Source organism: Orcinus orca, chromosome 2 (genome assembly GCF_937001465.1).
Source record: "Orcinus orca chromosome 2, mOrcOrc1.1, whole genome shotgun sequence".
Taxonomy (NCBI): Eukaryota; Metazoa; Chordata; class Mammalia; order Artiodactyla; family Delphinidae; genus Orcinus; species Orcinus orca.
The window spans coordinates 127,348,335-127,486,106 of NC_064560.1; the positions used below are offsets into that span (position 1 = coordinate 127,348,335).

Here is a 137,772-nt window from a genome sequence, read left to right on the forward strand (position 1 = left end):
TCTGCTTTGTGACCACATTTTTCTAGTGTGTTACTGTCTGCTTGAACATTATTAGGTTTATTTTCACCTTGTTTCCATAGCATGTATGGGATTAGATCATATTTCTTATTTGTTCCCAATCTTAAATGAGGTAGATTTTCCCGGACTATTAAGAAAACGCACTCTTGCCTCTCGGCCCCGCCCACGCCTCGCGCATGCTCTGGACCCCGCCCACTCCTGGGCCCCGCCCACGCCTCTCACACAGCGTCGCGGGCCACGCCCAGCCTCTTGCCTCTCGACGGTGCCAGGCTTGCTGTATATTTTCCCGCCATTTCCAGCTTTTCTTGAGAACTGATTGATTTCGGTGAGATCCGAGGCCTTTTGGGATCACTGCGGCCAAACAGGTAGGGCATGTAGTTAAAAAAGAGCTACTGCGGACTTCCCTGGTGGCGCAGTGGTTGACAGTCCGCCTGCCGATGCAGGGGACATCCCCGGTCCGGGAAGATCCCACATGCCGCGGAGCGGCTGGGCCCGTGAGCCATGGCCGCTGAGCCTGCGCGTCCGGCGCCTGTGCTCCGCAACGGGAGAGGCCACAACAGTGAGAGGCCCGCGTACCGCAAAAAAAAAAAAAAAGAGTTACTGGTAAATCTGAGACTCTGCTTAATCTCCATCACCCCTAGAAATCAGACGAGGCTTGCCCTCACAAATCCTGTTAACGGCCCTTCTAATAAAGGGTTCATTTGGTCAACGCATTTGATTAAAATCGTTCTTGCTTCCCCTAAACAAACCAGGGCATATATTACTGTGACCTTTTCAGTAGTTCTTTAGACTCACTTTCTGGTAGAAGTTAGTGTATCTGTGAGCAACAAATAGGTATCTGAAGCTCATGCCTCTGTGTAATGTCTTTGCATTGAACCATTTATTTCAGTAAGTTTTTATCGTGAATCTTGCCCTTATGTGACAAAAATATTACAGTGTGGCACAAACCAGCCAATATTCTTTGAGCAAATGTCTCCATAAACTACTTTAAAACTTTTTTAAAGAAAAGACTTAAAAAAAAAAGAAGACTTCAGTGGGGAAAAATTTTACCTTCTGTTTTGATTTTTTTCCCCAATTTAATTTTAAATGAAATTAAACTAATATATATTACATTCTTGTAGTATATTCATGAAATTAAGCGTAAATCTATTAAATGTGTGAACTAATTACAGCTCTATGTATCAGCTCTGTATTTTTTTTTTTTTTTTTGCGGTACGCGGGGCTCTCACTGTTGCGGCCTCTCCCGTTGCAGAGCACAGGCGCCGGACGCGCAGGCTCAGCGGCCATGGCTCACGGGCCCAGCCGCTCCGCGGCATGTGGGATCTTCCCGGACCGGGGCACGAACCCGCGTCCCCTGCATCGGCAGGCGGACTCTCAACCACTGCGCCACCAGGGAAGCCCTCAGCTCTGTATTTTTTATGTCAGTTTCTTCATTTAAAACCTTACATTTCAGAGCCCTCAGCTCTGTATTTTTTATGTCAGTTTCTTCATTTAAAACCTTACATTTCAGGGCCCTCAGCTCTGTATTTTTTATGTCAGTTTCTTCATTTAAAACCTTACATTTTAGGGCTTCCCTGGTGGCGCAGTGGTTGAGAGTCCGCCTGCCGATGCAGGGGACGCGGGTTCGTGCCCCGGTCCGGGAAGATCCCGCATGCCGCGGAGCGGCTGGGCCCGTGAGCCATGGCCGCTGAGCCTGCGCGTCTGGCGCCTGTGCTCTGCAACGGGAGAGGACGCAACAGTGAGAGCCCCGCGTACCGCAAAAAAAAATAAAAAAATAAAAAAAAATTAAATAAAACCTTACATTTCAGTGAATATCAGATACATCTTTTGAAAAATGATGGGATTGGAAAAAATGTTAAATGATTTTCAAGATCGCTTCCAGATCTATGATTCTGAGTTTCTATGGAGTAGAAGGAAATGTGAAAAGCTGAGACATCATGCATAAATAATGTTTCCATTAGATAAAATGTGTCCCAAATGGCTAATATGTGATCTTGTATATTTGGTCCACTACCTTCTCCTTGCTCCATCTTGCTATATCACAGGAAATTATTAGGAAAGAAATAGATTTTTTTTTAGGATTGTTTTTTCTAATTACAAATTAGTGCCTGAATTAATCCAGAAAATTTAGAAAACAAAAAAAGTGTAAAGGCAACACACACACACACATACACATGATCTCACCATTCAAAAAAAAAATCATCATTGTCCTATTACTCTTCTAAATATGTATAATTTTTCTCTTTAGAAAATGGCATAGCATAGTCTGCAGTCTGCTTTTTTTACTTCAGAGGTATATGTACTTCCTCACATCCAATTGAAATACCCAGAATAATATGCCCACATCCCAATAAGTTAGCAGAAACTAAGCAAACATTGTTAAGTAGATTTTGGAACAGCTATAATTATGTTATGCCCCAGGTTATTCTCTTTCTCTGCTGCAGAATGGATTGGTTTCACTGCAACCTGTGTTTCCGAAAAGATGGGGCCCATTTCTTTGTCACCAGCTGTGGCCATATTTTCTGTAAAAAGTGTTTGACTCTGGGTGAGTGATTTAACTGTTTTCAGATTCAGGCAAAAATGTCTTTAACCTAGAAATAATGATTAACCATTTCTCTGTGTAACTTGGAATAAAAATCACTTAGTAGGCCGAAGGTGGTGTGGGTATAATAGGAAACTGTTGATTATGAAAATCGGAGGAATCCATTAAAAGGAATGATTTAGCAAATGGACTATCTATTACTTGAACATCAAAAGGTGCTTGTCAGTGTTCTGAAGCCTGTGGCAGGGAAAGCCACAAGGTTATCAGACTGATTAGAGGAAAGAGAAAAAATAAAAATAATGAATAGAAATTGGGAAAGTGGTTGATAACAAGAGCTATTTCTAATGGGAAGTAGTATAATCTGTGAAATCAATTTAATTAGAAATGTTGACGATGGTGATAGTGGTGGGTGATACCTTTGTGGTTTAAAAAGTATTTTCATGTGTACCAGTTTTATGTATCCTCACCACAATCCCAGGAGGTAATTATTAGTAGACCCATTTTACAAATGAGGAGCTGGTTCAAATAGGTGATTTGACCAAGTTCTTGCAGCTGTTAAGTCTTAGAAGAGACAAATTTAAGGTGTGTCTTTTTTTTCTTAATGCTAAAATACTTAACAAGGTATGTATTATATTCTGTAGGTATGTATTCTGGGTAGTACGTCCAGAAGAGGGACTTAAGATGTTTTGATCAGGGAAAATTTCATAGAAGAGGTGTTTCAAGAGAGTTTTGAGTAATAAACTGGAGTCTGCCAAGTGAATTAGGCAGGGAAGGTCATTCTGGTTTAAGAGAACAGCATGTGTAAAGGAATACAACATCATTAAACTTAGTACAGGGAAGTACATGTGGTTGGGATTGGTAGAGCATAAAAGGATAAAGTAAGAAATGGTGAGAGATGAGGCTAGAGTGGTAGGTAGTGGCCATATGATGGAAGGCTCTATATACCAGGCTAAAGAACCTGAACTTTATCCTGCAGGTGATGGAGAGCTGTGGAAGTTTCTTTGTCTTGTCTTTTTCTTAAATAGAAGAATGATTTGCACTTGCTAGCTCACTCTGATAATAATATGGAAGGAAGATGGGGAAAAACTTCATCCCCAAGGAAAGAAGAGTCAGGTTAGGTAGCCTCTGGAGAAGCTTTTTCTCTATGTGAATCTCATGACCCTTTAAAGTTATCTGCTAATGTAACAAAGCTATTACTATGGTAACAGCAGCTCACTTTGGAGCAGTTTGTCTCGGTGAAGCATATGTCATGTGACGTTTTCTCCGGACATGGCATTTATCTTAATCAATAACCAGCACCACTACTAAAATTTTAACTTCACAGGAAGATTAGGAATTTTAATTTCCACATCTTTCAGATTGGGTTAATTAGAGAATGAGAGTAGGAGAGCTTCAAAACAATATCCAGGAATATTAGCAAGGTGAGAACAAGGCAGGAATAATTGGAGAGTTTCTTATGGTGCCTAATGTGTGCCTACTGTCAGGTAGATAGAATAAAAAATAATAACTTAAAGTTGAGATCTTTGGTACTCTTCCCAGACTCTAGTAAACGTACACTCCTGTACTCCTGCTGGGAGGCTACTGTCCCTCACCTGCAGAAGAAAACTGGGAATTTATAAAAAGGGAGATGGGTAGAGGTACTGTGTGAAAGCCTTACTTCTCATCAACATACAAGTTTGGAAACACTGATTTCGAGAATGGAGCTCAAGTCGATGTCCTTTTATAGCACAATGACATTTTGAATTCAGTAAGAACCCTCTTTTCATTAGCTAGCCTACTTGACTGTTATCATGTACTTTAGGAAAATCTTACCTCATGCCCATGAGAACCAAACATTTTTTTCCCTTTTCCCCGCTAGATAAATGTGCTGTTTGTGGAACTGCCTGCAAGTATCTGGCTCTTTCTGATAATGTAAGTTTTTCCTCCCCGTCACAAACAATCTTATCCCATTCCTGGTGTGTAGGAACTATACAAAGAATACAGTGGCTAAGAACTGAAATTTTGGGGGAATTCCCTGGTGGTCCAGTGCTTAGGACTTGGGGCTTTCACCGTGGGGGCCTAGGTTCAATCCCTGGTCAGGGAACTAAGATCCTGCAAGCCATGTGGCATGGCCAAAAAAAAAAACTGAAATTTTTTTTTAAAAAAAGGAACAAACAAAACGTGTAGATAGCAATTGAAAAAAAAAGGAGGTAAACTAGAGATAAAAAAATTATTTGTGGATTTGTGACTACTGTCACAGAAGCATGAGGTAAGAAGGATTAGGATATGTAGTCTACATCTCCTAGCGCAATAGTGATCGCCCTTTTAGCACAGTGAAATAATACCTGGTTGCTTTAGAAAGGGTGCTATGTCTTTAACCATATTTGCCTGTATTTTATTTCATTCCATTGTGGATGTGTCTTACTCTCTTCATAGCTGAAACCTCAGGAGAAGATGTACTTCAAAAGCCCTGTGGAGACAGCTTTGCAGTATTTTAGTCACATCTCTCAGGTATGAGAAATAAAAGTGAAGAAAATCTGATTTTCCAGGCAAGTTATAAATGCATCTTATTTCTTTTCCAGAGGTTCTCTTTAAACTGCATTCATATATTTGTATACAATGGGGAGAAATTGGCTGCCCTGTTTGCTTTCTTCCCTGATGATACAAATCTCAACAGTTAACTTTTTACTCACCCAGAATCTGTGATAGGCTGTAAAAACTACTATGTAGCTGACATCTTGCCTTGTGGTTCCTAGTTCTATTTAGTAATTTTTGAGGATAAAAAAGGTTCTAGAGAGCTTTGTCTTCTTTCTTCGCACATTTAATGAATCTTCTAAAAATTGCTTTGAATATACAGGCCTGACCCTGCAAACAATGGATTTAGTAGCCAAACTTTCAAGCTTTTGCTTATAGACCTAAGTTCAAAAACGGATTTCTTGTTCTCCACTCTTATTTTTCAATAACCTCTCTTAGCAACACATATATATTTAATTCTTCAGTTAGTATTTATAATAGGTTGCCTGAATTTTGGAAGATATTTTTCTTTTCCTGATGCGTGATATGTTGTCATGCCATTGACTTGGTCAGGAGCAATAGAATTGTGGAAGGAAGTGAAGAGGAGACAGGACAACCATTTGAGAAAGTTCCCAAATTCTAAAAACTTTGGTTTTTCCTTTCCACTCTCCAGTTCTCCACCAAGATCATTTCATAGCCTCATGGGATTGCTATCTGGGCACATTTCTTGAGATTTTATCACTATTTTTCTTCTCTACTCTCCTCGTTCTTATGAGAATATTTTTTTATTAAACATGAAGATGGTCCTTTGTCATGTTTGGCTGAAGACAGTAGGTTTAATTTTTCTTTGTGTCTCCCCCTCAATCCTGACTCTGGAGATAGAGGAAGGGAAATTAAAGCTTTCACTGCATCCTGCTTTTAGCTGCTTGGGTGAACCATCATATTTGAGATACTATTTAACATTATGGGGAGATAAAATCCAGCTGAGACTCAAGGAGAAATGTAAACAAGGTCACATGAACAAGAGAAAGAGCAGAGCTTTGGTTAATAACTAAACCAAGGGTTAGTTAATGATCAGGAGAGAAATTATATGTAGTCTGAATTCTACCCTGCCTAATCATGGGACCAAATACACATGGTCAAGTAATCAAGATAAAATACATGAAAAGGGTCAGTTAATCATCACTGTAGTGAAGTGCCCGTTTGGTGAAGTCAGCAATGTCTGAAAATGTGTTTTCCCAATCTGTGAAGTTGAATAACTGATCCAAGTAATGTCTAGATTGTCTCGTTCAGGCTTCTGCTCATATTTTTCTTCCTCAGTCAGACCTTTACTGACTCTCATATCTCAAATAGCAGCCCCAAGTCTACTTCTTACCCTGCTTTACTTTTCATCATAGGTCTTATCTCTAACATTATATAATTTATTTATTGTCTGAATCCTGCACTGCTTTCCCTTAGCATAATGTGTTCAAGGTTTATCCATGTTGTAGAATGTATTAGAACTTCATTAGTACTTTATTCCTTTTTATGACCAAATAATAATCCATTATATAGCTGGATATACGTTTCACGTATTCATTCATCCATTGAGGGACATTTATTTCCACTTTTTGGCTATTATGAATAATGCTGCTATGAGTATTTGTATACAAGTTTTTGTGTGGACATATATTCATTTCCTTTGGATATATACATAGGAATTAGATCACTGGATCAAATGGTAACTCTATGTTTAACTTTTGGAACTGCCAGACTGTTTTCCCAAGTGCTTGCACATTTTACATTTTTACCAGCAGTGTATGAGGGTTTTGACTTCTCCATATCCTCACCAACACTTGTTTTATCTGTCTTTTTTTAATAATAATCATCCTAGTGGTGTGAAGTGCTATCTCGGTGTGGTTTTGATTTGCATTTCTCTGATGATTAATGTTGTTGAGCATCTTCTCATGTGCTTATTGGCTATTTGTTTGTCATCTTTAGTAATATCTATTCAAATCCTTTGCCCATTTCTAAGTCGGATTGTCTTTTTATTATTAGTTGTAAGAGTTCTTTATATATTCTAGGTACAAGTCCTTCACCACATATGTGATTTGCAAACATTTTCTCCCATTTTGTTGGGCCCATCCACTTTAAAATTAAGAAGTAACATAAATGTCCATTAAGTAAATACAAATAGGAAGAACAGACAACATCAAGCATCAAATAGAGTAGGAAATAAAGAGAGAGAAGAGGTTGAGAGAAAGAGAGGGAAAGATATAGGTTCACAAAGAAAGACAAATTCAGAGCAAAAGGCACAAATGAAAATACAGAGGGACTTCCCTGGTGGGCCAGTGGTTAAGACTCTGCGCTCCCAATACAGGGGGCATGGGTTTGATCCCTGCTTGGGGAACAAAGATCCCACATGCCATACGGCGCAGCCAAAAAAAAAAAAGATAAACAAAAATACAGAGAAAGACTTTTTTTAAAAATGAATTTATTTATTTATTTTGGGCTGCATTGGGTCTTCGTTGCTGCACGCGGGCTTTCTCTAGTTGTGGTGAACAGGAGCTACTCTTGGTTGTGGTGTGCGGGCTTCTCATTGCAGTGGCTTCTCTTGTTGTGGAACACGAGCTCTAGGCATGCGGGCTTCAGTAGTTGTGGCTCTCGGGCTGTAGAGCTCAGGCTCAGTAGCTGTGGCGCACAGACTTAGTTGCTCCGCGGCATGGGGGATCTTCCCCAACCAGGGCTCGATCCTGTGTCCCCTGCATTGGCAGGCTGATTTTTAACCACTGCGTCACCAGGGAAGCCCAAGAAAGACTTTCATAAATTTAGTGTTGGGACTGACAAACTTTTTCTTGAAAGGTTAGTAAATATTTTAGGTTTTGCAGGCTATGCAACCTCTGTTGCAGCTACTCAACTCTGCTGCTGTAGCACAGAACAACAGCCACAGGCAATCTGTAAACAAATGGGTATGACTGTATTCCAGTAAAACTTTATTTACAAATACAGGCAGCTGGCCCTGATCATTAGTTGACTGACTGGGAAATCATATGTTTTGCTAACATACTTAAGTAACTACCATATAAATCGTTTGAGTAAAATCAGGTCAAGACCTGATCTCATAAATAGATCAGATCAGTTTCCCATCCCTCACTTGAATTTAAAGACTGAACAGCTGAGATAATCAATGGTGCCTTTGAAGAAAGGTTTTATTTAGTTGAAGATTATTTTACCTGAAAAGAAAAAGTTTATCTGTCAGTTTTTAAGACTTCTGAAACAGTGTAGCTGAGTTCTTTATCACTACTGAGCAGGTCGAGGAACCTTAAGCCCCAGTGTGAGAGGCTTTGATCACAAACTGTGCAACCCAAAACTTAACTCCCTGGCTGTGCCACGTGGCTTGTAGGATCTTAGTTCCCCGACGAGGGATCGAACCTGTGCCCCCTGCAGTGGAAGCGTGGAGTCTTAACCACTGGACCACCAGGGAAGTCCCCTTGCTTTTGATAAGGAAGCATTTTTAGGATTCTTTTTTGCTCAAATCTCTTTGAGCACCAAAGTAGTTTTGGCACGTAGGTTAGTAGGTCTCTTGGCTATATATTGTATCTATCCGTAGTATCTATTGCTTGCCAACCCTTTGCCATTTTAGATAACTCCCAGGATTGAGTGCCTTTTTTCTGCTTCTGCATTGTTCAAATTTTCTAAAATGAATATGTTTTACTTTTATTGAAAACAAGAATAAATTTTAAAAAATAGATTACAGTGAATTCTTATCTGTGTAGAATTAGTTTAGTTTGCTTTTGAGTAGAAAGGAAAGAGTGTAGAGACTATATAAATTCGGAAGTAGAATTCTTTAGTAAGGTGGCAAAAGCAACTTGCAAATTAAATGAGAACAAAAAGTTTATGACAAAAGTACCAGATCTAGGAAGGACCTAAGAAAAAAGGTTTACGGTGTGAGTAGGGAGGAAACAAACGAGACCTGAATACTGCTGTGTATTCAAAAGTAGAACCTGACAAAGCTAAAATACTTTCCACATATTAACTTTTGATCTGATTCAGTAATCCCATGATAGGCACATCAGTATATCAAATGGTAAATTAAAGCAAAAGATAAAATTATTTACCCATGGCCAGAAATAAAATTCAGGAATAGGTAAATCTCCTTCTGCGCCTCTTTGCCCTTTACTGTAGCAACATAAACAGCCTACAAGTGTCTATGTGTGAGTATCTTAGGGAAAGTAAATTGGTTACCAGTGCTCTGTAGAGCTAGGAATGTGGAAGCTGAGTCCAAGCTAATAGTAAACAAGTAAGGTCAGAACCAGTTCTAAGCTTGGAAACATTTTTTTGGTTGTCACTTCTTGCTCAAGATGAATGGTTATATTTTTAAAGGGTCATTCTATGTCAGAATGTTCTCATTAAGATATTAGGAAGGCACTTTTCTGGAAATGAAAAGCTTTGGCTTTCCCTAGTTTTGGGGAATCATGAATTAGGTCAGGTGCTCCAGAAGAAAATGATCAGTAATAGAGTATGAATTGATGGGTTTCCATTTGTTGCTACAAGTAAGGGGAAAGGAGTTATGGGGGTTGTATGTCAAAGGTCTGTTTTTCCCTAGTAGGTGTGGAGTTTCCAGAAGAAGCAAACAGATCTCCTCATCGCCTTTTATAAGCATAGAATTACCAAGTTAGAAGCAGCCACGCAGGAGGCACAGCAAACACTGACTAACCAGGACAAGTAAGTGACGAATGAAATCACCAGAGAGCCTTTTTCTTCTCATAGAAGCTGTAGCCCTTATTTCCTTATGGTTCCAAAGCCTAAAAATTGCTCCATGTGTGTTTATGTTTGTCTTGGTTAAGTCAGGTACAGAATTTTTGGTCTCTCAATCTCCATTTTATTTTTCTCTTTCTTCCCTCAAGGGACCTTCCCTACTTTATAGCTTTCCCCTTTTGCTTCCATCTGTCGAAAACTACTTCAGAGAAATCGGACATGACTTTTTCACAGTAATAATGATGGAAGATTTAAAATGTTACCTCTAGGAGGGTGTGTTTTGGTTCTTTTTTTTTTTTTTTTGGCTGCGTTGGGTCTTTGTTGCTGCACGCAGGCTTTCTCTAGTTGCAGCAAGCGGGGGCTACTCTTCATTGTGGTGTTGGGGCTTCTCATTGCGGTGGCTTCTTTTGTTGCAGAGCATGGGCTCTAGGCGCGCAGGCTTCAGTAGTTGCAGCACGTGGGCCCTAGAGCACACGGGCTTCAGTAGCTGTGGCGCATGGGCTCAGTAGTTGTGGCACACAGGCTCAGTAGTTGTGGCTCATGGGCTCTAGAGTGCAGGTTCAGTAGTTGTGGCGCACGGGCTTAGTTGCTCCACAGCATGTGGGATCTTCCCAGACCAGGGATTGAACCCATGTCCCCTGCATTGGCAGGCAGGTTCTTAACCACTGCACCACCAGGGAAGTCCATGTTCTTTTGGAAATCTTAAGCTAAAAGATGGAATCCCTGATGGAAATTTTCAGACAGCAGCAGGCCAGGGGAAAATGTGTGGAGAGGAAATGCAGTTCTGTGTAAACTTCTGAAATCGTACCAAGTGACTGTTTATTTTGTCCACCTGATTCTTCTCACCACCAAAACCCTGCCATTGCCCCCCTGAATCACCAGATCTCTGACAGAAATACCTTGTATAGTGGCAAGTATCTCTCCGGAAGCATTAACTAGATGTTGATAATAAAAATCAGGTTTTTTATCCCACTGACCTGCTGGAGCTGATTGTTTCTTTTTCCATCTTTTGCCTAGAGAGCTGTCAGTCTTAAGGAAAGAGAATGGAGAACTGAAGAAATTGCTAGCCATCCTAAAGGTGAAAGAAATAGATTTTCCATACTATTATTTTCTCTCTTACTTGGCCCATCTATCTAGCTGACTGAATAGAATTAGTGTTTCCTAACCTTTTTCACATCATGGCTGGTAATATTGATAACATTTGTACAGCAAGCACACTGTAGTAAATGGACGAGGCCACAGAAGACCTTGGAGGGATGAAAGGACAAAATCTAGCACAGTGGTAACCTATTCTCGAATATCAGTGAGTCCATGGCATAACACGTGGGAAGCTCTCTTATAGAAGAGATATCTGTGGTAACTTAAAATTTGTCTTCAAGAATCCCAAGGCACCTCAGGACCTTTCCTGTCCCTCAAACTCTATTTCCTGGACATTTGTCTCTTCCCAAGATTGTCCTTTGTGTTTATATAATGTTCCTTTTGATCTTACTCTTGTAACTCTTCTAGCACATTGTAATCCTGTCATTTTCCTTGCTCTCCCCATAGACTCTCTATATTTCCCCACATGTATCAGTCTACAGGATTCCCAATGTGTTTTTGTGAAGAGGAACTAAAATTTTCTCCCCCCAAAGCTAATAATTTTCTGAGGAAACACTCACTGTTGCTGTTTTTTCTTCTATTGGGCATCTTAGTAACCACAACTAGAGGACATTGCAGCTTAGCTCTCTGACAAGTAAGATCCATTGATTGGGAGCATTGAGCTACAGCTTCCTTCACTCCCATTTTTTTCACCTACAGGAATCTCCAAGTTGGTACCAAGGAAGCAGGTCAGTTTTATCAGGCCCCATACCATCCCTCTTTGAAAATTTCTACCCTTTCCTTTTTTTTTTTTTTTTAATTGGAGTATAGTTGCTTTACAATGTTGTGTTAGTTTCTGCTGTACAGCAAAGTGAATTCTATCCTTTCTTGGCACTTGGCTGTAGCTCCTGTGTGGGCTCTGCGGTGGAGGGAATGGTTTATGAATTCATTTTTCACTTCTCCAAAAAAGAGCTCCTCACTGAAAAGTGCTGAACTAAAATCTTGGATGAATGCTCACCCTTGACCGTCACCTTATGAAATCCTACTCACCCCTCAAAATTGAACTCATGTGTCATTTCCTCTGTCAGCACTTTATTAGGCAGAGTTAGATGTTCTATTATTCATTTATTCAATAAATATTCATTAAGTACTTACTGTTTGTGAAGCACTGTGTTAGGTGTTGGGTGTACATCACCGATTATTCTAATTGTAAATGTCTGTACCCTACCAGTTATTATATATTTTTAATATCAGCTCTGCATTGGTGGATTAAAAAGACATGGCCCCTGACTCACAGAAGCTAAAGTATAGTGTTCTATCATACTTCCATACTTCTGACATACCCATTATAACACTTATGTTGCTCTTTTTCTTTTTGTCTCTCCCACTAGCCTGTGAGCCTCTCAAAAATAGGAACCATATTCTAGTTATCTTTGTAAGTTCAGGATCTAAGACTTATGAGCACTAAATAAATGTCTGTGGGTAGATGGAAGAGGGGATGGAGGGAGTGAGGGAATGGCAGATGTATGAATGGATGGACAGATGGATAGATATATGTAAAGTTGAGAGTACCTGGTAAGGCACTATGGGAAGGAAGAAAGAAGGACTTCAGAACTTCTATTATGGGCAATAGAGAAGTGGAGAAGATTTCGTTTAGGGAATTGGAGAGCCAAGGAGTCCCATATGGAAAGCTTGCCTCTGTATTTTGGGCTGATACCTGTAATACATGATTAGTAAGCAATTTGTGCTCAGAGAGAAGGCTGTTATTTCTGTAAATAATGACCTGATTGATCCTCTAAGGTGGCACTAAGTTCTGCTTAGAGAAAATAGAGCTGCCTTTCTTTTTTTTTTTTTTTTTTTTCCTTGCAGGTCAACCACACCTCGACCAGTGGGCATTACTTCTCCATCACAGTCAGGTAGAGACCATGTTTTGCCCAAATCTGTGTGAGATGAGTAAATATCCTTATCCCATATGGAAGATGGTTTCCTCTCAGAAAGTATAATGTGATTTTCCGAATCTTATGTATGATATGAAAAGGCCATACTCCTGGACACTCACTTGCAACATGTAGGCTAGGCAAGGCAGGGCGCACCATTGATGGCAACTTTTCATTCTGCATTTTATTCCCTTTCAGTTACTCCACGACCCAGTTCTCAGCATAGCAGCCAAGTGGTCAGGTGAGTAGAAAGCTACACAGCAGCATTAGAACTGTTGGCAAAAGATCAAGATGAAAGAAATGCCTAGATACGGCTGAGACAGGGACTGAGGAGACTTTACGTCTGTGTAAAAGTTTAATACCAGGTTTGTTTTTTCCTTTTTGTTTTGCCTTATACAGTCGGTCCTCCTCAGTGGAATCTATCCTTTATAGAGGGGCTGGCTTTAGTAACTTGGGACAGGTAAGAAATATTCACATTATCTTTTCAGATTGAGACTTCTAATTCTAAATGAAACCCAAGATTAAAGCAAGAATATTAAACTTATATTGATTTTGGCATGAATTATCTGATGCCATGCCTGGACTCTCTTTCAGCAATTCAGACCTGATGTTAGAAGCTGACCTAATTCATGACTCGGAATGAATAGGGGTGAAAATAGTGGACTGCATTAACAGTGTCCATCATGTTCATTTTGGAAGGAATAAAGTGTGGATCCTTCCTGGAGTCACGTACCCACTCTGGGAGAAAAACATACGCTTCAGTGTATAGCCATAGCATGAAATATGGAAGCCAGAGAATCGGGATATATATATATATATATATATATATATATATATATATATATATATTTATTTATTTATTTATTTATTTATTTTATTATTATTATTTTTTTGGCGGTACGCGGGCCTCTCACTGTTGTGGCCTCTCCTGTTGCGGAGCACAGGCTCCGGACACACAGGCTCAGCGGTCATGGTTCACGGGCCTAGTCGCTCCACGGCATGTGGGATCCTCCCGGACCGGGGCAGGAACCCGTGTCCCCTGCATCGGCAGGCGGGCTCTCAACCACTGTGCCACCAGGGAAGCCCCGGGATATATTTATTAATGTTTATTATTTGTCCCTCAGGGAGCCAGAGCGCTGCAGGGAAGGAGCACTCCAAGAGACTCTTTTACTGGTGAGAGGGGCAGTGTAGGGGAAGGAGTCAGAAGCCAACACATTCTGAGCAGATACCAGCAGATTTCTGGTTTTCTGTGCATAATATAATGCCATTTTACTTTTTCTCCAGAAGGTGGTTCCAGGTATCCAGATACAACTTTTCAAGTAATGATATTTCTGTTCTCAAACTGATAAGGGGAAAATTGAAACTTGAGTATTAGAAAGTCATTGAAACCCTCTGGTCAGGAGACTGGAGAGTAACTTTTAAAATAATTGACCTGGATTTTAATTGCCACAAGATGGCAGTAGAAGTTAGATCTAAAAGAAAGATTAACTAGATGCCAATTATGTTAGCCTGAAGGGTATCTGGCTTCTTCACTGTGTATCAAACACAAAAATATTCCAGTGAAGAAATATTTTGGTTCCACCTACGTAATTTCTTGTCTCTTTCCCCTTAGAACTATTACTGTTATTACTGTTTTTCAAGGCATTAGTCAGTCCATACAGTATACTTGGAGAGGATTTCCCTTTCTTTCCCAAGAGGCAGTTTTGAAATTCACAGATCTCTTCCTGGATAACCATTTTTGAAATTCACCAAATAGCCTCCCTCCAGTTCTTTCATCTTCACCCCTTTGAAAAACTAGGTGCTCTAGCCAATTTATTTCTGTCAGGTTAGTAGTAATACTCTCTTTTATTTCTGATTTTAGTTATTTGGGGCTTTCTTCTTTTTTCTTGGACAGCCTGGCTAAAGATTAGTCCATTGTTTTAACAGTTCTAAAAAGGAAGTTTATTTTTTAAAAATTTTTAAATTAAAGTATAGTTGATTTACAATATCATCTAAGTTTCAGGTGTACGGCACAGCAATTGAGATACATACATATATATATATATATATATATATATATATATATATATATGTACCATCTTCCAGAAAAAAAGCGAATGAACTTTTTGGCCAACCCAATACAGACATATACATACATATGTATGTATATTTATATAACTGAATCTATATATACATATATTTTTTCAGATTCTTTTCCCTTATAAGTTATTATATAATATTGAGTATAGTTTCCTGTGCTATACAGTAGGTCCTTGTTGGTTATCTGGTTTTTTTTTTTAATTTATTTATTTTTGGCTGCGCTAGGTCTTCGTTGCTGCGCGCGAGCTTTCTCTGGTTGTAGTGAGCAGGGACTACTCTTCGTTGTGGTGCTCTCATTGCGGTAGCTTTTCTTGTTGTGGAGCACGGGTTCCAGGTGCGCAGGCTTCAGTAGTTGTGGCACGTGGGCTCAGTAGTTGTGGCTTGCGGGCTGTAGAGCGCAGGCTCAGTAGCTGTGGTGTGCGGGCATGTGGGATCTTCCCAGACCAGGGCTCGAACCCATGTCCACTGCACTGGCAGGCGGATTCTTAACCACTGCACCACCAGGGTTATCTATTTTATACATAGTAGTATGTATGTGTTAATCCCAGCCTCCAGATTTATCCTGCCCCTCACCCCACAGGATTAGTCAATTTTGTTTATCATTTCAAAGAACCAACTTTTAGTTTTCTTGATTTTTCTCTATTATTTTTCTATTCTCTATTTCATTTATTTCTGCCCTAATCATTTTCTTTCCATCTGCTTTTGGGTTTAGTTCTCCTCGTTTCTTAAAGTGGACAGTAGCATTATTGACTTGAGATCTGCTTTTTTAATATAGACCTTTACAGTTATAAATTTCACTCTGAGCACTGCTTTCACTGCATCCTTTTAAGTTTTAGTATGTTGTGTTTTTGTTTTCATTCATCTCAAAGTATTTTCTAACTTCTGTGATTTTCTTTTCTTTGACCCATTAGTTACTTAGCAGTGTTGATTATCCACATAATTGTTAATTTCCCAAATTTCCTCCTGTTAATTGATTTTAATTTCATTTCATTGTTGTTGAACAACATACTTTGTATGGTTTAGATCCTTTTAAATTTATAGCCTAAAACATTGTCTATCCTGGGGAAAGTTCCCTGTACACTTGAAAAGAATGTGTATTCTGCTGTTGTTGGGTGGAGTGTTCTATAGATATCTGTTAGATTTAGTTGGTATATAGTGCCATTTAAATCTTCTGTTTTCTTGCTGATCTTCTGTCTTGCTGTTTTATCCGTTATTGAAAGTGGGGTATTGAAAGCTCTATTATTGTTGAATTATCTATTTTTCTCTTCAATTCTGTCAGTTTTTGCTTCATGTATTTTAGGACTTTCTTGTTAAGTGCATATATAAGTGTTATATCTTCTTGATGGGTTGACCCTTTTATCATTTTGACCTTTGTCTCTAGTAACAATGTTGTCTTAAAGTGCATTTGTCTGATATTACCCATTCCAGCTCTCTTTTCTTTACTGTTTGCGTGGAATATCTTTTTCCATCCTTTTACTTTAAACCTATATGTGTCTTTGAATTTACAGTGAGTCTTTCATAGACGATGTATAGTTGGATCTTTTTTCACCATTTGGCCAGTTTCTGCCTTTTAATTGGAGAGTTTAATACATTTACATTTAACGTAATTATTAATAAGGAAAGACTGCTTCTGCCATTTTGTGTCTTTTTTTTTTTTTTTTTTTTTGCCACACCACACAGCATGTGGGATTTTAGTTCCCCGACCAGGGATTGAACCTGTGCCCCCTACAGTGGAAGCGTGGATTCTTAACCACTGGACCACCAGGGAAGTCCCTGTTTTCTATATGTCTTATGTATGTTTTGTTCCTCACTTCCTCCATTTTTGCTGTCTTTTGTGTTAAACAGCTATTTTCTAGTGTACCATTTTACTTTCTCTCTTGTTTCTTTCACTGTATTTTTTGTTATTTTCTTAGGGATTAACATCATAATGAACATCATAATTTATAACAATTTAGTTCAGATTATACCAAACTTAATTTCAACAGTGTACAAAAGCTTTTCTCCTATATAGTTCCATTCCCCTCTCCATTCTATTGTGCTGTTATTATATAGATTATATCTTTAAAAATTGTGTTCTCCTCAACATAAATTTATAATTATGTTTTATGCAGTTGTCTTTTAAATCAGATAGGAGGAAGTTACAAAAATACACTTATACTTTTATGTTTATCAATGTAGTTATCTTTACCAGTGATCTTTATTATTTCTTCATGTAGATTTGAGTTACTGTCCAGTGTCCTATCACTTAAGCTTGAAGGACTCTCTTTAGTATTTCTTGTAAAGCAGGTTTGGTAGTGATGAATTCTCTTAATTTTGACACTCATCTGGGAGTGTCTTAATTTCTCCTTCATTTTTGAAGGATAGTTTTGCTGGATTTAAAATTTTTGATTGACAGTCTTTCAGCATTTTGAATACGTTATCCTCCTATATTCTGGCCTCCATGGTTTCTGAGGAGAAATCAGTGCCAATTTTATTGAGAATCCCTTTCATGTGATGAATGGCTTCTCTCTTGCTGCTTTCAAGTTTCTTTTTTTGCCTTTAGCTTTCAACAGTTTATGATGAGTCTAGGTGCGGATCTCTTTGATTTATCCTCTTTGGGATTTGTTGAGCTTCTTGGATGTATAGATTAATGTTTTCATCTAATCTGGGAAGTTGTCAGCCATTATTTCTTCAGATAATTCTTTCTGCCCTTGGTCCTCTCTGTTCTCCTTCTGGAACTCCCATTTTGCACATGCTGGTGTGCTTGATGGTATTCCACCAAGGTCTTTGAGGCTTTGTTCATTTTTCTTCATTCCTTTTTCTTTCTCTTCTTCTTACTGGATAATCTCAATTGATTTATCTTCAAGTTTGCTGATTCTTTTTTCTGACAGCTCATATCTCTAGTGAAGTTTACATTTTAGTTATTGTACTTTTCAATTCCAGAACTTATATTTGCTTCTTTTTAATATAATATTTCTTTATTAGTGTTCTCTATTTGATGAGACCATTCTCATACTGTTGTTTAGTGCTTTAGACATGGTTTCCTTTAGCTAACTGAACATGTTTAAAATAGCTGATTTAGGGACTTCCTTGGCAGTCCAGTGGTTAAGACTGTGCTTCCACTGCAGGGGATATGGGTTCGATCCCTGTTTGGGGAACTAGGATCCCGCATGCCTGTCAACGTGGCCAAAAAAAAAAAAAAGAACCGCTGGTTTAAAGTCTTTGTCTTTAAAATCCAATGTATCTGAGCTTCCTCAAGGACAGTTTCTATTGCTTGTGCTTTTTTCCTTTACATAGATCATACTTTCTTGTTTCTTTCATGCCTCATAATATTTTGTTGAAAACTGGACAGCTAAATAATATAGCATGGCAACTCTAAGAATCAGATACTTCCTCCCTTCCCAAGGTTTGTTGTTGTTGCTGTTTGTCATTGTTTTAGTGACTTTCTAAAACTGATTCTGTAAAATCTGTATTCTTTCTCGTGTGGCCACCGAAGTCTCTATTTGGTTAGCTTAGTGTTCAGCTAATGATTGGACAGAGCTTTCCTTAAACACCTAGTACCAATAAATCCCTCAGTGTTTGCTGAGGGACTGTGTGTTGGGGTGTACCTTCAACATGCAGCTGACGACTGTGCCTTAGCCTTCACTTTCTGCTTGTATGACCTAAAGGTAGTCCCAAGGTGAGAGCTTAGAGCCTTTTCAATCTTTACTGAGCATGCACACAGCCCTGTGCATGCACATGGCCTAGATTCCCAAGAACTTGTTGTTCCTTTTCAAAATCCCGGTGGACAGGTCATTCCACAGCTTTTCCTTTTATGCTTTTTGGTTAGCCTATTGTTTGCCCCAACTGATATTCACCTCCTCAGGCAGGCTAAACAAGTGCCTCTAATTATTTGCAACAAACACTCCTGGGGAAAAAGCTTTTCACACTTGGTGAACTCTTAAGCTCCAAGTCCTGGTAAGTTTGGCTCCAAGTCAGGTCAAATAAAGGCAGCCTTGCAAGTGAAGTCTTCCAGTGAACAACTAGGCAGGTCAAGTATGACAATTCTCTGGGAATGAGGTTTTGAAAGAGCTCCAACCCCATTCCATCCCCTATGATGACTGCCAAACTGTTGATTTTCAAGGCTACCATGGAGCTGGAGAGGGAGAAATGGGAATAGGGCAAGTTAAAATGTCACAAAGCTCACTGTTCTTACTCACATTCAGCTATTTTTCTGGAATAAACATTCCCCAGATTGCTAAAAGCCCTTTGTTAATTTCCAGAATTCTGAAGAAGTTGATTCTGACAATTTTTGCCAGTTTTCTCATTCCTTTTATGGAGAGAATCTGTGGAGGTCCTTACTCTACATTTTTACTGCTGTCACTCCCAGCCAATTTAAAGACCCTTTGTCTTTAGCCATTCTTTCTGATAATCTTCACCTTAGAGGGGAAACCAAGGCACAGATACATTAGAACGCATCAAGGCAGTGATGGATCCTTGCCCATAAACTCATGAAAGGGCGAGGAAAGCACCTTTATGATCCACTGCTAGGTGACTTGTGGGCTTTTTCACTTGCCATTAGCCCCCAAGTCTAACATATATACCAAAATCTTTGATCCCCTGTTCCTTTGCCCTGGCCCCCAGAATACCTGGATCTCTTCTTGGTTCATGAATTATCTCATAGGCTCATCTTTATGCTTTTCAGAAACCCCTTCACCAGCTTCCACTCACAGCCTATCTTATAGGTAAGTAATACTGCTTCCTTTCACTTGAGATCTGTTCCCACTGACATTCTGCCAGCAGCCCTGTGGTTACTTCTCCACTGGCCTATACCACTGAAGCTTATAATCTACCTTGTAAACAAAAGAGAAGGTTGAACAGTACTGTGTCTAATATACATCTGAATTACTTAATTGTATTCTGAGTTGCAAGCAGGGGATTCATTTCCTCTCTGGTTTAAATGTATAGGCTCTTCCTTTACACATGGTTTTTACTTTAACCTTTCCTTTTCTCTACTGATGCTTTTATTTCCCTTCCTTAGACCTTCATCTGCCTCCTCCGGACAGGGGATTTTTTCTTTCAGACCATCCCTAAGTGGTGGGGATTCAGGTCAAATAGGAGTCCTCACCCCCAATAATTCAGGTAAGTTAAATAACATTCCCAAAGGAGTAGAGCTTCAACCATTGACATATACACTAAAATGAAGATTTTCAAGGTGCAAAGAAGTTGAGATTTTTACACCCCAGCCCCTGAAAAAAGCACTGTCTCAAGTTTGACTCCTTAATATTCTTTAAGAGTTACCCCATTTCCTTCACAGTTAAGGCAGGCTTTGGATTGTGCCTAAATATCACTCATCCTGTCACCAGGAGTAGAGTTCTGCTCTTTAGCCAGAAGGTTGGCCTGTAGAATTAAACTGGCTTTTTGTTTGTTTCTTTTGAGATCCCTATGTTGCAGCACTGCTGGGAGCTTAGTGCTGAATGAGAATGATAAAACCAGCATCCTTTATTCTCCTCATGTTTTCCCAAAAGGTACCTCTGCTACCAGTCCTTGTGATAAGGGGCTGTCATCTTTCATAGCTCACCAAAATCTTTATATTGTCTCTACATCTTTCTACTCATAGTTAAACTCAAATCTCAGACCTCTGTGTCACCACCCCATCCTCACAGTAAAAGAATGGACTTTATATTATAACCCACCTCTTGAATTGCTGAGCTAACAGTCTTTTCCCTTCTGAGTAGTGTATTGCAGATTAAGAACCACTTATTTATCCTGATGCATAAATAACAATACTGAGAAACTGCCCCAGGTAGTTATCTTTCACTATTTAATTCCATCCTCCAGGTCAGAGGGAGAGCAGAACCACACTAGAGGGTCTTCCTGGTTTCCAGCTACCAGCCCTACAGGTGAGCCCTGGCCAGTCTAACTGGTCTGCTCATGAAAAACTCACACAGTTAGGCCTGCACACTTAATGCCTCATTCTGGTCTCTTGTTAAGGTGATAGAATGTAACCAGTGGAGAATGACGTGGTTTCAAGTGTGGTAACCACAGGTACACAGTTTTCCAGAGTGGTGTCACTCTGATAATATGACTGTCAGATTACCTTCCTGGTTTGGGGTTTAAAAATTAGGTCACAGGGCTTCCCTGGTGGCGCAGTGGTTGAGAGTCCGCCTACCGATGCAGGGGACACGGGTTCGTGCCCCGGTCCGGGAGGATCCCACATGCCGCGGAGCAGCTGCGCCCGTGAACCATGGCCGCTGAGCCTGCGCGTCCGGAGCCTGTGCTCCGCAGCGGGAGAGGCCACAACGGTGAGAGGCCCGCGTACAGCAAAAAAAAAAAAAAAAAAAAAAAAATTCGGTCACATAGTAATGAAAGGTTTTAAACTGAGAGGTCTTGGCCAGGGTGAACTAAGGATGTGGACACAAATGACATTCCCAAGAGTTTCACAGAAAGGGGTTTTCAATGGAATATATATTTTGGATAGAGGTACTGCTTGAACTAGGAAAAACCATTTTCATTTCTCCAAAGAGCAACAGCAGAATAATGTTTTGTAAATTTATGAGACTATGATTCTGATCCAGAAAACAAGAGGAAAAGGGCATGGGAACGAGAAGAGAGGTTTGTAAGGAGCTCTATTAAATGAAAAGTCCAGTCTTGCCTTTTAAGTTCACTTTTACACCTTGGGTTTTGAGGATATTTAGGCCAAGCTCCTGGTGACCTACTAAGGTAGGTAAATATTTTGCTCTCATGTTCCAAAATTCCCTTTATTTTCATCAGCAAGGAATTAGGGTCTAAGCCTTAACAGACAACGCTGGGGAAATAACATCCCTCTAAGACCCTCGTAAATCGAGGGATTAATCTACAGGTGAAAAAAAGACTTAAGACACATAAACCATCTGCAAATAAATGGCCTCCAGTTGGATCTTGATTGGAACAAACTGTAAAAACCATTTATGAGACAGTTGAGGAAAACTGAATACTTAGTGGACATTTTATATTAAGGAATTGTTAATAGTGTTTTTTTTGTAGGCATGATGCTATTGTGGTTATGTTTTTAAAAATAGTCTTTATCTTTTAGAGATGCATACTAAAATACTTATGGATAGAAAATTAAATGATTGTCTGAATTTTGCTTTAGCTTAATCTAGTGGAAAGGGGCAGTGTGAGAAAGTAGAAATGAAAGAAAATTGGCCATGAGTTAATTGTTGAAGTTGGGTGATGAGTACATATGAGTACATTATACTACTGTTTTTGTATTTTTTGAAAATTTCCATAATAAAGTTAGAAAAAGAGTTATTGAAGAAAGTACCACTTCCCCAGAGGCCTAAGAACTCTGCCTCCCTGGTAATCATCTCTGGGTATGGTAGTCATGTTCCAGGCTTCCCAAAACTGTTTGATTTTCAAATATTCGGCTTTATCACCATAAACCACGGAAATGCTCCAGTTTCATAAGTAGCAACAAAGCCTTTGTCACATTAGATGTATCAAATCTTAGTTTGGAAAAGTTAGTTTTCATGAAAGGGAGAAAACTATGGGGAAGCAACAGCAGCGGTTTACTGTCACGATAAACTTCATATAATGACTTGAGAGGGCCTTACTTGCCCTTTTTGTTACAAACACTCGCCCTTTTTGTTACAAACACCCTTAACTGCCTTCCTGTCCTGTGCTGCAGAATCTCTACCAACAGAGGCAGATGGGATTAGCCAGGGGGAGAGAAGCATGGAACACTCCCAGATAGACCATTTTCAAGATCTGATCTATACATACTGCTGAAGGACGGACGGTAGCATCTCATACTCATTTAGGTGTGATGGCCTTGGAAAATGTACCCCTACCTTGCTTCCTGGTTTCACTCTGTACCTTCTCTCTCTCAATCTTAACCCTATACACCCTGTATTACTTCCTATGAAAATGATCAGGTCAGAGCTTCAGGAAGATGTTTATATCTCTCCCACAAGATACAGATAGCTCCCTTATTTCCTGCAACTTGAAACAAGGTTATAAAAACAATTCTGGGCATCATTGGGGGTGGGGTGGGTGGGGTGATATACTTATTAACCATGTTTTATTTCTGGATTTCACTTTTTAGCTTTGGATATATTCTCCCACTGCCGATGTTAACAAGCCACAACACTGTTCCTTGCCCTAATTTATTATACTTTTTCTATTTGCCTATTGTTTCCTCTGTGCCTAGTTGCTATTAAATATGTTGATTTTCCTTTCTGTTTGGTAACGGTTGGAGACACAGGCTTACTAAAGTACACAGATAATGAAATAAAGAGGATGTCCTTTTACTGCTACTGCAACTCTATTGGTATTACAAGCTCTCAAATGGTGGAGTGGGCAAAGAACACTACCACTGAGATCAAACATTTATTCTTCTTTGGGTACTAAGGGGTAGAAATGAGGGATTAAATGGGTAGGCCACTGGCAGGCATACCTTAAGCAAAAATATTGGAAAAATGTAAAGATAGCATCTGCCAGAAATAAATTTGGTCTTGGGAATGACCTTGTAGCTGAATAGGATCCCACTACCCTTTCTGAAACTGAATTTATTTTAAAGGCATTTCTAAACTCCCTCTCTTCTGAGCAAGAGCCTGTGCTGTAGCAGGTGCAGAAAAAAGTCTGCCTAGTGATAGATACTGATCTACTAACTTTTCAAGTTTTTGTTCTTTTACTTTACCTCACTATATCCTGCCGCTTCAAAAATAAATAAAAAGTATACTAAATCAGAAAGTTAATGGATTTGGCTCCATTAATCTCTAAACCATAGAAGTGGCAAAGTGGAGGTGAGAGAAACAATTTTATTTTTGGCCTTTTTATTATTATTCTAGCAATTTGGGGCTTTCCACTTTTTTATTTTTAGATGGTTAACCCACTGATACCTTTATATCTGACCCCAACTGATGAAAACCATTCTAAAACATCAATTAATTCAGTTAAGGACCATGGTCCCTCTGTCTCCAAGACAGATCGTATAAAGTGAGGGAAAAGTCTCTTTTCTGGACACATTAAACCAACACCAAAAAGATAAAAAAATCAGTCTATGTCAAGCTAGGCAGGAGGGACTGTCAGGTTTGTAAAACCAAACCTGGAACCTACCTGCACTGTCCTTCCGAACAGTAGAAACCATTCCTTCTCCTCTCTACCCCTCTGTAATTCTAATTCTACTTTTTTTTTAAAGGACATCTCCCCTAATTCCCACCTCCAATAAATATCCAGTCTAAATTATTCTCCACCCAATTATTAAACTTTTTCACAAGCTCCGGGGGGAAGATTTACCCTGAGACAAATAGTGAACAAAATGGGGGTTTGGGAAAGATAAAAAGGTACAAGGCATAGTGGTCCAGTACTAGAAACGAAAACATTCTGCTCCCTGTGTGACTCAATAAAGCAGCAGGAAAACATATAAAGTCAAGCTGGTATAAGGAAGAGGAAGTATTTGTGATTGACTGGGACATACTGAGATTCTTGGCTGCATTGTGTGTGGACTTGTGCTCAGAGAGAAAAGAAGGGGTGCAAGGCAGCCTTATATTCCAAAGAAAATGGTGGGGTGGGACTGGGGGATGTACTGGAATCTTTACACCTCCTTTCTAGTCCTCCATAGATGTAGGCCGTAGTACACTAAGGGGAAAGAACAGCCGATACGAGGAGAGCAAGAGCCTTTTCCCGGCCCCATAGTTTGGACCAGACCCATAGCACTCTTCTCATTGAGGCTGGAGGCCTGGATTTCTGCCCATCCAATCCCCACCTTGCTTTGTCCTCCATGATCATCCTCCCTGGTCCACCCTTACTACATCCCGCTGTCCCCCACCCTCAAAAACACAAAGCTTCTCAGTTCTTTGCCACAAGGTAAGTAAAAAAATGTGGTTTCTTTGTTTAAACAGTTACTAAGTTGGTTCGTCTTTTAGTAACAGACCTCCCCTCCCCCAGTGCACCCTCAGTCCTGGATGATCACATCATCATCGTCGTCGTCGTCGTCCTCTTCCTCCTCCTCCTCTTCATCCTCATAATCTTCTGGCAGTTCCTCCTCCTCCTCTTCCTGCTCTTCATCTAGACAAACCACCACTTCAGCTGGCTCAGGTAATCGAGAGTCAAACCAATCCAGTACCTGCTGGGTGCTAAGCCTTGATGCCTGACTCAGTTGAGGGATATCACTTTCCCGTAGCTGTTGGTGGGTTGCCCAGTACCTTTCCAAGGGTCGTATATCTGGTGGGGGTGGGGGGATCGGCAGAGGTGGTGTCTCAGCCCATTCATTCAAGGAGCGGGTTGAAGGTGGTGGTGTGGGAATTGCTGGATCCTGGAAACTAGGGGCACCAGGTACTGCGTTGTCCCGAAACCATTTTAGTTGCCCATGCTTCAAGGCATAGCGTGTGTCACCAAACCACTGAATAATCTCAGGCCGAGGTAAGCCAGTGATCTGCTCTAATTTATGGTAATCCTCACGCCGTGCCCACTGGCACTGTAAAAAAAACGATTTGAGGATAGCCAGCTGCTCTTTGGTTTTGCGCTTGGTCTTTCGCTGGCGTTGCATATCTGGGGAAAGGTACTCTGCAGGGCCAACCCTACCAGGTGCTGAGTTATGCCTTAGCCCCTGGGGCCAGGCTGGCTCCAGCTGTGGGCGTAGTGCCTGTTCATTGGGTGACAGTGGCTGTGGGATACAGCCCAGTGGCTGGAGGGGTTTAGAGGTGGCAGTAGCTCCATTAGCCAGTACCTGGAAAGAGGAAGAAGAGGTAGAGGAAGGAGGAGTCACATTAGATGCTGACTCCTTCTTACAACTACTGGCAAGTAATGAGACGGGTGGAGGCTTATCCCGAGCACGCGGCTGGTGGACAGCTGTGGAGTGGTTCCAGGAAGCAGTACCTAGGCCGTGTGACTGGTCGGGACCCTTGCCTGCCTGCTCCTTAGAGACGCCACTGCTTTGAAGATCCTGCCAAAATTGTGATTGGTGGGGGAATGCCCCACTGCCAGGTGCCATCAGGGGCTCCTTTGCTTTCTGGTGACTCAGTGGCTCTGAGGGCTCTGAGGGCTCTACCTTCAATCCTTTCATCTGGGTGGGCTCGCCAAGAGTCAGGGGAACTATTCCAAGACCAACTTGTTCTGGAGGTGGCACTGGAGAAGGAGGCACCTCCTCTGGGGGCCGCCCTGCATGATGAGTAAAAGAGAGAAGGGATTTGAAATGGAGTTGGTCCCGATGGTAGACTACTCGGGCTCGAGTCTCTTCAATTTCTTCGGATGACCAGCTAATGCCACAGCGGAGGCGCTGGGCCATGAACCAAGTCTTGACTTTCTCCATCTGCAGCCCATAGCGTAGGCAGAGAAGGGCAATGTCTGCTAAACTGGGATACGGAAAGTAGCTGAAGGTTTGTAGCAAGTGCTCATTGCCATCCAGCTCACTAGTCTGGGCTGCTTGGGTCCACACAAGTTGTAGCTCCTCAGAGATTGGAGGGAGACAGATGAGCCCCGCAGGGGAGCTATTAAGACCGCTGGCCTCTTTATTAGGAGGCATGGTGCTTTCTGATTTGTGCCCTTCAGAGATAGCTGTAATAAGAAGAGAAACAGCTCGATCACTGGGGCTCCTCTTTCAACCCATTGTTCAATTTCTACCAAACAAAACGTTGGACTCCAATACAATCAACTTCTATGTGTACTGTGCTGGATTGCTTTTAAAGTGCATAACAATTTCTCATTTAATTTTCATAACCTTGTGAATCATCAGAGCCTGCTATAATTCCCTTGTAAGTATGAAAAAACCAAAGTCCATAGAGGTTAAATTATCCCAAGTCACAAGACTAGTGAGTGTTGTCACCAAAAACGAAATCTGACTTCCGAGGTTAAAAAGGAAAACATCCTTATAGCCTTTATCTTTCCCATTCAAATTCACTTCACCCTCTAAGTTAATGGAACAAGAATGACAAAACTAAGACTCACCAAGAAAACAAGAAGAGGTGTAATCCCAGAACACTTTAGCTCCTAACAGATTATCTCTAGAGTTATCTCTAGATTATCTCTAGAATATGGAAAGGTTAAGAATACAACGTGTGAAAATCTAGAAGGTAGAATAGCACAGTCCCTCTGCCCAGCCCCCTTTTCTTTCCCTTCTTGGTGGGCGAGTGTTAGGGGGAGGGGATTGATGGGTTTTTTTTCTAACTCTCAGTAGGATAAGATAGGTCAGCTATCTGGGATAAATGGGGCTCACTCCCCCTCGGTTTTGGTCTGGTTAGGGTAGAGGGAGGGGAACGTTTCCTACCCCTGTCATCCTCAGAACAAAGGTTATTCCCCTCCCCCCAGCCTTTGTCTCTTCCAACTGCTGAGTCTCTCTCCAGGGAGCCTAGAGAGCTCCCTCAGACCTTAGCAGCCCCTCCGCACAAGACGGGAGGCCCTCAGCTCTTATCTTTTCAGTCCAGCTTTCTTCTCAGAACCAGGTGGGCTCGCTCATTATAAACTGTAACCGGGTCCTGCAAGCTACCCAGCAGCACCAGGGCTCCCAGGGTCATCGTGGCTGTGGGGACTGCAGGGAAAGCCTCTGACTACGCTTCATTCTTGGAAACCTGCTCAAGCTATTTCCCAGAATAATTCTGTTGACCAATTTTTTTTTTTTTTTGGCCATGCCTGAGGCTTTTGGGATCTTAGTTCCCCAACCAGGGAGGAACCCATGCCTCCTGCAGTGGAAGCACAGAGTCCTAACCACTGGACCGCCAGGGAGTTCCCTGTTGACCAAATTTTAACTCAGCTCCCTGTGTGGGCATTAGAGACTTTAAAACATCTGTCATCCTTTACTCTTAGAGGAATCCCATCTGAGTTTATAAATATTACTTCTGATATGTTATGGATAGGACAGGATTCCGATATAAATGCTACATGATGAATTGAGAAAAATCTCAAGTCCAGAAAGTTACACATAGTGCAGTGTAATATCGGGGATTTTATATGATGAGCAGAAAACTTCGGAAGCATTCTAATGGGTGTCACCGTTCCCTTTTAACAAGCAAATCTTAACAAACTGAAGGCCATGCAGACCCTAGAAGCAGTACAGCTTGAAGAGAACCTTAAGAGGGTAAATGAAGGCAGCATGGCATAGTGGGTTAAAATATGATTAAGGCCAGCCTGCAGTTTGAATCCCAATTCTGCCACCAGCCATGTGATCTTGGGCAAAAGCTACTGAACTTATAGGAGCCTCAGTTTCCTCATGTGTAGAAAATGGAGACAATGTTGAATGTATGTAAAGTTACATATATTTTTACAAAGCACCTACTGTGTGCTAGATGTCATGTGTAGGCGGGGCCTAGAGCTGTTAGAGGTGGAGGTCTGGGGTGAGGCAGATTTGAGGTGAATCGCAGCTTCTCCACTCCCTAGAGTGCTCGCTAAGCTTTATTTTCCCATCAGAATAAAACGAGGTCATAACACCGTCTACCTTGCAAGTTTATGACTAAATCAAAAAATGCAACTGATGGGCTTCCCTGGTGGCGCAGTGGTTGAGAGTCCGCCTGCCGATGCAGGGGACATGGGTTCGTGCCCCGGTCCGGGAGGATCCCACGTGCCGTGGAGCGGCTGGGCCCGTGAGCCATGGCCGCTGAGCCTGCGCGTCCAGAGCCTGTGCTCCGCAACGGGAGAGGCCACAACAGTGAGAGGCCCGCATACAGAAAAAAAAAAAAAAATGCAACTGACGTCATGCCTAGACCAAAGTAAAGGCTCAATAAATTAGAGCTTTTATCATTGCTTCAGCCTCACGGGCTGATTCTGATATAAGGTAATGCTCCTCTTAGACAACAGGGGAAGTGAGGCAAAGACTGAATCCTTTAAAATGACTGTTTCAGTCTGTTATTGCAGTCTTAATCCTAATGAGCAGTGGAGGAAACCAGGGTGTCTTGATTTTGTACTTTTTATATTTGGGGAGTTGGATATAATTCCAGAAAGGATTTTGCAACTTTTAAAAAGTAGCAAAATCACTGCTTTAGAATTGAATCCATAATTTGGATATAAGTTCTTTTTGATTACTAGGTGAATTGCCAGTGTGGTAGCTCTACCTTTACCCTCCAGGTCCATCCCAGACACAGCTGAGGGGCTGTGAGGAAGTGCTTGCACAGCCAGGCACTAAACTACCATTTGGAAATTGTGGCCCACCAGGAACACCACCAAATCTAAGCTGGAGAATACTTGATGTTCCAGCACTTGACATCCACTTAACCTTATCTGTGTCCTGTTTTTTAAGGTCACAGTAACAGTTCAGATACGAGGAAAAGGTAGCGTAAGGAATAAAGCAGTCCAGTGTGAGGATGAAGACTGCCAGACAGGAAATAAGGCAGGCACAGCTATAAGCCCACCAGGAAGCATTTTACTTTCATTCATGTGGTTTGCTATTGTCAGATTCCCATATCAGCTTGATATTTCAGTATAACATACAGTAATGGAAAGGTCATATCTGGTGTACTGTATGTATCTACAGTTTCCCAGTGACACAAAACACAAGTTGTGGAAGACTTCCTGATACAGAATGGTGGCTTAAATCAGGGCACAGATGTAGAGCTGGTACCTCCCTGGAAGAATCTGGCTTTGATATAGGAGAAAACTATCCAGGGAGTGGCTCATGAGAACTATAACAAAGAGGGTAGACCCTACAGTAATCAAAACCACAGTGAAGACACTATAGTGTCTTATGTCCTTGTACTTCATTTGGAGATGGGAGAAAAAGGGAAGGAAAGCTGGAGAAATAAGGACTCCTCTGAGCAGAGGTGGTGGTAGTGGTATTATCAATTCTGAATTATTACTAAACTTGTATCCATGCCAGATATGCCCCACTGCTACTTAAAATCACTAATAAAAAATATAGTCAGGGTAACACCCTTATTTCCCTTTGGGCTTTCCATACCCCTGGACAAAAGGCAGAAAAGAATGGGCTGCCTTAAACTTCCAGTGTAGGTGTTCACACAATCCTAGGAAAAAGAGGTCTTCAGAACTTGAACCTAGGCTGGGAATTCCCTGGTGATCCAGTGGTTAGGATTCCGCACTTCCACTGCAGGACTGCAAGGGGCACGGGTTTGATCCCTGGTGGGGGAACTAATCCCGCATACTGCACGGTGCCAAAAAACCCTCGAGCCTAGGCTTATGGTTAAAAGCAGGAAACAGTTCAAGTGAGAGACCAGATATGAGCCTGCTAAATTCCCTAAATCTTTATTCAGAGAACTGAGGTATGTTTCTGAATGAAATGTGTTTTGGTGATAGTTTTCAAGGGCCTTAAAGGACTTTTAGTGATATTCAATTCATGTGCTTCTCAACTTTTTGGATCATGAACCTCTTTGAAAATCAGAAGTTATAAACTCTCAGAAAGTTATGACTTACTGCGCCCCCCCCGCCCCATAAACATTCACACTTACACATTACATAAAGTATAATCTCCGGGGGTTTGCTGATTGCCCAGAAGTCCTGGTTAATAAACTCTGCCTTATGTCCTCCCAACTTAATAAAAGCAATGGTGGTAATGCTTAAAGAGAAACAGTTTATGAATGAATGGAAAGAATGGTTGGAAGACTCAAGAGAATCTGAATTAGTCTAGAAGCGACTAGGCATTGGTGATATTAGTTGGAGAGAGTGGAAGTGAGGGGTGTTCAACTGGGCCAAAAGCCTGGCTTAACTGACCCCTACTGGATTACATTATCAATACCCATAGTGCACTGGAAACTAGACACTGGTAGGCTACTCTAGTATGGCAAAGTCAGCTGCTTCCTTCAGCTGCCCTATGTGCTTAGGCCAGTTGTGTGTAATTCCAAACCTGCTTAGGCTCATTGTTTTTCTGTATATAATAATTAAACATCACATAAATCTATGAAAAATGAGTGCATTAAGAATTGTTTCTGGGAATTCCCTGGCAGTCCAGTAGTTAGGACACCGTGCTTTCACTGCTGAGGGCCCGGGTTCAATCCCTGGTTGGGGAAGTAAGATCTCACAAGCCGCACAGAGCGGCCAAAAGAAAAAAACTGTTTCTATGAAAACAAAGTCAAATGCTTTGGAAAGACATAATACAAAGGAGTGTATATTAAAAATTTTTTTTGAGTTGGGAGTAGGCAAGAAAACTGTAAAAGACTGGAGGGGCTGGGGATTTAAAAAACTCAGAAGTATTCTGCACTCAGATTGCTTCAAAAGTGTTTAAATTCTCACTCCACTTTAAAGAAACCAAACGTGGAAATCACAGATGATGAGAGGCAGTGGCTCCAGGCTCAGGCTGCACATTAGAATTACCTGGGAAACTTAAACCAGGGCATCAACCTCCTCATTCTGACTTAATTAGCCTGGACTGGGGCTCAGGCATAAGTAGTTTTTAAAAAGTTCTCAGGGTGCAGCCAGATTTGAGATTCACTTATGTCGTTTATCCTAGAAAGACAATTGGGACTGCCAATCAGCATACTTACATAAAGAAAACGCCTGGACACTAACTGAAGAGATTGGTGAAATGAACGTACTTTTAATGACAGTTCTTAAGATATGTATGCATCATTTTAAAAATTCCCAACTTTAACTGGCTTTTTTGTTTTTTCGTTTTTTTTTTTTTTTCAATTACTGCCACCTACTTATCCTAATCATAAAAAGCGCTTCAAATGTATGGTGAGAAGGGGGTTCATATGACAAAATATCACATCTGGGCCCTCATTACCAAATAGGTCTCAGCTTGAGTCTTCTTTCAGTTTAGAAGTCTCAGATTAGGACGCAACACCAGGAACCTCTGAGGACTCAGGTTCTCACTTTCCTAGTTGGTTTTCTGAGTATGTCTGGGTAGGGGTCAGAGGGGGCAATTTCTCTTAAACCTTTCATTCCCAAAGGCAACTGCTCCCCAGGAATAAGGCCAGGTTTCTGTACATGTGTTGAGGTCGCTAGGAGGTAGTCATGGAGGGGAGGAGGGGAGGCCTGGGAAGGAAACGTTTCTCCTATCCTCCATTTCACAGGCAGTCTAGAAGGCTCCAAACTGGGTCAGAGAACAAAAAGTTCCTGCACTTGGGGCGATGAGCCCCAGGAAGCAGGAGAATCTCAAACCCTCCCCTCGCCAAGGGCGTCCCTACCCAGCCTTCCCCTCCTCCCTACACACCCACTCACCCTCCCCCAGTTACAACAGGGAACCGAAAAGTCCAGAGGAGAAAGGAGAGAGAACCAGGCGACTTCGAACCTAGAATTCTCCTCCCCCCAGCGCGGGGATGGGGCTCCGGGGGTCGGAGATCGTACAGGGGCTGGGAGGGGAAGTCGAAGGGGCTGGGGATCACTCACCGCAGTCCGGCCCGGGCGGCGGCTCCCAGCCTCGCACCATGGGCCGGGGGGAAAGGGGGAGAAAGGGCAGGGGGCCTCCGGGGTGAGAGTGGGGTTGCTGCCCGGTGCGGCCTGCTCCGAGCCCACCCGCGCGGAGGGCTGGGACCGGGACTGCCCCCCCCCCCCCGCCCCCGAAAGCGCGCCCGTCTAGCCCAGCCCTGCTTCAGCGAGTTGGAGGCGGGGCGGATGGGTGGGGCGGGCTCCAGGGGCGGTGCCAAGGTGGCCAGAGTCCTGATTGGTGAACGCAGGTGGGCGGGCCCCGGCGGAACAGACTGAGCCGGCCATTGGCTGCGTGGGCCTCGGTTGAAGTCGGCTATTGGCTCCGTGGGCCTCAGCCGGGGTGGCTATTGGCTGCGTGGGGCAGAGAAGATGTCCCCCCGGGCTAGGATGCAGTGAATGGTACCCCCTCCCACCCTCGCCTTGTGGGCGCCGGATCTTAGGGGTCCACTGGGCAATGTTCCTCCTGGAATTCCCCAAGAAATTAACAGCAGTTTGCTGAACTGTCCAGACCGCCTACAACTACTCCCCATTTGTTTCCTTCGGAAGGAAGACTTTTTCAGTATCCCTTTGCCAGTCTCACACAGGAGACGCGCGTTCCCAGACGAGGGCCCAACCGCTGTCAGCAGCGTCACTGTAAACGAAGCGCCTAGAGCAACCGGGAACTTGTTCTCGAGATGGATCAAATGTCTTGGACACCCTTAAAGACGAGGATCCTAGCAGCCCGGCACCTTCGGCCACTTCCCGGGTCCAGCTGTCACCAGACAGGTGTTCTCAAAGACGAAGTGCTAGAGGAGGTCACCTCGTTCGGACTTACCCACCCGCTCCGCCCTAGTAAAGAGGACCTGGAAATGTGCCTCATATTTGGGGACCTTGGTTTTTGTTGTAAAGAAAGGGAGTGCGATAAAATGGTCTTTCCACCGAAACAGTATTCCACACCGAAATTCTGGGCCAAAAGTTTGTATAGTTAGGATTCTCAGTCTTCTGACTAAAACTTGGGAACAATACTTTCTGAAGTGAGTCTTCTGTTCTCATGCTAGTCTCCTCTTGTATTATTTAGGTCACAATAGCTTATATACCGACAATAACTTATAAAACAATTTCAGACTTTGCCCTGTATTCTACAGATCTCGCCACTCCCCCTGTACCCCCTAAAAGTCAACCACCATAATCGCTACTTCTGATTCTTAATTGCTCCAGTCTAAGGTCAAGAGCTCTTTCAAGGTTGCCAAGCATGAGAAATATATCTCTAATTCAGCTTGGAGCCCCATTTTCCGTTGCTGGCCCTGCATTTGCCCCTTCCTCCCCTCTCTCCCTCAATACATTTAGTAACAATCTCAACTCCTAAGAGCCATGCCCTTCAAACTAGTATCCTGCAAAAACATGATAGGAGTAAGCAACAGAAAGAATATTCTCAGCTTTAGAATTAGAAACTTTTGATCCCTGAGGGTTTAAGCCAGGGCTGGTGGTACATACAGAACTTCTCCTAAATCATGACTTATTACAATACGCCAATGGTTTGTATGTAACGAAGGAAGGGAAAAGTGAAACACTGTAGGCAGCAGGCAGCCCTCAGTTGTCGATGGAGAGCTTATTGTTTTATAATCCAAACAATGAAACTGGATTGACCCGGAAGAACTCACGCTTATTTGGCTGGAAAGCCAGGCAGGAACTGTGAAAATTTAGTGGCTGCCCCTGGAGGGTTCAGTCAGTCACTCTGGGCATCACAGATCATGGGCTGGGAATTATGAAAGGTAGACAACTCAGTCACATTTCTTGTCTCAGAAGGATACTCACTCCCAATTCAGGTGTAGGGAGAAGAATCAAAGACAGATTTAAGGGAGGAAGAATCCAAGGAAAGAAGAAACTCCTCTGCCCCAGTTCTGGAGAACAGGCTGAAGCCTCCCTCCTTTATGTGGGTTTCACCCTAACACTTTATTTTTTGTGTTTTATTAATTTTTATTGGAGTATAGTTGCTTTACAATGTTGTGTTAGTTTCTGCTGTACAGCAAAATGAATCAGCTATCACCCTAACAGTTGGGGTGGGGGAGTGGAAGAGAGGAAGAGGTCCAGACTTGACATTATCAGAGAAGGGAGGGTCCCACCTTCAGCAAGACAGTAATCATCCCAGCTCTTCCAGGGACTAGTGCTGAAGAATGTGGATTTACCACATCATCCTTAATCTTTGGTGAAAACTCCCTCTCCCTTTGCATGGCTCAGAAATATAGCAGGACTGACCAGACACACAATGACCTAATAGCTAAGGAAGTTGGAGGAAGGGCCCTCTCTTGCACAGAACTCTTCCAAAGCATGGGAGGAGTCCCAGCAATGTGTTAATATGATCATAGGTTTTTGTAGAATTTGAAAAAAAAATTTAAACTGCAGTTGGTCAAGACTGATGTCTCTTTCCTTTCTGACTCCTCCTCCATCACACTTCTCCTTTTGTCCAGTGGCAATGAAGAGGCCACGGGTATTTGGGGATTGACTAACCAAGTTGAGCTGGGAATACATTTAGTTTGGGTGTAGGAGTTACACATCTGTGATTTGCAGTTACTTCTGTGAATAAATAGTAATTACAGTGTTATGGGCTGAACTGTGTCCTGCTAAAATTCATATGTTAAAGTCCTAACTCCCAGTACCTCAGAATGTAACCATATTTGGAGATAAGGTCTATGCAGAGGTAATTAAATTATAATGAGGTCTTTAGGGTGAGTCCTAATTCAGTATAACTGCTGTCCTTATAATAAGAGGAAATTTGGATGCAGACATGCAGGTAGGACCATGTGAAGATATAGGGAGAAGATGGCTATCCACAAGCCAAGAGAGAGGAACCTCAGAGTGAAATCAACCCTGCCAACACCTGGATCTCAGGTTTCTAGCCTCAAAACCGTGAGAGAATTTCCACTGTTTAAGCCACCCAGTCTAAGTATTTTGTTATGGCAGCTCTAACAAACTTAATACATACAGCTTCCAGGAATACTCCCAATGTCAAAAATTCAGAGTTTATGTTATTCATTATTGCAAATTTGAAAACGCTCCAAAATCTTACACCACATATACTGAAGACATTTGGTAGTGTTTTTCCAAGTTTGACAAAAGTCCCCCCAAATTATGTGACATTATTACTTACAAGGTGTGAAGGTGAAATTTTTTTTAATTATCAAGAATTTTTTTAAAGTGATCATGGAGATGGAATTATCTCTTTACGGAAAAATTATCTATAATCATCATATAAAAAGACTATCAAAGAGCATGCAGCCAAAAACAAAATTGTGGGGAAAAATATTTAGGTTTGCCACATAGGTAATTTTAAAAATGTTATTTTTCTTGATTTTGTGATATTATGATATTTGTCAGCTTTTTTAAAGTTATAATTTTTAAGATATCTTTTCTCATTCTGAAATATTTATTTTACTTGAAAAAGGCCCCAAAAGTTGTATGCTTCAGACAACCGAAAACTTGGATCTATCCCTGGGACTAACGAAACAGATATGGTGAGTTTCTGCCCCAGTTAGGGAAACCCTGCTCCAGTGTTCTGCGCTCTGTCCTAAAAAACAGACGTGAGGGCTGACCAGTCGTCACAACTGCAAGTATTGAGGATTTGGGATAGCAAAAGCTGCAATGGAGTTTGCAGAAGAGAGATTTCAGACAAACCTACCACCAAACTAAGATATGAGAAGTCTGGAAAGACATTAGGGCCACAGAGAGACCCTAGGCGATAAGCCATGGAGGGAACCCATGGAAAGCCCCCACTTACCTCTTCTTGGGGATCTGCTCCTCATGCTGACTCTACCCTTCAGCATATCTGGTTTCAATTACAATGCGTGTACTAAAGAGTGGGTGCTCTGCAGTGACATCACAACTTGGCCATTATGATGTAATGATGAGGCATCTGATTATTCTCGGGCTAGGGCTTCCCTGTAAGGAACAGTCTCATTACTTGGTGGATAATTGGACTCTTTCATCATTCAGGTGATGTGGGAGTCAATACTATGTTAGAACTTGATCTTTTTCAAATAGACAGAGAGGTCCTCACTTTTCCTCTCCATCATATTTCTTGTCCTTTGTTTTAGGATTGCCCTTGATAGACAAAAGGGGCTTTGCTTTTCCTTCCAGTGCCTAAGGAGCAGAATGTAATTTAAATGGCCTCCTTAAGAAAAGCACCCCACCAAGGGGAAACACGGGGCCTTCACCTGAGCTGTTCGCTTTAACTGCAACAGCAGCTGGTGCTGGGTGCAAGGGAGCTATGAGCTGGGCCTGGTAACTTTCCCTACCACTACTCAAAAGGGTGCCGTGATACTATAGGGGTGTCTCATACCAGGGCCGCCCAACTCCTCTACATCTCCTTCCCATCCAACTTTTGCATAGCCAGAGGACTCCAGCAGACAGGGAACAGGACTTGCAAGAGATGAGATGGCCAAGAAATGCAGGGTGCCTCTGGGTCTCTTGCCACCCTCAGCCCCAAACAAACAATACTTCTCAGTAGCTTATACTTTCTTTTCATATTTCAACTTTATTTCAAATACGAGGTCTTTTATCCAGAAGGGAGAGCAGTTGCATGAGGAGGCTGAAGTGAGGCACAATACGAGTGGGTCTGGGGCCCAGTGTACAGAGCTGCACTGTGAAGAGGGTGGGGAGGCTCGGGAAGGGTCTGATGAGAACGGTGGTTTGAGGGGGATTCAAATAGCAAACTTTCATTTCCTCCCCAGGTTAGCTATTCAATGGGTAGATTATTCAGTTGTTGTTTTGTTGTTGTTGTTTGTTTTAGCAACTTCACTGTTCTTCAGCGATATCACTGAAAGAAGTGCCAAGGCTGGGGACATACCAGTCCCTTTTGTTTCTCTTTCTGCCTGGACGGGGAAGGGAATGGAAACTAGAAGCAGAAAATGAAAATTTCTGACGTGTCCCTTGCCATGAAAAATCGTGGGTCTGACCCTGTGGAGAGAGGCCTGTTTCATAGCCTGGGAATGGGAGGTGGTCAGGAGGCCTGGGTTTACGTCCCATCTGGAGTTGCACTAACAAATTCTCTGACCCTGCTGGGGTCCCTTCTCATCTCTGGACCTGTGTCCTCATCTCTAGAGGAGTCTGGACACAGTGATCTCTAAAGACAAGCCTTTTCAGGTCTCTGGATTCTATGATCTGCGCATTGCAAGGATCCAGAGGGGCTCCAGAAAAACACAGGAGTTAGAAGCAAGGGAATGTGGGATTAGATTGGCAAGTTGAGTTAGGGCTTATTGTGAAGAGAAATGATATATTCATAAAAGAAATAATGTATTCATAAAAGAAAACAAAGGAACAGGAAGAATACTTAGGAAGACATCTGAGGTCTGGATGAGAGGAAAGGGCAAGAGTGTTCCTGCTGTGTTGCTTCAAGGACCCGAGCCCCTGACCATGGTAATGGTTTCTCTTATGGCCCTTCCCGGTCCATGGCTAACAGGTTATACCCTAAATTGCCCCCATTCGTACAGTCATCAGGCTTTAGAGGAAAGTCCCCACCACAACGCCTAACACATGACAAATCTCTGAAGTTTCTGCCAAATTCCTAGTGTTTCCCATGTCAGATTAGACTAGCAGCTTACCCCAGGCCCTGGGGCAGCTCTGTATGGGAAGAACCAGAAGACTCATGTCTTGGCTCTGTAAAGCTGAGAATAGGGGCATGGGTGAGCCAGGGTACTTCTTAGAGAAAAAGCTCAGGAACAATGAACTCTTCTTGGTTCCCTGCCCCCAACCATTTGCATTTATCTGCTTAGTAATACTCAGGTTCCCAGAGAGGGCCCAAGCACAGACCATCCAGCAATTGTCCTAGTCAGGGACCCTTCTAGTGGAAACTTTAGGGAATTGGCCTGTTCAAGGCTAGCTGGGGTAGTAGGAAGGGGCACAGCATACCAACAAGTGTGGAGGACTGGCTAGGGCCAGGAGAGAATCCCAATGTATGGCAAGGCTGGAGTTCAAATGGGTTCCCAAGTTCTCCAGCAGGCGCAGGCGCAGGCGCAGTGGTTCCTTGCTGATCCTGCAGAGCCGGGACACGGGCACAGGAGGCAGCAGCAAGCTCCTGGAAATAGCAGATGAAGCTTGGGACCCTTGGTGCTTTGCCTTCTCCAAGCCAGTTGGGGAGGCTGGGAGGATGGGAAGGCAGAGCACAATTAGAAACTGTGGTCTTTTCCTAATAAGAGATGGTATGTGCCAAGGTTTTTTTTTTAATGGCAAGGTTTTAATTTTGTTTTTAAAGGATAATATTATGACATCATGGTTATGCACTGAGGCTCTGGAGATTTCCTGGGTTCACAATCCTAGCTCGGCCATTTACTAGCTGTGTGACCTTGCACAAAATACCGAGCTTTTCTGAATTGTTTTCTCTCTAAAACAGGAATAACATTACTCAACTCATAGGGTTGTTTTGTGGATTATAAAGCATGCAAGACACCAGATTTTAGTGGCTACGTAAGTAAATGTGAGCTCTTGCGACTGCTGATACACATAACAGTAATGCATACACATAACGCAAGAGATGATCACACACTGAGCCTTGACCCACTCTCCCGCTCCATTATCCTCCCTTGGGCTCTTCATTGGTGACTAAAAAGTGTATTGCTGGTGGCTTTCAGTACACTTTCTCTCGTCACTCTGCTGGAACTTTGACCTGAGGGTGATCCACAAGATGCATGAAATTCTTTGTTTTTTCCACCAGGTGAAGATGATGCTTAAATGGGCATTTGTCTGAGGAATGACCCAGGGTTTCTCTCTTTCAGCCATTTTTCTTCAAAGGATTAAAGATTTGGAGAGGAGGGGCATGGTAATAAGCCCCATACTCCATTCTGAACGCATGTATGGGCACGTGTGCGTGTACCCTTGCTCACTAAGAGATAAAAGGGGAATCCAGAAAATTTTGAGAAATCAGTAAGATAGAAACGGGTGTGGGGAGCTGGTTACCTGGGAGCTCCTTGTTCATCTGCAGCATCAGGAACTGCTTTTCCCTCTTCTCCCTTCTAGAAGACTGTCAAGAAGGAGCCTGAGGGAGGAAGGTGGATCAACCATGGTCTTGGAGAAAAGGAAGTAGGTTCTCCACTCCTTCATCTTCAACAAGGATGAAGAGGGAGGCAGATGGAAATAGAGAAAGTGAAGGTAAATACCGTATATGCTAAAAGAAAAATGAAAGTGATGAGAAGGGGACAAGGAAAGAGAAAAGCAAAGAGCTTAGACATAGGGTGAGAAGGGAGGAAAACACACAACCAGCTGAGGTTAACCAGGAGAGACATAAGGCATAAATGTGAATGGGGAGAAGAGTCCAGCTTTCCCATTTCACTTGCTCAAGGTATGGAGCAGACTGCCATCTTCTGGTACCATTTAATTTTCAAGGTGCTCTGATTCTTGGTTTGAAATGTTTTCAGTTTCTTATACCTATAATCCTTTATACTCAAGAAAGTCCCCAACGTTGTTTCATTTTGGGGGCTCCCAAGCATCATTTTCCCCTAGAGAGGCACCTCCCCAAAGCTGTCTCCCAGCACCCAGGCTGGAAGTCTGTTGGGTCAAGAGCAAAAGCAAGGGGCAGAGGATGAGCTGTGGTTTGAAAGAGGCCCTGGAATACCCTGAGGCTGCAGGCTGGTTGCTGCAGACTGGATGCTTTCTGGGCTCTGGAACATGTGTCAAAAACTGGAGAGCCATTCTCAGGCCCAACCACACGCTTGGGGTGCTGTGTGTTCTGAACTGTAAGCACTCCAACCGTAGGCTGGAGAATGTGGCTTCTAATCCACACTCTGCCCCTCACAGATCATAAAATGTCAGAGCAAGAAGGGGCCTAAGAGATCACCTAATCCAAATGCAGTTTCTCAAGGAGGAAACTCTGGCCCAGAGAGGTGAAGTAACTTGCCCAAAGTTATCCAGCTAGTCAGTGACTTCCTTTTCTTTTGTGGCAGAAGGAATCCTGTGATTCACCTGTCTCTTGACAAATACAGTCCATAAAGTGCTTAGAGGTCATTAGAAGGCACCCAGAAAGGTAAGGCTGGCATTTTTCTGGAAGCCCCTGAGTGCACCAACACCTTAGGCACCGCATTATTTGGCCACAAGGACAAGCCTGGAGTTGGTTTTACTTTCATTTTCATCCCCAGGGCTGCCTGGAAGCTGGAGGAGGGAGCTCTGATGCTACCTGCCATCACTCCCCAGCCAGTCAGTGAAGACTGAAGCTAGGGGCTGGGGTGACAAGCGAATCCTGTCATAATGTCAGGGGCTGGGGAGCTATGGCCAAGTTCCTGGGACTTAAGCAAGGCAATTATGGGTGAGTTAAAGCTACGATGGGCAGGGCTGGGGAACCTGCGGTGGCTAAGGCCAGTAAGAAGAGGGAATAAGCCAGCAATCTAAATGATTTCAACTGTGGTGGGCTCCTAGTTCACACAAAATATGTCCTCGGTCCCAAAGAGTTACCCTCAACCTTTGACTGCCTAGGCCGGACGGACCTACTCACTTTCTCCCAATGCCCACTCACGGAAGAGAACATCACTATCGTCCTTTTGCTTCTTTTCTAACCTTCCAGCACCCTTTCCGTCTCCCTCCTTCTATGACTTGGGTTCCTCCACTCACATCCACCCCAACCTCCCCAACTTTCGTTGATTCTACCCACACCCCACACCCCTTTGGTTTCCCCCATCCTCCTCGCCCTCCCGGGCTTGACTCTCTAGGGCAGCTCCCCGCCAATCTCGGTTTCTCTCATTCCTCCCCACCAAATCTTCGGGATCCCCCAGCCCCCCGGTGCCTTTGATTTTTTTCCGCCGTCGGCCGCAGGCGTCTCAGATAAAGTGGATCCAGCCCTGTAGCTCCGGGGCTCCACCACTGCCCGGGTGCTCGGGCCCACGTAGAGCATAGTCACGGCCGCCGTTGTTGTCCCAGAACTCGTGGCCGCTAACGCGGTAGCGCAAGGCGAAAAGCAGGGCGCCACCAATGGGTGGCGCCGGCAGGCGGAAGGCGAAGCGGTCGGCGCGCGGCGGGGGCGGGGCCGGACCGGCGTAGGCGGCGGGCTCCTCGCGTTGGGTCCGCCAGCCGTCGGCGCTCCAGCGCACGCTCACGCGCTTCTCGTAGGCCAGGTCCAGCACGCGCGCGCTCCCGGCGACGCCCAGCGGGCCCGCCTCGGCGCGTTCCAGGCAGATTCGCTGCGCCCGCAAGCGGGCCGCGAAGCCAGGCTCGGTGGCCGGCTCCAGGGCAACGCGCGCCTCCTGCTGGGAAAGGGGGAAAGGAGGAAAGGGGAGGAGGGAGCCCAGGAGAAGGGAGGGGAGGGGAGAGAGAGGGGGCGGGGTCAGGGCGAGGCACGGGACCAATCGGAGGCCGACCCCGGCGTCCGGGCAGTCAGAGGGGAGCCCTGCTGGGAGAGTGGCCTAGAGCCACCTGCCAATGGGGACACCAAAAGGGATGAGCGAGAGCAAGCCCAGGGTTCGGGGTGGAGATGGGTGCTCCTAGATAAATCCACTCCCATAAACCCGCCGAGGCCAAGTTGGGGAGGTCCCGGGGAAGGGGCGTACCTCTGCCGCCTACCTGGAGACCTCGGGCGCGGGACTGGCACGGCGCGAAGTGGCGAAGGGCGTCCCTCTGCAGCTGGACCTGCACGTGGCGGGGTACCCGGGGCAGCTCTCCCGGGCGGAAGCGGCGCACCGCGGTCAGCTCCAGCCCAAGCGCGTCGGCGAAACGCACTCTCTTACGGGTGTCGGGGCTGCGGCTGTGGGGCACCCGGGTACCGCTGCCTCCGGCGGGCGCAGAGCGAGCCCTGCGCTCCCGACTCGGAGCAGGAGCTCGGGATCGGGCCCCGAGGCGCGTCCCGCCTTCGCCTGGCACCTCCTCCGGCTCCTCCTCGAGGCTGGGCCGCTGGCTGCGGTAGTAGGCGCGCTCTGTCAGCGCGGCGATGAAGCTCAGGTTGCGGGGAATGTCGGTGCGGGGGGACCGCTCGCGAGACATGGCACCCCCCGCCCCGGCGGAGCCCTCCCGCAGCGCCGCCGCGCTGCCTTCCTTTCCTGTCTCCCACCCGCCTGGTGTTGGCGCAGAAGCTTCAGGCACCCTTCGCAGTTGCGTACTCTCCTTGCTGTCACCTCCAGAATCCTCCACCTCAGCTCCCAGGGTATTTGACCATCACCTCCTGCGTCTCTCTGCTCTGAGCGTGCGCTCAGCGGCGCTCACCCTCCGGTCCCGCGGCCGTCGCCCACAGCCCTCTGACAGGTGGCTCCCCATCCAGCAGGAGGTGGGCACTCCAGCCTACAGGTCCTGAGTGAGACCACTCTGCCTTTTTTCTTTTTTTTTTTTAACGGCCTCAGCCTTTCGGCTCGGGAAGAGTTAACGTAGGGAGTAGAGAGTAACCTTTCCTTTCCTTTTCGGGGAAGTTTCAAAAGGCCCAGCCTGTAACTTTCTCTTCAGGGCTCAACGTCTTCTTTCCCAAACCCTAGGCTCCAGGTTTGGGAGGATGATGGGCGAAAACATGGGAAGGTCACGAAAGCTAGTTAGAGTCTCAAACAGAAGCTGAGATGTGGTACTCAAAAGGGTGGGTGGCCCATTTGAAAGAGTTCTGAGCTGAGAGTTGTGGAAAGACATAGTTTCGGGTCTCACCTCTGGTGCTATTTAGCTGCGTGACCTTGAGGAAGGGACAACTTCTCTGGACCTCAGTTTTCTTATCTGTAAAAAAGTGGATTAGAGTTCTGATCTCTAACCTGACTGTACGCTCTTTGACGTACAGTCAAGGCTGTGTCTGATTCATGGTCAGTTTCAGCACATAGTAGGCCCTCAAATTATTGAATGAATCATCACATATATCTCTTGGAGCTGGGGCTGCGGGGTTCTAGTTCCAGTGGGAGCTCCAAGAAGGGCACAGAGCTGCTTTTTACTCCTTCATTTTTTTCTATATTAGTGGGAAAAAAAATATGAAGTTTAGTTTTTTTCTAACTTCCTCCTGATCTTGTGTAGCACTTACAGTGTGCTAAGTACAGTTGTTTTACAAATACTAACTCATATAATACAGTCATCATAGGACTAGGGAGTATTATGCCTATTTTATGCATGAGAAGATTGAGGGAGAGAGACAGGATATGACTCTTGCCCAGGGTCACATAAATTAATATTTGGATAGCTGGAATTAGAAGTCAGCAGTCCCACTCTAGAGTCTACTCTTTTATCCACTTAGTTATAAGTGGATTAAAACATTTCATGGTAATAGTTAACATTCTCAGAGCATTGAAACGGGGAATCTTAGAGTGGAAATGGAATCTCTAAATTTAAAGCAACAGGAGTGTTTAACCGTAAAATCACAAGTGACTAAGTTGGAAATAAATAGTGAGACATATGCTATCTTATTATTATACAATTTATTCCTGCTTGCATTTTAATTCCAGTACTAACCATAGCAATGCTGTTTAGCCAGGACTCATTTTTAAAGTGATATTGAGTTTTATTTTCTTATTTTACACATACGTATATAATCCATGGACACATTCTTTTCATATTTTAGGGTATAAAATAATGCTACAGTAATTTGTGTTACAGTCAAGCAGTTAAAAACTGTCTTCCTTGCTCTGCTAAAATATGTTATTGACAGAATAGGTAAGGTTCCACGTCAGCCTAAATGGCTCGAGGTTTTCTGGGAAAAGCTCTGTTGCCTTGTCTACAGTTTGAGCTGCTATTCCTTGGCTCTGTAGTGTTGGCCTGAGAAGATCCTTGAGGTACACAGCTTTGGACCTGGTGTAATTTGTGTTGTTCCAGCAGTCTTCGTTTCTTAAACAGCCACTGCAGTGATCTTCAAACATCTGACTGCGCCTACTCAATAACTGGCCAGAGGCATCGAGTGATTTCTTCAGTCAACATTTACTGAGGGTCTATTAGGCTATGAGGACATAAAAGTGAATAAAATTCAGTGCCTGCTCTCACCACGCTTATAAATAAATGGGTGGGCGAACAGAAATCTATTCGGATCCTGTGACAAAAGTGTTTTTATTTCAAGTAAATTCTTAGAAGAAATCAGGACTGCAAATGAAGGACTAGGCTAGATTATTTTATAAGAAAGAAGGCAAACTTGGGACTTCCCTGGTGGTCCAGTGCTAAAGAATCCGCCATCCAATGCAGGGGACGTGGGTTCGATCCCTGGTTGAGGAACTAAGATCCCACCTGCCACGGGGCAACTGAGCCTGCGCACCACAACTACTGAGCTCACACACCTCAGTGAAAGAGCCCGCGTGCCGCAAACTACAGAGCCCACGTGCCCACGTGCCCCGGAGGCCGCGCGGCACAACTAGAGAGAGAAAAAACCCGCACGCCACAACTGGAGAGAGAAAACCCGCATGCCACAACTAGAGAGAAGCCCGTGCACCGCAATGAAGAGCCCACGCCACAAGGAAAGATCCTGTGTTCCTCAACTAAGACCCGACGCAGCCAAAAAAATAAATAAATAAATAAAATTACATTAAAGAAAAAAAAGAAGAAGAAGGCAATCTTGCTGGTGGCAGCTGGAATGATCAGCCCAAGGACAAAGAAGAAATGAGGATGATTGAAAGGATACAGTCATAAAGGAGTGGAATCGGTGGTATGTTCAGAATATTGGGGAGAACTGAGTTTGGGTTTGCAAATGATGTGGATTCAGTTTGGCCTTGTAAATGGCATGATAACAGCATTGATTACCTGAAGCAAAGAGGGACCTTGAAACAATACAGTGTTAAAGTTAAGACAAACTTTCAAATCAGAATTAGGTTGAGGCCCATCTTCTCAGTATGTGGCTTTAGGCAAATTACATAACCTCTCCAAGCCTCACTTTCCTCATCCATAGAATGAGGATAACACAACATAAGGATTAGTGTGAAGATAAAATATCAAGTGTGTAAAGAAAGCACTTAGTACCTAATAAGTCTTCAAAATGTGTGAGTCATCACCATCTTTACAGAAAAGACCTTTCTTCTCTAGTTACCATAGAGGCAGATGGGAATACCAAGGCTTGGACTGGAGGTAGAAGCAAAGGGAACCAGCAGGGAAGGAAAATTGGGTTACCTCTTTCGGCCTTTGGTTGGAGAGCCCTGCAAATGGAGCTGAAGGAAGTGCCAGCTGCAGGAGCTGGTGGGCCCCAATCAGAATGCCTGAGGGTGCCCTCGTGTGGATCAGCTGTAGTCAGATGGCTTCACACCCTGTGTAAACATACTGCTTTGTATAAATGGTAGACATTCATGTATTTGCATATATATATGTAATCTGAAAGGATAAACACCAACCTTGACATTGGCAACCTCCAGGAAGGGAGGTGGAATTGGGGGAAGAGCAGAGGGAGGGGGATTGATGACTTGTATTTTCTTTCTCTACACTTCCATATTATTTGACTTTTTCATAAGGAGAATAAGTTCACGTGTTGGCTAGAAAGAACTAAAAAAGAAACCAATCTACTTACAAAAAAAAAAGAAGATAAAGTTACCTGCAGAAACTGCTTGCTATCCAAGTCCTGACTCCCTGATGCTTGGCTAAAGCCCCAGCTCACGTAGAGACCACTGGGTTAAAGGTCCTGGAGAAAAGAGGAAGTGAAGTGTTTGGTGTCTGTGTCACGTCTGCTAGTCCCACAGGATGAGGCACCTGGCAGGCAGTTCCCACCGGAATGGGAACTGCTCCTCTTTTCTGGGCACCCATTCCAGGGCTGCAAAAGTTCAACAAGTGCATGGAACATCAGAGACCTTCTGGAAATGCTGAATTTGCTCTGAGGTTTCCTGAGCCTCAGCCGGCTTCTCTGGGTAGCCTCCAGGGTCAGGAGCCCCGTCCGGCTCTCCATGTCCTCCTGGCCCTGCTCTTCCTGGCCTCCAGCGGCCCTCTCTCTTCCTGAGTTGTGGCCCTTCCCAAGCCTGCGTCCCAGCCCCGCCCCTCTCTCTGGACGCATCTCTGGGCCCCATCATCACCCGGCGCCGGGCCCTCCCTCCCGCCCCCCCTTTCTCCTCCCTCCTTCCTTCCCTCCCTTCCTCCCTCTCTCCCTCCCTCCCAGCTCCTGCACCAGGAAACAGCCAGATCCTGGCAGCGGCCTGACCCGTGAGATCCCTAACCTGGCAGGCAGGCGGGGTTGGAGACCGGCTGAGGGTGGGGGTGAGGGAGGAGCTGGGCCTTTGGGCTGCACTGGGGGGAGCGGGAGTAGAGATGGTGTCGGCAGGAAGCCCTTGGCCCTGGGTTTCCCGGGAGGACAGTCATTAAACATGGATTCGGCCACACAGCTGGTAGAGCGTTGGGGGCAGGGGCCTGGTCCCGGGAGCTGCAACCCCAGCCCTTCTCAGCCCAGACCCTGATCCCTGGTCTTCCCCACCTAGCTCTGATCTCCCCCTCCCCTTCCCAGGGCTCCACGCTGGGCAGGAGGATGAAAGGCCCCAGCTGGGGGCTCCTTGCCACCAGCGCTGGGTCCTAAGAGCTGCCATCCAGGCTGGGTGAGTGTCCCCTTCCTTCTCTGTCCCGGGCAACCCTTTGCTTCTCCCCCTTTCCCTTCAGCCCCTGTCTCCTCGCCCATCTTGTGCCTCTGCCAGCATCTTCACATCTTGCCTCTGGGGAGGTCCTAAGCCCCTTCCTCTAGCCAAAAAGGTGTGTACTGTGGCGGGGTTGGTGGGGGAGGTATAGAGGTGTCATAGAGCTGCTGTTGTCTTGTTATGAAAAGAATCTAAAGTATTTTAGGGGAAATTTACTTGTTTTACATTTAATTTGGCATATTATAAATTTGAGGGCCAGCCCCTCATGCCCTGGCCCCGCACCATGGCCTAATCTCCTTGTTCTTACTCGTCCCGGCCCAGTGGTTTCTGAGATTTCCCCTCACCTCCCTCCCTGTCTCATGGGCTGGCCAAACCTGAAATGCCTCCTTCTGGGTCTCTGACCATATATTCATGCCAGTCTTTTGTGTTTGACTCCTGCAGCTGCCCGGATGGCGACCCCAGCCTCGGCCCCAGACACACGGGCTCTAGTGGCAGACTTTGTAGGCTATAAGCTGAGGCAGAAGGGTTATGTTTGTGGAGCTGGCCCCGGGGAGGGCCCGGCAGCTGACCCGCTGCACCAAGCCATGCGGGCAGCTGGAGATGAGTTCGAGACCCGCTTCCGGCGCACCTTCTCGGATCTGGCAGCTCAGCTGCATGTGACCCCGGGCTCGGCCCAGCAACGCTTCACCCAGGTCTCTGATGAACTCTTCCAAGGGGGGCCCAACTGGGGCCGCCTTGTGGCTTTCTTTGTCTTTGGAGCCGCGCTATGTGCTGAGAGTGTCAACAAGGAGATGGAGCCACTTGTGGGACAAGTGCAGGAGTGGATGGTGGCCTACCTGGAGACGCGGCTGGCCGACTGGATCCACAGCAGCGGGGGCTGGGTAAGAAACTTCTCCATTGCTGCCCTGAACATCCCTCTGAAAAGCTGGTCTCCAGGGGGAAGACGGGGGCTCTGGCTGGAGCTGGGGGCGGCTGTGCTGGGAATGAGGCGCGGGGGCTGAGTCTCCCTGTTTGGGTGGAATCAGACGCCCTCACTATGGGTATCACTGGACTCTGCACTCCAGGGCTGCCATGCAGTCATCACTGGGTGGGCTCATGGTCCAAAGCAGAGGACAGAATACACAGTAGACAGTGTAGTGCCTGCAGAGAAATGGCATCCAGCCATCGGGAATTTTTTACACCAGCGTACATGGCATGGGGGTGTCAGGGATCAGGGATGGGTGGTGGTCAAGGCAAGCCTTGGCAAAGGATGCCAGTTCTGAGCAGAATTTTTGGCCAGGGAAAGGATGGGATTCAGTTGACGTAGAGAAGGGCAAATGAGCCAGGCGCTCAGGGGGCATCAGAGGGGCTGGCGGCCAGGAGCTTGGGCCAGAGAGGAGCTGGGGGTGGGGTAGTGCTTGCAGTGGATGGAACTGGAACTCTCCCTCTCCTCTTTTCTCCACTCTTTCCTCTCCTGATATCCCTTTCTCCTTCTTTCTCTCCTACTTCCCTTCTCTCCCACAGGCGGAGTTCACAGCTCTATACGGGGACGGGGCCCTGGAGGAGGCGCGGCGTCTGCGGGAGGGGAACTGGGCCTCAGTGAGGACAGTGCTGACGGGGGCCGTGGCACTGGGGGCCCTGGTAACTGTAGGGGCCTTTTTTGCTAGCAAGTGAGAAAGTCCAGGGCCAGGTGGGGCGAGGTGTGGCTGGGGGACAGGAGAGCAGGAACAGAGCAGAGGAATGCCCTTGGAAGAAGTGGGGGAAAGGATGGGCATGGAACGGGGATGGGAAGGGGCAAGGTAGCGTGCAAGAGAGCTGAGTGTGCCAGGCAGGCGGTTGAAAGAGTGAACTGGAGCTATTGCGGAATGTATTGGGAAAGTCAGGAGATGGATTCATTCCAGGGTTGGGGGGAGGTGGGAGGGATCATGCCTATAGGTGTAGGCACATGAAACTCTACCTAGAGCTTGATTTGCAGCCCCGAGGAAGGTGGACTTGCATAAGGGGTTGGCGTCTCCTTTGAGTGAGTGAGATTTGGGGCAAACACAGAAGGAACATCCCTTTGGAATGGGAGCTTGGGGTTCTCAGGGGATAGGGAGAGGTGGCTGTGACCATGGGCTGCTGGGACATGCGTGTGCATGTGCACGGGTGCTCGTGTGCATGCTGGGCTGCTTGTCTAATCTGGTGGCAGTGGGATTCCTCGAGGAGAAAACATTCCCTCTTGCAGTGGTGAGAACGAGGGGCAGCTCTCTGTCCCTCCTCCCAACGTCCCCTCCCCTCTCCCCTTGTCCTGCTGCCTCAAGGCTGAGGGAGAGAAACACTGTATCCAGACTGAGGGCTCTGGCAACTTTTCTGCAGAAAGTCGTCAGCAGGGCTTTGGAGAGAAGAGCACTTCTGTAGCTGGCCTTGTTCCTTCATTGTCCCCCTTCCTTGTGCATCACGCACTTGCTGCTGCCTCCTGGGCTCTGACAGAAAGGCAGGGCTGCGGAGCCTGCGGGGGTGGAGGCTTTGGGAGCTGGAGCTGCCTGCTGCCCTCCTCTCCCACTGGGGCACACTGGTGCCTAAAGTGTTCCCTATCTCTGGGACCTTTTGTACCCAAACTTATACTCTAAATTGGGGCTCTTACTAATTTTCCTTTTGAGTGTGTGGACGTAAATGCAGATCTGGAATACAGTCTGGGTCCTGCACTGTGTCTCGGAGAGACTGTTGATGTCTTGAGAGGAACATTCCAGCTCTGAACCCCATGAATGTGAGGGTGACGTGTACTCCGTGACTGGCCTATTCCATGTGGTGGGCTTTGGTGCTGCTTTATTAAGGGCCAGGTGTCTGGGTTCCACAGTACCTCCCAGGACCTAGAAACATTGATATTTTCTTGGAAGCCACGCTGTTTGCATGGGTTTTACTTGTCTGTACCTCAGAGTCTGAGGATGTTAACTTTAGAGCTCCCTGTCCTCTATAACAGATTCAGATGACAGCTTTTTCTTTTGAGAAAGACATGATTTCACTCCAGATGTATGCCCTGAGCCAGACCTCACTGCTGCACTTTCCTAGGTGCTAAAATTGCTGCTCTCCAATGCTGACTTCTTCTGACACAGTGCTCTAGAACCCTGCCCTTGATCCTGAGCACTGACCAGCTTAGCTAGACCATGGTTGACTCTTGGAGATTTTCACTTGGTCCCAGAATGTGGCAACATAGTTGTACTCACAAGAATGTGGGACCAAAATTGGCCTCAGGTGTTTAGCTCAGACTTTTGCTTTTGAGAGAGGGCTGCACTTTTTAACGGTATTTATAGGGGAGGTGGTGGACTGCATGGGCCACTTGGTCTGTTGTGAGTATGCTGGTACCAGGCACTCAGAGCCAGTCTGTGGCAGGCAGTTGGGGTGGGGGGGTCTCTGACTTGCTCAGGACAAACTAGGCCAGTGGTTTTCCAACTGCTTGGCAGAGCCCCAAAGTTTCCTAGGGTTGCCTCAGGAGTCCTTGGGGGAGATGAGGCGGGGGCACTGAGCAGGCCAGGTGACTTGCCCTCAAACAGAACAGCTCCCCTGTAGCTGTCTTACATATCGGGGTTCAGGGTAAGATTTTATTTGCATTAAGGGGTTTGCTGCTGAAAAACAAAGTTGGAAAACCACTGACTAGACCGTCAGCTCCAAATTGGAGCCTGTGCTCCCCCAGGTTTGGGTCAGACTCTTCCCCCTACCCTCTACCACAGGACGCCTAGCCCTGGTAGCTTTCCTGGGGACCTTTAGCAAACAGAGGTAGCAGGGGCTGTGGTCAGGTTACCAAAAAGCCCGGCTCTGAGGCCTTCACACCTGGGTGGAAGGAGAGGCTGTTTTCTGAAAGGGTAAAAGGGCTTGGTCTGGATTCCCGGAAGCATAGCTTGGATGGGACCACAGAGGGCAGTTTTGACCTGTCCTGCCCTTCTGAGCTTGAGGGGGAACGGAAACCCCAGAGACTCTTCTGTCAGGGAAAACTAGCAACTCTCTTCTAGAGCCATATAGTTCCTTGGGATTAGCTCTTGGCCAAGAAGGCTGAGTATGGCTCCCAATTTTTAAATCCATTTCATTTTTTTTAAAATAAGGGAAATAAATCTTATTGCCATTTTTCAGAGATTAAATAGGTGGAGAGGGTGTTTCTTGCTCTCCAGAGCCCAAAGGGACAAATAGGGACTTTGCTTAGGCCAAGGAAGGAGCAGAGGTAGGGCAACTAGGTCCTGCACTTATTAATCCCACTCCCCACTTATTCTAGGGCATACACTATTTTACTTTTTTAAAATCATAAAGCGGCGGGAGAACAGATTTGGTTAGTTTAGAAGAAAAGAAAAAGCTCTATAAATATAAATATATATTCCTGTATTTTTATTTAATAATTTATAAATACCAAGTTCATTTGACTTTTATTTTTGTGTAATATGTAATGGTCGTATTAAAAAAAATAAATAAAACCCAGAAGTTTAATGAGAAGGACTGAGCAGGGTTTGTGACTTCTATACTGTATAGCCTGGGGTCAGGACATTTCTTGATCTAAGCATCTCATCATGACCTTGTTAAGGCCAAGAATTAGATTAATAGGGATTTGGGAAAGTATTGAGATAAAAAAATTAAAAAAAAAAAAAATGGAGGGAATTCCCCAGCGGTCTAGTGGTTAGGACTCTGCGCTTTCACTGCCGAGGGCCCGGTTTCGACCCCTGGTCAGGGAACTAAGATCCCACAAGCTGCGCCATGCAGACAAAAAAAAAAAGAAAAAAGAAAATCAGAGTTGTTCTCCCATCCCCCCATCCTAGCCAAATGCCCAAAGCCAAGAACTCCATCTGTGCCAACCCAAGCATTGAGAGGGTGTGTGTATATGGTACTTTGGGATGGCCACAACAAAACCCAAAACAAAACAAACAAAACCTACCAAAAATCTTTATGATGTAATCAAGTCCCCTGTTGTGGTTCAGCTGCTAAATCAGAAGTATGTGATAATGAGCATTTCTCCTCAATATCCTGCTGCCTACTTCAGGCTTAAAATAAGTCTGGCAAAAATGGAGCCCTTGCTTACTTTCCTGCTCCCGAGACATTTGGTTTCAGCCATTGTAATGCAAACTGCTAAACTGGATGGGATCTACAGGAATTGTTCAGCCCATCCCTCTGTACTTCTAGTCTAGGACCACATCAAAATCATGTCTGACAGGAGTAGTGATCTTAATTTTAATTCACAAGTGGGAGTTTCTAGTCTTTCTATAATCCAATGCAATATAATGGTATTTGGGTTTATGTGTTAAATTGTAGTAAGAAATACACTGCTTAGAGGAATCCAGTGTTGTATTTCTATTCTCTCTATATAGAAAAATCTACGGGACAAGCCATGTTAAAATCAGAGAGTGGCTTGGTGAACATGGCTCTAGGGAAAAGGGAATTAGATGCTCTTAATAGTTAATATCATTAGGCTATGACAGCTAGTGTATTTATCCCTACTGTAGTTTGACTGGTTTATAGTTTGCCTAATTCCAAAAAGCATTTGCAGCATCTTACTATAATACATGAAAGACAAAACAATAGAAAAATATAGATTTTTAAAGTAAGGGTAAAGGGAAAATTGAAATATTATAATAAAATGACAGCAAAAAGGAAAACGAACACAGAAAAGGATTCTATAAGCAGTATTCCCAAATCTAAAGGTAGGCTATGAATTCAACTCTGAGCTTCTTGGCAGCTAAAGAAAATTGGAAAACACGATGAGATTCACATCCCTCCTAGGATTTGTAAAACCTTTCAGTTCCTCAAGGTAGGCAAAAAGTTTTGTGGCTCTTCTGAGAAGACACTGAATGATATAGTGGACACCACCCTCTATAACACCTGACAGCAAATATTATGTTGAGTTTTACACTACCGTTTCTTGCAGAAACACCAAATGGGGATTCAGCAGGTCCTAAGCTTGTTCTATCAGGATCGTCACAGTTTAGCTCAAATATGCTCTATGATGCCATAGTTTAAAATAGGGCTAAATTTCAGACTATCTAAATGGACAGATGGATTGTTTATTCTTCAGACAGTTCTCTGTGAATGTTATTTCTCCAAATGATACTTTTGATAAAAATTGGGCAACATTTAGTTACACTTTCTAGCAAATGGATGGATTATAAATATTCTGTGTTTTTAGTTGAGAGCAGATCCTTTGAAAACTTTAAAAGCTGCCTTAAATGTGGATACAGGTGAGATACAAATAAATTAACAATATTTTAAAAATCAACCAGAAAACATAATATAATGGAATGCTATCTAGTTTTTTATTCATTCAGTCATTCATTCATTCAGCAAATATTCAAGCATCTTAGGTGTGCTGAGGACAATTCTAGGCACTGAGGTAGAGAAGTGAACAAACAGGCACAAATTTCTGCTTTCATGTTACTTTCATTCTAGTAATGGAAACAAACAAAAGCTAAATAACTACCTACCTACATAAATAAATTTCAAGACGTTCATTAACATAACATTTCATGTTAGGTGCCAAATGTTATGGAGAAAAATAATTCATTAGGGTAGGATGGGAAGGTGTATGTATAGGTTTCAATGTTAAATAGAGTGAGTGGGGAAGGCCTCATTTCTAAGGTAACTTCTGACTAAAGTCATGAAAAATGAAATTGGAAAAATATTTTTATTGACATGGAAAAATATTTCTGTTATCTTATTAGGTAAAAAAAATAGATTAGAAAACAATATATGGTATGAGCCCATTTTGCTAAAAAAAATATGTATATACGCACACATATATATACCTCTATATGTATTTGTGTATTGAAAGTTTCAGGAAGGGTATATGCCAAAATATCATTAGTGATTATCTCTGGGTGGTGGATTTTATGGGTGATTTTAGTTTTTCTTTTTGCTATCAGTATTTTAGGATTTTTTTATAAGGAACATATAAAAAAGAAGTTTTTCAGGTACAGAGTCTTCTAAAAGTTAACCAAGCAGAATGGAAATTAAGCAGCCCAAGAGAGGCTCCTTCTCACTTAAATGGCCACCCCACTTCCATGCAAGGTTGGACCTAGGGAGTTAAGGTAGGTCGGGCCAGACTTTGCATTAGAAAGTAATTGGAGTTGGCTCCAAAACAGAGGTAAGTAAATGATCAAGGCTCCAAGGTTCTGTGTCAACATTGTCCAATAGAAATACAGTGCAAGTCATGTAAAGCAACTATACTCCAATCAAAATTTTTAAAAAGTCAAAAAAAAAAAAAAAGAAATATAATGCAAGCCACATATGTAGTTTTACGTTTTTTAGTAGCCTCATTAAAAAAACCAAAAAGAAACAGGTAAAACTAATTTTAATAGTATTTTTTTAAACCTAGTATATAAAGACTACTATAATTTCAATCTGTAATTAATACTGAACAATTATTAAGTTATTTTACATAAGTATCTTTTTCATCCTGAGTCTTTGAAATTCAGTGTATATCTGACACTTCCAGCGCATCTCAATTCAGCACCATTCACATTTCAAGGGCTCAGTAGCCACGTGTGACGAGCGGCTACCATAGTAAACAATGTACTTCTAGATTAGAGGGAATTATTGCAGCCAGTAAAGGTAAAATTTTCAAAGCAGGAGTTAAAAATGGGGATGAAACTACTAGGAAGCAAGGTATTTATATGTTTAGTGAGAAAACTTTTCCCTTCTGGACAGAACTGGACATGCCCTCATCCATTTTTACTGATTTAATTCTCCTTTTCTCAACTCAACAGATCATTCACTTTTGTTAACACACTTTTCCTTCTTCTAGGGCAAAACATCACTGAGTTTCAGTTTTTCCGAAACTCCATGGCCCTCTATTGATAGGTTATTACTGAAGGAAAAGTATACTTATAATGGGTGAATCTTACATCATTACATACCAATTAAAAAAAAATTCATTCTCAGAGGAAAACTTATCTCTTTGATGTTGTCTATGCATCAGCAACAGGCAGGATATAAATTTATTACGGAAGATCATTCATTCAGTTAACATTTATTGAGCACACAGTGATAGCCAATGGCAATACAAATATAATTAAGAAGGTGTCCCTGCCTTTTACACTTTCAGTCTAATAGGGAACTATATTACAGATCACCATTCAAATATCTTTTTAAAATGTGTTTGTAAAAGTAGTCATGCTTATTAGAGTAAGTTTGGAAGCTGGGCACTCTCCAATGCCCAAGTGTTTTTTTTAATTTTAAATAAAAATAATATACAATATTGTGGGAAAAATCATAGAACACAGAAAATTATAAAGAAGATCAATCATAATAAGCCTACTACCCAGAGAGAATCACTATTAACATTTTGGTATATTTCTTTTCCATCAGTTGTCTGTGCTTATATTTTATGATCATACTGTATATACAATTTTTTTTGTATATACAATTTTGTACATTGCAATTCTGCTTACCATTATATTGCAAGCATTTTCCTTGTCATTAAAAATGTTTTGAAGACATAATGACTATATAAAATTACATATATGTGTGTATAACAATTTTCCTGAAAAGTGCCCACTTGGACAATCAAGTTGTTTACATTTTTTTTCACTTTGATGAACACCTTTATTCTCAGATGTTTACCTAGGTTTTAGATTATTTCTTTAGAACAGATTATAAGAAATACAATTACTGTGTTAAGAATCTCAACATTTTAAAAACTTTTGTTGCATATTGCCAAAGAACAGATTGTACTGGTTCTTATTCCTTTTTTTCTCCAATGCCCAAGTTGTTTTTTAAAAAATCAGATATACATAATTTTAATCATACTTTATATACAATTTTACATCCTACTTCTTTGGCCTAACAAAAATTATTTTTATAAGTTATCACACACTACATGTAAACCTTTTTGTAAAAGAAATAGGCGCATAAAAAAATAAAAATAGGTGCATAATAATCTTGTGATGTAATTATAGTTTGCCTAAACATTTATCTCTTATTGGAATTTAGTCTTTTTCCAGCTTCAGCATTGTACGTAATGTTATCTTTGTGTATTAAAACAGACCTTACAGAAATTTTGATCGGAGCTTTGAAATCTGGTTTTGGATTCCCTGCTCACTTCTAATTAGTTATGACTTGGGGGAGTTACTTCATTCTTTCCTCATCCCTAAAAAAGGTTATGGTTTGGGGACTATTTGCTTCATAATGTTATGAGAGTTCAATGAGATAACATAAGAAGGAGTCTAGGATGCTGCCTGTTACAAAATCCAGTGCTCAACAAAACTGTGGTTCAAAGGCATTATTTTAAAAATCACATTTCCCTTAACTGGCTTTCTTAGTTTAAATTAGGTACCAATAAACATCCAAGTCTTGATTTGGTTAAAATCAGTAGAAAAGATTTTTCTTCCAGCAAACTCACAATCTTTTAGAGCTTGTCTGCGGTGCTCAACTTAGTTCTCCCAGACCGCTGAAGCTGAGATGGCTGATGAAGTAATTTTCAGTGAAATTTTAAGCAACTGTGATTCTGCTCCAAGTTCTCCTGTTCCTGAGGTAAGGATTTGTGTGAAAAAATGAGGGTGAGGGGAAGAGTGGGGTATACTGTGAAGCTTTTGACTTTTGGTTTGCTAGTAGGAATCTCCTCTTGTTCAAATCCCTCTACCAAGTCATGTACATCCTCTCCAGGTTGTTTGAGTAACTATTTGGTTGGGCTCATGTGAATCTGGCTCTCAAACCATACCTTGGTCTGGCTGCAGCTATCCCTCTTGCAAACTTAGCACTGCCGTTCCTTCCTTTTTAATAAATGTGTAGGATCACCACTAAACTATGGCAACCCTGCTTTCCAGGGCTAGGTCTCATTGGTACCTCAGAGTGCAACGATGAGGTGGAATTCCTCTGGGGTCTGAAGGAGGGTCTGGGAAAGCGCTGTAGATGAAGGGTGGCACCCAGATCCCCAGTCTATGTATCCTTTGGTCAACAAACATTTATTTGGATACTTACTATGTGCTAGGTATATTGCTCCACGGTGGAGATGCAAATGTACATAGAATCCAGCCTCTCATCTCCAAGCTCTCACAAGCTCTAGTTAGGAAAGGAAGCACAAAATGATTAAGTGCACAGTGGAGGTAGGCCCGCTTGTCATGGGAGAAGAGGGGAGGCCAGTTAGTGGAAGGCTTCACAGAGGAGGTGATGATAGGGTTTGCAGTGGTCTGGCTGAAGAAGGACTGCATGTACAGAGGCACAGACCTGGGTGCAGATACACCCACTGGAATGAAGAGTGTGGAAACAACATTCACTTAGTAGCCTGGTCTGGAGGTCTCCAAGACCTCAGTAAGGAGTTCTGAGAGTTAACCTGGCCAGTGTGGATTGGAGTGGTGACCCACTGGAAGCTGACGCATTAAGCGGCTGCAGCAAACAGTCCAAGCAAAAGAAAAAATGAAACTGGGGCATGAGCAGAATGCTTGGAAAGTATGCCTGTGCAGGAAGACAGCACATACACGGCTCATGACTAGTACTGGAGTGAGGATTCCTCCCTGCTTTCTGGTTTGGGGAGACCTGGTGGATGGTGGTGCCAGTAACCTGGGTGGGAAAGATAAGCTCCTTCCCAGAGAGCGCCATTCAGAACCCTCCATTTCCAGCAACATCCCATCTACTGGTGCATTCCTGGTAGAAGACCAGTTTCCAGAAACCGCCGCAGTATTTCCGGACTCTGCCTTCCAAGAACTCACTAGTTGGCAACCAGCAGCATCAAGATGACCGCCTCCTAAAGACCAGTCATGTGACCTCGGCTTTCACTGGGAGCCCGGCAGTCCGTTCGGGGGCAAGGTTCACCTGTCACGAAACGGGTGTCAGCCCTTCGAATCTCGCGAGCCAATCGGCATCTGAGGCTGGGCCACTTCGGCGAAGCGATCGGAAGATTGGTCCTTTCCACTCGCCTTGCCAGCGGCCAATCACCGACCGTCATACTTCGCGGACCCGCCCTTAGGCGGGGGAGAAGCAGGAATGTCGTCACAGCTAGGCGGTATTGTTACCTAAGGACTTGAGAGGAGGTGGGACGAGTGTTGATTGACAGGCCGATTTCTCCTACCGGGATTTAAGGATTTGGCGCAATCCCCCGCCTTAGGGATGGGGTCTTATTTGATTGCCTAGTAGTATTCCCCAATGGAGTCCTAGCTCGTGGTGACGGGCAGGCTGCTTGACTAATGAATCCTCGGCGTGGCCGGCGCAGCTCTCCAATCGCTGGGCGGCTGGCCCCAGTCTGAGCGGCGATGGCGGCGGCGGCGGCGGCGGCAGCAGCAGCGGGGGCTGCGGGCGGTCGGGGCTCCGGGCCGGGGCGGCGGCGCCATCTTGTGCCCGGGGCCGGTGGGGAGGCCGGGGAGGGGGCCCCGGGGGGCGCAGGGGACTACGGGAACGGCTTGGAGTCTGAGGAACTGGAGCCTGAGGAGTTGCTGCTGGAGCCCGAGCCGGAGCCCGAGCCCGAAGAGGAGCCGCCCCGGCCCCGTGCCCCCCCGGGAGCTCCGGGCCCTGGGCCTGGCTCGGGAGCCCCCGGCAGCCAGGAGGAGGAGGAGGAGCCGGGACTGGTCGAGGGTGACCCGGGGGACGGCGCCATTGAGGACCCGGTGAGGGAAGGAGGGCGAGCGAGCAGGCCGGCCGGCCGTGTCACGGGAGGCCCAGAGCTCAGGCGAGCGGGAGGCGGGCGGGGGATGGGGGTGGGCGGGGAATAACGTGGCTGGGGCCGGGCTGGGGAGGCAGCCTCGACCGCCAGAAGGGGCCCAGCCGGGTTGGTTCGGGCGTCATGGGTGTCTAGTGTTGTTCTAGAGAAGGTAGCTTGGTTTTCTTTTCATTACGACCCTCGCGTCGGGCGAGAGAAATGGCCGAGCATGGCTGGGGCCGCGCGCGGAAGGAGAGCAGGGTAGAGCCCCTGCGTTGGTTCCTCTTAAGCTGTTCTCCATACCCTCCCCACTCATTGTAGGAGCTGGAAGCGATCAAAGCTCGAGTCAGGGAGATGGAGGAAGAAGCTGAGAAGCTAAAAGAGCTACAGAACGAGGTAGAGAAGCAGATGAATATGAGTCCACCTCCAGGCAATGGTGAGTAACTGGCGGTTGCACGCGGAACCCGGGTCCTGAGATTGGAAGGGTTATCGGAGCACGGTTTATATGGAATTAGATGCTCGGAACCTTGGAGCTGCTTGTCTGAGCAATTACTGGGCAGTTGCTGCAGTCATAGTCCATTGTGTGTTTTTCTGACCTTTGTGAGACGGGGCCTATGTTTTGGTGATGGTAGTCTTGTGCCTCCCTTTGTCCCTGTTACAAATGTGTTGCTCTTTGTTCTTAGTCTTCCACTACCCTTTTTGGAGGTTGCCAGCTGGTATTTGACCTTCAAGTCCAATAGTTTTTCTTTCAGTTGGAGACCTTTAGTTAGGAGTTCTAAGATAAACTGCTCAGCTTCAGGGGGCTTCTCCTCTAATCTAGAAATGTCCAGCCTCAGCCGACTTAATTTTGTTCACTTTTCAAATCATTTTAACCGAAGCTACTCAATAGGTACTTGATTTGGGGGCAGGAGGGAATCCCTGTATTGATTTTTAAGACTGTATTAATCTGTTCCTTAATTTTTCAAGTATTTGGTGAGCACCTATTGCATGCTAGACTTTTCTAGGTAATGGGTACAGCAGGGAACAGAACAGACCAAAATCTTTACCTTGTGGTGGTGGTAGTGGTGCATAGATTGGCCAAGTAGAAAACAAGCGTTTTTTTCCTGATCCTTTTTTCTTCAAAGCTGGCCCAGTGATCATGTCCATTGAGGAGAAGATGGAGGCTGATGCCCGTTCCATCTATGTTGGCAATGTATGTACCAGAGCCTTGACTAGGGTTGGGGAAATCTCTTAGTTTGGGGGATTATTTATTAGGAGTCTTGAAAGGAACCATTTCCAGGGTAGGTGGTGGATTTAAGGGGTGGAGGGAGGGTTGGAATGAGGTGAAAGGTAATGGTGATTAGCAGAGGCTCTGGGGTTGGAAGGAAAAGAGGTTAGTTCCTTAGAGAGCTAGATATTGGTGTGCTTTGGTGTGTATGGATGGCCCAGCGCAGAGGCTAGGCAGAGTACCTGTGGAGATGGGAGTTTGCCCTGTTACCTGTGAAATGTACCCCCCCACAGGTGGACTATGGTGCAACAGCAGAAGAGCTGGAAGCACACTTTCATGGCTGTGGTTCAGTCAACCGTGTTACTATACTATGTGACAAATTTAGTGGCCATCCCAAAGGGTAAGTGGGGAAGTTGAGGTCGTTTTAGTCACAGTTAAAAAATAAATAAATTATATTTTATATTGAGCAGTAAGTTACCTAGATGTTAAAGTAAGTAGTCTATCTTTTAAGATAGGTGTTAATGTTGATACATATCAAGGATTGCACATAAAATTGCCTTCAGGGGCCCAACAGATAACAGAGATGGGGGCTGGGTGTGGGGGGGATCATGAACTATAAGGGGGGCGCCTTCTGCATGGCCCCCACCGTTTTCTGCCTTGCGGAAAACCAGGCCCTCTGTATCCTATCTTATAATTTTCCAAGAGTAGCTGCAAATTTTGATTAAAATCTTCCATTTAGAATTTTTTGGACAAATAATTAAAAATATGAACACACTGTACTCAAACAAAGCATGCCTGCAAGTTGGATTTGACCTGTGAGCTGCTATTTGTATCCTCAGATAAAGTGGCAATTACCCTTTTCAGGTTTGCATATATAGAGTTCTCAGACAAAGAGTCAGTGAGGACTTCCTTGGCCTTAGATGAGTCCCTATTTAGAGGAAGACAAATCAAGGTAAGCCCTGTGCCCTTTGCTGTTCTGGTTCTGTAAGTTCTCCAGCTTGGCTCTAAGGCATTGTGTTGTACGTGTCATTCTCAGGTGATCCCAAAACGAACCAACAGACCAGGCATCAGCACAACAGACCGGGGTTTCCCGAGAGCCCGATACCGTGCCCGGACCACCAACTACAACAGTTCCCGTTCTCGATTCTACAGTGGTTTTAACAGCAGGCCCCGGGGTCGCGTCTACAGGTCAGGATAGATGGGCTGCTCCTCTCCCCCGCCTCCCATGAGCCCTGTATGCTTCCTTCTCTCCTCATCTGAGGAACCTCCCTCCTTTACCCTCCCCTTGGTTCTGGGGACTTGGTCTCCTGCCTGTGCAGGGTGAGGAAGGTAGTTGCAGGCCAGGAGGCCAGTCTCATCTTTTTCTGGAGCAGGAATTGGTGATAAGGGCTGGATCTCTCCACCCTGTTCTGAGAGATGCTTCTCCACCCAGCCTTTTTTTCCTTGAGAGTTGATGGCAGTGAAGGTGTTTACACAGAACTCCCAGGAAGAACAGGGCCTCAGAGCAGTGAAAGCACTGTTTGGACCTTTGCTACTTTTCTCAGAGTTAGGGAGGGGCTGAAGTTTGAACCTCCCTTGGAAGAAAACCAGAGGCTAGTTGATCCTCCTCAACAGCCATGTGGGAGGATATCGAGATATTTACTCTTTAGCCAGTCTTTTGCAACTTTCTCGCTGGGCCTAGTGTGGCACCCATGTTGTTGCTTCACTTTACTTCCGTTTCTTTACATTTAAATAGACAGTTTAGGCATATAGACCTTGGCTTTTCATAAGATTTACCTGTCAGCTCCCAGGAGTTAGGGAGGATCTGTTGGTGAGAGCCTCGCTTTTAAGAGCTGTGGAGAACTGGAATCTGGATAAACAATGAGTCCTTTTTCTTGCCCCTATGTCTCAGATGCATTTCTTTATTGCCACTGTTTGGCGAGGTAATAACAGTTAATTCCCCACTCCCATTTGCCAGGTGTGTCACTATTTCTGGGATTGTGGGGGTCAGTTTTAGGACTTGGGAAACTTCTTTCCCCTCTTCCCTTCTCAATAACTGGGGCGAGGGCCCACGGGGAGGGGCTTGTACTGAACTATTTAGTGATCATGTTAACACCTAACTCTCCTTCTTTCTTCCAGGGGCCGGGCTAGAGCGACATCATGGTATTCCCCTTACTAAAAAAAGTGTGTATTAGGAGGAGAGAGAGGAAAAAAAGAGGAAAGAAGGAAAAAAAAAAAGAATTTAAAAAAAAAAAAAAAAGAAAAACAGAAGATGACCTTGATGGAAAAAAATATTTTTTAAAAAAAAAAGATATACTGTGGAAGGGGGGAGAATCCCATAACTAACTGCTGAGGAGGGACCTGCTTTGGGGAGTAAGGGAAGGCCCAGGGAGTGGGGCAGGGGGCTGCTCATTCACTCTGGGGATTCGCCATGGACACGTCTCAACCGCGCAAGCTGCTCCCCCTGTTTCCCTGTGCCCCTTTGCCCCCTTGCGGGCTGCTCAAGGGTAGGTGGGCATGGGTGGTAGGAGGGTTTTTTTTTACCCAGGGCTCTGGAAGGACACCAAACTGTTCTGCTTGTTACCTTCCCTCCATCTTCTCCCTAGCTTTCAGAGTCCCCACCTGCCTGTTCCTGTCCTGCCAGGTCTACCACCCACCCCACCCCTCTTTTCTGGCTCCCTGCCCCTCCAGATTGCCTGGTGATCTATTTTGTTTCCTTTTGTGTTTCTTTTTCTGTTTTGAGTGTCTTTCTTTGCAGGTTTCTGTAGCCGGAAGATCTCCGATCCGCTCCCAGCGGCTCCAGTGTAAATTCCCCTTTCCCCTGGGGAAATGCACTACCTTGTTTTGGGGGGTTTTGGGGTGTTTTTTATTTTTCAGTTTTTTGTTTTGTTTTGTTTTCCTTTGCCTTTTTTTCCCTTTTGTTTGGAGGGAATGGGAGGAAGTGGGGACAGGGAGGTGGGAGGTGGATTTTGTTTATTTTTTTAGCTCATTTCCAGGGGGTGGGAGTTTTTTTTTTAATATGTGTCATGAATAAAGTTGTTTTTGAAAATAAAAAATGTTTGGCCTTTTGGGTGTATGGATTATTTATCTTCCTGTTGTCTCTTAAATCCCAGATGGCTGTTAATTCTCCTTTCTGGAAATGCTGGTGTTGTGGAGGGGAAGTTCCCACCTAAGGAGTAGGAGTCAGAAGTACAACTAGCAGGAACATTGTGCGTTTAGCTGAGCTTGATGGGGTTTTCTGGAAAGCATGTAGCCCTGATTGGCATTTGAGAGGTACATTAAATGAGCCTGGGAATATAAAGGAATGGCCAGATTAGACTGCTCTAATAGCACTTTAGTGTGTCCTCTTGATAAAATTTATGTGCAAATGAATTATCCACATCAACAGCACCAGATTCTTATGTTGGCGTCTGGGTAGCCTTTTTTGTCTTCTCTACCCCAAGGTAGGCTCAAAAAACGAGGGAAAAAAATAATTAGGGGGACTTCCCTGGTGACGCAGTGGTTGAGAGTCTGCCTGCCAATGCGGGGGACATGGGTTCGGGCCCTGGTCTTGGAGGATCCCACGTGCCGCGGAGCACCTGGGCTCCTGTGCTGCAGTTACTGAGGCCCGCATTCCTAGAGCCTGTGCTCCGCAATGGGAGAGGCCACCACAATGAGAAGCCAGTGCACAGCAATGAAGACCCAATGTAGCCAAAATAAATTAAAAAAAAAAAATTAGGGCTTCCCTGGTGACTTAGTGGTTAAGAATGTGCCTGCTGGGACTTCCCTGGTGGTGCAGTGGTTGAGAGTCCGCTTGCCGAGGCAGGGGGCTCGGGTTCGTGCCCCGGTCTGGGGAGATCCCACATGCCACGGGGTGGCTAGGCCCGTGAGCCATGGCCGCTGAGCCTGCGCGTCCGGAGCCTGTGCTCCACGACGGGAGAGGCCACAACAGTGAGAGGCCCTCATACCGCAAAAAAAAAAAAAAAGAATCCGCCTGCCAATGCAATGGACACGGTTTCAAGCCCTGGTCCAGGAACATCCCACATGCCCCAGAGCAACTAAGCCCGTGAGCCACAACTACTGAGCCTGCGCTCTAGAACCCGCGAGCTACAACTACTGAGCCCATGTGCCACAGCTACTGAAGCCCGCATACCTAGAGCCCGTGCTTTGCAACGAGAAGCCACTGCAATGAAGCCTGTGCACCGCAACGAACAGTAGACCCCGCTCGCTGCAACTAGAGAAAGCCTGTGTGCAGCAACGAAGACCCAACACAGCCAGAAATAAAAAAAAAATTAATAAAAGTTAACATTTAAAGATAATTGCGAAGCTTACGTTTAGTAGTTCAGTGGCCACTTAATACGTTCAGCTAACTTGTTTTCGTTTTTTATAAATTTATTTTTAATTATGGCTGCGTTGGGTCTTTGTTGCTGCATGTGAGCTTTCTCTAGTTGCGGCGAGCGGGGCCTACTCTTAATTGTGGAGCACGGGCTCTAGGCACGCAGGCTTCAGTAGTTGTGGTGCATGGACTTAGTTGCTCCACAGCATGTGGGATTCCCAGACCCAGGGCTCGAACCTCTTTCCGCTGTGTTGGCAGGCAGATTCTTAGCCACTGCGGCAGGGAAGTCCTAGCTAACTTATTTTGGATTGTTCCATTAATTAGGACAAGTGGCTTTCGTTGTTTGAGTATCCTTAAGTTTAGTAGTTGAGTTACTTGGTCGTGTTAATGACCTAATTTTCCATTTTATTTCTAATGTTAGATTGGTCTTAAAAGCCTTTGGTACTATATCACACACACACCCCTTTTTGTAGACCCTCCATTACTTACAGAGTTTGTGAATATTTAAACCTCTGTATGTTCACTTCTGTTCCTAGGATTTTTGTTCATGATTGCCTCTGACCGAGATGCTCTCTTCGATAATCTTAGGTTAAAGAAATGGCTCTCCATATCCATGGAGCCTCAGCCGACCTCCCAAATGTTTTTTGTTTTTTATTTCCAAATGGCTTTGTATTCTGAAATTTCAGGTATCGACCATCCCATAACTTAATATTTGATCATCTACCTCCTATTGTGTCATTTGTTAGGCATTTGGGAGTCTTCTCTAACTAGATTCAACTAGAACAGTGTCTCATAAGCTGAGTACAGAAACTTTAGAGGCTGATTAGCAAGAGGCTGGATAAAGTGTTCAGTATTAACTTTTTATTAGAAAAATGTGCAACATCTTAAGTGGCTTGATGCTGCTCATGCTGGGAAGGTCTTGTCTGTCCGCCAGGTGGCAGTAAGTGGCTATCTAAAAAAATCCCTGTAGCCTGTTGGATCTTGGAGGATGAATTGCTTTTTTGACTCTTCTTTGTTTTAATTTTCTGTGTTCAGTCCGTTCTCAATATCCTGTCTGTCCTCTATCCTACTTTAACTGCTTGAGCAACTCCCCACCTTGATTGTAGTGGACTCCTGGCAATAATCTGTCTCCAAACTCTTCGTATTTCCAAAAAGGCCCCTATGCTGCCAAGTGTGGAACTAAGGTTTTTCCCAATTTGATCCAGATTGATTTTTCTTGCCACATTCTTCCCTACATCTGATGTACTGTGCATTCCAGTTGAGTTTTACTTTATTTTCATGTATTGCTCATGCTGTTCCTCCAGCCTGCTATGCCCATCACATCTACTCTGTCAGAATCATAAGATAGAAGCCAAGGTGTATAAGCCAAGTAACGCAGCCAGGAAACTTATTTTGATTTCCTAGTCAGGATGAATCACTCCTGCACTCGGCAAATTGCTCCTATCTCTATTTGGCACTTCATGCTTTCATAATTAAAATAATTACATCCGTGTTTTCCCTTAAGGGCATGGATTGTGCCTTTGTATGGCTCACAGCACCTGCCACTTAGGTGTTCAGAAGGTGTTAATTCACCTTGGAGGGTCCCTTTATCCTGGGCCTGCTGATTCCTATTCTTTTTTTAAGTAAATAAATTTATTTATTTATTTATTTTTGGGTGCGTTGGGTCTTTGTTGCTGTGCGCGGGCTTTCTCTAGTTGTGGCGATCAGGGGCTACTCTTCGTTGTGGTGCGCGGGCTTCTCATTGCGGTGGCTTCTCTTGTTGCAGAGCACGGGGTCTAGGCATGTGGGCTTCAGTAGTTGCAGCGTGTGGGCTCTAGGGCGCGTGGGCTTCAGTATTTGTGGCACGCAGGCTCAGTAGTTGTGGTGCACAGGCTTTGTTGCTGTGAGGCATGTGGGATATTCCCAGACCAGGGCTCAAACCTGTGACCCCTGCATTGGCAGGCAGATTCTTAACCACTACGCCACCAGGGAAGTCCCTGTTGATTCCTATTCTTAACAGGAATTAGATTTCCTGCTTTACCTGGTCTCTTCATTTTTCCTGTATCATCCTCAGTGATTTTAGAGGAAGTAGCTTAGAAAGCAAGTTGCTTTCTTTGAGAAAGATTGGTTACTTTTCTGTCAGTCATTCCTAATAAGCTCTCTCTTAATCAAGGGACAGCAATGAGTCTGGTCTCATTCGGATTCTGTGGGAAGGAAGTGTCCTTGAGGAGGAGAGATTGGGGAAGCCTGTCTATAAGATTTCTCTGGAGTGAGTCTGAGTCAGAGATCCTTTGAGGGACTGTGGGTGATACAAAATGAATGAGGACAGCCCAGTGCTTTCTCAGAATTTGCCCAACCTGACACCAGCAACAGAAAAAAGCGGTGGCTGGGTTTTTTCAATAATGTAATAGCTTTCCTCACTTTTATATGGTTAGATGAGCAGATTTGATTTCTCAAATCATCTAATTTAAAAATGTCAACCCAGCTAATGCCTCTTTCTCCTTTATGCCTATGGCAATCATTCATTCAACAAACAGACATTTACTGAGTCCTTACCAAGTGCTGGGCACTGTTCTAAGTGATAGAATTTGTTACAGAAAAAGGGGTCACTAAGTAAAGGAACTTTAATTTTATTTGCTGAAGAAAGCTTGCAATATTTCTGACTTGCATCCCACCAAAAAGCTCTATGGATTTTTTTAGATATAATTCACATACCATAAATTTGCCTTTTAAGTGTACTTAAAATTCAGTGATATTTAGTAGATATATTTATAATAACCATATTATTTATACATATATATGTACATACCTATATAGTAACCATCACCACTACCTAATTTTAGAGCGTTTTCATCATGGCAAACAGAAACCCTGTACCCATTAACAAGCATTCCCAATTTTCCCCCCCTCGCAGTCCCTAGCAACTACTAATTATACTTTCTATATCTATGGGTATGCCTTTTCTGAATATTTCATATAAATGAGATCGTACAATATGTGGCCTTTTCTGTCTGGCTTCTTTCATTTAGCATGTTTTCAAGATTGATCCACATTGTAGCGTTTATCAGTACTTCATTCCTTTTTATGGCTGAATAATATTTCATTGTACAGTTGACCCTTGAACAACATGGGTTTGAACTGCATGGGCCCACTTAAACGTGGGGTGTTTTCAGTAAATACGTACTATAGTGCTACCTGGTCCATGGTTGGTTGAACCCATGGATGCAGAACTACGACATGGAGGGTAGACTGTAAAGTTTTTGAGGATTTCGAACTGCACAGAGGGTCAACGCTCCTAACCCCCAAGTTCAAGGATCAGCTGTATAGATATACCACATTTTGTTTATCCAGTCATCAGTTGGTGGATATTTGGGATAGTACCATTTTTTGACTATTAGGAATAGTGTGCTACAAACATCTGTGTACAAGTTTCTGTGTGACCATACCTTTTCATTTCTCTGGGGTATATCTTTTCATGTGCTTACTGGCCCTTTGTACATATTCTCTGAAGAAATGTCTAGCAGATCCTTTGCCCACTTTTTAACTGGGTTATTTGTCTTTATTGTTGAGTTGCAAGAGTTCTTGATATATTCTGAATACTAGACCTTTATCAGATATATATGATTTCCAAATATATTTTCTCCCATTTTGTAGGTTTTCACTTTCATTTATTTATTTTTGGCTGAGTTGGGTCTTCGTTGCTGCACGCAGGCTTTCTGTAGTTGCAGCGAGCGGGCTTCTCATTGCGGTGGCTTCTCGTTGCGGAGCATGGGCTCTAGGCACACAGACTTCAGTAGTTGTGGCATGCGGGCTCAGTAGCTGTGGCTTGCGGGCTCTAGAGGGCAGGCTCAGTAGTTGTGGTGCACAGGCTTAGTTGCTCTGTGACCTGTGGGATATTCCCAGACCAGGGCTCGAACCTGTGTCCCTGCATTGGCAGGAGGATTCTTAACCACTGCACCACCAGGGAAGTCCCGGTTTTCACTTTCTTGATAGTGTCCTTTGAAGCACAAAAGTTACGAAGGTTTATGCCTATGTTTTTTCCTAAGAGTTTTATAGTTTTAGCTCTTATATTTAAGTCTTTGATGCATTTTGAATTAATTTTGTGTATGGTGTGAGGTAGAGGTCCAGCTTCATTCTTTTGCATGCAAATAATGCATTTGTCCCAACCCCATTTGTTAAAAAGCCTATTCTTTCCCCATTGAATGGCCTTAACACCCTTGTTGAAATCAGTTGACTGTAAGTCCACAGGTTTATTTCTGGACTCTCGATTCTGTTCTATCAATCTATGTGTCCATCCTTATGCCAGTAGTACAGTTTTCATTACTGTAGTTTTGTAATAAGTTTTGAAAGTGGAAAGTGTGAGTCTTCCAATTTTGCTTTTTTCCCAAGATTGCTTAGCTATTCTGGGTCTTTGACATTTCCATATGAATTTTAGAATCAGCTTGTCAATTTCTACAAAAAAGATGGCAAAGATTTTAACAGGGATTACACTGAATCTGTAGATCAGTTTATAGAAGATTGCATCTTAACAATATTAAATCTTCCAATCTATGAACACAGTATGTCTTTCCATTTATTTAGATCTTTAATTTCTTTAAACAACGTTTTGTAGTTTTCAGTGTACAGGTCTTGCACTTTTATTAAATTTATTCCTAAGTATTTGAGGTTTTGCTATTTTAAATGGAATTCTTAATTTCATTTTCAGATTGTTCATTGCAGTTGTATAAAAATACAGCTGATTTTGGGAATTCCCTGGTGGTTCAGTGGTTAGGATTTGGTGTTTCACTGCCGGGGGCCTTGGTTCAATCCCTGCTCAGGGAACTAAGATCCTGCAAGCTGCGTGGTGCAGCCAAAAAACAATTGATTTTGTATATTGATCTTGTATCCTCCACATTCAGTCACTAGTTAAGTAACCTTGCTGAACTTGTTTATTTAGTTCTTATAGCTTTTTGGTGGACTCTTTAGGATTCTCTGTATACAAGGTCATGTCACCTGCAAATATAGTTTTACATTGTCTTTTCCATTCTTGGTGCTTTTTACAGGCATATCTCATTGTATTGGGTTTTGCTTTATTGCACTTGGTAGAGATTACATTTTTTACAAATTGAAGGTTGGTGGCAACCCTGCATAGAATAAGACTCTTGGTGCCAGTTTCCAACGGCATTTGCTCACTTCATGTCTCTGTGTCACATTTCGGTAATTCTCACAATATTTCAAACCCTAAACCAACAAAAAGATTACGACTCACTGAAGGCTAAGATGATGGTTAGCATTTTGTAGCAATAAAGTATTTTTAAATTAAAATATGTACATTGTCTTTTATAGATATAATGCTATTGCACACTTAATAGACTACAGTACAGTGTAAACATAACTTTTATATGCACTGGGAAACCAAAACATTTGTGTAACTTGCTTTGTTGCAGTGGTCTGGAACTGAGCCCTCAGTATCTCTGAGGTATGCCTGTATTTCATTTGCTTGCCTCATTTCCCTGGCTAGAACCTCCAGTACAATGTAGAATAGAAGTGATGAGTGCAGACATCTTTGTCTTGTTCCTGATCTTGGGGGTAAAGCTTTCAGACTTTCACTGATAAATATGATGTTAGCTGTGGGTTTTCATAGCTGCCTTTTATTCCGTGGAAGTTTAAGGTAAACACTGCTCTTCTCCATGTATACCATGTTCTGTCAAGTCTCTAGGCTTTGCACTGTTTCTTCTTCCTTTCTGTCCCTGGCAAACTCAAGACTTACCCTGTAGGGTCCAATCCAAATATCTGAGAATCTTTCCTTGACTGCCTCCAATAGAGTATATCCTGTCCTCCTTAGAGCTGCTACAGCACTTTTTATATTTTTCTGCATTTTCTATATAGGATTGTAATTATTTATCTCCCAGTGTTCTGAGCTCTTGCAGGCAAGGACCATGTCCCCCAGACCTGAGGCAGCACAAGACAGTAGTGGATAATCAGTAAAAATCGGTTGCACGGTAGCCGGGCTAGGTTGACTGAATGAGGAATGGGAGTGGCTTTCATATCACTTCATGTAACTTTTTTTAGGTTAGAAATGTACCCCGTATATCCTTTTAATTTTCTCCTCAATAATCCATAATGGCTTTTACTTGTGAATCCAACTAAAACATTTCTAAGAACTGTTCATGCTTCGTCAGTACAACCTCTCCAAGGAAAGTAGTCATTTCCTTGTTTGCCCGTAAATGATCTCCAAGTTCCTGGGGTACCTTCTAAACTTAATATTACAGGATAAGTAATACTTTCTTTCATGGTGTTTAGAATTATTTTCTATCTGGTATGCGGTAAGAAGATTGCAGGCTCTCAGTTATCAAGATCTGGCTACTCTAATTACCAGTCACCTCAAAAGTTACCTCTCCAAACCTCAGTCTCCCCATCTGTAAAAGCCTAAGAAATAATAACCATTTTTCATGGGGTTATTGATGACGATCCAGTGAGATCATGTGGTTGGTGAATTTTAGAGCAACTGACAAGATGCCAGTTGTAGCTACACACATTGGTCCTGTCCACCTAGACCAGGAATTGCTTGGGGATGAGGGACTGTATCTTCGTGCTTCCTTGATGCTTCTTGTATGCTATCATTCTCTTTGCCTTTACCTCTTTGGTTGAAGTCAGAGAGACTTGCTGTGTTTCACCTACCCTCCTACAGGAGTTGCTCTAGCTTCCTGAGTGTTTTTATTTTCTTTCCATGGACCTTTTTCCAGCGGTATGCAGAGAATGGATTCTTTGAAATGCCTCTTTGACACCATTCCTCACAGTGTGCTTTGGACAGTGTCATTAGCATATAAGTAACTCCTTGGCTTTACCTGGGCTCTTCCAAAAAGTACTTATCTATCATCCTGTTGGTTCTTACAGAAACTCTGGAGACAGCAATGAGTATGATCTCTCAATGAGTGTTATCATTGGCAACCCAAAGCTAAAAAGTCAACATTGGAGTCAGTTTGGACCACACAGACACTGTTCTACAGAATGTGTGATGCAGAAGGCCTGGGTTTAAGTCCTCGCTCTGCCTCTTCATGGCAGTTCCTTCCATTTCTCTCATTTCCATTTCCTCAGTAGTTAGATAGGATAAAACTACTAATACCTATTACAGGGGGCTATGAAGATTAAATGAGAAGGGTTCTTATGAGTTCTCCAGTGATTATCATCAAGAGCCCAGAAGCATGGCTTAGTTCCTAGAGCTTTGGGCCTGGGGCATGGACTGGCAGAGGGGAAGGAGATAGGAACACCGGTGTTGCAGAGATCTGTGGGTAACAGGGCCCCCCTTCTCTGGAAGAGGCTGGCCTCAAGACATGCTTTTCTTAAGAATTCCTCTCTCCAGGACCTCCTCACCCTTTCCTACCTCCAGGCCTTTGCTCTCCCTATGTCCTTTGAATTGAGAGCTATGTACCTGTCTCCTGGGCCCTTGCCTAAGGTCTTTCTGCCTCTCTGAGTCTCACCTCCTTCAGGAGGCAGCCTTTTGATGCTCCAAACCACTGGTCTCTCTTCCTCCCTATTAATATTCCCAGTGTTAGATGGATTTTAAGCTCCTTGAAGGATGGCCCACGCCCTAAACATCCAGGATGGAACTGGTCTGTAAATCCGGCACAGGAAACATTTGTTTAAAGAATTAACAAATACAACTTTTTGAACACCTATCGTGGGTCACATGTTGGTGTTTCAAAGTTGCGTAAGACAAAGTTCCTGTCCTCAAGGGGCTTACCATCTAGTGGGATAATTTAAGAGGCACTTACAATGTACTATCTTGTTTAATCCTCATAGCAACACTTGAAGGAAGCTGGAGGTAAAGAGACTTGCCCAAAGCCAGGCCAGGGCTAGTCAAAGGCAGGCCCTGGCACTGAGGTGGAAGGCCTAGTCTCCTACAGCCCCCTCCCAGGGGGGCCTAGAGACTCACTCCTCACTTCCAAGGGTCGCACGCAAAGATTGGAAGGAGTTGGGAAGCTGGCCACGGTGTGCATCCCTAGAGAGCTCCAGCTCCAGGATCCAGTTATATCCCAGCTGGCACTCGTTAACTTTGTAACCTTGGGCAAGTTACTGAGTCTCTGAGTGTCAGTTTCGTCATCTGTAAAAGAAGAATACTGTCGTGGGCATCCATTGTGTTCACCTGCACAACTCCAGTCCTACTTCTGCCAGCAGCACTCAGGTACTGCTTTCCCCTCCCCAGTTGTAATAGGGGTGGGGTGGGGTGATACACAAGCTAGCCAGTCACTTGCTCTCTTGCCTCTTCTGGCTCCTGGCCTTTTATGACTAGTTCTGCTTTTCCTTCTGCTCTGTGAGCTCCGCACCACAACCTGCCCCACCAGATCCCTTTAATAAATTGCCTTTGTGTTTAAGTTCATTAGAGTCAGTCAGTTATTATTGCTTGCAAAAACAAGAAGCTTTAATTGATCCAAACACCTACCTTGCAATGTTGTAAGGCTTAAATGATTAAATGACGTTTGTAAAGTGCCTAGCCCAGTCCTAGCAGCATAGCAAGCAGTGAGTAAGGGGTGGTGGTAGTTGTCTGTAAGTTAACATGGTGGGGGAGTGAGAAGAGGGGGCAGGTGCAGGGAGGGGGAGGGAGATTTTTACTGGTTTGGGTTCCACTGAGAGAAACCTTCCCCCAAGAGACAGTGAGAAGGACAACAGAAGGGAGGGAAGTCCAGGCTATGGTATGCTCATTTATTCAAAATGTCTTTATTGAAACAGAATGATAGAGCAAGAAAGAATGAGGTCTGGGAGGATGTCTTTGGGCATAGGATGGAGCCCAGACCTGGTGGATACAGTGTGGAGCTCCCTCCCTGTCCCCTGACTCTTGCCAAGGAAGTGAACACAAAGCAGCAAGGAGGAGATGGGGTTGAGGGCAGCCCTCTGAGCTCTCCATGATGACTGGCGTGAGATGCCTCTGAGGCTTCAGGGCAGCCCTGCCTTCCTCATTCAGTCCTCCCGCTCTCCTTGCCAGGGCCTTGTGCCACCTTTCTGTATGGGCCAGCCTCCTGCCAGGGTGCTCGAAGGTCGCTCAGAGGGCAGGGTTGGGGGTGGCAAGCAGTGGAACGTGGTCACAGCGGTTAGGGGGTGGCCGCCGCAGCAGGGAGGGCCGGCGGCACAGCTCCCCATCCCGGAGCACCTCGGGCAGGAGCTTGCGTTTGGTCTCCGGCAGAAGCATGATGCTGAGGATGCAGAGGAGAGCACAGGCCGCCAGCACCACGTGCTGCAGGAAAGCTCCGTGGCCCATGTGGAGGCGCTGGGCTGGGCCACTCAGCCCGCCAAGTGCCCCCAGTGCCATGATCAGGCCCAGGCCTCGGCCCCTGGGAGAGACAGACAAGGCACTGAGCCTGTAGCTGTGGGCCTCACCCCAGCTCTTCTCCAGCAGCCTCCCCTTTTTCATCCCTCAGGCCCTGTCCTCAGCTGGAGACTCCCCTGGCAGCACCCCTGCTCTCACCGGACAGTGGTAGGGATGACTTCAGCAGCAAGGAGCGTGCTGAGGATGCCAGCAGCTTGGGAGGAGAAGAGGCCAAGGACGGAGAAGGTGGTGATGGCAGCCTCGTTCAGATCTGGAGGAGCAAGAGATGGAGCGTGTGAACAGAGGTGGGGAGGTCATGCTTGGCCTAGTCCCTGCCATCATCCCCTCTGATCCCTAGCCGGGCGGGTCTGGGCATTCACTCATCGGTTGAGAGAACAGACAGGACTGTGCGGCCAGGGGGAGAATTGTGGAAGATCTGGGCAGGGTCTGGTCTGGTTTTGGGAGGCCTGTGCCAGAAGCAGTGGCTGAGCCCGTCTGAGGCACCTCTGCTGGGGTTCCTTTGCTGAGCCCACACCGTGGGGAAGGGAGGATGCTCACAATCCCACAGGCCCAGCAGGACCAGGGACGCAATGCCAGTGAGGGTCATCGAGAGAAGCAGGATGCCCCGGCGGCCAAATCGGTCCACGGTGACCCCCAGGAAGACGCAGGCCAGGGCAGCTGTGCCGCTGGCCAGCAAGGAGCACAGGTAGAAGTCCGATGGGCTCCCTCCTCCTCCCACAGGCTGGTAGCAGTGACGAATGGCGTGGGCAATAAAGCTGTGAGACAGGGTAGGGAGGCGAAGAAAGGTGTCTGAATCTCCATCTGCAGCCTTTCACAGCCCTGGCTGGCCTCTGTAGGGGTCCTCAGGCTTTCCCCACCCGGCCAGCCCCCATCCCAACTACTGGCCTGGCCCTTGGCTCAGACACCCAGGCTCACTTGGTGAATCCCAGGATAAGTAGATTTTTCCAGATGTTGCGGTAGTTGAGGAGGGAAGCGAAGGAAAAGGAGGATGTTGCAGGGAGAGGGCAGGTGTTCTCCAGGTCTTGGGAGACAGAGAGGAGCTGTCTGTTAGAAGGAACAGCTGAGAACCCAGGGTCCTCCCACATGGGTGGCAGGGACCCTGGGAGAAGGTGGTACAGCTACAACAGAGGGCACCATCATGTGTGCACACTCAGGTATCACCTGTAGGGACCCCTGTCTCTTACCCTGCAGGGCCTCCTGGGCCTCCTCTCCCAGCATCTGCCCGTGGGGCCGGTTCCGCTCAGCCAGTATCCTCAGCACAGACTGGGCCTCCTCAATCTGTCGCTTCACTATCAGCCACCGTGCAGACTCCAGAAACAGACCAGGCCAGCTGGGGGTGGGGTGGGGGGTACACTGTGAGGCCTCCTGAATCCTGACCCAGGGATGGAAAACTCCCACCTCTGAGGGGCTGGGGCTGGAGCAGGCCTGGACAAGGGGCAATGGAGAAGAGGAGGGGTCTCCAGGCTAGAGCTAGGCTGGAGGTAGAGATGGGAACGGCCAGACAACAGGTGGAGGGTGATACTGACCCATAAAACAGGAAGAGGATGCAGGGAGCGGTGATCATTCGCTGCAGAAATCGCCAGTCCTTAGAGACAAGGGCCAGGCCCAGGAACAGGAAGTGCCCCCCTACCCCCACCAACTCCCCTGCCAGGGCCACCCGAAGCCTCTGGGTTGGGTCGCACAGCTCCAGGCCTGGAGATACAGCAGGGACAGGGAAGAGAGGCCAGGGAGGAAGGAGGCGAGGGAGAGAAGAGGGGAGAGGGAGGGAGGAGGACAGAGAGCAAGGTCAGCCCCTGAGTGGAGGCTGCAGCCATCGCCTCCCACAGGCCAACCGCTAAGGCAAAGAGTGGAGAGTTGTTCAGTTCTCTCTCCTCTCCCACTCAAACCTGGGAGGGCTCGAGGGTCAGAGTCCCTGGTGGGTTTTCAGCATTCCCAAATTATGGGCCCTTTCACACCAGACCTCTTATTTGACTTTCACATTAACCCTTGTTCAAGGTCATACAGCTACTCAGGATTTCATTTTTAAAATAAGGCTCATTCCCTGACAGCAGTAAGTCCAGAGCAAGGAAAGCCTTAAAGATCATGGGAAGAGAGGGGTGTGGAGAGAAGGAAGACCCCTGGATCCTTCAAAGGCCTGGGCAGAGAGATTCCGGACAGCTGAAATCTGGGGCTGAAGAAGGGACTGAGGGGATCTTAGGGAGCAGTAGGAATGGCCTGGGGATATAGACAGGCAGCCATGAGTCCCTAGGGAAGCTCTGGGGGGATGCCACTCACGCATCAGGTAGACACCAAGGTCAACGCCGGCAAGCAGAAAGCCCAGGAGGAATCGGAGTGCCATGACACCTGTGGAGGAGCCTGCAGCAGCCCCTCCCACTCCACAGGGGCCCACCAGTCCCAAGGTCAGCAACACAATCCCACGACGGCCAAACCTGGAAAGTAGGGAGAGCCTCTGATCACCCAGACTCCCTGGGGGAGGAGTTGCTGGGTGGGGCCCAGCTGCCCACTTCAAAGCTGGAGGTATGAGGATGAGGCCCTGGAGTGAGGCTAGAGAAGATGGGAGAGGATGGGGACCATGGTTGGCTACTGGGCACTGGGGCGAGGCTATGGTTCTGTGGGGGTAGGACCATTGACTCTTGGGATGGGGCTATTGGTCAGAGATGAGGGCATTTCTTCATGGAAGTGAGACCAACGATCAGAATGGATGGGATATTGCTTAGGGGACTTGGAACCATTGGTCCTTGGGCAGAGAGCTATTGGTCAGTGGGGATGGAGCTTGTCTTGCTCAGACTGGTCAGAGGAGATGGGGTCATTGATATATGGGGTTGGAGCTATTGATCTATGGAGGTAGGCCATTGGCCACTTGTCCATGGGGATAATATTGGTCAGTGAAAGTGGAGCTCTTGATCTTAGGGGACTGAGTAATTGATTTTGGGGGATGAGGCCATTTTTCCATGGGGTTGGGGCATGGGTCTACTAATCCATAGGGGTGGTCAGTGGGGATGGGGCCACTGACCAGAAGATGGAGCCATTGATCCATGGGAATGGAGCTCTTAATCTATGGGATAGTACCATTGATCAGCAGGGATGATCACTAATCTTTGAAGATTTGACCGTTGATCTTTGAGGATGGAGCTATTGATTCATGGGATAGGGATCTCAGTCCATGTGGATGCGACAGTTGGCCAGTAGGGATGAATCTATTAATCCATAGGAATAATCAGTAAGGATGGGGTCACAGACCAGAGGAGATGAGACAATTGGTCAATGATGATGGTCACTGACTATAAGTCAGTGAGGACAGGGCTACTGAGTTGGGCTATTGACTTTGGGGGATAAGACCACTGATCTATGGGGATGTAGACTGGGGTCAATGGTCATTGGGAAGGGGGCACCGATAGCCTGAGGGTGAAGCTACTGACCCAATGGGGGGAGCCATTTTTCCATGGGGCTAAGCTTATTGGCTAAGGTTACTGAATTTAGGAGCCTGAATTATTGGTCTTTGAGGATGAGGTTATTATTCCACAGGAATGATGCTACTGGTCTGTGGGTATGAGGCCACTGATGCATAAGGAGGGGCTATTGACCTATGGGTTTAGGATCATTTGCCCACAGGGGTGTGTGACTATTGGGCAGTGAGGATAGGCATTGATTTTAGGGAACTGGATTATTCAATGTTGGGTTGCCTTTGATCCATGGGAGTTGAACTATAAATCCATTTGGATGAGACTGTAGACCAGTGGAGATGAGTTTAATAATCCACAGGGATGGTCAGTGGAGATGGTGTCGAGGATCAGAGGAGATGGGAGTTTTGACCCCTGGGAAGAGCTATTGGTTGGTGGGGATGGGTTGTTGATCTTTGAGATGAGGCCACTGATTCCTGGAAATGGGGCTTTTGATCTGAGAGGACCTGAGAGCACTGAAGATCCATGAGGATGGGGCTGTTAGTCTTGGGGGAGGGGTGCTATTGTGGTCACTGATCCATGGGGGTTGAACTATTGACCCCCATGAGGGTAGTCATTTGTTTATAGAGTTGAGCTATTGGTCAGTGTGAATGGAGCTGTTGATATTTAGAAATTAACATAATGAGCTTTAGGAATGAGGCCCTTGAGATGGAGTTAACAGTCCAGGTGGATAGGGCTGTTAGCAAGGATGAGTCTATCAATCCATGATGATGGTGAGGCAGGTGCTTGGTGGTGATAGGGATGATAGAGGAGAAGTTAGGACTTTCGATCTGTGGATATAGGGGTTTTGGTCAGTAGGGATGGGGCTATTGTCTTTTGAGATGAGGCCATTGATCCATAGATCTAGGGATTGGCAAGGAAGGAAGAGTTATTCCCTGTGTGGAAGAGGTATGGAAGGAGTATCTCTTGATGGGGAGTGAAGCTGAGACAGGGGTGGGGCTGCATATCATTGAACAGAAGAAATCCAGAGAACACTGCAGAGTCCACCGAGTCCCCTTCAGCCTCTTGCCAAGGCAAGCTGCCTGGGCCAGCCTCCCTAGCACCCCCTCCTCTCTACTTGCCCAGCCCTCACCTGTCTGCCGGGTAGCCCAGGAACAGGTAGCCAGAGGCAAAGCCCAAGATGAAGAGGATCTGCTCCAGGATCACCTGCCAGCCCAGGTCACACACCAGATCCCACTAGAGACGTGAGAGGGATGGAGTGGGTGTGAGGCCCCTCGCTGGTCGCTCTCGGCCCGCCCCCAAACCCGCGGCCCACCAGGCTGCCTCACCTGGCCGATGGCGTTGGTGGTGAGCACGGGGAGGCCGTTATAGTCCCAGTCCTTGAGGCAGTGGTTGAAGTCCGGCGGGGCGAAGCCGCTGCACGAGGGGTCCGTACTGGTGGCGATGCGGCTGGCGGCGCTGGCTGCTAGGGCGGCGCTGGCGACGCTGACGCCGCTGGCGTTGGGGGGCTGCTCCCAGCCAGAGGCGTTGGGGGCGAAGGCCCCGTAGTGGCAATGCAGCGGGGGCGCCAGCGTGAAGATGGGGTCCGAGGCCATGCCCAGCGCCACAAAGAGCACGGGCAGGCAGCAGAGGCCGAGCTGCAGCTGCTGGCCGCCGCCCAGCGCCCCCACCTGGGCGAGCAGCGCCTCGAAGCTGAGGGGGCCGGGGGGCACGGCCAGCGACAGGCTGCTGCCCATCCCGTCGCCACCCGCGTCGCCCTCCCCATCCCGCTCGCGTTCGCGCTCCCGCTCACCCTGCAGCTGCTCCGTGGGCACCGCATCTCCGAGGGTCCCGACCTGCTGTGGGAGGGGGGTGAGGTAAGGGGTGTGTGAGGTGGTGGCAGGAGAAGGGTGAAGCGGAGAAAACCGCAGAGTAAGGGAAGAGGCCGGGACCAGCGGGAGGAAGGCGGGCGGCGGAGGAGGGGGCGCAGGAGGAAAAGGCCGGGCTCTTGGCGGGGGTGCTGGGAGATGATGGCGTAGCCCCCAGGGCGCGGGCACTTACTCCATTGGGGCTGGGGGTGATCTCTACAGTGCTGTCGATTTTGCTGCCGCCCCCGCCATTGGGCTCGGGGGTCCCGGTGGCCACCCGGGGAGCCAGCTTGCCGACCGCAGGGGCCCTGGCGGCCCGCACCGAAAGGATGCACTGCCCTCTGGCCCAGTGGCGCGCCCGGTGCCCGGACACAGAAGCCGGAGAGACCCTGCTCTGCAGCCGCGGGCGCCTCCTTCGTCTCTGCGATCTCTGCGCTGCTTTCCCCTCCCCTTCCTCCAGACTCTCCTCCCCTTCCCACGTCAGCAGAACCTTCGGTCCAGACTCTTCGTCAGAGAGAGGAAGGGGGGCCAGGGCCCAGCGGAGGGAGAGGATGGGGCTCTGTCTCCGTTCCCTGGGTCTGCGGACCATTGCGGTATAAAGAGGAAAAAAAAAAAAAAAAGACCCTGAAGGATAGTAGATCCCAGGCAGATGCCAGCAATTCCTCCTTTGCTTCCAGTTCTTCTTTCTCATCTACCCATCCATCCACCTACCCACCCATCCATCCATCCATCCACTCATTCATCAGTAAAATTTATTAAGTGTCTGCTATGTTCTGGCCTTGTGCTGGGCTTTGGGGATAACAGGATGGACAAGACCGACCTTGGAGAAGCTTACTGAGACAGACGGGTATACTGGAAGTGATGACACGGGGCATGCATATGGTGGACTGGGCTGGGCACTGTACTCAGCCTTGGCCTTAGTCCTCTACAAGACCATTGTCTGGTTTCACCACCCCCTCCCTGGCTGAGTCTCCATCATTTCTCAACAGCATTTGGCACTGTTGGCCACCCCTTCCTCTAACCACTTTTTTCCTTGGCTGCTAAGTCCCACACTCCCCTGGTTTTCTTTCTCTTGCTCCTCTTTTCTCTACTGCAGGCTTCTCCTCCTCCTCCTTGCCGTCATTCAGTGTCTGCGATCTTCAGAGGCTTGGTTCTAGGTCCTCCCCTCATCTCACACTGTTCTTTCCACCTCGGGATCTCACCTGTGCCCACGGCTTTGATCACCCCCAGTAAAAACAATACGAGCCAATACAAACCTGATCCCCAGATCTACATTTCCAGTTCCCACCTCTCTTCTGAGCCCCAGACCCATGAAGCCACCTCTTATTTGACCTCTTACCTTGGATGACTCACAGGGATCTCAAACTCAATACATCCAAGACCAAACTCATGTTTCCCCCCAACCCCCCACCACCCTGGTTGTCTTCTAGTGCTTCTTTCCTCACTGAATCTTTCCTCATCATCCAATTGTGGCCAGATGCTCAGCTGACAGCCCTTGGAGTGCCCTCTTCCTTACCCCCATGTCAGATCCTTTACAAAATCCTGTCCGTTTTACTTCCTATATAGTTCTCAGATATTCTGCTTCTCTCCAACTCGACCACCACTAGTCAAGCTACCTGTTGTACAGACTGCTTTAGCCTCAATTCTTAACCAGTGTTCTGCATCTGCTTTGTTTCCATCCCTTTTCCCCATCTGTTGTTCATAGTGCAGACAGAGTGATCTTTTCAAAATGCAGATCTGGGACTTCCCTGGTGGCACAGTGGTTAAGAATTTGCCTTGCCTCCCAATGCAGGGGACATGGGTTCAATCCCTGGTCCAGGAAGATCCCACATGCCGGAGCAACTAAGCCCGTGTGACACAACTACTGAGCCTGTGCTCTAGAGCCCGTGAGCCACAACTACTGAGCCCCCGTGCCACAACTACTGAAGCCTGTGCGCCTAGAGCCCATGCTCCGCAACAAGAGAAGCCACTGCAAGGAGAAGCCTGCACACCACAAAGAAGAGTACCCCCCGCTCGCTGCAACTAGAGAAAGCCTGCGCGCAGCAACAAAGACCCCACGTAGCCAAAAAAAAAAAGTGTATCTGTTCATGTCCCTTTCCTACTTAACAGCCTTCAATGTCTTCTCACTGTCAAGGTAAATACTAATTTTCTAGATATCTCAAACGTGACCCTGTGCTCTCTGCAGCTCCACCTCACATCTCTCCCCAAACTCTCTGCGCTCCAGTCACACTGACGTTCTTTCAGGTTTTCCAGTGCCACGGGTCCCTTGCATTAAGCTGGTCTTTACACCTAGAAGGTTTCTCCTCCCCCTACTCAGAGTGTGATTTACAGACTACCAGCAGCTGTGTAACCTGGGAGCTTGTTAGAAATGCAGAATCGCAGCCCTTTGAGTCATAATCTGCATTTAACCAGATCCCTAGGTGTATGTACATTAAAGTTTGAGATACACTTCTCTAAGAGACTTGATATCTAATAGGTACTTTATTCTCTAATTCCAGGTAAGGGCTGAAAAGGCATGTCCTATCAGTCTCAGCTGGGAAATCCATTCCCTCTTGTCTCCACTGAACCACACTCATAATTTGCCTCCTCTGTTCAGAAATTTTCTAAATATGGGAAACTATTCTAATGCAATAAGCAGCCTCACACCACTTTCCCTCCCCCAACTCATTTGAGCATCTCTTCGGGATTTACTTTTGGTGCTGTCACAGCCAACATTCCTTGGGGGTTTGTTTGTGTCCTTGTGTCTGTCCTGGAATTATCATCCCTTTAACTTTCTGTGGTGCTGGGCTGTTTACATGCATTGTCTTGTTAGGGCCTCACAATAAGCCTGCGAGACCATTATGTTCATCTTCATATTAAAGATGAAACCAGGACTTGGAGGGACTGATAGGATTTACCTGCAGACATATAGGTACATGGAAACTTGCACAGAGACCTCTGACTCTAATTCCAGGCCGATCTCTTGAAATTCTTTCTGGAAGGTGATGGAGGATGGCCCCTGTTACAAGTCTTCAACACCTGGGGTAAATTTTGGTGGCCTCAGAATCTGAAAATGACTTTCCTTTTGAGAGTGAAATGAGAACAAAGAACCCAAAATGGAGGAGGCAAATGCATGGGGAAAGGGGCCAAGGGACTAAGAGTGTGATTGAATTTTGGGGTGCCTCCAACCCAGTCACTGTGGCAGAGTAGCATCTTGGGAAAGCAGAACTGAAGCAATGGATCTGTGGCTTGGACTACTTCCCTTGTGGTAAATGGCTGGAGTGATCCCCTATCTAAGCCATGGCCCATTAATTTCACCAAAGCCCCGTGGACTATGGACTTCCAACGCATTAAATTCACTGGCCCCTCAGCTCCTCTAAAAGATGGTGTGTCCAGAAGGACAGTCAGGAAGCCTGGAGAGGGGAGTTTAAGGGGCTAGACCTTCTTGGGTTAACTGAAGGGAGAGGGCGCCCAGGCCAGCAGCGCTCTCCAGTTGGCCAGAGTTGAGGACAGCTGGGGTGACCTCTCCAGCATGGCACCATGAAGGCTCTCTTGTGGCCACCCTCTCCACATGTGCACCTCTCTAATGACATCACTTGACATTGGTCTTGGAGGAGACGCCTTGGTCACAAATCAGGGCCTGCCTTCCTGCTATGCCGCGTCGCAGACTCTTCTTGGTTCTCTCATCCTCCGAGTCTCAGCACAGATACCACCTCACCTCCCCAACAATTCTGTCTGAAGTCTCCAATGGCCTCTCTCCTCACCTAGTTGGTCTGGCATATCACCCTGTTTATTTCCATTACCAGCAACTGTCAACTTTGTGGCAGGTTTCTTTCTTTACTTACTTCTTTTAGCTGACTCGTTTATATCCAGCCAACCCCCATGATGTACCTTCAGAACAGCGCCTGGCACATCACATGGGAGCAGAGAACCTGCCAGATGAATAGTTGTTGAAGAAACAGCAAAATTTTCCCCAAAACCCTAAAGGCAGCCTGCCCACAGCCGTGCGTCTCATCGTTTTGGCCAAGGGTGCCAGGCCCACTCCCCAGGCTCCCAAGAAGCAGAGTCAGGGAACCAGACAGCCTGGTTTATTGAGATGCACCAGCGCCCAAGGCCCAGCTCTCCTGTCTCCTGTGGGGAGGAGCCCTCTGGCCTCTCCCAGGCCTTCCCATTCTGGGTGGTCAACGTCCTGCCCTCACTCTCAGCTAACAGTGAGGCACTGATGTTCTAGAGCCAAGACACAGGACAGGAAAGGGGCTCCGGGTGGCCCCTTCCCCCAGAATCTGAAAATGATTCAGGTTTCAGCTACCTGAACCTCTGTGGGGCCGAAATCCCAGAGGCAGGCAGCCACGCGGTGCCCAAGAACCTCTGCGTCAGGCTGAGGGAGGAGAAAGGTCCAGTTCCTCCTTGCTCTGGAGGGCCTGGCGCCTGCCCCTGACAAAGCAGGGAATAATATTAAATATAAATAATTTATACAAAATGGCTCGTACAAAGAGCTGCAGGGTAGGGAAGGAGGCGCCTCCGTGAGAGGCTGAGATGACTGGAAGAGGGGGGAAGGGGGAGAGATGCCTCAACCTCTCCTAGTCCCTAAAACAGAGCCCTCCAGCTGCCCAAGGCCTTGAGGGGGCTCTGGCAGGCAGGCGAGGGCAGAGCAGGGCCAAGGGGCTCAGCGGGCCAGGCTGGTGAGCAGGGTGGTAAATTGCAGGGCCCGCCCTGCCAGCTCCGCCACACACTGCACCATCTCTTGGGCCGCAGGGCCAGATGGGTAGCCCAGGGCGGCCCCCTTGACGGCCAGCACCGTGGCCCGCAATGCCTGGCCCAGCGCTGTGCCTGCAGCTCCGACCTGTGCTCGCAGAGGGGTGGAGGCTGCCAGGCGGCCCAGGGTGTCCCCAACAAACACCAGGCGGTGAGCAGCCACCAGCACCTGCTTGCCGTGGGGCACGAAGAGGCGCGGGGGCTGGTTGGCCCGGGTGCTGGACATCAGGGCCGCCACGGCTGCCTGCAGTGTTGAGTAGTGGCCCTGGCACTGCCCGGCGTAGAAGTGCAGGAGCTGTAGATCTCCGGCGGGAAGAACCAGTGGCTCCCCTGGGGACGGGGCCTCCTGTGGGCGAGAAGAGTGGTCAGTGGGATTGCTCTCACTACTGCCGCTTTTGTTCTCACTTCCTTTCTCCTTCCCTCCCTTTGTTCCTCATTCCTTCCTTTCTCCCTGAGCTCAATTCCTTTAGATCGTACCTCTGCCCATCAGACAATTTAGATTCTCATAGCGAGTGGCAGGAAGGTACCCAGAATTGATGTCAGATAAATCTGGATACAAACAACCTCAAAAACAAGTCTCTGAACTTCATTGTTTCCTTGTCTCTAAAATGGGGAGCCTAGGACCGCACTGTCCAGTGTAAACGTAAGGCGAACCACCCATGTAATTTCAAATCTTCTAGTAGCCACATTAAGAAAAGTCCAAAGAAATTGGTACATAGTTTCTAACTCCATATATTAAAAATGTGGTAATTTCAACACTGTAATCAATACGAAAATTATTGAGATTGTTTTTCATACTAAGTCTGCAAAATCTGCTGTGCACTTTTCATTTATGGTACATTTCAGTTTGGACCGGTCACATTTGAAGGGATCGGTAGCCGCATGTGGCTGGTGGCTACCAGACTGGAGAGTGCAGCTCTCGTCTCTGCCTCGTAAGGCTGCAGTGAAGATTAGCTGATACGATGTACAGAAAGGGCTGAGAACAGAGAATTGCACACTGTAAGCACTATGTGAGTGCTAACTATGGCTGTGACGCACGCGATGTGCTGAGCACAGGGTGTGGCACTTGGTACAAACCTGACAAATGGTAGCTATTGTGATTAGGACCATTCTAGATCAGGTCGAGGAGACCATCTCACTTTCCCAAGGCCCAGAGAGATTAACTGGCGGCTTCTTAGTGGTGGAGCTGGGATTAGGAGCCGGGTCTCTTAGGAACCCAGGAATTCACAGTTGGAAGGGGCCTCAGAAGTCACCCGGCCCAGCAACTCTTCTGCTCCCCTGACTGCTCGCTTTTCTGACTCTTCTCCAACACATTCTTTCCTCTCTTTCCGAATCCCTGATATCCTTTTCTTTCTTTCTTTTTTTTTGTGGTACGCGGGCCTCTCACTGTTGTGGCCTCTCCTGTGGCAGAGCACAGGCTCCGGACACGCAGGCTCAGCGGCCATGGCTCACGGGCCCAGCCGCTCTGCGGCATGTGGGATCTTCCTGGACCGGGGCACGAACCCATGTCCCCTGCATCGGCAGGTGGACTCTCAACCACTGTGCCACCAGGGAAGCCCCCTGATATCCTTTTCTAAGTTCCAGCTCCTTCCTGAATTCTAACTCCTCTCTACTCCAACTGTCCCGTTTCACTGAACTCTTACCCCCATCCTAAATCGATTTCCCTTGATGCTCGAGTTGAGAACAGCCCTTCTTCCAAGTTCCTGCTCCTCCCCGCCCCTTCTCTAGCACCACCCCCATGGGGTTACCTGCTGCTCTGGTGGCCCCCTCTCCAGCAGTTCAGGATCCCCTGGGGAGGCCTTATCCCGGGGCCTGGCTCCCTGAGCTTTATCCATGCCCTGCAGGGGGGGAGAGGGTCTCAGTGCAGTGGTGGGGGAGCAGGCTGGGGTCTAGCCTCCATGGTCTTCCTGCGCCTCCCCACTCCCACGTCCTCCCGAAGGTCTCTCCTGCCATCAGATCTGCAACCCCTTGACTCTAGGTCCGGGAGAGCTCTGGTGGCAGGTCAGAGGTCTCAGGGACCCTAGGCTGGGTTTAGGGGGAGGAATGTGGCACCGATACAAGTGATGTGGCCAAGTACTGGGGCCCAGGCCATAGGGTACAGGGCCATGGATGCGGAAGAAGGGAAGGGAGGAAGCCGGGGTCTGCATCTGGGGCCTCAGGCCTCCTTGCTGGCTCTCCTGGAGCCATTTGTGGTGGGGCTGGCTGGAGGCGAGCTCACCTTCAGGTGGACGTAGTCATACTCCTCGGCCATCGGGATGCCCTCATACTCATTGTGGTGTCCTTCTTGATGGTCCTCCACCTCCCCGATCTCTGGATCCCCCTCGACCTTGGGGCCCCCGTAGCCCGGCAGGCGGGGTGGGGGTGGGGGCAGAGGCCGGTCCTGGATGCTGCCCTTCCGGCCTGGAGCAGGAGAGGGAGCCGGGGAAGGGCTGGGGGCCTCCGGGACAGGCAGGGCCGGCAGAGGGCGGCGGGACAGGCTCTCAGCTGAGGGCAAGCGGGGCCTGTGTGCGGGTGGGGGGCTTCTGGCCAGAAGCAGGGCCAGGGCGTCCAGGTCATTGGAAGCCGAGGCTGCCAGGGGCTCTGGAGAAGGGGGTGTCTCCGGCCCCAGCAGGGGGACGTCGTAGATGCCCTCGTCAGTGCCCCCGCTTTCCCCGTCTGCCAGCAGTTCCTCCGGTGCTTCGTACAGATTGAGCAGGGCGGATGCTCGTTTCAGGTTGGAGGGGGCAGCGTAGAGGGGGGGCCCTGGCTCTCGGCCCCCCTCCCAGTCCAGATCTGGCTCCAGGTCTGACTGTGGCTTCGGGGCAAGAGGCACGTCATAGGGAGCTTCATCTTCTCCAGGGGACTGGGGGACAACCCAGGCCAGAGGGCGGGAGAAGGAGGCCGGGGAGTCATAGGGGCCGTTGGAGGGAACTCGGAGGGCAGTGGGGGGTACGTCATAGACCTGGAGAGGAAGCAGTTGGTTACTCTCAGTCTCAGCAGTGGGCCCCCATTCTGCTAACCCCTACCCCCGAGAGCCATCTGTTCCCTGCCCAACATACACACAAACCTCTAGCCCTCACCTCCAGGGCATCTCCAGGGGCAGCCTGTTGGGTCCCACTGCCTCTGGGGACCTTGTAGATGGGATCAGGGGAGGGCGGACAGGGTGCAGCCAGAGGTCCCGAGGTAGGACAGGGCCGAGCTGGAGGTGGTACCACATACACCTGGGGGATCAACACAGGCGGGTGGGTCAGGTGGTGTGGGGACCAGGGGATCAGATAATGTGTGCCCGGGAGGAGCTTAGACATCTTCCAACCCCCTCCCTGTACCAGTGGGGAAAGAGCCCAGAAAGGGTTGGCCACCAGGATTAGTACAGCAGAGCCGGTGCAGAGCTGCCGTCTCAGGGCTCTCCCTCCTCCACGTGCAGGCACCGGCGGACGGGAATGTCCTGGCTTGGGGTTTTGGGGGGCTCCAGCTCTCACCTCCTGGTCCTCATTGCCGTGCTCTGGGGCCGGATGTGGTGAGCCAGGCTGGGCTGGCGGCACCTGGGAGAGGCCAGGCTTGGGTGCCGGGCCATTGGGAAGGAGCTTCACTCTGTTGGCAGGCACAATGCCCTGCTGGCCGTGCAGGGAGCAGAGGCACCAGCCGTCCAGCCCACCAGCGCCTTCCCTCTGCAGCACCCGTAGAACGTCCCCTCGGCGGAAGGACAGTTCCTGGGGGGACTCGGCGGTGTTGTCGTACAGTGCCCGGGCCAGCTGGGCCTGATGGATGAGGTGGGAGTAGGGAGAGGGGTCTTCACACACATGTCAGGTCATGTCACCCCCTGCTCAAAACATAGAGCTCCCCACTTCCCTCAAGCTAAAAATCTTACCTCCTGACTCAGCCCTGCCTGTCTCCAGCTTCATCCCTTGCATTCTCCCTCTCTATTCCTTGATCTAGACAAGCTCTTTCCCACCTCAGGGCCTTTGCAGTCCCTTTACCTGTCCCCTGACTATTCATTTGACTGGCCCTTTTTCATCCTTAAGTTCTTCTTAAATGTCTTCTTCTCACTCTTCTCCCCACCCCATTCTGTGTCTGTCTCCGCCCATTGTTTCCTTCACAGTACTTAATACTATTTGTCTATTTACTTTAAAAAATCAATTTCTTCCCTTGTACTGTCAGCCCTGTGAGAAAAGGGATTTCTATATTCCTAGCCTCTGCAATAGGCCTAACCTGGAATCAGTCCTCCATGAACATATGTTGAATGAATTACATGAGGAAGTCCTGAAAAGGTCTCCCATAGGATCTCCTTTACCTTCCCTGTTTCCCAGTCAGCATCCCCTATAAGCAGGTTAGATTAAGCAGCTGCAGAGACCCCGTAGTCTGAGAAGGAGTGGCAGAAGCCCAGCCCAGACACAGCCTCGACATAATAAGAAAGAAAACAGAAACCAAAGCAATTGTTTTGTTCTCAGTCTGAGCAAGTAAGGCTCTACCAGCAGAGGCTGAGGTTATCATGGAGAAAAGTGTATACACTCGTGTGTGTTTGTCTGTGTGTGTGTGTGTGTGTGTGTGTGTGTGTATGCAAGGGGGCTGGTGGACCAACCAAGAGCAAACATTTATCAGCCTGTTTCCAGTCCTGTCTGGTGGGGACATCTAAGCTTTTTCCTTTGAGAGCTACAGGCTCAGGTAAGCCACAGACATCAAGTGCAAATTATATAGCCAGACACTGAGTGAGTGTTTGCACCAATCATCTCATCTCATTTAATCCTCACAACAACCTGATGAGGGAGGAGCCATCATTATCCCCATTTGGAAAGGAAATTGGAACAGAGGTTGGTACTTTGCCCAACGACATACAGCTGGTGCAGCATGATTTGAACTCCGGGCTGTGGGATTCCAGAGCCTCTCACTCACTCCTCTGCTGCCTCTTCACAACCATAAGCATAAGGATCTACTTTTTGGGAGTTCCCTGGTGGCCTAGTGGTTAGGATTCCAGGCTTTCAGTGCCATGGCCCAAGTTCAATCCCTGGTCACAGAACTGAGATCCCACAAGCCGTGAAGCGCACCCCCCCAAAAAAAAGGATCCACTTTTTTCTTCTTATATAAGTAACAGTAGTTAAGTCAAGAGGGCCCATGACATATATCCGGACAAAACTATAATTCAGAAAGAAACACACACCCCTAAGTTCACAGCAGCACTATTCACGACAGCCAAGACATGGAAACAACATAAATGTCCGTTGACAGATGAATGGATAAAGAAGATGTGGTACATATATACAATGGAATATTACTCACCCATAAAAAAGAATGAAATAATGCCATTTACACCAACATGGATGCAACTAGAGATTATCATACTAAGTGAAGTAAGTCAGAAAGAGAAAGACAAACACCATATGATATCACTTATATGTGGAATCTAAAGTATGGTACAAATGAACCTATCTATGAAACAGAAACAGATTCATGGACATAGAGAACATACTGGTGGTTGCCAAGCGGGAGGGGACTGGGGGAGGGATGGAGTGGGAGGTTGGGGTTAGCAGATGTGAGCTATTATATATAGAAGGGATAAACAACAGGGTCCTACAGTATAGCACAGAGAATTATATTCAATATCCTATGATAAACCATAGTGGAAAAGAATATAAAAAAGGATGTACATATATATGTATAACTGAATCACTTTGCCATACAGCAGTAACACAACATTGTAAATCAACTATGCTTCAATTGAAAAAAAAAAAAAGGGACTTCCCTGGTGGCGCAGTAGTTAAGAATCCACCTGCCAATGCAGGGGACACGGGTGTGAGCCCTGGTCCACGAAGATCCCACATGACGCAGAGCAACTAAGCCTGTGGGCCACAACTACTGCGTGCTGCAACTACTGAAGCCCACATGCCTAGAGCCCACGCTCCGCAACAAGAGAAGCCACTGTAATAAGAAGCCCGCTTACCACAACCAAAAGTAGTCCCTGCTCGCCGCAACTAGAGAAAGCCTGTGCGCAGCAACGAAGACCCAAGACGGCCAAAAATAAAACAGAATTAAATAGGGCTTCCCTGGTGGCACAGTGGTTGAGAGTCCGCCTGCCGATGCAGGGGACACGGATTCGTGCCCCGGTCCGGGAAGATCCCACATGCCGCGGAGCGGCTAGGCCCGTGAGCCATGGCCACTGAGTCTGCGCATCCAGAGCCTGTGTTCCGCAACAGGAGAGGCCACAACAGTGAGAGGACCGCGTACCGCAAAAAACAAAACAAAACAGAATTAAATAATAAAAATTTAAAAATAAAATAAAAAGATAACAACAACAACAAAAAGACTTAAAAAATAAAACAAAAAGAGGACCCATGGCTCAAACATGACTCAAGTTCATAAGAAGTCTTCATGATGCCCAAGTTCCCTTTGCTAGTCTCTCTTCACTGGGCTCTGGTTCCACCAAGTTGTTTGGTAGAATCAAGCTTAAGCCACTCACAATGTCAAAATATATTCCGCTTCAGCTATGTTTCCTAAGTGACCCGAGCCTGCTGGCAGGATCCCAGGCAGTGGTAGAAAGCAGGTAGTTAGGCATTACTGAACAGGTAATCCACGTGGGCTGACTAACTCAGTGAAACATCTCAAGCTCAAGATCTCTGGCAGGCTGCATTTGGCCACCAGGCCCTGGGGGAAGGGTGTCTGGCTCAGCCAGCATGAGTGCATGTTCCTCGTGGCCGGTGTTTCCCTCAGGTGGAGAGGTTGTCCAGCCCTTTATGGCTGGGTGATTTTAACAATAAGCTGACTTCTCTTGCCTGATTCCAAATGATCAAACCCTCTTCTGATTACATTTTGGCTTCTAAAGGATGTTGTCCCACAAAAAGCCAATACGCTAGCCAGATGACACAAATTCCTGGTTAGCCTGGCCTTTTTCTTTCTAACTGTAAATTAGAAATTGGCGTTTTGGATCTAGCCAGGGGGTTAAAAAGCACGGTTTCTGAGGCAGACCGACCTGAGTTTGAGTCCTGGCTCTGCCCCTTTCGAGCTGGGTGACTTTGGGCAGTTTGTTTAACCTCTCCAAGCTTCAGTTTCCTCCTTTATAGAATTCCATATCCACAGCTGAATATCCACTTTCAGATAATAACAGTACCAGCCTCACAGGGTTGTTGTGAGGACTGGGTGAGACAATGCATCAGAGAACCAGGACAAACCCAGACAAAGCTCAGGGCCAGCTTAGGGCCAGGAAATACTCAGTAAATATTAGCTGTTGTTAGGATCCTGTGAGTTTCATAAGCATAAATACCAACACCCCTCGCTCCCCCAGGCAAAAGAAAGATCTACCTCCTGGGACTACAAAGTTGACCAGTTGGCTCCTGAGAAGGCATCTTTATGTCACAGTACCCCACTATGTTCAGGACCTCCCCCTCTTCTGGCTCCGAACTAGGGTCTGCTCACCATCATACAGATTGAGGAGCTAAGAGGAGTTTGGTCTGAGAAGGAATGAAAATCTAACTCATCCTCGGGGGGTGTGGGAGGATGTCAGAAGCCATGCTTCTCTTCCCAGCCTCACAATCCTCCTTCGCAGGATGCCCATTCAGAGGGGGCCAGAAAGCAGGTGGCAGCCTCGCTTTCCCTGGGAATCCTAAGGCCTAGGGGAGGGTGGAAAGGGGACAGAGTTGCTTGGATTCAGACTACAAGCAGTAGAGGACAGAAAGCAGGGGCGGGGCTGTGAAGAGTTCCTCCCTGTGTCAGGTTTGAATTCTGTCCAATGGGACCAAACCTCTGGGCCTTGCAATTGCGGGAACCCAGGCCAGAGTCCCTGATAGACTGATTGATGATGGGTGTGGCCACCCCAGCTCTACCCCCTCCTCAGGGGCCCAGCTGACTTGTGAGGGAGTGGCTGTCTTAAAGGGGGGTGGCCGTGGGCTACACGCTCACTGGGAGGCCTCCTCCCACTGGCCCATCATGCCAGCTGTCTCCTCCCTTTGTCCCCAGTCCTAGGAAAGTGGCCAGAGGCTGGCTGACATCACCTCCCCTCCTCCCTCTATTTACTCTTGCTCCCTGCCCGATCTCCCTCTTTTACTTTATTTCCCACCTTTCTGCCATCCCTCCTCTAGAGAAGGGCCCCCTCGGGCCCTTTGCCCTCTCCTATTTCCCTGAAGCCACCTCCGTTCTTTCAGCCCCCTCCCAACCTTTTACTAGCCTCCCAATCACAAGCCCCTGCCAACCTCCAGTGGCCATCTGTTCCCGCCCATAAAGGAGCAGATAGGACTCAGGCTTGCCCCCTCCCCTCCTTCCAGGAGCAGCCTCTGGAAAGAAAAAGGGGAGAATGGGGAGCGGGAGGAGAGAAGGGGGAGGCCAGATCCAGTAGGAGCTAGGGATGAGGAGTGAGAGGGGGAAAGGGAAACAGAAGTGCCAGAAGGGGGACACAGTCTCCCAAAGAAGCAAGGGACCAAGGAGCGAGACAAAGAGAAGGCAGAAATAAAAGTGACAGCAGTGCAGGACAGGCTGTGGACGTCTCTGCCCGGCAGCCTCCTCTCTCTGGTGGACTCACCGACGTGGCTATGGCCATGGCCTTGGCCTTCCGCGCGGCCAGCTCCAGGCCAGGCTCGGTTTCGCTGACTTCAGCAGCGGCTGCCCCGCACCATGGAGGCGGCCCCCTGCTGCGGCGCCTGAGTCGTGGCCTCCGCAGAGGTTGGAGGAGGAGAAAGAAAACCCACGAAACTCCCCAAATGGGAGGCAGCTTGGCCGGGCAGGAGGAGGAGCGGGGCGGGCCGGGGCGTCGCTGCGGGACCTCATCCAAGGGCGCGCGCTCTGCCCCGTCCCCGCGGCCTCCCGGGGGCTGCCGGGTGGACCAGGCCCCCGGAGCTGCCTGCCCTAGGCCGAGGGGGCACCCCGGATCCGCACGGGCCCAAAGCTCCCTTCCAGTGCCAGGGCGGGCGAGGAGGCGGGAGCTGGGGCTGCGCTCGACGCCTCTCCGGGCCGCTCAGGACGGCCCCGAGGGCAGGGAGAAGCCGCCGGGGCGGTCGGGCTGGATGAGCGAGTTTAGGGGCCAAGCCTCCCCACCCGGCTGCCGCGCCGGAGAGCGGTGCTCCCGAGGCTGAGGGGCGTCGGGGGCTCTGCGGCAGCCCCGCTGCGAGGGAGGGGTGGGGGGGCAGTGAAAACTGAGACGTTCGTCCCTCTTCAAACTCGCCCGACTTGGCGAACCGAGGCCAGGCTGGCGCCGAATGTCTCGGAGAGCGCGGCGGCTGGGCTGGGCGGCCCGAGTGGTTGCCTTCTGCCCAGACTCTCGCAGCCCCGGCGAGGAAGCGGGTTCCCAAACACGCACACTAGCTCGCAGCGCGCCTGGGGGTCTGGGGGCGCCGCGACGACGCCTCGCTACCCGCACGCGGGCCCGGCTCGAAGGGGCGGGACGGCGTTCCCCACACGCCCCCCTCCAGCCCTCGACGCCGGCGCTCCCGCTCCCACCCTCGGCCCCCGGCCCTCGGCGCTGGCCCCGCCGCCCCGCTTACACGCACCCTTGGCGGGCCCTCTCCGCGCGCCCCAGGGCTCGGGGCAGCCCGGGTGTCTCTGGCAACCGAGAGAAAGGCCACAAAGCAAAAGAAGGAGCAAAGAGAAGGCGAAGGAGGAGCAGAGGCCAGGGTCCTGCGGACTCGCCTGGAGGTGGGGCTGGGGGTGGGGGGGACACTGAGAGCGATGGGAAGGCTCCGGGGGTCGCGCGCGGCCTTCAGGCTCACCCCCCGCTCGCGGCTCCCCTCCCCTCCCTTTCCCGGGCTCCCGGCGCCCTTTCTGTGCAGCTCCTTTCTCCTCCCCTCGGGCCCTCTCCGCTCCGGCGCGGGGCTCAGTCCCGGGGATTAAGAGAAAGGAGGGAGGGGAAAAGGGAGGGGAAGGGAAGGGGCGGAGGAGAAAGAAGGACGATCCCTCCAAAGGCGGGTGTTGAGTTTCAGCTCAGGACCCTCGGGCCAAATTGCACGCCCCCTCCCGGCTCCTCTTCCCCGTCGGCTGCAGCCCGGCGTCGCGGCGAACCTCCAGGTGGTCTGGTTCGCTCCCTCCCGGGAGCTTTCCTCTCCCCGTCACGCCCCCGATCTCCCCCGCCGGCCCCGCGCCTCTCTGCATCCCTTTCATTAGCCTCACATCTGTCTTTCCCTTGGGAGGGAGCACGCTTCTTCCGCCTTTCTGGGGTCCTCCGCGGAGCCTGTCTACTCCCTTGGCAGGGCCTCCGCAGGGGTCTGGGGCTGGACACGGATTCTAGCCCTGGCGAGAAAACGTGATGCCTGAGCATCTGGTCCCGGAGCCGCGGGCGGGCCGGTTGTGCCGCCTCTTAACGCTTCTCTGCCAGTCTAGACCTGTCCCCTGCCCTCACTCTGGCTCGCTCCTGAGGAGCAAAAGTGGGGACTTCGGGCACAAAAGGGCAGGACTCTTTCAGAGGAGCTGGGATTGCCCCCAAGCTTCGGCTGGAAGGACGCGTCTCGTGTCCCCCGCACCTCTCCTGCCCTGTTACTGCTCCTTCGCGTGCGCTGCCTCCCTCCAGTTGCCCGCCCCCTCCCCGCCCACCCCGCGTTCTTCCTTTGGGAAAGAACACATCGAGGCCTCTCAGAGGCTCCAGCGAAGCCTTCCTTCTTCCGTTATTGAGGTTCCTGGAATTTAAAAAGTTAGATGCCAAACTGGATTGAAAAACTGTAGCATGTTTTCAATATTTACATTTAACACATTAACACTTCAAACACATAGACAATGGCTCTATGTATGTATAGCGTCATTTGGAGATAACATCAGAAGTCTAATTTAAGGCCCTTTGTGAACCTGAGGCCGGGGATACAGAGAGGGTCCCCCCTCCCCTCCCATCCCCCTCCACCTTCGCATTCCACAGGCCCGCTCTTCCAGGCATTTGCCAGCAGGGGAGGGGGAAGCACCTGACCCAGCTCCTTCCTCTCCCTGTTGCTTGGGCACCTGTGAACAAACTCAGACTCCTTTAGGATGGGAGAGGAACTCTAACATTTCCAGATGCATCTCAAGGGAGAGCTCCCCCATTCCAGTTCCAGCCTGGTCCAACTTCTCCCAGACCCCAGCCCTGGGGGGCCTGGCTGCCTGGAACACAGATATTCAGCTTCTGGGGAGTGACTTGGTATATGATCTCTGCCCAGGGGACTGCCAAGGCAAATTGGGGCTCAAGATGGAGGTGGGCAGGAAACCCTGTTCCAAAGATGAGTGCCCTGATTGGCACAGGGGAAACAGATGGAAGCCGGAAAAGACTAAGCAGGAAGGAAGTGCTGGGACCTGGCAAAATGGTGGTTTGGGAAGAGGGCAGTGAGGCTCACTGCCCTCACTGTAGCTGAGCGCCTAGCTAGTGCCTGGAGCTAGGTGAGGGGGTTAGAGTGCACACCTGCAGGAACACAAGTCTGTGCTTCTGGAGTGCCCAGGCAGGAAATGGAGCCGGTCAGACTCGGGAGTGAATCCTGGTTTGTCAGCTCTGTGACCTTGGTCAAGTTCTGGAACATCTCTGAAGTTCAGCTCCTCATCTGGAACAGTTGCTTTGGTGAGGAGTAAATATATGTAAAGTGTTTAGCACAATGGCCTTTCCTCTTCACCTTGGCTCCCCACAACTCCCCCTGCACCCCCAGCTTGTACCTTCATGAAAGTTCAAAGTGCTTCTTTGTTGAGAGCAGGAGGAGCCTTCTTCCTGTCCTTATGCCTCATCTCTGCCCTCTCCTTCGCAAACTGAGGTTTCAGGTGATTCTAACTTGGTCAGGGAGAGTTCTGGGCTCCAGGTTAGGTTGGAGAAAACCCAGGCTGGGTGGTAGGCTAAGACCCTGGGTGGGCGGCAGCCTCAGGCAGGGGGGCCCTCAGCTTCGGGGCTTGCGTTTGCCACTACTCAGGGGGTAGAAAGGCAGGAACCCCTCCATCAGGCTTTCTGGGTCCCAGTCTTCTCTCCCACTCTTGTCCTTTCCCAGCAGGGCCAATCGGCTGATCTCCTCCTCATCCCACCCCGTGACCGGTTCTACTCAGGACTTCTCGGGTGCTCATGGATTCTTCCAGTTCTCCTCTCTTTGGACCCCACTGCATCCAGATTGGCTGCATTCTAATCCTGGCTCAACACTAGCCAACTCCAACCTTGGCAAGCTATGTGACCTCTGGGAGCCTCTGGTTCCTTGTCTGTCAAATGGGTTAATAATGGAACTGAGGATTAAGAGAATCCTGAGAACTGGAATTCCCTGGTGGCGCAGTGGTTAGGAATCAGCCTGCCAGTGCAGGGGACACGGATTCGAGCCCTGGTTGGGGAAGATCCTACATGCTGCGGAGCAACTAAGCCCGTGCGCCACAACTACTGAAGCCCGTGCGCTTAGAGCCCGTGCTCCGCAAGAGAAGCCACCGCAATGGGAAGCCTGCACACAGCAACAAAGGGTAGAAGCCCACGTGCAGCAGCGAAGACCCAATGCAGCCAAAATAAATAAATTTATTTTTTTAAAAAAGATTCATTCATTAAAACAAACAAAAAAGAAGAAGTCTGAGAACAGTGCCTGGTCCATGATGTGTAAATGTTGGCTCAAAGCAACTGTTACTATTGTTATCTGATGTCAGTTCTGTGGGGCAGCAGAATGTCAAGGACACGGAACTTGCCTTCAAGAAACCCACATCACGTAGATCATGCTTGAATACAGTTGATACCTTCCCACTGAATTTGGCATAAAATCCAAATGCTCCGGACTTCCCTGGTGGCGCAGTGGTTAAGAATCTGCCTGCCAGTGGGTTCGAGCCCTGGTCCGGGACGATCTCACATGCCGCAGAGCAACTAAGCCCGTGTGCCACAACTACTGAACCTGCGCTCTAGAGCCCGCGAGCCACAACTACTGAGCCCATGCGCCACAATTACTGAAGCCCGTGCGCCTGGAGCCTGTGCTCTGCAACAAGAGAAGCCACTGCAATGAGAAGCCCATGCACCTCAACAAAAAGTAGCCCCTGCTCGCCGCAACCAGAGAAAGCCCGCACGCAGCAACGAAGACCCAACGTAGCCAAAAATAAAAAATATATATAAATTAAAAAACAAAAAACAAATGTTCCGCCACAGGCTTTAAGATCCTATGTGAGCTGGTCCCTGCCCACCTCTTCACCTCATTTCATCCCACCCTTTCCCTTAACCTTTGTTTTCTACCCACACTGTCCGTTCTGTTTCTGAAACATGTCAAGCTCTTTCACCTCTAGGACTCTGCATGTCCTGTTCCCTCTGCCTGGACCACTCTTTCCCAGACCCTTTCCATCATCTTGTCAAATTCCACATCTTCAGAAAGGCCTTCCCTGGCTTTTTTTTTTTTTTTTTTTTTAAGATTTTTTTTGATGTGGACCACTTTTAAAGTCTTTATTGAATTTGTTACAATATTGCTTCTGTTTTATGTTTTGGTTTTTTGGCTGCGAGGCATGTGGGATCTTAGCTCTGACCAGGGATCACCTGCACCTCCTGCATTGGAAGGCGAAGTCTTAACTGCTGGACCACCAGGGAAGTTGCCTTCCCTGGCTTTTTAAAGTTAAGTTGCCCCTCCCTCCACCTACCACCCACCTCCCAGTAATTCTCTATTTCTTAACACTGTTTCATTTTCTTCATAGCCCTTATTATTATCAGAGATTATCTTGTTTCTTTATTTACCATCTGTCTCCTTCTAAAACGTAAGCTTCTTGAGGCAGGGACCTTATCTGGCTTGTCCTCCTCTGCATTCCTAGCGTTTAGAATGGTGCCTGGTATATAATAAGTGCTCAATAAATATTTGGCAAATGGGCGAATGAACAGGGCAGCCATGACTGTAGGACAGAGTTGAGTAAGCCAAAGGCCCACCATGGGGGAGGCACCAGGCCTGGGCTGGGGGAGGGAGTTGCTAGGCTTTTTGTCCTGTTCACTCTGATTCTCTGCGTGTCTCCCAGGCCAGACTGGGTTCTCTTTGAAGGCAGGCTCCAGGCACCATGTAAGTAAAGATGATACTACAAATAATTAGCAACCGGTACCATCATGGCATCCCCATCAGGACATGGGAGCCTGTTCTGGAGGCCTCCGTCTGGGCCAGGCAGTCTCCCTTTAGTTGCAGGATCACAGGGAGGTTGTAGTGTGGACGTGCTCCAGTCCTGAGGACAGTATCTATTTACCAGCCGGGACAAAAGTAATATTTCAGCATTTTAACCACCAGTGCCCCTGCCCCACCTCAGGTGAGTGCAGATGAGCTTCAGTAGGCCCTGCGGAGCGCTGGTTTGAGCACTGCTGCAGGGGCTGCTAGGCTGGTTGGCACTTTCGTGGCCACCCAGGTTACCCCCAGCCCACCGCCCAAGCTGCAGCAAACATGCATATTTCTACAAGAGAAGAGAGGCCCCTAGGCGAAGAGCTGATCAGAGGCAGGGGAAGGGTGAGAACTCGGGTGACTTTCTGAGGAAGGGCAGGACAGCCATCGTAGCCTTTTGCAAGCTTTCTTGGCCGAGGTGGGGTGCTTCCTGTCACATCCTCCCTGCTCTTTCCTGCTAGGGGCTGATCTCTTCCCAGAGGCTCGGGGGTGGGACTCTCAGCTGGTCCCCCGTGGCTGCCAGGTCAGGCCCAGGCAGGTGAGGACACATGGGGAAGCACCCGTGATATTGGGTACTGGGTGAACTTTCCTTTGCTTCTGCCTCTACATTCTCCCCATTGCCACCCCCATCTCTCCACACCCCTAGTGATTCCCTGGAAGCTGAAATGACTCAGGGATTCTTAGTCATCCCAACAGGAGAACCCTCTGGAAAATGTTTCTCATGGCAGGGAGTCATCCTGAGGAGACCCACAGCTGCTCCTGAGATAAGGGTGGAGACTGAGCAAATGGGAAGAGGTGAGTGGGGACATGTGGCTCAGAGCGCAAGTTCTGCGTCAGGCCTGCTCAGGCAGGGAGACTGCCCTTCAGGGGTTTCGTTAGAGGAGGTCCTGGTACAGAGGCAGGGGACACCCCAAAGGCCTCTCCTGGAGGGAATGTCCCACGTAACCCACGTGGGTCCTTTGCGGCATCAACAAGTGAAACAAGTAGCTTGGATCACTTCCAGCTCTTTCAAGCACGCTGTCCTGGATAGGGGCCAAGATCAAGAGGTCCGGACCCGTGTCAGCCTCTGAGGTTCTGATTGGTCTGGGAGAGACCCAAGGGATCCAGCTCTTCTGGAAGGCCCCCTCAAAGCCTCTTCTGCGGTTGGGGGTTGCTCGGGAACACCAAAAGCCACCCTGGGGTCCACGTGCCAGACCTAAGTCTGGACTCTGCACTAAGGTCGGTGATCAGGAGGACATCTGAGAAGAAAGGGAAGAGAAGAGACAAGACCATGGGTGGAGCAGCAGGGATCGTAGAAATGAGGCCTCTTGGAGAGAGACCAGGATGATGTTCCCTAATTTTGGGTAACAAGGGAACCAGGGAAATTCCAATAATGCCTGTTCTCAAAGGCATAGAATAGCAGGATACTATTGCTTTGACCCATGCCTGGAAAAGTATAAAGAACAAAGTTTACCCAATAGGTTATCGGGCTTACAATGATGTTAATCACAACTTCCGTGAGTCTAGCATTTAAATCAGCTTTTGAAAACACTTGCAAGTTTTTTGGGGTTTTCAGTTTTTGTTTTTTTTTTTTTTGCGGTACGCGGGCCTCTCACTGTTGTGGCCTCTCCCGTTGCGGAGCACAGGATCAGCGGCCGTGGCTCACGGGCCCAGCCGCTCCGTGGCATGTGGGATCTTCCTGGACCAGGGCACGAACCCGTGTACCCTGCATCGGCAGGCGGACTCTCAACAACTGCGCCACCAGGGAAGCCCTTGTTTTGTTTTTTAATCTCAGGTCACACACTCCAAAAGGTAGTGGAAAAAAATTTGAATAAACAAAACAGGTTTGCTGCAGATAAAACCAGGACTCCTAAACTGCTCCAGTCAACCTGCTTCCACAAGGCCCTGCTGTCAGCCAGCGCGGCGCCCAGGCTGGGGGAGCAGCATCCGGCATGTACCAAGTGAGTGCGCAGGGGCCTGGCTGGGACGTGCTGAGCAGGGCAGGAGCAGAGATGTGGCTAGGGTGGAGGAAGCTCTCAGGTTTGGGGCTGGGGACCAGATGCGGCATGAATCCAGGAGCTCAGGGAACAACTGGGGGAGGGGGCACCCGGACTAAGTGGAAGCAGTTTTCTCACTGGCCTTTTCCTACAGGTGGTTGCATTTTTGGCAATGGTCTTGGGAACCCACACCCTTCATTTGCGGCCCCAGAAGGGCTGTACCCACTGGCCCAGCTGCTGCCCCAGCAAAGGACAGAACCCCACTGAGGAGTGGCTGAAGTGCAACACTGTGCTCATGCCTCCCCCAGAGACCACCAGCCTTGCCCACCACCCGGAATCCTGCAAGGCCAGTGAAGACGGACCCCTCAACAGCCGGTCCATCGCCCCCTGGAGATACGAATGAGTTTGCTGGCCCTTGTCCCCTCCCGAACACCTGCTCATGTGCTGGTCAGCGTGTGTGCGAGGGACCAGGGGGGTTCCAGACAATTCCAGCCTACCTGCCCCCCTTTACCTCAGGGAGGTTATCAAGTTTGGGTGTTAGACAAGGCCTAGCTCTGACTCTTATTGGGTGACCTTGGGCCAATCACTCAAGTGTTCAAAGCTTAGTTTTTTTCATCTGTAAAATGAAATAATAGTCCATAGGCTAATGGTGCAGATCATAGGAAATAAGATATGAAAAATCTGTACTTAGTACAGAAAATGTTGGTTTCTTCCTTTCTTCTTCTTCCTCTACTTCTTCCCCGCCTCCTCTTCCTTCTTCTCCTTCTTCTTCCCCTACAATGGCTGTGTTTTTCTAACTAAAATATCAGAGAATAATGTACAATACAGGCACGAAGAAGCCCAATACCAAATGCTACTGCCCTGAGCCATGAATGGGTTATAATTATACCCTCCCTCTGCTCTGGGGGGCGCAGCTGGGTGGTTGGAGCCCCAGCCTGGTTATCTCTGATCACGAGCAGTCTTATTCTTTTGCTGTGTGCCACACACATAATCCTGTATTTGTGTCATGATGTAAAATAAAATATTAGGAAGCCCTGAAATTGGGACAATTAATAAAAATATTAAAAATTAGTGCCTTAGGGATCCCAAACATATTTCTCTTGCAGTCTTGAGTCCTCACGGGGTGTCTGTGTTCCCACTCTCTGTAAGTCTAGTTCTGGCTTAGCCTTCGCTTTGAGGATGGATGGAGTAGGTCAGTGGGTAGGGAAGGGTCAGCTTTGATTGAGACTAGATCCAGGGTGGAGACTGTAGGTCACTTTGCTTTGAAGTGGTCTCAGAAGGCTGGCTGCGTTCTGGGCGAAATCTAAAGAGGTGGGAGCCCCTTTGGGGAGGCTGGGTACCAGATGGCTGACTCGGCTGGGATCTAGACCCCTGGTTGGGAGGTCGTGAACCCCCGATAACCACTCTGCTGTCCTTCCCCAAAAGCGTGTTCTTTGCAACTCTTGTCCCACAAGCTGTTCCTCAGAAAAAAAAAAAAAATGATGACGTCAAGTAAGTGGGGGAAAAACTGCTGCAGGCCCCACTCCTTGGAGGTTCCCAGTGTGCCCAGCACCTTCATGACAAGAAGTCCACAGAGAAGAAATCATTAAACTCAGCGCTTCCCGGACTCATTTGGCCACAGACCCCTCCTGCTGCAGCGTGTTTATTGGGGAATGCCACTCCGGGAAATGCCGCACTAGCTGAGCCCCAGTTTGCGAAGTCCTGTCTGTTTGGAGGACGGTTTTACAACCTAGGGGCTGTTTCCCTCTGGGCTTCTGGGGTCCCAGACCTTTGGAGCACCTGCTTTTCATGCCTTTTAGGGACCATGAAATCCTTTTAGAATAAGTCACTAAGCCTTACCACACACTCTTATGTGTGCTTATAATACAGGCACAGCCTGTGTCTGGAGGACGGGCAGGATATGGCAGATGGTGGCTTCCTCTGGGGAGGGGGACGGGGAGACAGACTGTCAGCCTTCACTTGATATTTTCTTATACTTGGATATAAGAGCAGTTTTTACTTTAAAATTTAAAAAAACCCTAAAAAATAATAACAATTACAAAAAGGAACCTCAGGCTAGAGCCCAGTGTATGTATCAGATGGAACCAGGGCTGGTCTGGTGGAGGCTCTGGTGGAGCTGCTCACCTGCCCCACCTCCCTTAGGGCTCTGGGACCAGTTGGAAAGTCATTCTTCTATGCCCGACCCTCACTGACAGTTGGGGGAAATAAATCCCAGGGAAGAGGGGGTGACTTGTTCAAAGCCACCTGACACGCGGGTACCAGAGCTCGAATAAGAAGCCAAGCCCCCGACAGTCCTGGCATTTCCACCCTGGGCCCTCGCTGCTCCTGGCCGGTCCCCTGTTTGCCAGCCAGCCTTACCCCCAGGACCTGACGCTTGCCGCCCCTGCAGGTTGGACAGAGACTTGAACTGGCTGTAAGTGGCCTGTAAGACGGGAATAAAGACACAGACCTACTAGAGCATGGACTTGAGGATATGGGGAGGGGGAAGGGTAAGCTGTGACAAAGTGAGAGAGTGGCATGGACATATATACACTACCAAACGTAAGGTAGATAGCTAGTGGGAAGCAGCCGCATAGCACAGGGAGATCAGCTCGGTGCTTTGTGACCACCTAGAGGGGTGGGATAGGGAGGGTGGGAGGGAGACACAAAAGGGAGGAGATATGGGGATATATGTATATGTATAGTTGATTCACTTTGTTATACAGCAGAAACTAACACACCATTGTAAAGCAATTATACTCCGATAAAGATGTTAAAAGGTAGATAAATAAATAAATAAATAAATAAATAAATAAATAAGTGGCCTAATTTGTCTTTGGCATCCCTGGTGCCTGAGCATCTTGTGGTCCCCAGCCTGGTCCCTCTTCCTCCCCACTGTCAGCCCTCACCTACTGCCTTCTCCCTCTGCCGTCCAGAGTTTCCGCTGTGGCCCCCCATGCCTCCCCTTCCCTGGCTCCCTGGCTCAGCCCTAAACACTTGGGGTGGGGGGGCGGGTCAGGCCGCCCTCCTGGCATGCTGGAGAGACAGAGGCCCATTGAGGTACTGCAGCAGGCACACAGCGCCCCCTTGTCCCCCAACAATCTGCCTTTGTCCTCAGTTCTGGCTGCTACTGCTTGGTTCTGGGGGGTGTTGCCTGGGCTGGGCTCCAGCTCCCACCCTCCCTAAAAGGAAAAGGGAGAAAGGATGGTGAGGAAGAGGGTTAAGGTTAGGGAAGAGGGCCACAAACTTCCTCAGGCTTGGGTCCTTGGGGGCTCCTAGGCCGGCCCATTTCTCAGCTCACCTCCCAGCTCTTCCTGGTTTCTCCGCGGACCTCCTCCTCCCCACGCTTCTCCCCTCTGCGGGAGGCGGGGTTGGGCTCCAAGTAAGGGGAGGGTTGACCACGCCCCCTTGCCCGCGCCTCCCCTCCCATGTGCTGCCTGGGGGGCAGTGCACGCACCAGCCGAGCACTCTGGGCAGCTGGGTGCAGGCCCTTCTGGGCAGCCGCCTTCCCCGGGGTCCCACAGCAGCCCTGTCCGCTTCACGTTCAGGTTTCTCGCAGTGCCTTCCTGCTCCTCTCTGCTTCCCCATCCTGTCAGTTTTCCATTTTCCTTCCTGGCTGGTGGCAGTGGGGGCTGTGCCCGGTGGGCCCCGTGGAGATGCTCAGTGCTTGGAATCGCCGGGACCGACCCCCTGAAGAGGGGGCAGCTGCGGGGCTCCAGGGCTTCACCGTGGACAAGACCTTCCTCTCGTCCCTCAAAGGCATCCTGCTGGAAACTGAGCTGGTAACAGCTGCCTCCCTGACCTGCAGCCTCCATCTCCCAGCCCGGGCCCCCCACCAGGGCTCAGCCCTCAGCAGCCTCCCTCCCCAGGCTCTCAGGACACCCCTCCGGCCCCAGCTGCTCCACCCCCCCACCCAGCCCCTCATCTCCCATCTGGAGGCAGTCACAGCAGGTTTCAGTTGCTGCAGGAAGGATTGAAGTTAAACAGAGGACAGCTCTCTGGGACATCGAGGGGGTGTGAGGCACAGGGATGGGACAGCGGTAACACCAGCTGGTCTTTCCCCGGGCTTTAAGATGGCCACTTCTTGGCAGATCCGAGAAGTTCAACTAAAAAGGGCAGACTTCCTGCAGCCCCGCTTTATCTGCTGCCTGCTCCCCATGAGTATCTGTCCTCAGGAAAGGAGCTTCCCTTAGTCACTTAGCAAGACCTACTAGTAAACTTAAGTCTTCTGCATCTACGCCATCCTACATCGTCAGAGCTGAGGGGACCCCAGAGTCCACCCTGGAGCATCTGCCTTCTAAACCTTGCCTCTTGGCATGGAACCAGAGGCTCTGGTCCTCGTCAGAAGAGTTTTAGGCATCCAGGAGTGGGAGAAGTGTTATGGGGCATGGGGTGCCTCCTGGGGGCACAGGCTGGTGTGGGTGCCACTCCAGGGGCTGGCGTTCCCATTGTACTTGGGGCTAAAGGGGGACACACTATCTTGTGGATTTCACAGAATGGCGGCCCCTGGAGCCGTGCAGCTTGGCCAAACTGCTGGGGCTGCTGGGATCCCGAGGCAGGGGGAGCATGGGTGGGCAGACGTGGGGGGCCAGAGTCGGGCCTCAGTAGGCAAAGGCCCTGGATGTGGCTCCAGGGATGGCGAGACCTCCAAGGACAGGTGGTGGGGCCGGCTGGGGGAGCTCCGGGGAGGGAGAGGGCAAAGGCCTGGCTGTGCCTGTGTCCCCCTCCTGGCAAGCTTCCCACCCTCGGTCCCGCAGGCCCTGACCTTCATCATCTTCGTCTGTTTCACGGCCTCCATCTCCGCCTACATGGCTGCTGCCCTACTGGAGTTCTTCATCACGCTAGCCTTCCTCTTCCTCTACGCCACCCAGTACTACCAGCGCTTCGATCGGCTGAACTGGCCCTGTCTGGTGAGGGACCCTGCCTCCCCCACCCCGTTTTGGTCCCTTTCTTCTCTGCACGTTGAATTTTCCTTTCCTCTCCCAGCCTCTCTCCTTTTCCTGGTTTAACAAGGAGTCCGGCTCCCATACCCAACACTCAAACACTCCTTTGACCCACATCCCTCAGATCTGCTCCCTTGTCCAGGTCCAGCCCCAGCCCAGGCCCCTGGCTTCTGGTCCTGGTCCTGGTTGCTCTGCATTTATCTTCATCCCTCCCCTGGGGAGCTGTGTGAACTCTCTCTCTCTCTTTGTCTCTCAAGCACTTTATGTTGTGTCCAAGGATATCTCCGTGTAGGGATTCACAGTGCCTGAGGGTCAAGCTGCTGACTAGCCTGGAAAACCTCAGGGCGATGCCCCCTGCCCTCTGCTTCCCTTTGACCCTGCCCCCCCAACCCCCAGGACTTCCTCCGCTGTGTCAGCGCCAGCATCATCTTCCTGGTGGTCTCCTTTGCGGCTGTGACCTCCCGGGATGGAGCTGCCATTGCTGCTTTTGTGAGTCCAGCCCCACAGAGCTCTCTGGCTCCCCAAGGACCTTTGGCTGGTGGTTGCACACTTTGTGTGCCTCTCTCCACCCCAAGCTCAACTCAGTGCCCAGGGCCTGCCTCACACCTTGCCCCATATCACCCACCTCCCTCTCCCCGGTATCAACGGCCTGATGACCTTTGTTGTGCCATCCTTGCTCCTACGCCCACAGGTTTTTGGCATCATCCTGGTTTCCGTCTTTGCCTACGATGCCTTCAAGATCTACCGGACTGAGTTGGCGTCCAGGGCCACCCAGGGTGAGTGCCTGTGCTCTGGGAAGAGGAGATGTTCCCTCCATCCCCTGCCCCAGCTACCCCACCCTGCCATGCCCTACCCCACCTGGCTCCATCTTCACAGGGGACCAGTAGTGATACTGGGGCTACCTGGTTCCTGAGCCCAGCCAGAAAAGGGGGACAGCAGAGCCCAGACACATCTCCTTTGGATTCACTAGCTCCCCAGCCTACTGTCCACCACCCCAGCCTACAGCGATGGAGCCAGGCCTGAGAAGTCACCGGGGATTTGTCTGTGGGGCCTGGTGTTCTGAGATCTGACTTCTGATGATGCTCGGCCAGGGAGGGGGTGTTATGGACGAAAGGGAGGGTATAGGAGGAAGCTGGTCATTCCCAAATTAAAAGACTTGAATCCTACTGGTGAATCTTTTTCTTCCCCCCAAATTAGGCAGACTAGGAATGCCAAAGAGTATTCATGGGAATGTTGCCTGGAGCAGGTCATGGTCCCTTCTCTGGGACCAGGTGTGAACAATGAGGAAGGGGGTGGGGCTTAGACATCCTTCAACATAAAGCTTCCATGCCACAACTCTTGCGTGCAAGGCCACCTGGCGGTGTGCCTGGTGGCCGGGCACCCAGGCTTCTGTGTCTGAGAAGGCGCAAGCCTTCCATCTGTGAATGAGTGCCCACTTGCCAAGCTTTTCACATACCGGTCTTAGTGGGTTTGAGGTGAGGTGCTTGCCTGGGGCGTGTGTAGAGCTCCCCCTAGTGGTGAGGGGAGGACTTGGCCCACAGGCTGCCAGGGAGAGGTCAGCATCAGATGAGGGCAGAGATTCCCACATTGCTGGAGCTGCATGAGCCCCCAGATAACAGCTGGTTCAATGCCCTCAATTCACATACGAGAGGACACGCCCAATTAGGGGAAGTGACCTCTTTGTCTGTGACAGAGTTAGGGCTGGAGCCCAGCTCTCCTAACACCTGAACAGGTGTTCTGGATATGGTACTGAGCCCCTGTAACTCATAAAAAATGGCCCAGCCTCATTTCCAGCTCCCTCCACCAGCAGGTCCACCTTCCCAGCTTGCCAGTGCCTCAGCAGGACATTTCCTGAGCATCCCATGTGCAGACCCCATGCTGGGTCCCAGGGATTCAGAGGTGCCCAGCAGGCCCATCCTTGAACGCTCACAGATGGGGAAGAAGACCAGCTAGTGAAGGGCAGTCACGGCTCAGGGGAACTTTGGAGTCAGCCCTGCCTGGCCCGTGACAGCTCAATGTGGCCGGGACATCCTTGCCCAGCCCCGCAGAGCCCAGCGTGGCCTAGCTCGTCCAAGCTGACTTGCTAGCCCCTCTCCAGTGCTTCCGTGTCCCTGCCCTGAAATGCCTTCCTTCTTCTAGGGTGCTCCTTCCAGATGCAGGCCCCAGCACCCAAGCCCTGCCTGCACCTGAACTCTGGTAGAGTTGCTCTGCTCCCCTCGGTGCTAACCACCTGCCACTCTTGGTCTGGCTTTTCCTGCCTCTGGGTTCCTGTTCTCCTGACCTCATGTCCTGGCTCCTCACCGGAACTGGTAGCCTCTCCAGGGCTAGAACCGACCGGCTTTTGTGTTGCTCTGGTCTCTGCTCACAGTTCTCAGGACTTTACCGACAGGCCATTCTCAACACTGGTGACCAACCTTGGGCAGGGGTGGTCAAGGCCTCAGAAGAGGGAGAGGAAGGGCTTAGCCAGGGGAGTCCAGGAGATGGCGGGGGGGGGGGGGCGGTAGGTGGGCAATGAAGGGATGAGAAGGTGGCCATAGTAAATTCCAGCAGGGGGCAGGGATTTGCTAGGAGCAGAGTGGGGTAAGGACCTGCCTTGTCCCCTGAGCAGCCGTGTGACACAGGCCAGCCTGTCCCTGGAGGGAGCTCAAAGGGAGCAGAAGTGTGCTCTGTGGTGTGCACCTGCGCGTGCCCTGCTCGTCTGTGTCTGTGTGAGAGGTCAAGATGAGACAAGCGGGACCTAGGTTTGGTCCACACTTTGGTTCAGTTTGGTGTCAGCTGGCTGCAGAGTCTCAGGATGCCCACAGACCCGGGCCCCAGCTGACTGTACCGGGGGGTTAAGGGGAGCGGGACTCCCTGTGGGTTACTTCCAAGGGGCTGACCAGAAAGGGACCTGCGTCACCCTCTTTATCCACATCTCCATCCCCAGCCAGCTCTGAGCCTCTCCTGGCATCGGTGGGGAATTCATTTTGGAGGAAACAGGTGTCCCAGGACAACTTTAACTCCCGTGGCCTCAGGGGTGGTGTAGGTGGAGGGTGGCTTCAGCTTCCGCAGTGCAATTCTGTCTCCTAGTGTCTGGAATTGGCTCACCCTCTGGTGCCTTTGTTTTCTCCGCTTTTGGAATTTCTCCCTCTCGTCCCTTGTCTGGTTGGCTGAGCAGTAGGGGGACTCGCGGCTCTGCCACCTCAGGGAAGCCGCCTCACCTCCATGGGCCTCGGTTCCTCTTCGGTAGATGTGGGGTGTCTTGGCTCCCCAGCTCTGACACAGGGGCAGGGCCCCCCTCCCCCAGGAGTCCAGGACGGCTCCTGGATGGTCGGCGGGGAAGGATAGGGGCTCAGGCAGAGTCTGGCACTCATGTTTATTGCAGGTCAGCAAGAGCGAGGCTCAGAGGCAGTGTCACTCCTCATCGTGCATTTTTTGCTGAGAAAGAATAAAAGGTGTGAGGAGGCAGCTGGCGGGAGGGAGGAAGGGTGTGGGGAGGAATCTCTAGGGCTTTGAGAGACCTAAGGGAGATGCCCTTAGTGGGGAGAGGTTCAGGCCTCAGGGATCTTGGGGTCCCATTTAGGGGTCCTTGTGGTTCGGGGGGGGTGGGACTGGGCTTTCTAAGGAGGTTCCAGTCTGTGGGGGGCTTCTCTGAGCAGGAGGGGGGATGCTCAGGTGTGAGTGCTGTGGGACCCTCAGGGCTATCCAAATACAGGGGGAGGAGTGCCCACTAAGAGGGCACTGACATTGGGGCCGCGCTGCTAGGGGGCTGAGTAGCGGGGTCTGGGGAGGGACCCACCTTGGCGCCGATGTCGCGGCTCTTGGCCCGCAGCTTGTTGACCTGGGACTCGGCGATGTCCGCCCGCTCCTCTGCCTCATCCAGCTCGTGCTGCACCTTGCGGAACTTGGACAGGTTGGTGTTGGCCTGTTCCTCCTGCGGGGGTTCGGGGGGGCGGGGGGATGAGGCGAGAGGAGCCAGGGATTATTAGACTCCCAGCCTGGGGGCCGGCTCCCTGTCCCCTCCTCCAGGCCTGGGCCCCATCAGGGTCACTCACCGCCTCCTCGGCCTGGCGCTTGTAGGCCTTGACCTTCAGCTGCAGCTTGTCCACCAGGTCCTGCAGCCGCAGCAGGTTCTTCTTGTCCTCCTCCGTCTGGGGGCATATGGACGGGAGAAGCCAGTTTTTTTGGGGGGTGGCAGGAGCGATTATCTCTCCCTCCCTCACCACCCCATCTTCTCCTCACGCCTTAGCTGCTCTTCCCTCCAACAGGCCAGGTCAAAGAGGTGGTGGGGGAACTTCATCTCTGACACTACTTATAGGTCAAAGGGCACGGCAAGGTCCTCAGTCCAGGATCTAAAAAGCAAGGAGGGCTGTGGCCCTAAGGTGAGAAATGGGAGGAGGGGCTCGGAACCAAACGGGATTTCTTCATCTGATAATATGGAGACATCAGGGCTGTTCCAGCTCTCATCTGGAGCACCAGAGGTGCTCTTGGCCAGTGGTTCTGGAGTGACCAGAGAGGACTAATGAGGAAAGCAGAAAGAAGGGATTATCAAAATCCAGATCATTCTAATCTATCATAACCCAATATACGTTGTACTGGGTCAGGTATCGGGCACCAGGATCAGTGGCTCCAATGTCACGTGATCATTCCTGATCATTGCATGTGCTAGGATGCTATTGCCACTTATGCCCACAATACACCTGAAGTTCTACATCTGTATCTCTTTCCTGTGTCTCTCATATCCAGCTGTCAAACGGACCAATACCCCCTTTCTCTGTCTCTCCTGCCCAGGCACACTGTGAAAATAACAGGTCAAAGGCATAAGCTCTGAGCTATACAGATGGAGGGCTTAGAACATTTTGGGATTTCTTTCTCTAAGGCCTTCTGTTTGTGGTCCCAGAAGTTCCATGGAAGATCTGAGCCTTTTCCCATCCCTGACTTTTATCACTAAAATGCCACACAATGCCCCTGCCTCTGAGACTGGTGGAAAGATTGCTTGGACTGTTCTGAAGCCTTCATGGTAGCGCTTCAGGTTGTTAAAAAACTGGGGAAATGCTGGTTCAAAGAGCTTTCAAGAAGTAGAATTAGATTTTCCCTTCGCTAGAAAAATTCATGGACTCAAGCCAAACTATCTGCAGAGATTGTGAAAGAAAATTAATCTCAAGACAGTTTCTCAAGGAGCAGGTGGCAAGAGGGCTGGGTGGCTCTGTGTGGGGCCTGTGTGGGTCAGGAGGGGGGGGCGAGGGATGCGCTTTCACGTCCACTCCTAAGGCCCTGGCCCCAGAGCAGCCGCCGTGCCCGCACCTGGTAGGTGAGCTCCTTGATGCGACGCTCACTCTTCCTCATGCCCTTGATCGACTCCGCGTTGCGCTTCTGCTCGGCTTCCAGCTCATTCTCCAGCTCCCGCACCCGGGCCTCCAGCTTCTGCAGCTGCTTCTTGCCGCCCTTGAGGGCGATCTGCTCGGCCTCGTCCAGCCGGTGCTGCAGGTCCTTGATGGTCTGCTCCATGTTCTTCTTCATGCGTTCCAGGTGCGCGCTGGTGTCCTGCTCCTTCTTCAGCTCCTCCGCCATCATGGCGGCCTGTGCACGGCAGAGAGCGTAAAAGAACAGGACCCCGGGGCCTCCTCTTTCCCATTAAGGATCACCTCTTTCCCATCCTGCCGTTTGCTCCCTGAGGCCCTCAAACCCACAGAGTGGCAGAGTCACCGCTGTTACAGCACAGTGGCCTGGCCTGGACCCACAGGCCTTGTTCGAGTCTTTTGGGGAGGGCAAGAAGGGGAGCGGTCACTCACGTCCGTGATGGCCTTCTTGGCCTTCTCCTCGGCGTTCCTGCACTCCTGCACTGCCTCCTCCACTTCGCCCTGAAGCTGGGACAGGTCTGCCTCCATCTTCTTCTTCTGGTTGATGAGGCTGGTGTTCTAGATAAAGGCAAAGAAAACTATTGAATGTCTGCTTTGCTGCCTGATTCTACACTTTTTTTTTTTTCTTGCGGTACGTGGGCCTCTCCCGTTGCGGAGTATAGGCTGCGGATGCGCAGGCTCAGCGGCCATGGCTCACGGGCCCAGCTGCTCCGCGGCATGTGGGATCTTCCCGGACCGGGGCACGAACCCGCGTCCCCTGCATCGGCAGGCGGACTCTCAACCACTTCACCACCAGGGAAGCCCCCTGATTCTACACTTCTATCCAGAGAAAATTAGAACTGGTCATTTTTAAAAAACATGTCTTGTTTTTAGTATTTTCCTTGTTTTGCACCTGCTTTCTCTTTTCCTATGAAAATAGATATATTCTAGACAATATATCTAAAGGGACTCGGCTCTGAAGAAAGACTTCAAGCAGGAAAGGGTCTGTAGTTCTACTCCTGAGCTCTGTAGTAACATGTCTGTGCAGGAGCATGAAAATATTCCAAGGAAAATGGGAAAAACTTGGTTAAAGGGACTGTATCCTGGAAGCGATTATAGTTATAGAAGGAGTGGGGTAAGGAAGAGAGGACCACATCCGTGGGTGATGTCATTCCCATATGTACTAGATTACGGAACAAAACTCCACAGGGCAGTGCAGTGAGATGGACATAAAAACTCATTACCGAGTATAGCTGAAAACAGTGTGTATGGGATTGCAGAAAAATGGTGTTCTGTGGAGAATTTGGTTTGCAAGTAGATGCAGTTGTGCTTCTTTCAACTCCAAAAGTCCCATTTTATTTATTTATTTATTTATTTTCGGTACGTGGGCCTCTCACTGTTGTGGCCTCTCCCGTTGCGGAACACAGGCTCTGGACGTGCAGGCTCAGCGGCCGTGGCTCAGGGGCCCAGCCGCTCCGCGGCATGTGGGATCTTCCCGGACCGGGGCACGAACCCGTGTCCCCTGCATCGGCAGGCGGACTCTCAACCACTACGCCACCAGGGAAGCCCAAAAGTCCCATTTTAATACAGCAAGCTGAGGCTGGCTGTCTTCTAGATGTAGGATATCACATAACAGCGTGCATTCCACGACTCCCAGATTTGTGATTTTGCCAGGCACCACCAATCCACCATGACACTCTTAGCTTTTAAGTGTAGACCCCTTTCTCAAGGTTGTGGTTCCGCAGCCATGACTAACAGAGGCGAGCTGGTCCCAGAGATGAAATAATTTATGATCCATGTGCCTGGACATATGCTTTCTCAGGCCATCTGATTCAGAGCATCGCTAGGTGTCCTGGCTCCGCTGCTCGTTAGGCTTCTCCTGGCCTCTCACCTGGGAGTGCAGCAGCTGCACCCGCTCACTGGTCTCGATCAGCTCCTGCTCGGCCAGCTTCCGGGACCGCTCCGTCTGCTCCACCACGGCCCGCAGCTCCTCCAGCTCGGCCTGCAGCAGGTTGTTGCGCCGCTCCACGATGGCGATGTTCTCCTTCAGGTCATCGTTGGCACGGACCGCGTCATCCAGCTGGATCTGGGTGTCCTGCGCATCACGAGAGTGGGCGTGAGAGAGGCAGCTGGGCTCTGGCCCATCAGGAGGCCGTCAGCTGAACTGGATGCTGCGGAGAGCCCCTGGCGGTGGCTCAGGTGGGACCTGTGGGAGGTGCCTGCGACGGCCCCGGGGCAGGAGGGATCTGGTGCTGTGATGGGACGCCACCCCCCAACTCGACCACCGCCCCTCTCTGGGTGAGGTGACTTCCTGCTTCCAAGAGTCACCAGGTACCTTCAGCAAGCTCTGGAGGCTCTTCACTTGCTTCTGGGCCTCGGTGGCCACGCGGTTGGCGTGGCTGAGCTGGATCTCCATCTCGTTGAGGTCGCCCTCCATCTTCTTCTTCACCCGCAGGGCCTCGTTGCGGCTGCGCGTCTCCGCATCCAGGGAGGTCTGCAGGGAGTCCACCACCCGCAGGTGGTTGCGCTTCGCCTGCTCCATCTCCTCGTCCTTCTCTGCCAGCTTCCGCTCCATCTCTGCCTTGATCTGGTTGAACTCCAGCTGGGCCCGCAGGATCTTGCCCTCCTCGTGCTCCAGGGAGGCCTGGAGGTGGGTGGGGAGACAGGGTCCGAGGAAGTCAGGGCACACGGTACATTGGGGAGGGAGGCTGGGAGGATGCAAGGTGTCAGCCAAGAGGAGAAGAGCTGAGAAGAGATGGGGAGGGGGGACCTGCATCCCAGGCCATCCGGGTGCTCTGGGGGAGGAAGTGCTGGATACCCCCGGTTTCCTCTGTCAAGGAAAGTGTTCTGAGCTCACAACTGTCAAGACCCTCCAGCACCAACGCTGCGTGATCCTGACCCACCTAAAATAGCACAGAAAAGGGAAGGCTTTTTACGACCAGGAATTCGAACATCTCTTTGTTTCCCAGGTCCCTCACCCTGTAGTGAAAAACGTTAGAAGCCCCAATCTCAGGGCTGTCGCTAGGTTCTTGCAAAGGAACAGTACCAATAGCTAAATATATTAAGCGCTTAAGCACGATACCTCGTTTAATCTTCATAATAGTCATGCATAAAATCTCATGAGGTATGTACAACTGATGCCACTTTACAGACGAGAAAACCGAGGTACCGATAGCTTAAGGAACTTGCCCAATGACAAAGTGGTGGTCCTGAAGCCAAGTTTCAAACTCAAGTCTGTTTGAGTCCGGAGCCCATGCTCCCGCCCCGTCTGAGGGGTTTTTATGATGGCCAGGTTTCAACTTTATAAACCCAGTGGGAAACAAACCTATGATCAAGCTGCGTGTGGCATTTTCCTTTGCACAGACCTTGGCTTTGGAGGTAGTCATGGGTAGTGGGTATATGACCTTGGACTAAGAATAAGGAGCTGATAGATTTTGTCTTGGGTCAGCGTCACCCCCAGGTGAGGGAGAGTGCGGAGTCAGAGACAGGAGGGCAGGGGTGGGTAGGAGAGGGTCGGAGGCAGGGGTGCAGGCAGAGCCAGGTCCTCACCTCGGCCTCCTCCAGGGCCGACTGCAGCTCCAGCTTCTCGGCCTCCAGCTGCTTGCGGACCTTCTCCAGCTCGTGGATGGTCTTTCCACTGGAGCCCAGCTGCTCAGTCAGGTCGGAGATCTCCTCTGTGGGAGGGGCGGGCCGCTCAGCTGGGGGCAGCGGGGCTCCAACGGGGGGCACGCCTCTAGGAGCCGCTGGGTGGCGCCACGTGCGGACCCTCCCTGCCCCGCCCCCGGCCTGGGCCCGCACCCTGCAGGTTCTTGTTCTCCCGTTTGAAGGTCTCCAGGTGCTCCAGGGACTCCTCGTAGGCGTTCTTGAGCTTGAAGAGCTCGGTGCTGAGGGAGCGCGCCTCCTTCTGCGAGGACTCCAGCTCCGACTGCGACTCCTCGTACTTCTGCTTCCACTCGGCCAGGATCTGCGGGGACGGGACGCGGCTCACCGGGCAGCCCCAGCCCCACGTCCAGGGGCACCCAGGCCCCTCTCCTGGGCTCAGCCTCCTCCCAGCCTCTGCCTCCTGGGAGGACGTTCCTGACTCCCGCCTGCCCGCCTGCTCTGGCCCCTGGCTGCGAGTCCCCAGCCTGGGCCCACCTTGTCGAAGTTCCTCTGCTTCTTGTCCAGGGCCGCGGCGGCCGCGTTGGAGCGCTCCACGTCCACCATCAGGTCTTCGATCTCATTCTGCAGCCGGTGCTTGGTCTTCTCCAGCGAGGAGCACTTGGCGTTGACGGCCTCGACGGCCTCCTCGGCGTCCTGCAGCCTCTGGGCCAGCTTCTTCCTGTCCGGCGCGGTTGGGTGTATGTGTGTCACTCTACCTGGGAACAGCGGGGCCTTGGGACGGCCCCTTCCTGAACTGCCAGATGAGGAGGGCCCGGCCCTCCCACACAGCTCCTTGGGACACTGAGTAGCCCTTCAGACCCTGGAACCCCAGCCTCCAGGGAGCCAGGGCTTCGGGTGCCTAGAACAGAGGCTCTTCCCTACGGGGAGCAGCATCAGGGTGGCAGCCCTCACTTCTCCCCACCCAGGCTGATCGGCGGTAGCTCCTCTGACCAACAAGCTTTTTGCTCGTCTTATACGTGAGCATCAGGTATAACCCGGGCCAAAAGCTCGCCCGTCACAGGAAGTGAGTCAGGGCCAGCCAGGGTTCACTCAGAGTGCAGGATCCCAGCTCCCTCGCAAGCACCTGTATTGCCCACCACGTTTCTCCCCACCTCCTCTCTTCCACCTCAAATCTGCCTCCCGTGCCCACTCTGCCTGTCTCTACCCATGTCCTCTTGAGCATTCCTCTCTTAGAAGCAGGGTTGGGGGCTGCCCAGGACTCACTTGGCCTCCTCCAGCTCCTCGGTCCTCTGGATGGCGTCCGTCTCATACTTGGTCCTCCACTGGGCCACCTCCGAGTTGGCCTTGGACAGGACGCGCTGCAGCTCGGCCTTGGCCTCCGTCTCCTCCTCGTATTGCTCCCGCAGCAGGTCACAGTCGTGCCGGGCTGACTGCAGCGCGTGGGCCAGGGCATTCTTCGCCTGGGAGGGGCGGCACCGGGAGGTGGGTTCAGCATCTGGGAAGGTGGGAGGGAAGGCCCTGTCCCCATTCTCCAGATCCTTTTCATATCTATGAACTTCAACCAAGCCCCAGCCTCCTTCAGGGTGAGGGCTGGTGTGGAATCTCAACATCTTAAGGTACCTTCCCAGTTTGCCCATCCCTTCCAAATAAGAAAGGAGGCACTCAGTGATGTTCGGGTGTGGCTTAGCTGAAGAGTGGAAGAACCTGGCCTGGAGGTTTTTTCATTAGCGGCCTCTCTGCAGCTTCCAGGCTCCATTTCTGAGGTTGGTTGCCCCAGGGCTGCCATCAATCCTGTCTGCTGCCCCGTAGCCGGGCCTCACCTTGCCCTCCTCCTCCAGCTGCCTCTTGAGGTCCTCCAGCTGCTGGGTGTAGGAGAGCTTCCCTCGGGTCAGCTGCAAGATCAGTGCCTCCTTTTCCTCCAGTTGCCGGGACAGCTCACCTGCAGGTGGGAACAAGGGTTTGTGGGCCATGGAAGGGGGCAACTGATGCTCTTCCGTGAGGCAGGCACAGGGCTGGTTAGGGGCACCCACCGTTCTCCGTCTGCAGCTTGGCTCGCTGGGTGGAGAAGTCATTGAGGGAGCGCTGGGCCTCTTCTAGCTTCGCCCGGTACTCGTTGGCCTGGTCCTCCAGTGTCCGGGACACCTTCTCCAGGTTTGCCTTCAGGCGGTAAGGGACAAGAGAAAGGTGAATGTGTGAGGGGCTGGGTTGACTGGAGGAAGGAAGGGAGGGCCAAGGTTGGGGAGCGCACAGAGGCAGGGGGTGGGGGGTGAAATGGGGCAGGGCTGGAGGGGCACAATCTGGAGAGGATGCATGAATTAAAGAAGGGAGAGATGGTGAGGAGATGGAGACACAGGTGGAGGGCAAGGCAGGTGCAAGGGAGAGAGGGAGAGAGACCAGAGAGTGACGAAGGGAGTGAGAATAAGAGCGATGGCAGAGAGGAAGTGGAAGGAAGGCACACTGCGAAGCTGTTGAGAGAGGAGAGGGCGAGGAGAGGAGAGTAGAGGCCCACCTTGGCCTTGATGATCTGCTCCATGTTGGAGGTGACGTCGTCCAGCTCCAGCTTGAACTCGCTCTTCTCCTTCTCCAGCTTCTGCTTCACGCGCTGCAGGTTGTCGATCTGCTCGCCCAGCTCGGCCACGCTGTCGGCGTGTTTCTTGCGCAGGGCGGCCGCCGTGGCCTCGTGCTGCAGCGTGGCCTCCTCCAGGTCCCGCCTCATCTTCTGAAACTCAGCCTCGCGCTTCTTGTTCATCTCGATCTGCACGGACGTGGCCCCGCCGGCCTCCTCCAGCCGCTCACTGATCTCCTCCAGCTCCCGGGACAGGTCTGAGCGCAGCTTCTCCACCTTGGCCCGGGCAGTGCGCTCGGCCTCCAGCTCTTCCTCCAGCTCCTCGATGCGCGCCTGGGCAGGGTATAGGGGGCTCAGACCCACCGCCTGACCCCTCCATCACAGCCCCCTCCCCAGGGCTCTAGAAGGCTCCTGGCCAAAGCACCCAGGTCCTGCAGAGCAGTGGTTCTCACCAGGGGACATTCTGTACCCCAGGGGACAGTCAACAAGGTCTGTAGACATTTTTGATTGTCATGACTTGGGGAGGGGGTGGGTGTTGCTACTGGCATCTAGTGGGCAGGGGCCAGGGAGGCTGCCAAACATCCTATAATGCACAGACCGTCGGTGGGAATTTGGTTGAAGCCAAACTCTCAAGGCATTTCCCAGAGGGGCATCTCAGACCCAGTCTGCGCATCTGCAGCCCTGAATCCTGAGAATCTGTCTTCAGAGAGGGATCTTGAGATCCTGTGAGGTCCTGGGTCTCAAAGATTCCACAGATTCACTAGGCTCTGCTCTGCTAATGATAAGGCAGGAAAGCTGGTGCTTGTATTTTCCAAATGTTTGCAACAGTATGCCTCCAAATAATCAAAAGCTTTTGTAATCTTCCGAATTAACCACAAACTCCAATCAACCATATTCCTCACTCTCCAGGGCTTACTTTATTTAGGCCCAGGGCTCGGTTCCAGCTTAATTGTTCCCTTCCAGGCCCGGTGAGTGCTAGCAGGGTGCCCTCCTCTGTATCATGTCCCTACCTTCTGGTCTTAGCCTTGGCCTGACTAAATTGGCAGAATGTCCCATTTACAATTTTGATCTGTTGTCTGACTAGCAAGGAGCAAAGGGGAGGATTGGTGGGATCCCTTCACCTGTGGTTATGGATGGTGGTTATGGAATGTGTGTGAGGGGGTCCTGGGAGCAGGAGAGAGAGAACCACCAGACCCTTGCTCCCAGGATGGAGAATGGGGACTGAGTGCAAGAGCTTGGGCAGGAAGAAGGAGGAGCCACAGCCCACTGCCAAGACCTGGTGAGGATAACAGCACAGTTGTTCTGGGTTCAACAGTCAAAGAGGTTGCCCAGACCAGGCTAGGAGAACCTGGGGATGTCCTAATATTCAGGCTAAAACCCAGAAGGGGCACCCAAGAAGATGGGAGGGAAGAGTATCACTGAAGGCAGACCAGCCCCTGAGCAGCCCCCAGAGGAGGGGAATTGTGTTCATGTGTCACTTGCACCCTGGGCCATCGACCCTGAATGCTGAGGGGAGATTAGCTCTCTCCACTAGTGGCCTCATAAGAAAATGAGAGGATAAATAGCTGAGTCCCTGTGGCCTTGGGGCCACTATGTCCAGATGTGGCCGTATAGCTTCTGCAGCTATGAAATGGGAACGAGAGTACCTGCCTTCCTTGCTTCCAGGGCTCTTCTGACAAACATGGGACTAAAAGCACATTAAAATTCAGTTCATTAAAGGCAAGGGAGACTCTGGCTGTTAATTCAATCTCCTCCTGCAGAGGGATGAGAAAGCCATGCGAAAGACAAAAGAACATCTTCTTGCAAGTGGCTGGCTCACTTCTCTAGCCTGAGCTATATTAAAATAACATATATATGTTGCCTCTTGGTTGACAAAGTGGGTTCCTGTACAATGTCTCTTCTGGTCCTCTGCAAGGCAGGGGTCATTAGTCCCATTTTACAGATGAGAGGAGAATCTGAGGCTCAGGACGGGGAGTGACTTGCTTAAGTTTGCAGGAGTTGACTCCATATCACGGTGCTCTGTGGGGATCCAACCTGAGTTAGTGGCTAGGGTAAATACCCGGGAAGAATAAGAACAGACCTTCCCATGGCAAGGTGCTCCATGAAGGCCCTTCTCACCCCCATGAAGTGGGGAGAAGCACCAAAAGTAAGGGTTAGAGGAGAACGGAGCCCTACCAATTGTCCCAGAGCAGAAAACCCATGAGGTGGAGCATAGCTCAGCAAGAGAAGCCCTTTTAGTAAGTATGATCCCCACCCTCTCCCCCAAATAGTCCTGCTGAAATAAGACACTATTGCTCTAATGGGGAAGGCTGATGTTCCCAAGTGCCTGTAAGTCAGGGCTGTTGGGGCCTCCGGGCGGCTTGGAGTTCTAGATACTGTCTAGAACCCTAAGCAGCTCCTATAGCCTCAGCTGCCTCAGCGCCATTGAGCTCCCGGTGGCTACACCCAGAAGAACTTCACCTGGTTTTCCTTCAGTTTCTTCTGCAGCTGAAGGGCCAGTGCCTGCTCATCCTCAATCTTACTGTTCAGCTGATTAACGTCAAACTCCTTCCTGGAGGAGAAGAGGGTGACAGGTGGTTTTCCTTTCTCTGTGCCCATCCTCTCCTTCTGCCTCGGTATTCGAGGACCAGTCCCCTCTCCCTGGCCCCGAGGGTGAAGGTGGGGGGTGGGGGCTGTGTGCCCAGAGCAGCCTTGGCCAGAGGTGCTGCAGCACCTTGCACTCTAACCCTCAGGCCAGACACCCTCAGTAGCCCTTCCTGGCCGCTGCAGGCTCCTACTTCTTGAGCTTTTCTTCCAGCTGCAGCTTGTCGTTCTCTAGGTCCATGTTGCTCTCCTGGGTCAGCTTCAGGTCACCCTCCAGCTTCCGCTTGGCTCGCTCCAGGTCCATGCGCACCTTCTTCTCCTGCTCCAGGGATCCCTCCAGCTGGTGGAGAAAAGAAAATGAACAGGATGTAGGAAACCTGAGATCCACAGTGCATCCTCTTCTGCTCCCTTCTAAACCCAAAGTCCAATGGGATTGGAAGTCAAACCAGCAGAGTTAGCCCTGCAAGCATGAAGGATTAGAGACCCAGCCTAGTGAGGAACTGTAGAAAGAAAAGGGCCCCAGGGGTCATGGAAGTTAGTTCTAGGGATTGGGAACCCCTTGGCCATTGGTGTTGCCTGAAAAATCCCAACCTGAGAGGGATGGAGCATGGTTGTTACTACTCACATCATCCACCTGCTGCTCCAACTTGACCTTGGCCTTGGTCAGGGTGTTGACCTTGTCCTCCTCAGCCTGAAGGTCATCCAGGGCCTGTTGGTGGGCCTCTTGCAGAGCTTTCTTCTCCTTGGTCAGCTTGGCAATGATCTCGTCCAGCCCAGCCATCTCCTCTGTCAGGTTCTTCACCTGTTGACCAAGAACCCCATCCCCTTTAGGGTCAAAGGTCACCAACCTGGAGACATCTGTGGAGACCTCCAATGCCAAGGACCTGGGCCACACTCAGGTCTGGGAATCCTGAGGAGACTTGGGCTGGAGCCAGAGGGAGCTGCCCTCACCTTGTTCTCTGTGGCGTGCTTCTCCTTCTCCACCTTGGCCAGTGTCAGCTCCAGGTCATCAATGTCCCTCTTGAGCTCAGAGCACTCGTCTTCCAGCTTGCGCTTCTTGGCCGTGAGCTCGGCGTTCATCTCCTCCTCGTCCTCCAGCCTCTCGGTCATCTCCTTCACCTTGGCCTCCAGCTGGATCTTGTTCTTGATCAGCTGGTCGCAGCGCTCTTCCGCATCAGCCAGGTTGTCTTGTTCCTGGGAGAAGAGGACAGAGAGGAGAGATCCAGGGTCTTAAAGAGAGCCAGAGCTCTGAGACTCAGTCCCTGGTGATGAGCTATAATCCAGGGGAGGGGAGAGGAGAAATGGTCTCACCGCCTGCACTTGGAGCTGCAGGTCGTTCTTCTCCTGCAGCAGGGACACCATCTTCTCCTCCAGCTCCTTGCGTCGAGCCTCCGACTTCTCCAGCGTCTCTTTGAGGCGCCCAAACTCCTCCTTCATGGTGGCCATCTCCTTCTCTGTCTCTGCGCTCTTCAGCAGCGGTTTGATCTTGAAGTAGAGCTTCATCCAGGGCCAATTCTTGACCCCCATGAAGGCCCGAATGTTCCACTGGATTACCAGCAGGGCATCCCTGGCAAAGAAACATGGAGGCAGGGAAGGGCACTGTAAAAGAGTGCTTCGCAATCATGGGGCTGGCAGCACTCGGCTCCCAGCACATCTAAGCAAGTTTGTAGGCACCTGACGGCAGGAACCCTGTCTTGTAGCCTTGATAGGCAACCCCACCTCAGCATAACCACACTGAACATGGAGTTGCTCCATAAATAGTTATTAATTGATCAATTCAACAAAAGGGCAGTTTATATCTTCCTTACTGGAGTATTAGTAGCTATGGAAGCTACCACTTCCACAGTAGAATGTCTACCACAGTAGAATGTCTACCGTGTTCGGTGTTTCTAATCTCATAAGAACCTCAAGCATGTTAAAAATATGATATTTTTCATTTAGGAATATCTATAATATATGTGTAAGTTATGAAGCATGAAACAAAATGACTGTCCATGAACTCATCACCCAAACAAGAACTAGAGCATTGCCATCGCTGATTCTGCCTGTGGGCTCCACCCCATCCCCTTTCCTGGTCCTTCCACCAGAAGCAGCCACTACCTCGAATCTTGTGTTTTTTGTTTCCTGACTTTTTCAAAAAATATTTTAACCACGTGTGTATGCATCTTTTAACAATATGCTATTTTAAAAATTATTTCTGAGATTTATAAAAATTGCATCACACAATAAGTATCCTTCTGTGACTTGCTTTTGTTTACTCAGCAATATGCTCTTAAGGTGCAAACGTATTGTACCATGTAGTTTTAGTTCCCTCCTTTTTCATTGCTTTATAATATTCCCCTGAATGAGTATACTACTATTCACCCATTCTCCTGTGGATGAAAATTCAAGTTGTTTCCAGATCTTTGCTATTTTGACCAATGCTACTATAAAGATTCATTTTTTGTCTCATGTTGAACACGTGCAGGAGTTTCTCTGTGGGAATGCACTCAGGAGTGGAAAGGTATGTAACTGTTCAACTTTAAAAGAAAATGATACATTGTTTTCCAAAGAGATTGCACACATTTACACATCCATAAGCAGTGGGTCAGACTTCTTGGTTTTTGTCAATCTAGTGTTTTAAAACGGTATCTCATTGGAGTCTTAATTTGTATTTCCCTAAGGGGAATTTTCTTTTTTAAAGAATTCAAAATGAGACCCAGAGTGGCAAAGTCACTTGCTCAGGCTAGCTAGTAAGTGGTGCAGCCAGGATTTGAATTTAGGTCTCCTGACCCACGCCACTTCGCTCTGCTTGTCTGCCTCTTACATCTCTGGGAGTGCCTCTCTCTTTCCCTCCAGCCTCACCTGCGCTCCAGGATCTTCTTGAACTCAATGCGCATGAGCTGACCCCGGGCTTGTGCCTGGATTCGGGTGATGATGCGGCTCAGCCTCTCGTCCCGCATCTCCTCCAGCAGCCCCAGCAGCCCCGCCTTGAAGAACACCTGGGGGTGAGGGGTAGAGCCAAGGGGGCCACAGCCTCAGAGAAGGGTAGTCAGGGTGGAGGGAGAGTGTGGGAGACCCTGGCTCAGCTTCCCAGGGCCCTGTTACCCACACATCCTAGACCTGGGAGTGAAATGTGAAAAACAAGACAGAAAGGAAGCCTGGGTTCCAGCCCTTGGTTGATACGGGTAGCCAGGAATCAGGGGTCTGCCTTCCAAACTCCCAGCTGGTCCACTCAGCATGGTCGCACATCCTGCAACGCCACCCTAAGGGGCTCTAGACTCACCTTGGTGTGGCCAAACTTGTACTGGTTGTGGTCAATGTCCAGGGAGCCCAGCAGCTTCTCTGACCCTTTCCTGCTGTCAATGAACTGGCCCTCAGGGATGGCTGCCGGGTTCAGGATGCGGTACCTGGGAGGGAGGTGCCCACAGTTACCCACGCTCTGCACTGATCTGCTCTGCCCACAGAATCTGAGGCCACCTGAAGACTCCCCTCCCATCCGAGGCTGCCCATGCTCCCCCTGTTCCCTGAGCCCTGGGGGGCCCTGGTACCCACCTCTGCCGGAAGTCCCCGTAGAGGATGCGGTTGGGGAAGCCCTTCCTGCAGATGCGGATGCCCTCCAGCACGCCATTGCAGCGCAGCTGGTGCATGACCAGGGGGTTGTCCATCACCCCTGCGGCAGGAAGGGAGAGGGAGGGGGTCAGCCTTAGGGCAAGTGGATGCCAAGTGCCCTCTCCAGACTAGATGCTTGTGCATCGCTCACCGGGAGCCTTCCGTTCGTTGGGGATGAGGCAGCGCACAAAGTGAGGGTGGGTGGTCCTCAGGTTGGTCATCAGCTTGTTCAGATTCTCCTGGGGGTGGATGAGAGTTGGAGGTCAGGAGCCACAGGGACCATCCCTTTGGTCCCGGAGCCCTGGGACCCAGACAACCTATCACCAGAACCCTCAAAGGGATAGGGATACATAATTTATGATGCGAGTTCAGGCTTGTATAGAATTTACATGCCAAAAATGACCACATAACTCTAGCTTCTTTCCTCTCCAAACTCAGAGCATCAGGTTAGGGTGGTACACACAAAATGCTCTGGGCTGGGCCTGCCCACCACAAGTCTCTTGACATCTCTGTGCCCTTCTTACCCGGTGGAGGGCTGATACTGTCTGAAATGATGAGCCCTTTTTCTTGCCTCCTTTGCCTTTACTGCTGTCCCCTAATAACAAGAGAAGGAATGATGAACAAGGGCTTGAAAACGGAGGAGCCGTCGGGTAGGGACAAGGCTCTGCTGCTCACTAGATGTGTGACTTTGGGCAAGTTATTCTCTAAGTCTCAGTTTTCTCATGAGGAGGAGAAGATTAGAAAAGATCAAGCATGGAGCGTGCCTTTCCAGTGCTTGGCACAAAGCAGGCATTGAAATAACATCTGTGCTTTCTCTTCCCATTCCCTTCTAACCCCTACCCATGCTTACATCTTTCCACTTTCTACTTTTCTTCTTGTACTTTACCCTCATCGTTTCAGTTCACACCCTTTCTCTTCCTTCTCTGAACTGGAGGCTCGTTTGTTCTACTGTATGTTCAGTGATCCTCTCAACATTTACTGTGACCTCCTGCAGGCACGGCTCCATGCCAGGCCTGCTGCAGTGATGTGCGTGCCACCCTCACTGATCTTCAGTTGCTCAGAGTCTTGAAGAGATGCACAGCATGTACAACAACGTCCATAACCCAAAGGGCAAAATGGTACTTCCACAGAAGGGGTAGAGATGGGCCGCTGTGGGATCTCCTGACCCCCTCCCGTGGCTCACGGGCTCCCTCCTGCCTTTAGAGTTGTGTGCTTTGAAGCAGCGGGATCCTGGCCCCTTGCACCTCTGGAACTGCTCTGGCAGTGCAGGGCTGCCCTCTTACCGACATCAGTGGAGGCATACGAGGAGAAGAGTGTGGCCATGAGCTTGAGGGAGGACTTCTGGTACAAGCCCACTACTGTCTCGTTGAGCGGGTCTTTGTTCTTCTCCAGCCAGCCTATGATGTTGTAATCCACCGTGCCGGCGTAGTGGATCAGGGAGAAGTGGGCTTCCGGCTTCCCCTTGATATTACGCGGCTTCTGGAAGTTGTTGGACTTGCCCAGGTGGTTGTCGTACAGCTTGGCCTTGAAGGTCATGTCAGTGGCCTTGGGGAACATGCACTCCTCCTCCAGGATGGACATGATGCCCATGGGCTGATGGCAGGGTGGGGAGGGGGAGAGCATCACTGAGTGCACTCCCAGGCTTGCAGAGCCCCGTACCCCGACAGAGGAGAGACCGCAGCCCAGTGTAGCAGGCAGGCCACAGAGAGCCGGAGCTGGTACCTCGTGTCCCGATACAGGAAGCCAATATTCCTGGAGTTAACCTAAATCCGAATACATTCAGATCTGGCCAATGTAACCTCTTTCTGCCCCAGTGGACCCAGAGAAGAACCCTGTACTCCCAATCCCCAGCCCCTGGCCCCCCAGGGCTCAAGAACAGCCCCTTCTTCCTGAATGGCTCCCTGCCCCAGCACGGGGTGAAGGCTGGGACAGAAATGTGTCAGAGGCACCAGACTACAGGGCAGGCCAGACTCCTGCCTATATGACGGGTAACAATCGTTCAAGGAACGGTTAGCGGGATCCAGGTTCTGCACAATGTCCTGCACTTCAGAAAGTGTAGCAGCTCTTGACTTTTCTTGGGACAGGGATCCTACTGAGAATTTGGTGAATCCAAAGACTCCCTCCCCAGAGAAATGCACACACACACACACACACACACACACACACACACACTCTCTCTCTCTCTCTTACTTGCGTATACACCTTGCCCACGACCAGTCCACACACACTTTTACATACAATTTCAGGGAAATCTGAGGCCTCTGGAAGAGCAGCACCCTGGATAACTATGCAGAGCTTGTGGGGAAGGCCCTGTTTTCTGACTGGCCGCAGCTGGGCTGGGGGAGGGGCAGTTGCTGCAGCCTCTGGCCTCCATCAGCAATGGAGCCCTGGGAGCAAGCGAGCACTGGGAGCCTCCCGCCAGCTCCGTCCTGTCTCCTCTGAGGAACCTCCATAGATAAGAGGAGCTGAACACAGGCTTATCCTCAGCCAACAGGGAGAGGATGGGAAGCTGACATGTCTAGCTTCAGCCTAGTTTCTTTCCACGAATGACACTTCTCATGGGGTGTCAGAGGGGGCAGGAGCCCTCTCCTTCACTACATCCCCCTCTTAAGACCCTGGGAGGTGTCCACCAGACAGGATAAGGTCTTAGGTGTTGGGGAGAGAAGGAAGGGCTGGACCTGTGTATGCTTGTGATGTCACAGTGTGTGAAAGCAGGGCTTGGGATTCTGGGACTAGTTTCCTGGGTGTAGAGGAACAGGGCTGCCACTTTGTCTGGGATGGCGGGTGAAGGGGACCGGGCGGAGGGGCCGAAGCGGCACCTTCTCGATGAGGTCGATACAGGCCTGCAGGTCCATGCCGAAGTCGATGAACTCCCACTCGATGCCCTCCTTCTTGTATTCCTCCTGCTCCAGCACGAACATGTGGTGGTTGAAGAACTGCTGCAGCTTCTCGTTGGTGAAGTTGATACAGAGCTGCTCAAAGCTGTTGAACTACAGAGCGGGGGGTGGGGGAGGGGAGCGGGTCAGGAGGGCTGCTGTCCGTGGCCCATGCGGTGCGCCCAGGGCCGCGTCCAGCCCGGCAAGAGGTGCAGCTGGCCCCTCCTCTCCCCTGTCAGGGCGGGGAGGGAGGGCGCCCTGAAGACACATGACCGTCTCCACCAGAGCACACCGCCGTCCCCGCGCCTGGCCTGCAGCCGGCTCAGCCAGCGGTGGCTGCCTGTGCGAACCAGTGAGTTACTGTTCTCCCGGCCCCGGGGCTCCCCACTCACGTCGAAGATCTCGAAGCCGGCAATGTCCAGGACGCCTATGAAGTACTGGCGCGGCTGCCTGGTCTCCAGGGTGGCGTTGATCCGCGTCACCATCCAGTTGAACATCTTCTCGTACACGGCCTTGGCCAGCGCCCCAATGGAGTAGTACACCTGCTGGACATTCTGCCCCTTTGTGACGTACTCGTTGCCCACCTTCACCCGAGGGTGGCACAGCCCCTTGAGCAGGTCAGCTGAGTTCAGCCCCATGAGGTAGGCGGACTTATCAGCATCTGGTGGAGAAGGAAAGGGATAAGCAAGCACTTTCAGCAGACCCTCTTTCCCTGCCCAGGACCATCAGGTCCTGCCTCTCTCATTAAAGAGCTGCAAATAGGGACTTCCCTGGTGGTGCAGTGGTTAAGAATCCGCCTGCCAATGCAGGGGACACGGGTTTGAGCCCTGGTCTGGAAAGATCCCACATGCCACGGAGCCACTAAGCCCGTGCGCCACAACTACTGAGCCCGTGTGCCACAACTACTGAAGCCTGCACGCCTAGAGCCCGTGCTTCGCAACAAGAGAAGCCACCGCAATGAGAAGCTCGCGCACCGCAACGAAGGGTAGCCCCCGCTCGCCCCAACTAAAGAAAGCCCGCGCACAGCAACGAAGACCCAACGCAGCCAAAAGTAAATAATAAATTAAAAAAAAAAAAAGAGTTGCAAATAGAGGCCTGAAGGGCACAAGGCTTGCAATGGTGACACAGCCAGTGTGTGCCCGAGTCAGGCTGGAGCCCAGGCCCCTCCCTCACCCCAGGCCCTCCTACCACACTGCATCCCTTCATCTCTCCAGGGCAGGGACTGTGGCTGATGCTGTCCTCTGCTTCTTTCCTCCTTTGTCCCCAATCCCAGGATCTAGCCCAGGACTGGGCCTGCTCTACCCTGAATCTACCTGTTGGCCAACATGGCCGGCTGGGAAATCAAGGTTCCTAACAGCATGTTGGTCACCCTCCCCCAATCCCCAGCTCTCCAAATGTGCCATCCAACATATGATATCTATTTAGAAGGAATTTATTTGGTTGAATTTCAAGAGTTTTGTGATAACTGGCAACATGCTATTGTGAAACTGAGGCTTGGCATTTGATCTGGACAGACAGAGAGAAGGGGTCCTTGAAGGTGGGCCAAGAGGAACGTTCTTGGGCGTTTGTCCAGCCCCGTTCACACCCCTTCACATCTCCTTCTCAAAGGATTCTCGAGATAGCCTTAGAGGGAGCTGGGAAGAGCTTTCGCTCCATTCCACTGAGGGGGAAACTGAGGCCCAGCGATGTGGGTGATGTGCCAATGCCCTGAGCTGTGTCCTGACCCTTGGCTTCCTGCCTCCCAAACAGAACATGGCACGGAGGCTGCGAGGGGCTCACCCAAGGCCTGGGCATCCCTCACATACACACTGCAGTAGTGATAGGGGTGTGCAGAGATCAGTTCTCTGCTTTCCTGGGCTTGGGGGTGTCTTGGGTGCAGAAGGAAATCTCCCCAATTCACTTCTGCTCTGTGCAGTTGGGTTGAGAAGCTAGCAGGATTGAGAGGTGCTTCCCTGTCTGCCCACTTCTCCCATGTCCCTGCCTTCACCCACCCACAAGCCTCGGGTCCTCTGGGAGCCAGCCTGTCTGGGATGCAGGGTGGCATCTGGCTAGGTTCTAATGGAGAAGAAAGCCTGGAGCCTGGGCCAGGTGGACTTGGGGTGGGGCTGAGCCCGCCCTGGGAGAAAGCACAGCCTTTCAACCACCTGCTTCTCCTATTCCTGGTTTCTTTCCACTTTCTCTATCAAGGTCCTGACATCGCTACTGTGAACATAACTCCTTAAAAATCATTGAAAGGGGCACATCCCTGGTGGCGCAGTGGTTAAGAATCCGCCTGTCAATGCAGGGGACACGGGTTCAATTCCTGGTCTGCAAAGATCCCACATGTCGCGGAGCAACTAAGCCTGCGAGCCACAACTACCGAGCCCACGTGCCGCAACTACTGAGGCCCGCGCTCTTAGAGCCCGTGCTCCGCAACAAGAGAAGCCGCCGCAATGAGAAGCCCGCGCACTGCAACGAAGAGTAGCCCCCGCTCGCCCCAACTAGAGAAAGCTCATGCACAGCAACAAAGACCCAACGCAGCCAAAAAAAAAAATCGTTGAAAGGCACCCCTTTGGGACACAGAATGGGAGACCGTGCTCCCAGAGGACCGTCTCTGCATGACGGGCAGACGCCCATCCCCTCAGGCCTTCTCAGCGCCTGCTCTCCTGTCGTCGAACCTTCAGTGCCGTCGGGCTCGGCCTGCTCCTCCCGCTGCTTCTGCTTGAACTTCATGTTTCCGTAGTGCATGATGGCGCCCGTCAGCTTGTAGACACCGGCCTTCTCCTCAGGAGTGAAGCCCAGCACGTCGAAGGCGCTCTGGGGCAGGGCAAGAGAGGCAGAGTGGGTGGCGGGGCGGGCGGCCCAGGAGCCCCGGGACCTGCCCACTGCCTCCTAGCTCACATCCGTGGCCGCCAGCTCCTCGGAGTCGTCGATGGAGGCCACGGACACCTCCCCCTGAGACACGAAGGCGTAGTCGTAGGGGTTGTTGGTGACCAGCAGCATGTCTGTCCAGGCGGGGGACAGGGCAGGGGACAAGGGGGTGGGAGGGGGCACGGTGGGGGGCAGGGGTGGGATGAAGGAAAGAGCGGGAGCAGGTAGAGAGGAGGACCATCAGCAAGGACCAAGGGGAGGACCCAGAAGAAAAGGAAAAGTGGGCGGCGAGGACCCAGGGTGGGAGGATGGTGGGCGAATGACAGGTGGGAGAAGGGGAGGCAAATGCAGAGGAGAAGGAGTAAAGCAGCAAGGAAGGGTGGAAAGGGAGGCAAGAATTGACACAGGGGAGTCCAAGGTGAGGGAGGAAGAGAAAGGCAATGGGCAGATGGAAGGAGGGGGGGTAAGAAGTCTGGCGGGACGGGTGAGGAGGAGGGATCTGCCCTGCACAGGCGGACTTGCGGAGGGCGCTGGGGGCAGCAGGGCCATCGGGCTGGGCTCACCCAGCAGCTCTGGCTTCTTGTTGGACAGGATCTGGTAGAAGATGTGGTAGTTCCTCTCAGCCTTCAGCTGGAAGATCACCCGGGACTTCTCCAGGAGATCTGAAGTGAGGAAAGGCGGGGAGGCAGGTAAGGAGGGAAAAAGCCAAGCCAGCAACAGGGTGGAGGTCAGGGGAGAAGGGCTCTCACGGCAAGTGGAGAGAGCCCGGGGAAAGATACGGTTTAAAGGAAGAAGAATTCTAAAGCCAAGAGGCAAATGTAGACAGAGACAGAAGATGGAGGGGAAATGTTGAGGTGGGGCATCCGGCGGGAATGAAGGCAGAGGTGGAGGACCCAGAGGTGTGGGCAGGGCTCCCCACGTACTCACAGGTTTCTATGTCTGCAGAAGCCAACTTTCCAGTGGCTCCAAAGTGGATCCTGATGAATTTCCCCTGGGGGCAGATGGGACAAAGAGTGAGAGAACTGGCCAGAAGAGACGCACGGAGATCCTGGACCTCATCGCAACCCAGAATGCCCTGGACGGTTCTGGAAATGTAAATGACTTCTTTGGAATCCCAGTTTAGTATCAGTAAAACAGGGAAGAGGATGCCCATCCCCACATGCCACCCAGGGATCTCTGAGCAGAATCGACACAGGAGGGGACTTCCCTAGTGGTCCAGCTGTTAGGACTCTGCTCTCCCAATGCAGCGAGCCCACGTTCAATCACTGGTCAGGGAACTATTAATAGATCCTGCACACCACAACTAGAGATCCCGCATGCCACAATGAAGATCCCACGTGCCACAACTAAAGACCCAGCTCAGCCAAATAAATAAATAAATAAATATTTTTTAAAAAAAGAAAGAAATGACACAGGAATGAGCACTGATAGAATGTGTCCTGTTTGTACCTCTGATATGATCTCTTGTAATCCTCCCAATAACCAGCAAGGTAGATACTACTACCTCTGTCTCACTGATGCAGGAACTGGGGCTCAGAGAGGTGTGGGGACTTACTGGGCAGATGGAATGCTGGGGAATTGGCTCCAACGCCCATGCTCTCTTTCCACTTCCAGTGTGGAAGAGCTTTGGAAACAGTCATAAGGAAAATCTAGAATGTGACCCAAATCAGCCCTGTTACTCGGCTCTGGAACAGCTGTGGTAGCTCTGGGTCTCTTTTCTTGAGTTCCCAGCACACGGGGGCCAGGCTGAGTGGGGAGGGTTTGGAGTGTGTGTGTGTGTGTGTGTGTGTGTGTGTGTGTGTGTGTGTGTGTGTTATTTGATATCCCAAAACCAAATGCAGGACAATCAACCCGGTGGGGTGACTGTTGGCAAAACTGCACCCCCCTTTTTTTGTTGAGGCCGCGTGAGGCCAGTTGGCAGTGGTCAGGTGCACTCACGAAGCGGGAGGAGTTGTCGTTCCGGACCGTCTTGGCGTTGCCGAAGGCCTCCAGGGCGGGGTTGGCCTGGATGATCTGGTCCTCCAGGGTGCCCTGCAGAGGGAGCAGAGCGTGGGGCTGCATCTCCAGGCCACCTCCAGGTGGTAGTGGGGAGGCCGGGGGTGTGGCCGGATGGACTGCTGGGGGGTCTGCAGCTCCAACGGGTCATATTCAGACCCTCAGAGTGTGTGTCTCCTGCCAGGTAGGTCTCAAGCACTGGGCTCAGGGGTGCAGTCCACACTGTTTCCCAGGGCAGGGCTAAGGGTCACCTGGTCAGCCCACCCCCCAGTTCCCCTCTGCCGAGCCCGTGGCCCACCCGGCACCTTGGTTGCATTGACGTTGTCCTTCTTGCCACGGTCACCTATGGCTGCGATGCTGGCAAAGTACTGGATGACACGTTTCGTGTTCACAGTCTTCCCTGCCCCAGATTCTCCGCTGGGGGCAACAGGGACCCATCAGAAGCCAGATTCCCACCGTCCTCCAGTCAAAGTTCAGCACTGCACCCTCCTCTCTCAGAGTCCCAGCCATCTAATCTCCTCCCCCGGGGCCCAGCTCCCTGCAGAGTCTGCCCAGCACTGTAGGTCACTCCGGCAGTCCTCGGAGAGCCCAGTTCCTTGCAGTCTCCGCCTTAAACCTTTCCTCCCCACCCCATCACCCCCAGGAATCAGCCTGGGTCCCCCCCAGCCCACGCCCCTCTGTGGGTGGATGGTGTTTGCTCACGTGATGAGGATTGACTGGTTCTCCCGATCTGGAAGAGAAAAGAGCAGAGGCAATGGGGTCAGGGCTGAGGGCCCAGGTCCACGGGTGTGGGGCTGAGGGGCCACAGGTCAGAGCAGCCAGCCCACCTGTCAGCATGTACTGGTAGGCGTTGTCGGAGATGGAGAAGATATGGGGCGGCGCCTCGCTCCTCTTCTTGCCCCGGTAGGCGGCCACCACCTCGGCGTTGTACACCGGCAGCCACTTGTAGGGGTTGACGGTGACGCAGAAGAGGCCCGAGTAGGTCTGAAATGGGAGATAGGGCAGTCATGAGAAGTTGGAAGGGAGAGCCTGGGATGGGCAGTGGTGACAGGCAGAAGAGTCCCTGGTCAGCCCAGCTGGCTCCTCTCTTCCTGCAGCTGACCAGGGATGGGATAGGGGCAGAGAGCCCTTTGGGAGCGTTCCAACCCCCTCCCCGTGAGAGAATCGCCCCGGCCTACTTTGGACTCTGTGCAGGACAGGCTGCCCGCCGTGTGCAGGACACACTCACGTAGATCATCCAGGATGCGTAGCGCTCCTTGAGGTTGAAAAGCACTGCAGGCTCGTGCAGGAAGGTCAGCATGGCCATGTCCTCAATCTTGTCGAACTTGGGCGGGTTCTGCTGCAACACCTGGTCCTCCTTCACAGTCACCGTCTGGGGAGGGGGTGGGGCAGTAGGACAGGGGTGACCACACTCCCACCAGGACCCTTGCCAGCCTTGCCCACTTACCTCCTCCCAGAGTACAGGCTGTGACCTGGCCTCGTTCCCCTAGCTCTTCTCTCACCAGTGCCTGGACCCTAGCCCATAGCTTCCCATGACACCAGATAATTTACCTGCCCACTGTCTCTCCCTTTCTAGAGACTGTCCTAGAGTCCCTGTGTCTTGCCAGTTCCCCAGACCCTGTGCCCATGAGCATCACCTTTCAGTCCCTGCTTAATTGTCTAGGGATGGCCACTCTCTGGCCTGTGCACACACACCTTACCCTGACTCCTGGGGGCAGTACTTCAGGGCATCAATTGCTCAGGGCAAACCTTGCCACTAATGGAAAAACATCTCACCCATCTACCCTACACTCTTCATTGGTCACTGTCAAATGGTTCGATCTCCACTGGTCAGTTTGCCGTGCCCTGACGTCATGAGATCCTGCAAGCAGGTATTCCAGCATTTTTTACAGCAGAGAAAGCTGTGGATCGAATAACTAAATGATTTGCCAGCATGGTGGCTGCTAGTGGCAGAGCTGGGTTCAGGGTCAAAGTCCCCAGAGGTTCTGAGCCACTGCTGCTGACCAGTGGCAGTTCTCGTGGCCGGCATGAGGGACCAGGACTGTGGATTTCTGAGTGCCAGTCGTCAGCTCTGGACTGAACATTCCACTCAAGAGTTCCTGCTCTTTGCGTTCATCGGTAAAAGTTTGCTCTTGGTATGGCTGGGGAGGATTGGGGAGACTCGGTTCATGGAGAAAACTGAGGCAGAGTGGAGGGACGCAGGTTTGAGAAGGGCGCTTCATTTGATGCTGTGTCTATGCCCTCTTTATCTACAAGTCCCCTCTGAAGAGGAAACCAGCTGAGGTTTTCGGCCGCCAGCATCCTCTCTGGCAACGGGCTGGCGTGGGGCCTCGTTACCCCTGCTCAGACCTAACAAGAAAGGTCAGTTCTTACTCAGACGCTGGGCTTCTCGAGGGGGTCACCCAGCACCCCCGCTGGCTTTGGCTCTTCTCCAGAGCCCCTCAGCTCCCACTGCATGTGGCTCCACCCCTGCACCCACCACCCCGTGCTGTGCCCCACGCACCTTGCCGTTCTCCGTCTCGGCAGTGACCTTGCCTCCCTCCCGGGACAAGATCTTGGCCTTGACAAACTCTTCCTTGTCATCCGGCACGAAGCACTCAGTGCGGATGTCGAAAGGCCGGGTCTGGGCCTCTAGACGCTCCTTCTCTGACTTGCGGAGGTACTGGGCCGCCGCCCCGAAATCGGCCATCTGGGCATCGGTCATCCTGTCCCTCCTCTGCGGCTGAGACAGGAGGGCCCAGGCCTCAGTGGGTGCCATTGCCCTCTGCCCCTGACTCTCTGCCCCACCCCCTCACCACCTGGGTCCTATCAGTCTCACCTCCCTACCTGGCCTGGGTCCAGCCCTCCCCAACTCGGGTTCTGCTTCCCTTGCCCTCTGACGTGAAGCTGAGGGAGAATCTGTGAGGGGTCTGCGTGGGGTGGAATTGGCTAGAGTTTGCTAAGGCGAGGTGCTGAGCTGCTCAGAGGAGAGCAGCAACCTGGCTTCCAGGAGAAAATTGGGGTGGTTCTCACCCGGCGATCTCTTCACAGAGAATCCTGGAGACTCTGGACCATGGGCGGAGCCACAGAGGTACAGCCAGGCAGAGGGAAGAACAGACAAGGAGAATGAGGAACAACGGAGGCAGGCCCGTGGGGAGAAGTAAGCCGGGAAGCTAAACCGAGAGCCAGCCGAGGGGGACAGACCGACATGGGCAGTCGGGCAGATGAGAGGCAGGGAGACAGGAAAGAAAGGATGCAGAGACAGTAAAAGTGAGAGGAGTGGGATGTGGAATCCGAGTTGGCAACAGAGAGGCAAGGAGATTGGAACACGCAGCTGTGAAGGGCAGGAGGAGAGACAGACAAAGAAGTATGATAGTGACAAGTACTGACAAAGACCAAGAGGCAAAATAAAATTGGACAAAGAGAGGGAAGCCATCCAAGGAGGGACAAACACGGAGAAAGCACACGCAGGACACAGAAAGCAGGAGAGGACAGATGCAGGGAAAGAAATGCAGATGGGAGAAGAAAAGAGGTTTCTGGTTTGCCGCTTGGAACCTCCCCTCTGTCAGTGGAAACTTCCCAGGGCTGGAGAAAGTCAGTTTTAGCAGAACCCTTGGGCCTCCGACTGACCTGCACCCCCGTTCCCCTCAAGGTGGGGGCTCTGAGGGCTAGCTACGGAGCTCCCACCCAAACCCCATCTTACCTGGTTCAGAGGAGTGTCAGTCTGTCCCTAGAGCATGATCCTTTATATCCTGCTGCACCCACCCACTGCCTAAATTTGGAGTCCTTCCCTAGGGACCCTCCCTCCCACCTCTCTCCCCTCCCGGCCCCTCCTCCCTTGATCCCTTGGCTCTGGAGGTGACAAGAGGACAAGAGGGCCTCCAGATTTGCCCATGAAAGGTCTGTCGCCCTAGCCCCTCTGGCTCCAGGGCCTTTTTTTAGTCCTTGGGCACATTCCTCCCCTCCAAAGGACTGATGGGCAGATAGTGGGAAGACAGGACTTCTCACACCCCCCCACCCCCACCCCGCACCCGGCACCACCAGGCCCTTACCTTGGTTATTTTTAACCTGAAGGGTGAGTTGAGCACTCTTGGTGAGGGCCACCTTCTCCTGCAGGCCAGATGCTTGTCCCCTGCCCCCAACCACGGGCTCCCCTCCCTCCTTTCCTCCCCAGCCTGTCCTCACACAGCCCAGGCTGGGAGCAACTCCCCACTCTCTCTGGACCTGGAGTCCCATGGTGCTGGGGACTGGCAGCCGGAGCCAGGATGCCCAGGGAGGGGCTCTACTTCCCAGATCCTTGACTCAGTTTCCTTTTGTCAGGAAAAGAATTGCCAGGCTGTCCTCTCTGCGCGGTCCTGGTTTCCTTCTGATCCCCAAGTCTGCAGGCAGGTGTCCTCCTGGGAACGTGAGGCTGCATTACTCGGGGGACACATCTGGAGCCCCCAGCCCCTCCCCTGCTGCTCCTGATACAGTGACCACCGTCTAACCGCTCAAACAGGGGAAGGGATTTCCCCACGCCACCAAAGCAGATTCGCACCCAGACCCACAGTCCAGCACCCTCACACATGGCCTTGGCCACCATGGGTCCGTGCCCATTCTTAAACACACGCGTACAGATATTTCACACTTACACACTTAAGTTTGCAGATTTTCCTTCTTGCTTTTATGCACACTGAAACACACATTTGCACACATAAGCTTTTACCCCTCCTCTGCCACCCTCTGCTGCCGGTGAGGGGCGGGGTAGGGTGGGGAGGGGCAAGAGGCGTTAATCCCAGGGCCTGAGGCGGGAGGGGGTGGGGGCTGCTCCCTTCCGCCTCTCTGGGCTGCCAGAGGGTGCAGGTGCTGCTGAGGCTGGCTGGGGTCCTGGCCGCCCCGGAGATTTACAGGAGCTGGGCCCCAAGCTCTGCGTTCAGCAGGGCGGGGGCAGGGATCTGCCATCTGCTCCCCCTCCCCAGGTAGAACCCCAGCGCTCCCTCCCGACTGTGGTGGGGCTCATACTCACACATCCATCTTCATGGGTGTCCCCCAGCGCCCCAGGCCCTCAGGGCCGCCCTCCCCAGCCTCCAGTGATGCTGCCTCTCAGAGGCGGTAGGTGTCAGGTCTTCAACAGGCCATGCCTGTTATGACTAAGTGGACATTGTGTGCAGGAAACAAAGCCAGACTCCCCTGACCTGGCTTGCCCTACACCCTCACACCCAGGAACGCTCTCCCAGCTGCCCCTCCCAAACCATCTCCTGTCACCTCCCAATATAGCTCTAGAGTGGGGAGGTGGGTAGGACGGACAGGGGTCAACTTCTCTGCTTTCCACCAAATATGTGGTCTCTCCCCCAATGCGCCAACTCCTTAGGACCCTCCACCGCCCCATTAATGGACTCAAGGATACATCTGTCTGCAGGGAACCTGTACTCCATATCCAGTGTCCTTGGGGGGACCTGAATCAACCCCACATTCCCGTCTCCGGCAGGTACAAATGCCAAATTGTTCCCCCAGGGGATGCAAGCTACTTGTCCCCAGCTCTAGGTCACTGGAGGACCTAGCATGCAAGCTGGGGGTCAGCCTGTGGCCCAGTGCGCCACTGCCTGGTTCCCATTGCCACGGGGACGTGATAAGGGGCTGAGAACACCAGGTCAGGCTGGGTCAGGCCCAGATGACAAAGACTAGGCTTTGTCCTCAGGGAACCCTATGTCCTGAGCAGGCCAGACTGGGTACAGGTGGAGTGGGGGTGAGGGGTAGGCAGGCAGTTCCCACTGTCTCCTGTGGAAGGAGGAGGAGGGGAGGGGTTAAATTGGTCCCAGGGCTCTGCTTCCCGTCTGGTCTGGTTTGCCCTTCTCTCCCTTTCCTAGGCCCCCTTCTCTCCCCAGCTCTCACATCCATCCCTGCTCTCCGTCCCTCCCTCAACTGCCTCCTAGAGCAACTCCTCATTCTGCTAGAAGTCCTGGCCAGTGAGGGCACGGGATGGAGACTCCTGCCACAGGAAAGGGGACGCGGAGGCAGGGCTAGCCTTGGCACCGGGTTGCCCCTCTTTTGCCTGGCTCCCTGTATGTCTGCCTCCCTTTCCCGCTTCCTGGTTCCCTGTCTCAAAGTTGGGCCTGGACTCTGATTCTCCCTCGCACCACGTTTCTGCCCATCGCGGGGTCTGACATGCCTGCCTTTCCATAAGTCTCTGCCTTCTCTAAGCCCACTGTCGGCTTGCTCTCTGCCTGTCTCATCTCTGCCTCCACACCCTGCTCCAGGGTCTTCATCCGCTTCTCTCTAACCCGTTCTCCACTTTCCTGATTTTGCTTGCATCTGAAGGTGACCCAGGATTCTCGCCTTTGCCCAGTACCGCCCCACCTCGCTCTCCCAGCTTCTCGATCCAAAGCTCACCCTCCCTGTCTCCTCTCCAATCCTCTCTCGGCACCCTCCTTCTGTGGCTCGGCTGCCAGTCCTGTCAACCGCCCCCCATCCCCCGGTCTGCTGCCCAGTCTCTGGCTGTTCCTCAGCCTCTCTCCTCTGCTCTGGGAGCTTGGATTCTCTGGGCAACCCCTGTGTCTCCCATTTCAAGTGTGTCCCTCTCTTTCCTTCACTTATCTCCTCATTGCTCTCCAGGTCCTTCCTAGGAAAAGGAGCAGGGCTAGGCGAGGAGAGTGGAGGAGGATGTGAGGAGAGGACACAGCACTTCCTCTATCTTTTCTCTCTGTTGGTTCCCCTGGTCACCGTCCTCCAGGTTTTTGAGCCCTCTCCCTCTCTCTCCACTGCCACGCTCCTCAGGTCTTGCCTTTGGTTTTTTTGTTTGTTTGTTTGTTTGCGGTACGCGGGCCTCTCACTGCTGCGGCCTCTCCCGCCGTGGAGCACAGGCCCCGGACACGCAGGCCCAGCGGCCACGGTTCATGGGCCCAGCCGCTCTGCGGTACGTGGGATCCTCCCGGACCGGGGCACGAACCCGTGTCCCCTGCATCGGCAGGCGGACTCTCAACCACTGCGCCACCAGGGAAGCCCAGGTCTTGCCTTTTTCCTTCCCTACTCCCCTTCTCCCCTCTCCCTCTCCTCCCGTTCTCTAATACTGGCATTCCCTTCTTCCTGGCTGTTGCATTGGGAGCTCAGAGCCCAGAATGGCTGTGTGTGGTGCATGGGGGAGATTCAGGCCAGGGCCTCCCAAGCCCCTGCCCTCTGTGGCCCATAGTCCCAGGCCTTCCCTGAGCAGCCCAGGTGTGGCAGCGACTCCAGGGGAGCTAGGCTTGTTTAGTTGGAGGGCAGCCTGCTCCTTCCTCCATTTTCCAGCCCTCCGGCAACCCATTCCCTCCCCTCCCTTCCCCAGGGTCCTGCTCACACGTGACTCTCCCCAATCCCTCCTCTGCCTGCCTCCCCTCCAGACGGCCTGCTCTAAATGGGCCAAAGGACCCCCGTCTTCCAGCAAGACCAGACAAGGAGGGGCTTGGGAACGGAAGCTACCGTGGGAAGCAACGAGGGAGAAGAATGGAGTGCCTTGGACCAAGGGCCAGGCCCCGGGAGGAGGCGAGGAGGAGAGGAAGGTGGGCTAGGGTACAGTTCTCCTGGTCGTGGTGGGGAGGTGGTTGGAGACCATGGAGGCCGTGTCTGGAAGGGGGTGGGCTATGGATGCAAGTCCTCGTGCCCCTCAGATACCTGCCTCGGACCGGGGCTGGGGGCCCACGTGCCCAAGTGGGTCACGCCTCAGGGGGCACCCTTACACACCAAATCCCCTCCCCACAGCCCAGCTTCAGTATTGTCAGAGGTGAGGGTAGCGTTGATCAGATCTGGGGTGTAGGTCCGTGCAGGTGGCCTCACTTGCTCTAGGAGAGCCTTAAGGGCCTCCCTAAATCTCCTTTACCTCCCAGGGTCTCTGGGCCAGGGAGAGGGCTGGCAGGAGAGGTGTCGCCTGCTGAGGAGGAAGTGAAGGGGAGCACCTGGCAGGGCTGCACCAGGATGCTCAGAGCCTCACAGGCTCCCTAGGGAGGCCTCTTGGGTCTGGACTCCTCCTCCGGAGCACCCACCCCCACCCCGTGTCCATGTCCTTGTGTTCCTGTGGCTGGCAGACTGCGAAGAAAAGTCTAGAGGCAGGATCTCACTTCAAGGAAAATTGCTTTATTCTGCTTCCTCCAAAGGGGCTGCTCTCCAGGCTCCAGGACTGGGAGCTTCGTTGCACCCTCAGGATGGGGCAGATCAAGGAGATGTGGCACAGCTACTCCTCATTCAAGCCCTTTGGAAAGGAAACAAAGTCCAAACTAGCTCCAGAGAGGTGGGTGTTGGGCAGGGATGGGCACAGGCAACAAAGGGGAGATGGGCACCGATGGGGGCAGGACCACTGTGTGGCCTGAGGGAGGCCCCCTGGTGGTGGGAGATGGGTCCTAGGGGTCAGTGTGGAGGGCAAGTCCTGGAGGGTAGGGCTCTGGGGTCAGCTGGAGGGATGCTTCCTGGGTGAGGACAAGGGGTCCTCTGGGAGGTGCACCTTAGGTTGGAATTACAAGGTTGAAGGCCTAAACTAGGTGGAAGAGAAGTAGAAATAGCAGTTGGGGGAAATTGGGACACACTAGGTGTCTATCAGTTGGGGTCTTTGCTGACCACCCTAGGGCTGGGATTCACAAAATCATTGGTAGTCAGAATGGGAAGAAGCCTAGAAATCGTGGAGGACTGAGTTACCCCGCCTCTGGGGTCGTGGGG

General features: G+C 49.8%; 8 protein-coding genes across 38 annotated transcripts in view; 4 read left to right on the forward strand and 4 right to left on the reverse strand.

Annotated features, from left to right (window-relative positions):
- The first annotated feature begins 268 nt into the window (after positions 1-268).
- Positions 269-22,719, forward strand: RNF212B (ring finger protein 212B). Its single transcript, XM_012537889.3, has 15 exons — positions 269-383; positions 2,463-2,563; positions 4,419-4,471; positions 4,976-5,050; positions 9,642-9,757; positions 10,808-10,868; positions 11,588-11,616; positions 12,737-12,783; positions 13,003-13,045; positions 13,204-13,264; positions 13,929-13,977; positions 19,547-19,586; positions 19,883-19,983; positions 20,683-20,744; positions 22,511-22,719. The coding sequence occupies exons 2-15, from the start codon at positions 2,464-2,466 to the stop codon at positions 22,574-22,576; spliced, it is 903 nt and encodes a 300-aa protein (XP_012393343.1). The 5' UTR covers positions 269-383; position 2,463; the 3' UTR covers positions 22,577-22,719.
- Positions 22,720-24,675: 1,956 nt separating this feature from the next.
- Positions 24,676-45,970, reverse strand: PPP1R3E (protein phosphatase 1 regulatory subunit 3E). 9 transcript variants are annotated; one of them, XM_033411608.2, is made up of 6 exons: positions 45,795-45,970; positions 45,542-45,628; positions 45,127-45,260; positions 41,647-42,771; positions 39,058-41,333; positions 36,621-38,179 (listed from the first exon to the last, which is right to left on the reverse strand). In XM_033411608.2, the coding sequence occupies exons 4-5, from the start codon at positions 42,061-42,063 to the stop codon at positions 40,908-40,910; spliced, it is 843 nt and encodes a 280-aa protein (XP_033267499.1). In that variant the 5' UTR covers positions 42,064-42,771; positions 45,127-45,260; positions 45,542-45,628; positions 45,795-45,970; the 3' UTR covers positions 36,621-38,179; positions 39,058-40,907. The 9 variants fall into 9 exon arrangements, with proteins under 9 accessions (XP_033267498.1, XP_012393377.1, XP_033267497.1 ...); XM_033411607.2 differs by lacking the exons at positions 41,647-42,771; positions 45,127-45,260; positions 45,542-45,628; positions 45,795-45,970 and adding exons at positions 24,676-25,552; positions 25,874-26,379; positions 35,885-36,045 and having other exon boundaries at positions 38,014-38,179; positions 39,058-40,910; XM_033411612.2 differs by lacking the exon at positions 45,127-45,260.
- A 52-nt stretch (positions 45,971-46,022) lies between these two features.
- Positions 46,023-62,373, forward strand: PABPN1 (poly(A) binding protein nuclear 1). 7 transcript variants are annotated; one of them, XM_049706856.1, is made up of 10 exons: positions 46,068-46,140; positions 46,439-46,526; positions 47,004-47,443; positions 55,926-56,021; positions 58,441-58,555; positions 59,244-59,311; positions 59,620-59,726; positions 60,191-60,278; positions 60,363-60,514; positions 61,445-62,373. In XM_049706856.1, the coding sequence occupies exons 3-10, from the start codon at positions 47,012-47,014 to the stop codon at positions 61,482-61,484; spliced, it is 1,098 nt and encodes a 365-aa protein (XP_049562813.1). In that variant the 5' UTR covers positions 46,068-46,140; positions 46,439-46,526; positions 47,004-47,011; the 3' UTR covers positions 61,485-62,373. The 7 variants fall into 7 exon arrangements, with proteins under 7 accessions (XP_004283216.1, XP_049562811.1, XP_049562813.1 ...); XM_004283166.3 differs by lacking the exons at positions 46,068-46,140; positions 46,439-46,526; positions 47,004-47,443 and having other exon boundaries at positions 55,107-58,087; XM_004283168.3 differs by lacking the exons at positions 55,926-56,021; positions 58,441-58,555; positions 59,244-59,311; ... (2 more) ...; positions 60,363-60,514; positions 61,445-62,373 and adding an exon at positions 48,066-50,999 and having other exon boundaries at positions 46,023-46,140.
- A 9,894-nt stretch (positions 62,374-72,267) lies between these two features.
- On the reverse strand, positions 72,268-92,785 carry SLC22A17 (solute carrier family 22 member 17). Of its 16 annotated transcripts, none has more exons than XM_033411652.2 (15): positions 91,368-92,757; positions 86,236-86,622; positions 85,945-86,085; positions 85,104-85,826; positions 84,634-84,723; positions 83,055-83,231; positions 77,633-78,139; positions 77,437-77,540; positions 75,178-75,332; positions 74,430-74,595; positions 74,088-74,233; positions 73,819-73,924; positions 73,387-73,658; positions 73,042-73,153; positions 72,268-72,907 (listed from the first exon to the last, which is right to left on the reverse strand). In XM_033411652.2, the coding sequence occupies exons 1-15, from the start codon at positions 91,383-91,385 to the stop codon at positions 72,619-72,621; spliced, it is 3,393 nt and encodes a 1,130-aa protein (XP_033267543.1). In that variant the 5' UTR covers positions 91,386-92,757; the 3' UTR covers positions 72,268-72,618. The 16 variants fall into 16 exon arrangements, 15 of the variants coding, with proteins under 15 accessions (XP_033267543.1, XP_033267541.1, XP_049562799.1 ...); XM_033411650.2 differs by having other exon boundaries at positions 77,633-78,142; XM_049706842.1 differs by having other exon boundaries at positions 77,633-78,142; positions 86,344-86,622; positions 91,368-92,752.
- A 3,033-nt stretch (positions 92,786-95,818) lies between these two features.
- On the forward strand, positions 95,819-99,908 carry IL25 (interleukin 25). Its single transcript, XM_033411626.2, has 2 exons — positions 95,819-98,792; positions 98,983-99,908. Exons 1-2 carry the CDS (start codon positions 98,784-98,786, stop codon positions 99,229-99,231), a joined length of 258 nt encoding a protein of 85 aa, XP_033267517.1. The 5' UTR covers positions 95,819-98,783; the 3' UTR covers positions 99,232-99,908.
- Positions 99,909-102,065: 2,157 nt separating this feature from the next.
- Positions 102,066-104,916, forward strand: CMTM5 (CKLF like MARVEL transmembrane domain containing 5). Of its 2 annotated transcripts, XM_004283162.4 has the most exons (5): positions 102,089-102,589; positions 103,565-103,717; positions 104,147-104,239; positions 104,442-104,526; positions 104,627-104,916. In XM_004283162.4, exons 1-5 carry the CDS (start codon positions 102,236-102,238, stop codon positions 104,635-104,637), a joined length of 696 nt encoding a protein of 231 aa, XP_004283210.2. In that variant the 5' UTR covers positions 102,089-102,235; the 3' UTR covers positions 104,638-104,916. The 2 variants fall into 2 exon arrangements, with proteins under 2 accessions (XP_049562933.1, XP_004283210.2); XM_049706976.1 differs by lacking the exon at positions 104,147-104,239 and having other exon boundaries at positions 102,066-102,589.
- A 1,594-nt stretch (positions 104,917-106,510) lies between these two features.
- Positions 106,511-131,836, reverse strand: LOC101290350 (myosin-6). The gene is made up of 22 exons (XM_049705854.1): positions 131,636-131,836; positions 130,361-130,504; positions 129,960-130,116; positions 129,835-129,862; positions 129,438-129,549; positions 129,076-129,198; positions 128,065-128,128; positions 127,701-127,799; positions 127,168-127,271; positions 126,945-127,083; positions 124,713-124,948; positions 113,935-114,014; positions 113,206-113,389; positions 112,867-113,032; positions 112,618-112,742; positions 111,404-111,712; positions 110,960-111,163; positions 109,522-109,647; positions 109,034-109,309; positions 107,785-107,880; positions 107,476-107,663; positions 106,511-106,571 (listed from the first exon to the last, which is right to left on the reverse strand). The coding sequence occupies exons 1-22, from the start codon at positions 131,834-131,836 to the stop codon at positions 106,511-106,513; spliced, it is 3,222 nt and encodes a 1,073-aa protein (XP_049561811.1).
- A 5,340-nt stretch (positions 131,837-137,176) lies between these two features.
- LOC101290098 (myosin-7) overlaps positions 137,177-137,772 on the reverse strand; it is a 22,902-nt gene continuing 22,306 nt past the window's right edge. Inside the window, exon 40 of the mRNA XM_049706971.1 lies at positions 137,177-137,311. Within this exon, the coding sequence (XP_049562928.1) occupies positions 137,294-137,311 (18 nt within the window). The 3' untranslated portion in view covers positions 137,177-137,293. The remainder of the gene's footprint in view (positions 137,312-137,772) is intronic.

Coding starts and splice junctions, on each gene's coding strand:
- PABPN1 (XM_049706856.1), top strand. CDS start 47,012: ATGGCGACCCCAGCCTCGGCCCCAGACACACGGGCTCTAGTGGCAGAC. Junction 47,444..55,925: donor TCCACAGCAGCGGGGGCTGG/GTAAGAAACTTC, acceptor TGCTCAACTTAG/TTCTCCCAGACCGCTGAAGC. Junction 60,515..61,444: donor CCCCGGGGTCGCGTCTACAG/GTCAGGATAGAT, acceptor TCTTTCTTCCAG/GGGCCGGGCTAGAGCGACAT.
- PPP1R3E (XM_012537923.3), bottom strand. CDS start 35,930: ATGCTGAAGGGTAGAGTCAGCATGAGGAGCAGATCCCCAAGAAGAG. Junction 26,380..35,884: donor GAGCAGATCCCCAAGAAGAG/GTAAGTGGGGGC, acceptor TTCTTATTACAG/CTATCTCTGAAGGGCACAAA.
- LOC101290350 (XM_049705854.1), bottom strand. CDS start 131,836: ATGACCGATGCCCAGATGGCCGATTTCGGGGCGGCGGCCCAGTACCTC. Junction 129,550..129,834: donor AACCAGTCAATCCTCATCAC/GTGAGCAAACAC, acceptor TGTTGCCCCCAG/CGGAGAATCTGGGGCAGGGA. Junction 114,015..124,712: donor CGCGCCAGTACTTCATAGGC/GTCCTGGACATT, acceptor GTCCTGTCCAAG/GCCAACTCGGAGGTGGCCCA.
- CMTM5 (XM_004283162.4), top strand. CDS start 102,236: ATGTGCTGCCTGGGGGGCAGTGCACGCACCAGCCGAGCACTCTGGGCA. Junction 102,590..103,564: donor TCCTGCTGGAAACTGAGCTG/GTAACAGCTGCC, acceptor TCGGTCCCGCAG/GCCCTGACCTTCATCATCTT. Junction 104,240..104,441: donor GAGCTGCCATTGCTGCTTTT/GTGAGTCCAGCC, acceptor CTACGCCCACAG/GTTTTTGGCATCATCCTGGT.
- RNF212B (XM_012537889.3), top strand. CDS start 2,464: ATGGATTGGTTTCACTGCAACCTGTGTTTCCGAAAAGATGGGGCCCAT. Junction 12,784..13,002: donor TACTTCTCCATCACAGTCAG/GTAGAGACCATG, acceptor ATTCCCTTTCAG/TTACTCCACGACCCAGTTCT. Junction 20,745..22,510: donor TCCAGCTACCAGCCCTACAG/GTGAGCCCTGGC, acceptor CCTGTGCTGCAG/AATCTCTACCAACAGAGGCA.
- SLC22A17 (XM_033411650.2), bottom strand. Junction 74,234..74,429: donor ATCCTCTTCCTGTTTTATGG/GTCAGTATCACC, acceptor CCCCACCCCCAG/CTGGCCTGGTCTGTTTCTGG. Junction 73,154..73,386: donor GCAAAGGAACCCCAGCAGAG/GTGCCTCAGACG, acceptor TTGCTCCTCCAG/ATCTGAACGAGGCTGCCATC.